The 138617-nt window shown below is 53.8% G+C and overlaps 5 protein-coding genes across 20 annotated transcripts; 4 read left to right on the top strand and 1 right to left on the bottom strand.

Moving 5' to 3' along the window:
* DNPEP (aspartyl aminopeptidase) lies at positions 9049–18769 on the bottom strand. 4 transcript variants are annotated; one of them, XM_018058979.1, is made up of 15 exons: positions 18683–18769; positions 17997–18090; positions 17822–17910; positions 17613–17726; positions 17311–17436; positions 16960–17090; positions 16578–16653; positions 16360–16467; positions 15351–15428; positions 14327–14410; positions 13477–13637; positions 13029–13068; positions 12806–12907; positions 9550–9717; positions 9049–9186 (listed from the first exon to the last, which is right to left on the bottom strand). In XM_018058979.1, the coding sequence occupies exons 1-15, from the start codon at positions 18686–18688 to the stop codon at positions 9136–9138; spliced, it is 1428 nt and encodes a 475-aa protein (XP_017914468.1). In that variant the 5' UTR covers positions 18689–18769; the 3' UTR covers positions 9049–9135. The 4 variants fall into 4 exon arrangements, with proteins under 4 accessions (XP_017914468.1, XP_017914470.1, XP_017914473.1 ...); XM_018058981.1 differs by lacking the exon at positions 18683–18769 and adding an exon at positions 18373–18452; XM_018058984.1 differs by lacking the exon at positions 18683–18769 and adding an exon at positions 18260–18278.
* Positions 49085–56287, top strand: DES (desmin). Its single transcript, XM_013972881.2, has 9 exons — positions 49085–49859; positions 50835–50895; positions 51017–51112; positions 51230–51391; positions 51562–51687; positions 52099–52319; positions 53609–53652; positions 55182–55264; positions 55478–56287. Exons 1-9 carry the CDS (start codon positions 49282–49284, stop codon positions 55517–55519), a joined length of 1413 nt encoding a protein of 470 aa, XP_013828335.1. The 5' UTR covers positions 49085–49281; the 3' UTR covers positions 55520–56287.
* SPEG (SPEG complex locus) lies at positions 62933–121392 on the top strand. Of its 11 annotated transcripts, none has more exons than XM_018058967.1 (43): positions 70064–70138; positions 71151–71193; positions 72125–72154; positions 72717–72806; positions 72889–73225; positions 76037–77337; positions 79388–79531; positions 79907–80089; positions 90078–90253; positions 90483–90571; positions 91571–91746; positions 94223–94483; positions 95595–95753; positions 95855–96044; positions 96159–96382; positions 99071–99190; positions 99438–99542; positions 100129–100335; positions 100733–100856; positions 100968–101143; positions 103674–103786; positions 104075–104243; positions 104455–104551; positions 104653–104853; positions 106198–106255; positions 106806–106883; positions 106992–107170; positions 107699–107725; positions 108351–108503; positions 108677–108719; positions 109979–110047; positions 110291–112277; positions 112787–112918; positions 115948–116064; positions 116215–116382; positions 116481–116603; positions 116756–116923; positions 117051–117666; positions 118130–118369; positions 118450–118673; positions 119501–119576; positions 119800–119949; positions 120309–120501. In XM_018058967.1, the coding sequence occupies exons 1-43, from the start codon at positions 70106–70108 to the stop codon at positions 120499–120501; spliced, it is 9549 nt and encodes a 3182-aa protein (XP_017914456.1). In that variant the 5' UTR covers positions 70064–70105. The 11 variants fall into 11 exon arrangements, with proteins under 11 accessions (XP_017914455.1, XP_017914454.1, XP_017914462.1 ...); XM_018058970.1 differs by having other exon boundaries at positions 72120–72154; positions 72889–73048; XM_018058966.1 differs by lacking the exons at positions 70064–70138; positions 71151–71193; positions 72125–72154 and adding an exon at positions 62933–63458 and having other exon boundaries at positions 72889–73048.
* On the top strand, positions 123702–125993 carry LOC106503182 (CAVP-target protein). Its single transcript, XM_018066475.1, is given in 6 exon segments — positions 123702–123923; positions 124547–124755; positions 124758–124856; positions 125453–125575; positions 125578–125590; positions 125780–125993. Coding segments are annotated over 6 exon segments (801 nt in total). The 5' UTR covers positions 123702–123780.
* GMPPA (GDP-mannose pyrophosphorylase A) lies at positions 126578–133892 on the top strand. 3 transcript variants are annotated; one of them, XM_013972901.2, is made up of 14 exons: positions 126578–126648; positions 127548–127608; positions 127714–127811; positions 129010–129113; positions 129369–129555; positions 129918–129977; positions 131034–131164; positions 131822–131836; positions 132192–132326; positions 132433–132530; positions 132697–132743; positions 132955–133047; positions 133157–133325; positions 133607–133892. In XM_013972901.2, the coding sequence occupies exons 2-14, from the start codon at positions 127569–127571 to the stop codon at positions 133705–133707; spliced, it is 1278 nt and encodes a 425-aa protein (XP_013828355.1). In that variant the 5' UTR covers positions 126578–126648; positions 127548–127568; the 3' UTR covers positions 133708–133892. The 3 variants fall into 3 exon arrangements, with proteins under 3 accessions (XP_013828355.1, XP_013828353.1, XP_005676650.1); XM_013972899.2 differs by having other exon boundaries at positions 126591–126883; XM_005676593.3 differs by lacking the exon at positions 131822–131836 and having other exon boundaries at positions 126592–127608.

The raw sequence follows: 138617 nt of genomic DNA, 5'->3' as shown, positions 1-138617 counted from the left end.
TACTGTTTATGGGCCCTTGGGTTATTCCCAGTTTGGGACTCCGTGAACAGTGCTGCTATGAACGTTCTTGCACACGTCTCCTGGTGCCCATGCAAATACATTTACTGAGGGTGTACACCTAGAGTAGAAGAGCTGGGTCAGAGAGGACAATGCTGGTGCCCTAAGCTGGTGGCCAGATACACTCCCACTAACCTTGGATGAGAGTTCCTCTTGCTCCACAGCCTCACCAACACTTGGAATTGTCAGATTTAAAAATTTCAGTGTATTATAAGGAGTGTAGTGGTGTCTAACCTTGGTTTCAGTTTGTGTTAGGTTAGACCAAATGACATTGCCATTTTGTAGGTCAAAGCGGTCAAGCACAGTTCATTTCACATTATTTAATCTAACGTTTCTCTGATGACTTATGAAGTAGAGCATATTTTCATATATTTAATGCCTATTTAATGGATTTACTCTTCTTTTATGAAATGCCTGTTCAAGTAGTTTGCTCATTTTCCTTTTGGATGTCTGATGTTTCCTACCTACTTGTAGGTCTTTATATACTCTAAATATGAGCTCTATGTCGATTATATGTGTTTCAAATGTCTGTCTCACTTCACAATTTTTTTTGGGCCACCGGCGCTTGCTTGAATATCTAAGGGTGCCTCACCTTAGGCTCCCTTTCGTGCGGGTCTTAACAGCCAGGGCAAGTAAGTAGACCTGGCGAGCCTCCGCGCCCCAGGTGGAGATTCAGCCTGAAACTAAAGTAAAGAGCAGAGGGAGGGAAAGGGAGAGAAGAAGAGAGAGAAAGACACGGGGGGGAGCCAGATTCCCAAGAAACCAGGCCGAGAGACGAGTTCGAGAAACTGGTCCGAGAAGCTGGTCCCATCCTTTATTGTTCAGAAGGCCTTTTATACTTTTGATAAAACATGGAGATCAATGGGTAACACAAAATTATGTAGCGTTCGCAACCCAGACTCTTTCCGTATATCATTTTGTATACAAAAGGTCTCAGGTGATTTACATTATCTTCTGGCCAAGAGGCTTGTTAACACTTTTTGGCTCTCTTCCTTAATGAATGTTGATTTTGTTTCCCCTGAAGTGTTTTTCTTTGATCTACATCTCCTTAAAGCGCTAAAGTTACATCTCTATAGAACAAAGGCGAAGTGGGTTATAACAAAGAAGGTACTTAACTCAAAGATCTAATGTTGCTAATACCAGGTCTACTACTTGTTTTTCTATATACCAACTATATCTAAAAACAAAGGATATGAAAATTTAGCCGCAAGCATTGACTCAACAAATGAAACTTTTAATCAGTCCTATTCTAAAGATTTTGACTCCTCGGAAGCTCCTACATTCCTAGGATGTTTTAAGCTTCCTGTGCCTCCTGCGGTCAGGAGGCCTCAAACAATCACATGCGCAGCTGTACGAGCCCTGCAGGCAGGCTAGAAAGCCATCAGAGGGGTTTTTGGATTGAAACACTCTTTCAAATGCAGAAGACTAAAGCCCTGAATTGACTTTTTCCAGAAAATGTCAGAAGAGTGGAAAAGCAGAGCACAAAAACCGGCAGATTTTTGTTAGGGTACATGCTTAGGAATTTCCAGAGGGGCCCCTGAAGTCTGAGCACGCCTTGCGTATGTCAGCTTCCTTCCTCATGACCTTGTCACGGGCGGGATTCCTCACACTGGCTCCCGGCAAGAGACTGTTTTCTTGGGCTCCAAAATCACTGCAGATGGTGACTGCAGCCACGAAATTAAAAGACACTTGCTCCTTGGAAGAAAAACTATGACCAACCTAGACAGCATATTAAAAAGCAGAGACATTACTTTGCCAACAAAGGTCCATCTAGTCAAGGCTGTGGTTTTTCCAGTGGTCATGTATGGATGTGAAAGTTGGACTATGAAGAAACCTGAGCACCAAAGAATTGATGCTTTTGAACTGTGGTGTTGGAGAAGACTCTTGAGAGTCCCTTGGACTACAAGGAGATCCAACCAGTCCATCCTAAAGGAAATCAGTCTTGAATATTTGTTGGAAGGACTGATGTTGAGACTGAAACTCCAATACTTTGGCCACCTGTTGCGAAGAGCTGACTCATTTGAAAAGACCCTGATGCTGGGAAAGATTGAAGGTGGGAGGAGAAGGGGATGACAGAGGATGAGATGGTTGGATGGCATCACCGACTTGATGGCCATGAGTTTGAGCAAGCTCCGGGGGTTGGTGATGGACTGGGAAGCCTGGCGTGCTGCAGTCCATGTGGTCACAAAGAGTCAGACACGACTGAGTGACTGAACTAAACTGAACTGAATGTTTTCTAAAAGTTCTATTATCTTGCCATCTATATTTAGGTGTAATGCCTACTTGCAATTGATTTGTGTATTGTGGGAGATAGAGTTCCAATTTAATTTTTCCACATGGACATCCAATTTTCACAGCACAATTTATTGAAAAGACCCGTCTGAATTGTCATTTTTATCACAAATCAAATATCAGATATTCAATTGTCTCTCTTAGTTTTATTGGCAGTCTATCGTTGAACCAACAACACACTGTCTTAATTACTACAGCTTTGCAACAAGCTTCAATAACTGGTAAGACAGCCACCTTCTTCAAAGATGTCTTAGCTGTTTCCCATATTGTGCTTAGTTGCTCAGTTGTGTCCAGCTCTTTGTGTCTCTTTGGACTGTAGCCCCCCAGGCTCCTCTGTCCATGGGATTTTTCAGGCAAGAATATTGGATTGGGTTGCCATTTCCTTCTCCAGGGGATCTTCCCGACCCAAGCATTGAACCTTCATCTCCTGCATTGCAGGCAGATTCTTTACCCGCTGAGCTGTTGGGAAAGCCCTAGCTGTTTCCATATAGTATATTATATATATTATAGAATCTGCTTGTCAACTCATACAAAAGAACAAGAAAAGCAAGGAGGAGGAGGAGAACCCATGACAATTTTATTAAGGTTGCCTTGAATCTGTATATCAATTTGGAGGATAACTGATATTTTTACAATATTGAGTTCCACATCCACAAATAACATGTATCTTCCACCTACTTTCATTTAATTTTCTCCCATATTTTTATGGTTATTCATAGGTTCCTGATTTGCATGCTTTGTAGAAGTAATCCTTTGAAAATTTCATTTTCTAACCATTCATGACTGGTATATAGAAATAGAATTGATTTTGTATATTGATGTTCAGCCAGCTATCTTGATAAGCTCTTACTAATTCAAATAATAGATCTTCTGGATTTTTCTATATAACAAATCATATCGAAAGGAAGTTTACTCCTCCCTTTCCAGCCCTTCTGTCTTTTATTACTTTCCTCACATTATTACCTCACTAGGGACCTACAGTACAGTGTGGAATAGAAATAGAATAGTAGGTTGCTGCTGATAAGTCACCTCAATTGTGTCTGACTCTTTGTGACCCTACGAATCATAGCCCACCAGGCTTCTCTGTCCATGGGATTCTCCAGGCAAGAATACCAGAGTGGGTTGCCATTTCCTCCTCCAGGGGACCTTCCAGACCCAGGGATCTAATCTACATCTCTTATGTCTCTTGCACTGGCAGCCAGAGTCTTTACCACTAGTGCCACCTGGGAAGCCCAGAATAGGAGACTGCCTTATTCTCAGTCTCAAAGGAATTCTAATTTAGTTTGGATTTCCCCAGAAGCAGACCCTAGACAAGAATCTGAGGGCAAGAAGTATACTCGGGAGATGAAGGAGAACACTGGGAAGGGTGGGAGACAAGGAAGGGAGGCTGGCTGATGAAAGGGTTTGTTATCAGGCTTCATTCTGGAGTTTAATTTCACTGGGGAGACTGTTCAGTTCAGTTCAGTTGCTCAGTTGTGTCTGACTCTTTGCGACCCCATGGACTGCTGCACACCAGGCTTTCCTGTCCATCACCAACTCCTGGAGTCTATCCAAACTCATTTCCATTGAGTCGGTGATGCCATCCAACTGTCTCATCCTCTGTTGTCTCCTTCTCCTGCTGCCTTCAATCTTTCCCAGCATCAGGGTCTTTTCAAATGAGTCAGCTCTTCGTATCAGGTGGCCAAAGTATTGGAGTTTCAACTTCATCGTCAGTCCTTCCAATGAACATTCAGGACTGATCTCCTTTAGGATGGACTTTTTGGAGCTCCTTGCAGTCCAAGGGACTCTCAAGAGTCTTCTCCAACAACATAGTTCAAAAGCATCAATTCTTTGGTGCTCAGTTTTCTTTATAGTCCAACTCTCACATCCATACCTGACTACTGGAAAACCCACAGCCTTGACTAGATGGACCTTTGTTGGAAAAGTAATGTCTCTACTTTTGAATATGCTGTCTAGTTTGGTCATAACTTTCCTTCCAAGGAGTAAGCATCTTTTAACTTCCTGGCGGCAGTCACCATCTGCAGTGATTTTGGAGCCCTCCAAAATAAAGTCTGTCACTGTTTCCCATATATTTGCCATGAAGTGATGGGACCAGATGCCATGATCTTCGTTTTCTGAATGTTGAGCTTTAAGCCAACTTTTTCACTCTCCTCTTTCACTTTCATCAAGAGGCTCTTTAGTTCTTCTTCACTTTCTGCCATAAGGGTGGTATCATCTGCATATCTTAGGTTATTGATATTTCTCCTGGCAATCTTGATTCCAGCTTGTGCTTCATCCAGCCCAGTGTTTCTCATGATGTACAGAGACTGTGGGAGCCAGTATAAACCACACACATCAGAGTTACTTCACCCAAGACATGTGGAGCTGTGTATCCACACACAAAATCTCACCAATCACTGGTTAAACTGCTCTGGGGTAGACAGTATTAATTCCCTGGCATTTCCAACTGCCATGTGAGTGGAAAACTAGTTAAGCACCAAAGGAAAGTCTGCAGGTAAAGAAGTACAGATATTGGTGGCTGGAAGTGGGCCCAAGTGCACTGAAGTGGGGAAATTGAGACCCACAGGTGGGTTACCCACAGTGTCTTCTACAAACACCTTCAATTTTTTATTATTTCATTATCTTTTAAAATGATGTAGGCTTCCAAATGTCCTCTATTTAATTCAACATTTTATTATCACAAGTAACAGTTGCAATCCCCATAGGATATCAGCAGCTGCCTAAGTCCAAATGTCTCTGTGCCTCCCTCAAAAATCATGCAGTTAAAGAGAAAGAAGGAAATAAAAATACTCATTACTGGGGAATTCCCTGGTGGCCCAGTGGTTAAGGATCCACCTTCCAACGCAGAGGTGGGGTGGGGGGTGGGGGGAGCCAGGGAAACAGTCATTACTCTGGCTTATAGCCTAATTAGGAGACAGAAAATACTACAAACTTGAGTGGAAAGGGCTGCCACCTGGTCTCTGCTGTTCTGAAATCCCGTTATCACACCAACGGGATGAGAGAGTGATCCTTCTCATCAACACTGCCTGCAGAGGACAGCCCACCACTGCCTGCCTCAGCCAGGGAGAGGCTTGGTAATTGTGATACAACAGCAGGCGGGGCTTATCTACACTTGGCACTAACAAACATAAACAACTGCTGGTACTTAGAAAAAAACCCACTCTATTGGGAAACTACTGGCTAACTTAAGAGGAAAAAACGGAGAAAAAACACAAGAAAGGGAGAAAAAAAGGAGAGGGGGAGAGAGAAGAGAGAAATTAAGGGGGAAATGATTAACCAGAAGGTGGGGGGAAATAGTGATGAGACTGCTTTAAATTGGGCAAATAAATGCGAACATGTAGATAACATGACTAAGTTTAAAAACATAAAATTTACAAAAATTAGTGCATAAATAAATAAGACTGGGAAAACATAAAAAAAATTTTTATGAAGCAAGAGTAACATCAACAGCTAAACCTAACACACCAACAAACCCTGTAAATCAATTTTATTTACGAATATACATGCTGAAATCCCAAATAAAGTGAAATAAAGTGTTGTCAAATACAATTAATGATCCTTTAAAAAAACATGACATGACCAAGTGGCACTTGTCCTGGGAATATAAGTATGGCTTGATATTAGGGAAATCTATCAGCATAATTCCCTACATTACTTGTTCTAAGGAGAAACTATCAGATGATTATGCACCAGACATAAAAAGCATGTACTGCCTGATTCCTTTTACGAAAAATTCCAGGAAGTGCAAACCAACCTATAGTGACAGAAGGCAGATCACTGGTCCCTTGGGGCCCAGCGATGGAGAGTAAATGATTGCACAATGGGTTGAAGGAAAAACTTTTTGAGGGAGTGATGGAAATGTTCTGTATCTTGACTGTGGAGATGTTCTCCTAGGTGTATATATCTGTGAAAATTCATCGAATTGTATACTTTTCAAAAAAATTGTATACTTTAAATGGGTACAGTTTCTTGTGTGTAAATTATACCACAATAATGTTGAAAAATATTTTAAAAATCAATAGCTTCTACTAGCTACACACTGGGTGACAATATCTTTGATGCACAAACCCAACAAAGGTCTTGGATTCTATATAGGAACATACAAACATTCAGAATTTAAGTTCTGAGTGTACATCTATATATTCAATATATGCATCAATAAGAATAGGACAAACAAGTCAATGGAAATGGCCAAAATATTTGAACAGCAACTTCACATGAGGTTATCCGAACAGCCAGTGAACACATGCTCAATATTACTTACCAGAAAAATGCAAACTAAAATCCAACCAGTTACCACTGCACACTTAACAGAATGGCTAAAATTAAAGAGACTGACAATCTCAAGAGCAACTGGAACTTTCCTGGTGGGTGTGTAAAATGCCACAGCCACTTTGTAAAATAGTTTAGAAGTTTCTCATAGAACAAGCATACACCTATCCTATAACCTGTAATTCTATTCCTCGGTATATATCCAAGAGTAATGAGTATTTGTCCACAAATATACTTGCATAAGAATTTTCACAAGAGCTTTCTTCATCACAGCCAAACACTGGAAGCAATTCAAATACCATCAATAGGAAAATGAAGAAAGAAACCATGGTATATGGTATATTTTGCTGAATATGGTATATTATTTTATTATTCAGCAATATATGGTATATGTAAAATATTCAGCAAAAAAAGGACTACTTTCACATGCAACCACATAGATAAATCTCAAAAATACTATGCTAATCAAAATCTTGTTAATCAAAAGCCGAAATTGTTAATCAAATGCCAGACAAGTTAAAAAAGAAACCTGAGAATTTGGACAAACAGAGCATGGTTTCATATATGAAATTTGTGGAATTCAAAAACCAACAAATCCATAGGGTTTTGTCAACCTTCTGTACCCTTTTGTTTTAGCTGTCTCTTGTGAACGGCTATAATTTTTTGAGTCTGACTATCTTTGTATATTGACTAAAATAGTCTACTTGTCTTTTTAAATAATAACTTTGAGATATGATACAATTAGTCAAATTTATTAATGTTTTAAGTAGAGATACTGGGTTTCAGTCAACTATCTTAAATCCTTTCTACTGCTTCTTTTTCATTTCTCCTTTTGAATTTTTAAAAAATTTCCCCATACTTTTAGTATAAAAATGTTCAAACATACAAAATTTGAAAAAAAAAAAAAAATAGTACAGTGAACACCCCCAGTCTCTCCACTTAAGAGTCAAAGCTTTTTAACTTAGAGCCAACCTATTTTACTATCTGATAGCACACACACACATACATAATATGGTTTTGCTGAACCATTTGAAGCGAAGTTGCAGAATAGACCGATTATTTTTTATTATCCCATTTTCCTCACTCAATTAGTTTGAAGTCGCATTTGTTTCCTCAGGCTGCTGTAACAAAGTACCATGAACTGGTTGGCTTAACACAATGGAAATTTGTTCCCTTACAGTCTGGAGGCTTGGGAGTCTGAAGCCCAGGTGCTGGCAGGGCCATGCTCCCTCTGAAAGCTGTAGGGGAATGCTTCCTTGCCTCTTCCTAGTTTCCTGTGGTTTGCTGGTCATCTCTGACCTGCCTTAGCTTATACTGGCAACACTCTGATGCTCCATTTTCACATGGCACTCTTGCGGTCTCATCTCTTTCACTCTATGCATCGCTGTGTGTCTAAATTTCCCTTTTATAAGGACACAGTCCTGTCCTTATAATGACCTCGTTTTAACTTGATCATCAGCAGGACCCTTTTCCCAAATAACATTGCATCGATAGATCCTGGGGGCTTAGGATTTCAGCATCTTTCAGGGGACAATCCAACCCCTAATAGAAGCTACAGACTCAAACTCTTTTAGTGTCTTTCCTAAAAACTACAATATAAATCCTTGACTTCAAAGGACAGTATTGAACTGATTCCTTCACTCTCCTCCTGAACATAGCAAGACACTTAAGTTTAAACACACTTAAGCACACTTTGAGATGTTTCTCCTGAGTTTTATGCTATTGTGGTTATACAGTTTAATCATATGTATTTTAAATCCTACAGGCATCATTACTGTTTAATGCATCTTACTGTTTTTTAAAACCTAAATGGTCATATTTATATAAAAATTAATTTTTGCATTGGTAACCAAAAAGTTGGAAAGTCACCAGTTAGCACAATTATTTTGATAGAAGAGTTTACAAGCAGACTTGTGGACTTTTCCTATTTTGATTTTTTTCAGTGATAATCGTTTCTTGGTCATATGTTAACAATCAAGTAACAGCAGTGGCTGCTAAGTGAAGTGGATGATGAAGGGCAAAGCTGAAGCCCAGACTCTGCCCCTTGTCTGGCAGTGCCTGAGAGGGGTGGGAAAGGGATGGATGCAAAGGGGAACAGCCTGAGCCGTCCAGGGAGGCTCTGGGGGCATCTAATGCTGAGCACTCAGACCTGAGGGCCAGGCCGGGTTCCCAAACTATTCTGGGAATGGAAGGACTGGGGATGGGAGAAGACGTGACCTTCCCACTGTGAACTCACCCACCTCTCCCCTTAGGCATGAGCTTAAGAAAAAAGAGAAACAGACTTGAAATCCAGTCTCCATGAGCTCTCCCAGGATCTGTGGCCTCCTCTACCTGTACCCTAACTTCCCCGCCTGCTGCTTTCAGAGGTTTAAGCCAGGCCTGAACCCCCCACCCCTCCAACCTCCAAATAAGTAAAACGGAATGAGCTTGAGTGAAAAATCCACTTTAATAATCCAGCTTCAGCTCAGCTGAGAACGTCCCCTCTCACGTGTGAGAGAAGTCTCTGCAGAGGCCTCAGTCGACCAGGAGGCTACGGCTCAGAGAAGGGAACAGCTCAAAGAAGCCCTAAAAGAGAAGGCAACATGGGATTTGCGCTTAGTGGAGACCAGCCTAGGGGTGCCCCGCTGCTCACTGTCCACCAACACAGCCCAGCAAGAGAGAAAGGCGTAGTTGCTTCACCCACAGTTGATTGCTGTCAAAGTCTTCGCATCCCCAATCTCCTCTCCAACCTTTAATTATCCTCTAGGGGCTGATGAGGGCCCCTGAGCCTTGAGAAAAAGGGGGACCCTTCTTTTCCTACATGGTAGCACTAAGACAACCAGCCCCATGCACGGGCCGGTCAGTTGGTGATAGTGCCCAGGACTGATCTGGGTACCAGATGCGGAGGGAGCCTGGCTCCCAGTGATGGGGGAGGGGGTTCAGGGTCACCTTAAAGAGAGTGAGGGTCTGGAGTACTCCTGTGGTGCAGGCTGTCTCCCGGATGGAATGCATGGCCAGCTGGGGGCTGCCTAAATCCAGCACCCGCAGACCAAGCCGAGAAGCCAAGATAGGTCCAATGGTGGTGCCGCAGGGCGAGTCATTCCGGACCATGAGATCCTAAGGAGAGGAAGAGCCGTTCCTGAGCAACATGTATCACCTGCTTCTTAAGACCCAGGAGCAAGTCACCTTAGAACTGAGGGGCTGAAAGCAGTCTGGTACATCAGCCACTCCGACCTCCCCAAAGAGTGGATGCGACTGGTGTAAAATCACAAGGCTGACACTAAGGCAGGCCCAAAGGACAGGATATTCTGAACTGGTCCCATTCTCTCCATCTGCACTACCACCACCTCAGTTCCAGCTACCTCATACAGCCTTTCACACAATCCATTCCCCACAGAGCAGGCAGGGGGACTGGAAATATATATGTACCCTTTATGTCACCTTGCTTCATAAGATGCACCCTCCACCCCACCCACACACAAAGAAAAGTCACTCAATAATCTTAGTGGTTTTAAAAATATAGCTATGGCAAGTTTTTAACTACTTGATTTGTATTCTGGTAAACAAAAGTAAATATATGATGGTAAATATACCATCATAATAACAATGGTAGACATGAAGGTTTTCCAAATAAAAGAAAACGACAAAACCAAAGTAAGTAGTAACTGCTTTTTTTTAAAAAAATGAGAATTGCAGTATTAACTCACGATTTTTAAAATATGTACATTTTTCCTAGCTATGTCCTTAGAAATGACCCCAAAGCATTCCTCCCCCCGCCCCCACAATAACAATAAACACTCATGATGCTAGACTAGCCTCTAACATCAATATCCATCAAAAGCCACCAAGTCTGGGGAGAGAAATGAACAAGATGAGCCTGAAATTTCCTCTTGGGCCAAAAAGCAAGACAACTACCCAGAGTCATGACAAAGAACACAGGAGTTATGTGGAAAGGACTCCCGCTGGTCAAAGTCATGACAATTTGAACGTGAAATGACACAACTATGTGGACCAGATCCGCCTGAACCAATGAAAATCCATGATTAATGACCATCAAAAAGAGAACCTCTTATTTGTTAGCATTTGAGGCAGCCATTAAAACACTTCACCTTGAAAACTGGTTATTAAAGGGAACAATAAGTATTTGTCCTGACTTTCCAGGAGCAACCATACTTCACAATAATCAAATGGCCCTACTAGATGGGAGAGTTCTACTTCACACAAGAATGATAGCTAATAAATGTAAAAGGAATAAAAAAAAATGGAGGGGGGCATTTTTTCAGTTAATACTAGTGAAATTATGGATTTAGGCAAGGATTATCAATTGGTGTTAAAACTTAGCACTTGTCTGATCGATGGGAAGCTCATCACTTGTACAGGTTACTGTCCGGTCAAAGGAGGAATACCTCCCTGCAGTGGAGGGACTGAGGGCAGCCCTCCCAGTCTGGTGATCAATCTTTCTATCACTAAGGGTGAATCACCCAGATCGTATGTGGACGATGCAACGTGAAGGACACACCTGTCACGATGTCTTCTGGTCAAAAAGGTTTAACCTGAATCCATCAAGCCTTTACATATGAATTCTAGATTACAGGAAATACACGGGCCAGAGGCTTAAACTCAACACCACCATGAGAAAGCAACGAGGAAAATCCAAAAAGGAAGAAGACATCACATGGGATGATGAGCCTGGTTTCTTCAATAAGTCAATGTTATTTAAAGAAGAACAGCAAAAATAGGTGGGGTAGCTGTGCTAGATAAACCACCAGATATAACACATGGTCCTGCACTGGAAACCAAAGTGGGACAAACTGTAAAGAATGTTTTGGGGATAACTGAAAATGACCTGTGTATGAAATGAGACATAAATTTACAAAAACTAAAATTTTCTGAAATAGAAAGATGAAGAATACTGAGTGAAAGAGGAAACAAAAGATATATCCAAGATGATTTCATTTTTTTTAACAAAACGTGTGTTAAGTATATACATAGAAAAAAATCTGGAAGAGTACGTACAAATCTCTCGGGATTAACGTTTTATTTTCTCATTTCCATTTATATTTTCTAAAGCACACATGCCCTGCTTCTGCTGTAAGATGTTAAAGAGAAACCCCCCCCAATGTCCTCCTACTGCCTTAGCAAAAGATCCGAACACCCTTCCTGCCTAGGAGGCCCAGCCAGACTGGCTCCTCCCCGTCACGCTCTCAGCCTGGCTCTACCACTGCGGCTCTGGCTGCTCCTAATGGACCAAGATCACTCCTGCCCACTGGGGGGCTTTTGCCTTGCGGCTTCCCTGGTGGCTCAGACAGTAAAGAATTTGCCTGCAATGCAGGAGACTCGGGTTCAATCCCTGGGTCAGAAAGATCCCCTGGAGAAGGAAATGGCAAGCCACTCCAGTATTCTTGCCTGGAGAATTCCATGGACAGCGGAGCCTGGTGGGCTGTAGTCCATGGGGTCACAAAGACTCAGACATGACTGAGTGACTAATTCTCACCCTTGGGCAGGGATGCTATTTGCTCATAGCAGCCTCATTCTCAATGCTTAGGTCTCAGCTCAAATGTCACCTCCTCAGAGAGGCCTTACTGAAAATAGAACAACTCAGTTCTACAATGTGAGGTGGGGGAAGCTACAGTGGCAGAGAGAGCCCTAGGCTGCAGTTCAGGATGCCTAGTCCTGACTTATCAGGACCTCCCTGCTATGTCTATCATTAGACTACCTGGGCTCCAGCCCTTGAAACATATATTATCCTAACATGGATCTTAATCATTGCATATTTTTCCCTCCCTCCCTCTCTAACTAGATGGGCTGTTGCCAAGGCAAGAATGACAATGAGTTCAGGTTTCCTGGCCCTGAACTTCTCTTATGGAAGCCCCCAGGGCATGTAAGAGAGACACAGGGGGAGCTGGAGGTGCTGAGTGGGAAATGGTAGGACTAACTCTCTATGTGCCACGAGGACACTGCACCTTTAACCCCATTTTCCAGGAGTGGAAACAAAATCAAGGGAAATTAGGAGATGAGTCCAGGGTCACAGGACTAGCATTCCGTCAGAACCAGAACTATTCCCGGCTCTGCCTATATCCAACCCCACTGCTCCTCACTCAACTAGAGCCCTCCTCCACTAAAGACAGTCTACGAGGCCCCCCGTACCGGGGGACCAACTGCCTGTGCCCCCCACCCCACCTTCCCAGGCAGGGTCCACCCTTACCTGCAGGGGCACCCCGACATTGCTGGCCACCTCTCGGATCAGGGCCTCTGAAACTGCATTCGAGGCGTAGCGTTGCTTACTGTTCACCTTGATCACAGGGCCCTGGGGAGAGGGAAACCAGGAGTTGAGAGGGAGGCAGAGATGCCTGACAGGTCCAGAGGGAACAGGACGGGGCCTGGAACCAGCCAGGCCTCCAGACACCAGAGAAGCAGGAGTGCCTCACCTTGTGGAATAAGGGCCTATGGTTCTCCTCGTGCTTGTCCCTGTAAGAGACCGAGAAGGGCCAGGGATGGCCAACAGCAGCTGTCAACACCCACCACTCGCTCACAGCAGACATCGCTAATACAGCATTCTTTCCCACCCAGCCTGCAGGACCTCAGAGTCAAGCTAAACACAGGGCTCCAGGCAGCCTCTTGCAACAGGGGGGCGGTGGAGGGGGCGGGCGGAAGTAAGTCTGCAGACAGAGCCTATTTGGATGGGTTAGGCATGACGTGACTTTGACCAAGTCAGGCTAAAGAGCAGTCAAAAGGAAATCCCCACAGAACCTCCTGGCAGAATGAGGAGGAAGGGGAAGGGGAGAGGCGGAGCCCCACGCCCAGGGCTGAGCCTGAAGGCAGGTCACGCTCGTTTCCAGCTGTGTGAGGCCTGTGTGCCGGGTGCAGGAGACTCACAGGTAGTTGGGGTGCACGGCATGGGCCATGTCTGCGCTGATCATGTAGGACTTGGGGATGGCTTCCTCAAAGGCCGTCAGGTGCTGGGGCGAAGCCGAGATCCGCCGCAGCACCAGCTCCGTCAGCAGTGACTGTGCGCCCTGCGCGCTCTCCGACCCCACCTGGTGACACAGAGGCCCAGCTCTGGGGGTCTGGTGTGGGGGGCTGGAGCTGGAGGCCAGGAAGAGGGGCCCACTGCCCAGAATGGCTCAGAATCTCCACTGAACCAGTGGGTGGGAATGTGGACTGTTATCAGCCACTTCCCCAACCCTATACCACTGAAAAGCTGATGGTGAGCTGGGGCCACCGTCTTTAATTCTTGGCCATCTCCAGGGCAGAAAGAGAACTGTCCAATCCACTTCCACTTCTAGCTGCCTTCCTTCTCCTCTGCCATTTGGGGTTCAGCCCAGGTGCCCCATCTCCCTGGTCAATCTTTCGTGCATGTGACAGGAGCTGCTAACCCTGACATGTGCGGTTACAGGAAGCTGTGCAGGCGTCTCAGCCGGCACCCTAACCCAAGCACGCAGGGTGAAGACCCAGCCTGCGCCGGGCCCTGGGGCTGCTAGGGTAAAAGGGCAGAGTCCTTGTCCTCCAGGAGCTCACCACGTGGCACCCAGAGACATGGGAGGTGTCATCACACTAGGAGCAGGTACAGGCTGAGCCAGAGGGGACAGCGAGAGCTGAGCAAGCACCGGCAGTGTCTGGCTCATCCCTGGCACCTCCAGAAGAGCCCTGGCCCGTGGCAGCTGCTGGACACCACTGGCTGCACAAGACTCCCAGGAGGAGACCCTCCCCAGAGCTCCCCACGCACCTCTTCATTGTCGTAGAGGGCGATCATGCGCACGTGGGGATCCGCGGCCAGGGAGGCAGGGGCTGAGCAGGAATCGATCAAGGCCTGTTGGGGGAGGGGGCAAAAGCATCATCCTCCCCACTCCTCCTTCAATAACTCAGCCCACCAACACCTGGGAGGCTCACTTGCCCACCTCCTGCCATCAAGGCTGGAGTGAAGCGGGCTCCAGCGGTCACCGGTCTGCATCTCTCAGGGTGCTGCCAGGTGGAAGGACATGTGGGGGGCCTTTTCGACGAGATGGGGGAAAAGCTCTCTCTCTCCTCCCTCACATGTCTTCCCACACAAAAGGCAGGAGGGTGTGTAAGACGGAGGGGAAGGGCTGAGAATTCCAGCAAGTCAAAAGGACCACACAGGTCACATAAACTAGTTGGTCTTGGCAACAACACTGAGGTCCAAAGAGGTGACTGTGACTCCATTGAGGTGACGTGACTGGCTGGCTGGCTGGTGGCTCAAGTGGCTATGAGTCCCAGGTCTGGCTCTGGTCTCAGTTACAGCCCAAAGCCTGTCTCTGAGAACAGGATGGGGTGCAAAGGGGAGTACGGAAAGGACAGAGGAAAGAGCAGGGGTGAGAGGTGAGGAGGAGGGGAAGTGACCAGGGTAGAAAAAAGGGGGGGAATATCAATGCAACCTCCCAATGAGATGCCAAGGCTCAAAGGCAGCTAGGTGGGCTTAAGCCAGGGCTTGGGGGGGAAGGCTAAAGGGAGGGGATGATACTGCTATACAGGATGCTAGGGTCTTTCCTTTAAAGCAGACCTTATCTTAAAGGAGAAGCAGGACAAATCTCTGTGAGGCTCTGAACAACCCTTCTGTCGACCTCATCCCTCCAGCCCAGCCAGTGCAAAGATGGGGCCCAGAGGAGTGACGCTGAGGCTGCAGCATTTAGGCCTCTCCCCATGGTCCACCCGCATCAGGGGTCTTCTCATGACCCATAGGACTCGAGGTGGTCCTCCCGCCCAGTGCTCCTGGGAGTGCCCCAGCTCCTCACCTGCAGGGCACAGAAGCAGCTGTGCAGGTTGTCCAGCCGAGGGGCAAAGATGAACTCCTCGTAGGCACCACCCAGGACCTAGAAAGACACGACGGTCATCCTGATCTTCATCCCCTCCCCAGGACTCAGCCTCTTCTCTCTGCTCCCTAGGAGCTGCATTTGAACGTATCTCCTTGATTCCTTGCCCAACCTCTCCCAGCCTCTGGCCCAGAGCACTCAGCCCTCTGTGCTGAGCTGAGCAGAGGACAAAGAAGGGCCAGGCTGGAGCTGCAGGAAGGAGGGTGCAGGCCTGTGGTTCCTGACCAGTTCCTGTGGGACAGGATAAGGGAGAGACCAAACAAGAAAAGGAGAATGCCAAGGGACTAAACAGAGGAGACTAGGCAAGAAATAGAAACTTAGCACATGTCAAACATGGGCGAGCATCCAAAGACACGGCCATCTCCTACGGTCAGCAACTGGGAGAGATACAAGGACAGGCTCCAGGAAGGGGGGGCGGTGTCCGTCCAGGCCTCCCGTCCTCAGCGGTTTGGAGCCAGCACAGGTCAAAGTGGACAGGGACCCCAGTAGCGGAAACTCCTTGGGAAGTTGTGGAAAGCTTACACCCCCACCCGAGACAGCCTGAGCAGACAGACCTGGCGTGGGAAACCTGCTGTTTTTGAGAACCACTGCCCTGGAAGCAGAGCGGAGTGGCCTCTACTGGGAAAACAGTGAAGTGAAAGTGAAAGCCGCTCAGTCCTGTCCGACTCTTTGCAACCCCATGGACTATAGTCCATGCAATTCTCCAGGCCAGAATACTGGAGTGGGTAGCCATTCCCTTCTCCTGGGGATCTTCCCAACCCAGGGATCGAACCCATGTCTCCTGCATTGCAGGCAGATTCTTTACCAACTGAGCTATGAGGGAAAACAGGGATGAGCATAATTGGAGGACTGGCAGAGGTGATAAGCGCTTCAGGGGGAGACATGCTGGCGCCAGCTGGGATCCCAGGGTCCCCACCCACAAGTTCCTCACCGCAGGCTGAGTGTCAGCGAGACACAGCTCCATCTCCAAGATGTCCTCAGGGCTCAGCCCCAGATGGGCGCAGAGAAGGGACGTGAGGACCGAGTGGTGCCGCTCATCCTGCAGGGCAGGGGGTGCTGAGGGGAGGGCTCACTCCCCACTCTCTCCCCTTCTCCGGAACCAATCTCTTCCCCCCTGTGCAACCCTCCCCACAAGCAGGTGGCTCTTACTGTAGCATTGAGGGGGCCTGGCTCAGGAGTCCCCTTCTCCAGCTCCTCCTGGATGGATGTGGCAAGAATGGGGACCCTGCGGGGAGACACGTGAGAGGGACGTGGGGGGAGGGCTGGAGGGCACAGCCAGGTGGGACACCCTGCATCAGGACCCAGCGCTCAGGCATCCCCTGATGGGGAACTGCCCTGGTCCCTCAATTCCCAGCTCCCTCTTAGCAAAGCAGAGCTTTCAGGGCCCCTAAACATCGCTGGGTCCGTGGGGTAGAACCTGATCGTGGCCACCGTTAGGGAGTGGTCTCCCAGATCCCAGCAGGACCCCCCACCATCACCCATGCTGCACCCTCCCCAGCTCCAGGCCACCATCGCCTTCACCCCGTCTCACAAGTGCATCTCCATGTTGGGCCCAAAGTTCTCATTGACGTTTCTCTGCAGATGGATGGCCAGGTGCGGGATGCGAAGAATGGGCCTGTCCACATGCACCAGCCGCTGCTCCAGCCGGCCTGAGGTAGGGCACTGGGGCCAAACAGGCAGGGTCAGCCCAGGTGGGGGGCCCCTGCATCCGCAGCTGGTTAAATCCCCTACCTCGCCCAGACTAACCAAGGTGGTCCTCTGACCCGGGCTGCCCCTTCCCACTTTCCCTGGGGGGCTCTCTGCAGGTTCCCTGAAGGGAGGTGACAGTCAGCCTTCAGGCAGCTGAAGCTCAGGGCCTCCCAGATCCAACCCCAGGCCCCACCTTGACAATGACACGTCCAGCCAAGGTTAGGTCACGGTCAAACCAGGTGCTCCAGATCCCACCACCGTAGGTCTCCACGCCAACCTGCTGGAAGCCCACCTGGCTGCGGCGAGAGCGCCGTTTCACCTGAGTGGGACAGTGGGGAACAAGAATTCAGAAAAGGCCAGGCGGCATGGTTTGGCGCTGAGAGGATGGGTAGTGTGACACAGAAGGGCCCCAAGTGTGGAGGAAGGAGCTGACAAGTTTTCTTCTCTGCACACCCCCTGATGCCTCCCCTCTCCCAGGCAGCCCCACTTCCTTACCCGGAGGCAGGGGCTGTCTGTGTGGGCCCCAATGAGGCTGAAACCATTGCCGGGAACGTACTGGCCCCCCACAGCAAATGCGATGATGGTGGAGGAGTTCCTGGTCAGGAAGTACTGGGGTGGGGGTGTATAGCTGGATTAGCCAGAGCACAGGACTTCGAGCCCCAGCCCAGGTTCCTACCTCTCCGCCCCCACCCCACCCCCAGTACCTTGCTCTCCGGCTTGATATCCCAGCTCTCGGTCTCCTTGAGTTCATGGAAGCCGGCCTGGAGGAGGCGGCTGCGGCACTCGGCCACCGCTATAGGGAAGGAACCCTCTCACGGTTGATAGAAGCCGGGAGGAGGCACACCGGCTCCCCACCCGCCCCCTGCCCTGGTCACTCACCGTGGAAAGGAGAGGGGCTCCTGTTGACGAACTTGAGCAGTTCCCGGGCCGCGGCCTGCACCGCCTCTTTGCGGGCCCTGCCGCTCATGGCCACCTAGAGGACGGGGGTCGCTCATAAGCCTACGAGGTCTAGGACCCCTGACCCATCTTGGCTTCGGGAACCTCCCCAGCCAATCCCGCCGAGTGAGGGCTCGCAGGCTCAGACCTCGGCTTCCGCCCCTTTCCCCACACCAAGAGACGCCTAAAGCCGGGCTCCAACCCACCGGGAACTACTGCAACCCTCCCGCTGGACTCCCCGCCCAGCTGGTCCCAGACGGCCCGCCCCCTAGTCCGAGTTTCCGTCCGGCCCCACCAAGTCCATCCCCATGTGACCGACCAGCTGGAAATCCCGGTCAGTTCCCAAACTCTGAGCTCGCAATCAGAGGACCCTAACTCTGAGCCGGCCCTTACACCACGTGCGTGACCCCACCCCGGAACCAATGCCCTGTCCCCTAGGGAACACCCGACCTGGGTCTCACCCCTGAACAACCCGGGAAGGTAAAGTCACTTGGGATCAGACTTTCGGTTTCGTTTAGGGTCGGGGGGAGCCCCCCACGTCAGCAAGCGCGCTGCTGAGCTTGGACCCGAGCGCGCACCTGGCCGGGTCTAGGATCGAAGTTCGTCCGGGACGAACAGAGGCCACCTACCTGCATGGCCTTACGTGTGGGCCTGCGTCCCGGTGCCCGGCCCCTGCGCACAGCCCGCCCCGACTCCCGCCGCTATAGCCCCGCCCCGGCCCTGAGGCTCGCCCCGCCCCGCCCTCCGCCCCTTCTTACGGGGGTGGCGGACGCCCTCTGCCGTCCCGGAGGTGCTAGGACAGCCTGGAACCGCCTGCCCAATTCTTTCACCCCCAACCCCCAAGTTAGGGAGCCCGGGAGAAAACGCCTCCACCAGCTCACCTGGTCACCTGGGTGTTGTACAAAGTGCTCTCTCTCTCCACAGGCACTCTGGTGATAATCAAAGCAACATGGTTAATGTTCATGGAGCGTTGACGATAAGTTTTAGTTTTATAATAAAGGTTAATGCGCTAGGTAGTTTAATCTTCATTGCCCTTTCAACTTTATATCTTTACTGTCCCTGGTCAGGGAACTAGATCTCAAAAGCAGCTGTGAAGGGAAAAAAAAAGGACAGAAAACGACAAACTCCATATATTCTTGTAGGCAGTTCCAATATTCCTATGTCAAGAGTGGCAAGTAGCAATTTTTAAAACCCAGGAACACATTTGGTCATAATGACCATCATTTAAAAATCTACAATCAATGCTGCAGAGGGTGTGGAGAAAAGGGAATCCCCTTACACTGTTGGTGGGAATGTAAATTGGTCTATCCACTAGGGAGAACAGTATGGAGTTTCCTTAGAAAACTAAAAGTAGAGCTAACATATGGTATATGCCCAGCAATCCCACTCCTGGGCATATATCTGGAGAAAATCATATTTCAAAAGATACATGGGACTTCCCTGGTGCTTCAGTGGTTAATCAGACTCCGCCTTCCAATGCAGTGGATGTGGTTTTGATCCCTGGTCAGGAACTAAAATCCTACATGTTGCAGACAACTAAGCCTGTGCCACTACTCAGCAACAAAAAGATTCCACATGCCGTAACTAAGACCCGGCACAGCCAAATCAGTATTTGAAAAAAAAGAGAGAGAGAGAGAAAGAGAAAAGATACATGCATCCCAGTGTTCACTGCAGCCCTACTTCCAATAGCTGGGACATGGGTGCTACCTAAATGTCCATCGATGGATAAACAAAACGGATAAAGAAGATGTGGTACATATATACAATGGAATATTACCCAGTCATAAAAAACCAATAATATAATGCCATTTGCAATGAGAAGGATGGACCCAGAGATTGTCATACTTAGTAAGACAGAGGAAGACAAATATATGATATCACTTATATGCGGAATCTAAAAAAATGCTACAAACCAACTTATTTACAAAACAGAACTAGAGTCACAAATGTAGAAAACCAACTTATGGTTCCCAAGGAGGAAGGAGGGGAGGGTAAGCTCAAAGATTGGGACTGACATATAAACACTACTGTATATAAAATAGATAATAAGCACCTACTGTATAGCACAGGGAACTCTACTCAGTACTCTGTAATGATCAATATGGGAAAAGAATCTTAAAAAGGAGCATATGTATGTATATGTGTAACTGATTGACTTTGCTGTACAGCAGGAAGTAACACAACATTGTAAACTATACTTCAATTTTTACTGGCGTATAGTTAACATTAAAAAAAAGGAAAAAACCCAGGTCCTTGCCTAGCCATTGATTCTGATCAGGACTCTTGGTGGTCTCTAGCTTCAACACAGGGGCCAATTACCAGGGGTGTTATAAACACTCCAGGGATTACAGGTGGATGGAGCAAGCTGCTGTTTATGTACTGGAGTAGGAATGTCAAGGGAGTGAGGAGTAGTTGGAAAGATCCTTCGGCCCTCAATTCAAAGGAATAGATATTGCAATGTCGTATTCAGGAATATGGGCTTCCCTGGTAGCTCAGCTGGTAAAGAATCCACCTCCAATGCAGGAGACTGTGGTTCAATTCCTGGGTTGGGAAGATCCCTTGCAGAAGGGATCGGCTACTCACTCCAGTATTCTTGGGCTTCCCAGGTAGCTCAGCTGGTAAAGAATCCACCTGCAATGCAGGAGACCGTGGTTCAATTCCTGGGTTGAGAAGATTCCCCTGGAGCAGGGCATGGCAACCCACTTCAGGATTCTTGCCTGGATAAGCCCCACTGGCAGAGAAGCCTGGCGGGCTACAGTCCATGGGGTTGCAAAGAGTCAGATCCAACAGAGCGACTGAGCACATTCAGGAATATACACGCTAGGTGACGGGTTAAATTCATGGCGTTCCCTCATCATTGCCTGTAATGCCATGATGTATAAAAATTCACTGCTGAGTGGGACATGAAGAGAATATTCTTGCTCTCTGAGGAGCCAGGCTGGCTACTGGTGAAGGAACACATTCAAGGACAGTGACAAGAGCAAAAACAGGGATGGATGCAAACAGGGTAAGGGAGGGAGACTTAGCTCAGAACTCGTTAATGTTCTGATCTCAAAGAAGAGCACTTGTTCACAACAATTGCAAATCAACTATACTTGAATAAAAAATAAATAAATGAAACAATTCAAATGAAAAGTAAAATGTATCATGTTTTTTAAAAAAGTACACGTTAATGTGAGCAATTCAAATATCAATAAAAGGCAAAACTTAGAAAGTGAGAGAAAATGTTTGAAAAATTGAACATCCAGTCTTAATAAAAACAAAATCAGGGAATTCCCTAGTGGTCCAATGGTTAGGACTCCACACTTTCACTGCCAAGAGTGCAGGTTCAAGCACAGCCAAAAAAAAGGACCACCAAAAAACCAAACAAACAAAAAAACAAACAAAATCCTGTTAAGAAACGAGAAGAGAAAGGATAAAGACTGTTTTCCAGAAATCTATAGCAGACATTAGTGGGGAAATACAGAAGTATCCCTGTTCAAATCAGAAGCTGATGAGCTGTTATCACTGGTAATCAATGTGGATCCGAAGGAGAGTGGCCATCTCTGGATAAGGAAATGGCATTGGGTGTGAAGTGAAGAGTCAAGAAGGGACCTCATCTATCCAAAAAATGTCTCTGAGAATCAGTCTTGCCTTCAGCCTCCTCAAGAAAATCTTCCCCACTAGCCCTTATCTGGTGTTTGCAATGCTACCATTTCTTATTTTTATTTTCGGTTGAACAACTATTAAAGTGCAAATGCCTGTGTGTTAACACAGCAATCTGTTACACATTTCAGTGTGACTTAATTTGATATGTGTGTCCTTTCTGATCAGTTTATGAGAGATGGCTTCTAAGTAGTAATTTGTCACATAATACATTTGGGATAGAGAAGACCAAAGCAATGCTGTAGGGAGAAGGCATTTAGAGTGAGTGTGTGTGTGTGTGTGTCCTGCCCTGTCTGCTAAAATGGATGCAGTGAGAAGCTAAATCAGAAGATCTTGATTTCCTGATGCTAAGACCGCCCTGGGTACCTCATAGCTGGTAGATATCTCGGTTGTTTAACTAAGCAAATAATTCACTTCTGGGTCTTGCATAACCCGGTGCAGTTTGCTCTCTTCTGTTGCTCTTGGGTGGGCACTTCAGTTTCCAATACGTGTTTTCTGCTCAAGTCCTGTTTTCCGAGCAAGACTCAGCTGTGTAAGAACTACAAATTCCAGAGTGCCTGGAGGAGAGTTGCTCAGGCAAGATTATAATTTTCAACCAAGGTTGCAGGAGGGAGATTTGAAAAAGCATTTTATTTAGTTAAAAAGAATGAAGTGCCTGTACAGGTACAATTTCCAAAATATATTATTAAGTGAAAAAACAAGTAGTGCAGAATAGCAGTTATGGTATGCTGTCATTCATGTGTATAAATATATGACTACATATTCTTATATGTTTGAGACATGTCAGGAAACACAAAAAAAGGGTAACTGACTCTGGGAAGGAGAAAAGTGATAGCTGAGAGTTGAGGGTAGAGGGAAACTTCCTTAATCCTATGAAAAAGATTCCTATAAATCCTTGGGCAGTTTTCAAATTTTTTTCTATGTGTGTACATAGTAAAGCTTTTAAAAAGTAAATAAGAAAAAGTTTTTTTAAAAAGACTAAAACTGAAACTAAAAAGCAACAGGTGGCAAAATAATCTTTGAGTACTTTCTGTGACTAAATTTTTGTTGTCTTCTGCACCGTGATTGAGTTGGTAAGCATTTGTTGGTTAGGGTTTAACCCTACAGCTTTCAGTTTAAAAAAGCCCCACTTGAGGCTTCCCTGGTGATCCAGTGGCCAAGACTCTGCACTCTCAATGCAGAGGGCCTAGATTCGACCCTTGATCAAGGAACTAGATCTCACATGTCACAATTAAGAATTCCCAGGTCCCAGCTACAGATCCTGCAAGTCGCAACAAAGACTGACGATTCCACACAGTGCAACTAAGACCTGGCACAGTGCAATAAATCAGTAAATACTTTTAAATATAAAAAATGCCCCCCTTGAAGCTGTATTACCCTCTGATATGGAAATTGTTGTCTTTTGTTACTGATATTTTAAACAAAAAATAAATTGGGAATAAGACAGGAAAACCTTCAAAAAATGTACTCAATTCTGTTAATTCCTCACCCGCACAGGAGCTAAAAACTATTGGTCCTACCTCTTCCCTGTTCCTCACTCCCCTTCTCTTCACTCCCCTCCAACTCTGTACAACTCATCTGCTCCATCAGTGTAATCTCTCCCTTGCATACGCCTCCAGTCCTTGGCTCACTCTGTTTGCCTAGTTGCCTGGTGAAAACCCTGACTGACTCAGCCAGCTCCCCATGCCTCATGTCTGTACCTGGCACATAGTAGATTAATAATGAATATTTATTAGGTGAATTAATTTTCTTTTTTTTTCTCTGTACTATGTGGCTTGTGGGATCTTAGTTCCCTGATCAAGGATTGAACCCGGGTGCCAGGAGTGAAAGCGTGGAGTCTTAACCACTGGATATTGATAATTGTGTGCGTGCTCAGTCGTGTCTGACTCTCTTCAACCCCAGGGGCTGTAGCCTGCCAGGCTCCTCTGTCCATGGAATTCTCCAGGCAAGAATACTGGTGTGGGTTGCCATGCCCTTCTCCAGGGGATCATCCTGACCCGGGGATCTAACCCAGACCTCCTGCATTTTGGGCAGATTCTTTACTGTCTAAGCCATCAGGGTCTCTATCCTGTGATACAGCAACTCAATTCTTAACATTTATCTTCAGGATTGAAATGGAGGTACACAAATTCAGATGAAAACTGCTTTTTCAGTGTAATGTCATTTAGAATAGTGAACAACTGAAACAACTTAAGTGTCCAACTACAAATGACTGGCAAAATTATTATATAGCCATGTGAGAAAATATTCCAGTCTTCTAATTACTGTTGTTATTTAGTCGCTCAGTTGTGTTCAACACTTTTTTGACCACATGAACTATAGCCCGCCAGGCTCCTCTGTCCATGGGATTTCCCAGGCAAAGATACTGGAGTGGGTAGCCATTCCCTTCTCTAGGGAATCTTCCTGACCCAGGGATGAAACCCTCGTCTTTTGCGTCTCCTGCAATGGCTGGTGGATTCTTTACTAACTGCACCACCTGGAAAGCCCCTTAACCACTGGACTGTTGGGGAATAAAATTTTTATTATCTGTGAGCAGTGCCTCTCATCCCACCACAAGGAGAAGTCCTTGGGCCACAACTAGAGTAAGCCTGTGCACCCCACAGCCGGCAGCTAAGACCCAGCGCAGCCAAGAAGTAATAACAAGAAATGGTCCTCATAGAATAATCCCCAGCAATAAAAAGAAACAAACTACTGCTAACCACAGCAACTTGGATGGATCTCACAGGCATTACGCTAAGCAAAGAAAATGGCAAAATTATAGACTTGGAGAACAGAGGAGTGGTTGCCAAGGGCCAGGGAAGGCGGGGAAAGGGATGGGTGTGACTCTCAAAGCGCCCCACAGGGAACAACTTGATGGGAGTGGAATGGTTCCACACTTTGATGATGATAGTGGTTCTATGATTACACATGTGATAAAGTTAGAGAGATACCTGTTGAAATACAGGACACCCAGTGGAGTTTGAATTCCAGATAAACAAAGGATAACTTCTTAATCTAAGTGAAGTGAAGTGAAGTGAAACGAAGTTGCTCAGTGTTGTCTGACTCTTTGCGACCCCATGGACTGTAGCCTACCAAGCTCCTCTGTCCATGGGATTTTCCAGGCAATAGTACTAGAATGGATTGCCATTTCCATTCTCCATCTTAATCTAAGTGTGTCCCAAATAGTGCATGGGATTCCCTGGTGGCTCAGACGGTAAAGAATCTGCCTGCAATTCAGGAGAGCTGGGTTCATCCCTGGGTTAGGAAGATCCCCTGGAGGAGGGCATGGCAACCCACTCCAGTGTACTTGCCCGGAAAATTCCATGGACAGAGGAGCCTGGTGGGCCACAGTCCACAGGGTCACAAAGAGTTGGACACAATCGAGCAACTAACACTTGCACTTTCATGTTTACATCAAAAACAGATTTTGAACTGAGTGTCCTGTATTTGTATTTGGTATATCTGGTAATCTTGGATGACATGACAGAGAACTATACACACACACTTCACCAACATCACCGGCCTGATTGTGGTATTGTATTGTAGTCGTGTAACATGGAACTACTGGGGGATATCTGGTGAAGGGTACATCAGTTCAGTTCAGTCGCTCAGTCGTGTCCGACTCTTTGCAACCCCATGATTTGCAGCACGCCAGGCCTCCCTGTCCATCACCATCTCCCAGAGTTCACTCAGACTCATGTCCATCGAGTCTGTGATGCCATCCAGCCATCTCAGACTCGGTCGTCCCCTTCTCCTCCTGACCCCAATCCCTCCCAGCATCAGAGTCTTCTCCATTGAGTCAACTCTTCGCATGAGGTGGCCAAAGTACTGGAGCTTCAGCTTTAGCATCATTCCTTCCAAAGAAATCCCAGGGCTGATCTCCTTCAGGATGGACTGGTTGGATCTCCTTGCAGTCCAAGGGACTCTCAAGAGCCTTCTCCAACACCACAGCTCAAAAGCATCAATTCTTCGGCGCTCAGCCTTCTTCACAGTCCAACTCTCACATCCATACATGACCGCAGGAAAAACCATAGCCTTGACTAGATGGACCTTAGTCAGCAAAGCAATGTCTCTGCTTTTGAATATATTATCGAGGTTGCTCATAACTTTTCTTCCAAGGAGTAAGCGCCTTTTAATTTCATGGTTGCAGTCACCATCTGCAGTTCACTTTCTGTCATAAAGGTGGTGTCATCTGCATATCTGAGGTGATTGATATTTCTCCCGGCAATCTTGATTCCAGCGTCTGTTTCTTCCAGTCCAGCGTTTCTCATGATGTGCTCTTCATGTAAGTTAAATAAGCAGGGTGACAATATATAGCCTTGACATACTCCTTTTCCTATTTGGAATCAGTCTGTTGTTCCATGTCCAGTTCTAACTGTTGCTTCCTGACCTGCATACAGATTTCTCAAGAGGCAGGTTAGGTGCTCTGGTATTCCCGTTTCTCTCAGAGTTTTCCACAGTTTATCGTGGTCCACACAGTCAAAGGCTTTAGCATAGTCAATAAAGCAGAAGTAGATGTTTTTCTGGAACTCTCTTGCTTTTTCCATGATCCGGCAGATGTTGGCAATTTGATCTCTGGTTCCTCTGCCTTTTCTAAAACCAACTTGAACATCAGGAAGTTCATGGTTCACGTATTGCTGAAGCCTGGCTTGGAGAATTTTGAGCATTACTTTACTAGCGTGTGAGATGAGTGTAATTGTACGGTTGTTTGAGTATTCTTTGGCATTGCCTTTCTTTGGGATTGGAATGAAAATTGACCTTTTCCAGTCCTGTGGCCACTGCTGAGTTTTCCAAACTTGCTGGCATATTGAGTGCAGCACTTTCACAGCATCATCTTTCAGGATTTGAAATAGCTCAGCTGGAATTCCATCACCTCCACTAGCTTTGTTCGTAGTGATGCTTTCTAAGGCCCACTTGACTTCACATTCCAGGATGTCTGGCTCTAGGTGAGTGATCACACCATCGTGATTATCTGGGTTGTGAAGATCTTTTTTGTACAGCTCTTTTGTGTATTCTTGCCACCTCTTCTTAATATCTTCTGCTTCTGTTAGGTCCAGACCATTTCTGTCCTTTATCGAGCCCATCTTTGCATGAAATGTTCCCTTGGTATCTCCAATTTTCTTGAAGAGATCTCTAGTCTTTCCCATTCTGTTCTTTTCCTCTATTTCTTTGCATTGACTGCTGAAGAAGGCTTTCTTATCTCTTCTTGCTATTCTTTGGAACTCTGCATTCAGATGCTTATATCTTTCCTTTTCTCCTTTGCTTTTCGCTTCTCTTTTTTTCACAGCTATTTGTAAGGCCTCCCCAGACAGCCATTTTGCTTTTTTGCATTTCTTTTCCATGGGGACGGTCTTGATCCCTGTCTTCTGTACAATGTCACAAACCTCATTCCATAGTTCATCAGGCACTCTATCTATCAGATCTAGGCCCTTAAATCTATTTCTCACTTCCACTGTATAATCATAGGGGATTTGATTTAGGTCATACCTGAATGGTCTAGCGGTTTTCCCTACTTTCTTCAATTTAAGTCTGAATTTGGTAATAACGAGTTCATGATCTGAGCCACAGTCAGCTCCTGGTCTTGTTTTTGTTGACTGTATAGAGCTTGTCCATCTTTGGCTGCAAAGAATATAATCAATCTGATTTCGGTGTTGACCATCTGGTGATGTCCATGTGTAGAGTCTTCTCTTGTGTTATTATTATTTCCTCAGTCTTATCTCTCATACTAAACTGTGAGCAACTTGAGAGCAGGTTTATGCCTTACTCACCTTGATATGTTTAGTGACTGGCACAGGGCCTGAAACACAGTAATTGCTAAACAAATATCTGGGAAATTAACAAATAAACCACAAATAGTAGTGACTTGAGGTGCTATACCTCCAGAAAATGTACATTTTACCAGAGGCCTTTAATCTTGGAGGTTTCAGGCCCTGTGGCAGGCTGCCAGGGAGTTCTGGGAAGCACTCACACCCCCAAGACTACCGTCTGCCCTTGGAGACCTGACGCTGACCTCCTAATGTCCCTCCCTGCCCCCCACTGCCCCACCTGATGCCCCCAGGTGGAGGGGACAGGCCCTTAGCTCCCCTTCTTCTAAGAGCCAAGATGGAGTGAGCGTTGCTGGCTCTGAGCCTCTCTGGCTGGAGGTCATTTAATCCTTGCAGGATTTGTCCTGTTTATTTTAGTGAACAGGGCTGTTTACTTTCAGTTCGTATTTCTAGGGGTGCTGCTCATTTTGCTTCCCTATTATTTACTCTTGCAAGCACTTGGGTTTGAGTAAATATGTCTATAAAGTCCCAGAGACTGGCTTATTCTGTGTCTGGTATTTTAATGGCCTTTAAACAGTGTCTGCTCAGGTAAGCATTTTATAGATGAGTCGAAAAGATAGAGAATTCTGTTCTCAGTGGCCGCTGATTCCTTCCAAGTGACGGCTGGCCTCCAGTAGCCTCTAAATCATGGCTTTTCATCAGTAATACAATATCAAAAGCCGACACCAATCTCTGGACAGAGAAACTAGCCAACCCTGGTCAGTCAGATATGGGACTCGGGAACTCTGGTAGGCATTTCCACCCTAGGACAGTGCTTAAGGTAAGAATTACTGAGAGTGTTTTTTAAAATATAGATTCATGAGCCCTACCCTTGAAAATTCTGCTTTGGAAGATTTACACGAAGGCCCAGTGATGTGCATTTTTAACCATGCTGCAAATAATTCTGTCTTTTCTCCAAACCAAGAGTGTCAAGGGCAGCCCTTGAGCACAGTGCAATGCTCAGGGATGACACGGGAGAAGCCAGGGAACCAGATCGGGCTGTATGGAGTTATTTCCATTTTGTTTGGCCATGCTATGAGGCTTTTGGGACCTTAGTTTCCCAACCAGGGATTGAACCCACACCCTCAGCAGTGAAAGCGCCGAGTCCTAACCACTGGACTGGAGTTATTTTCATCACCACTTAGCTCACTGCTGTGCCCAAGTTAGCCAAGAGGACAGTGATTATGTTCTGGCAAGTCACTTGCTCAAGACTAGTGTGTCAGCAACTTGAGGGTCCCTGCCCAAAGTCCTGGTCATCTTTTCATCCCCTGGGGCAGTGCATGGCTCACAGCTTGGCGCTCTGCACTGGCTAGGGTGCTCCCACCAAGACAGCCTTAGCACACAGGCCTGGTTACCTCAGGGTAGCCTGGGAGCCAGTTGTTGGGAATGGACGTGGCAGAGAGGCTGAGTGCCATGGTCACCTGCTGCCTCCTCCGGAGCTGAAGCTAGGTCTATCGGAGGTTGAATGGACACCACCAGCTCCTTCTCCTGCCTTGGCTCCTCTGCTCCAACCTGCAGGGTCCTCAGTCCATCCCACAGGGCCTATTATGACATCATCAATGCAATCTGAAATAGTAAGGGCCTCACAGCACCCGGGCTTCAGGGGGGTAGCCTACTGTGGCCCAGGGTCTCAAGGATAACCCTTGACCTGGGGGAGGCTGTCCTATATTCCAGGGGGCTCCATAGGTCCATATCCAACCCCCCTATCTGCAGAATGTGAGCTCCAAGAGGGCACAACCCACATCCACTTTGTTCAGGCTGAGTCCTTAGTATCTACTGACACATAGTAAGCACTCAAAGATTTTTCTGGGTACAAGAGTATGTGAATGAGAGGTTTGGCTGGCTCCAGCCATCCATTCATTTATTCACTCGGCTAGCATGTTCTGTGGCATCTGTTGCAGGTCAGGCTCTTGTCCATCTGAATAAAACTCGTTTCCTGCCCAGAGGAGCTCCCAGCCCACTGGGAGGATGCTGGAGACACATCCTTTGTGTAATGTTCCCTGACAAGGGCTCTGACATCTAAGGGAGATGGGGTTGTAGGGAGGAGCACACACGGTGGCAACGACAAGCCCTGAAGACAGAAAAATGGTATGTGGTCTGGCAGGATTTCCCCTGCCTGAGTCGGCGAGCCCCATCTGCCCCAGGCCCCCGTCTGTGCTGACAACCAGGCTGCTTGTTTCTGCTAATATTGCAGCAGGGTGCATCTATAGAGGCAATCTATAATATACCATTTACAGCCATAACAAAACCACAAAAATCAATTCCCAGCGCTCACTCCCATCAACAAACATGCTTGCAGGGCCTCTCGAGTGTGGCACACAGCTTTAAGGAGCCACGGGAGATACAGGGGTGAAAAAGTGAGGATTCTGACCCAGAGCAGAGGCTTCGAATCTCGCTGGGGAGACGCGACACATGGAAATGAGATGATAAGCCACAGCGAGTGAAAGAGTGTATGCCAAGAAGTGGATGAAGGCTCTAGAGCTGCAACACGCTAGCCACCACCCACTTGAGCATTTTGAAATCTGGCCAGTCCGAATGGAGAGGTGCTATAATGGCAACCCACTCCAGTACCCTTGCCTAGAAAATTCCATGGATGGAGGAGCCTGGTGGGCTACAGTTCCTGGGGTTGCAAAGAGTCAGACACGACTGAGCGACTTCACTTTCACTTTTCACTTTCATACATGTAAAATAATATATACATTGGATTATGACAAAATATATATCAATTTTTGACCACTGCTTACATGCTTGAAATAATGTTTTGGGTGTATGTGCATGCTTAGTTGCGTCTGACTCTTTGTGACCCCATGGACTGTAGCCTGCCAGACTCCTCTGTTTATGGAATTTTCCAGGCAAGAATATTGGGATGGATTGCCATTTCCTCCTCCAGGGGATCTTCCTGACCCAGGGATCCAACCCGCACCTCCTGTACTGGCAGGTAGATTCTTTACTGCTACACCATCTGGGAAGCCCAAAGTTTTGGATACGTTTGGTCAAATATATGATCAAAATTAACCTCACTGGTTTCTTTTACTATTTTAAGGTGTGGATACTAGAACATTTGAAATGACGCGTGAGGCTCCTGTTACATTTCTGTGGACAGCACTGGTCTAGGAGTTGAGGGGACCCAGTGAGGGACCAGTGCCCTGTGCTACTAGATTTGAGAAGAATTCTGAGGAAATGCAACAATAAGGAGCAAGCAACAGGACACTGAGGACGGGTGTGGGAAGACATTTGAGTGGTTTGATCATGAAGGAGGGAGGAGGGCAGCTCAAGGAGGCAACAGAGGCCCATGAACAACGCACTCATCACTGAGCCCTCCCTTCCTTCCGTTCCTGACATCTTCCAAAAACATCGTCGTACCTCCAGCCACCCTCCAACCCAGTGACTCCAGAAGGCTCCTTCCTCTCCATCCTGGACAATGGGGAGCTGGCCTGTGAGCTGCGCTTAGATGCTAAGTATTGGCTGACTCCTAGCCCTGGGGAAAAGGGCAGTGGTGGGGGAAGGTAAGGGAGCTCGGGTATCCCCATGCTGGTGGAGCTGGGAGTGTGGTCAGCGTTTGCTATGGGAAGAAGTGTGGCCTGGGAGAAGGAAGTCAGCCCTCAAATCTGGCCAGACAAAGCTTCCCCTGTGGACACATTTCATTAGAGGAAATCAGGCAGCCTGGATCTGATGTTCCTGTGTCTTCCCTCCCACTCAGCCACACGGAGAAGCCATAAACACTCAAATGCAAGGATTAACTCTGCGCGTGGTGTCTGGGACACTGTGCACAACTCTTGGTGGCTGTGTCTGTGTCTCTGTTAAGATTGTGGGGCTTGCTACACAGCCAGTGTTCAATAAATATCGATGGATGGAGGAAGGAAGGAAGAACAGAAGGTGGGGAGTGGGGAGAGGGGGAGGGAGGAAGGAAAGATAAAACAAAACACTCATCTGTCACAGCACAGAAGTAGATAGCTGGAAGAGGTACACTGTTCTCCGTTAGAGTCTGGGATGTGGGCAGCATGAGGGGTCTCAGGCCAGATCCCACATGTCCAGGTCAGAGAAGAATGGATGCTCTCCATCACCCTATCTCCCTGTCACAGGGCCTTGGGCCCCCATGCTTGGAGACAGTGTCTGGAGACAGTGTCTGTCCAGGCTGTAACCTTCCTGGGATAAAGCTCTGCTCCTAGTCTCTTAAGGCCTCTGTAAAAGGAAAGATAACGTGAAGAAGTCGGGGAGGGCTGAATAAGCCTGATCTGGAGGTAGGGCTGGCTTGAGTTAGTTCCTGGACCAGCAAAGGAAGGACCCCCGAAGCACACCGGAAGCCTGCAGTTTTTCCACACGGCCACTGGAGGGCACTTCAACCTTGAAATAGCAGTTGTCCGCCTCAAGTCTTTAGAGAGCCCAAATTCAACAAACGTTTTAAAATTATCACAATAATGATAGCTCTCCTGGTTGAATATCCAATGAGGGCCTCAACGCCTTAAACATATAGCATCTCGTTTAATATTCACTACGATTATGGCTAATTAGCTATTTAGGAAAAATTGAGGCTTAAAGGAGCCAAAAAATTTACCTAAACTCCCCTGCTGCTGCTGCTGCTGCTAAGTCGCTTCAGTCGTGTCCGACTCTGTGCGACCCCAGAGACGGCAGCCCACCAGGCTCCCCTGTCCCTGGGATTCTCCAGGCAAGAACACTGGAGTGGGTTGCCATTTCCTTCTCTAATGCATGAGAGTGAAAAGTAAAAGTGAAGTCACTCAGCCGTGTCCGACTCTTAGTGACACCAGGGACTGCAGCCTACCAGGGTCCTCCGCCCATGGGATTTGCCAGGCAAGAGTACTGGAGTGGGGTGCCATTGCCTTCTCCAAACTCCCGTAGCTAAATGCAATTTGGGAATAAGAACTTGAACCCAAGCCCTTGGATACCCATCATAAACAATGAATATACGTGAAGCTGAAAAGGAGACTGGACAGAAGCAGAGTCTGCTACACAAATACTGTCACTGAACAATTTACACATACATGAAGTTGGAAGATGGCTTACAGATACTTTGTACATTTTACATGGTATTGTTCCTTTTTTCCCCGCTGGAAATGATGTTATTGAATAAATGAAGTGTTTAACAATTTATATGATGTCTTAACTTGGAGGAAATGAAATCATTGTAATACAAGGCAGTTAAAGATAGTTTCATCAAACACTTAAACAGCACTTAGCATTCACTGGGAACTGTTCTAACTACCTTGTGTCAGGTAACTCAGAGCCACTCTGTGAGGAATGCACTATTATGATCCCCATTTACAGATGACGAAATGGAGACTTGGAGAGGGAAGCAACCTGCCCATGGCCTCATGGCTGGTTTCAGCCAGACCTGGGATCAGCGGCCCAGGCAGTCTCCGGAATGAATTTGGGAAACCAGGCTGGAGCTGGCCCTTGAGAGAGGAGAGGGTAAGAGTTTCCCAGGAAGTGCGCTGTGGAGGGGAGGGTGTTTCAGGCGGAGGGAATTAGCACCAAGCGACAGCTCCGACTAGCTAGGGAAATAGGCGGTCAGCAGTCGGGATCTTCTCAGGCCTGGGCTACGGAGGCCAGATGGCGAGGCTTGCACAGCCAGAGCTCCCTGGGGCCTCCTAAGGCTGGGGAAAAGAAGAGGGGTACAGCAGGAGTGCCTGGGATGGGGCCGAGCCGCCCTGCCCCCACCCCACCCCTCTCCAGGGACTAACAGTTTGGGAAGTGCGGCGTGTGCTCAGGAAACGGTCGGATTGGATTACAGCGAAGATTAAAGCAGCTAAATTGGGCTTGGGGCTGGGGGAGGTGTCAGAGAAGGGAGCTGCAAAGGGCCTGCGGGGGGACGACCAGGAGAGCCTGCCGGGAGATCGGGGTGGGGGCAGGGATCCCACATCGGGCCGGAAGCCCTCTTGACCCCAGTAAGGCTGGAATGTGGGATCACCAAGCCAGGGCCTTCTCACTTTGATGGAGCTGGGGGAGGGGAGGGGCAGAGACCCGGAGAACCCGAGAGGGAGTTGGCGGGCTGAGCCCCTGGGAGATGTGGACACAGACCTAGAGGTCGAGGAGGCGGGGAGAGAAAGAGGAGTGACCTGGAGGGGAGAGGAGGCGAGCTGAGACCAGAGATGGGGCCAGAGATCGGGGTGGGGGGGCGGGGGAGGATCAGGGGGCGGGGGGGGGGTGGGCAGAGGGGGAGCGGGAGGTGGGGCGGGGGGACGGGAGTGGGGGGGCGGGCAGGGGCGGAGACCGCCTGAGCTGAGAGGGCTTCTAGCGAGTCCAGCTTGTCCGGCGGGCAAGTAGGGGGCACAGGTTGCCTGTCCAGAGTTGGTGGGGAACCCGTTGCACTCCACAGAGAAGCAGCTGGAACTGGGGCCCCCGGAGCGCCCTCCTGCCGTCCTCGCCCCCACCTTTTCCATTCCCTACCCCAGCCTGAGTGGCAGCACCGGCTGTGGCCCCTCCTAGCCCCCAGGGCAGGTGGTCAGTGGTCTATTCTGGTACCCAGGGTGGCTGGGGAGCCAGAAGAAAGGAGGAGGGGGTGGGGGTGGGGGAGGGTGTGCTGGCTCTTCTTTTCGAGGCTAGATGGACAGGGGTCAATGGGGAGGGCTCTTTGGGACAGTAGGGGAGGTAGATTTCTGACCACTGCCGGCTGGGGAGAAAAAAAATTTGCTGTTTTCAACAAATTGTATCTCTCAGGACCTTTAAAATTGGGAAGCAGAATGTATGCCTGGCCTGAGAGCCAGGGCAATGGGATCCCCAGCAGCTGACAGTGGACCCCAGAGTTTCTTTACAACTTTGAGGACACTGGACGAAGCCCAGCCCCCAGTCCCAGTCTTCCAGGCAGCCTCTCGGAGAGAATTGTGGGTGCTGTTGTCCCAAACCTCCTCCCAGGCCAGCGGGGGGCAGTCTGGGGCCAGGGTGCACTCAGGGGAGCTTCTCCAGCCTATGGGAGAGCCCCAGCGCCTGATCGGCCTCAGGGGGGGCACAGGGCAGAAGGGCCCCTGTATTTCCCAGATAGGAAATTAGTGCTCCACCCCAGCTCCTGTGAGATGAAGGCCAGAGTCTGCTGCTCTTTCCAAGCCCAGCCCCCTATCTGAGGGGTGTGGGGTTGGGGAGAGAAGCAGGGCCGAATGTCGAGAGGGACTTGTCTACTGGGCACGGGACTTTTCAGTGGAGATCCCCAGCTAGGGCCAAGTTAAAAGGGGAAGGACCCAGAGCTGAGCCTGCCAACTCGGTTTATGGCAAGGCCTTAGTGACCACACAGAGAAATGAACTGGGTTTCTAGGAACCATGGGCTAAGATTTGAACCTTAGTTCAAATCCAGACTTTGTTTTTACTTCCTGTGTAACCTTAGGGAACTAACCCAGCCTCTCTGAGCATAATGTCTATAACTGAAAAATGAGGTTAATAGTTACTTCCCAGTGTTGAAGATTAGAGAGAGTGATTTTACATAGCAGGTATCCAGAATACCATGCCAAATATACAGTTCAGTTCAGTTCAGTCGCTCAGTCGTGTCCAACTTTTTGTGACCCCATGGACTGCAACATGCCAGGCTTCCCTGTCCATCACTAACTCCCGGAGCTTACTCAAATTTATGTCCGTTGAGTCGGTGATGCCATTTAACCATCTCATCTTCTGTCATCCCTTTCTCCCCCAACTTCAATGTTTCCCAGAATCAGGGTCTTTTCCAGTGAGTCAGGTCTTCGCCTCAGGTGGCCAAAGTATAGGAGTTTCAGCTTCAGCATCAGTCCTTCCAGTGAATATTCAGGACTGATTTCCTTTAGGATTGACTGATTGGCTCTCCTTGCAGTCCAAGGGACTCTCAAGAGTCTTTTTCAATACCGCAGTACAAAAGCATCAATTCTTCCACACTCAGCTTTCTTTATAATCCAACTCTCATATCCATACATGACTACTGGAAAAACCATACCTTTGACTGGACAGACTTTGGTTGGTAAACTAATGTCTCTGCTTTTTAATATGCTGTCTAGGTTGGTCATAGCTTTTCTTCCGAGGAGCAAGTGTCTTTTAATTTCATGGCTGCAGTCACCATCTATAGTGATTTTGGAGCGCCCCAAAATAGTCTCTCACTGTTTCCATTATTTCCCCATTGATTTGCCATGAAGTGATTATACCGGATGCCACGATCTTGGTTTTCTGAATGTTGAGTTTTTAGCCAACTTTTTCACTCTCCTCTTTCACTTTCATCAAGAGGCTCTTTAGTTCTTCTTCACTTTCTGCCATAAGGGTGGTGTCATCTGCATATCTGAGGTTATTGATATTTCTCCCGGCAATCTTGATTTCAGCTTGTGCTTCATTCAGCCTGGAATTTCGCATGATGTACTCTGCATATAAGTTAAATAAGCAGGGTGACAATATACAGCCTTGTCGTACTCCTTTCCCGATTGGAACCAGTCTGTTATTCCGTGTCCAGTTCTAACTGTTGCTTCTTGACCTGCATACAGATGTCTCAAGAGGCAGGTCAGGTGGTCTGATATTCCCATCTCTTTAAGAAAGTTCTATAGTTTGTTATGATCCACACAGTCAAAGACTTTTGCATAGTCAATAAAGCAGAAGTAGATGTTTTTCTGGAACTCTCATGCTTTTTCAATGATCCAATGGATGTCGGCAATTTGATCTCTGGTTCCTCTGCCTTTTCTAAATTCAGCTTGAACATCTGGAAGTTCACGGTTCACACACTCTTGAAGCCTGGCTTGGAGAATTTTGAGCATTACTTGGCTAGTGTGTGAGATGAGTGCAATTGTGTGGTAGTTTGAGCAATCTTTGGCATTGCCTTTCTTTGTGATTGGGATGAAAACTGACATTTTCCAGTCCTGTGGCCACTGCTGAGTTTTCCAAATTTGCTGGAATATTGAATACAGCATTTTCACAGCATCATCTTTCAGGATTTGAAATAGCGCCACTGGAATTCCATCATTTCCAGTAGCTTTGTTCACAATGATGCCTCCTAAGGCCCACTGGACCTCGCATTCCAGGATGTCTGGCTCTAGGTGAGTGATCACACCATCGTCGTTATCTGGGTCATGACAGTCTTTTTTGTATAGTTCTTCTGTGTATTCTTGCCACCTCTTCCTAATATCTTCTGCTTCTGTTAGGTCCATACCATTTCTGTCCTTTATTGTGCCCATCTTTGCATGAAAAGTTCCCTTGGTATCTCTAATATTCTTGAAGAGATTTCTAGTCTTTCCCATTCTATTGTTTTCCTCTATTTCTTTGCACTGATCACTGAGAAAGGCTTTCTTATCTCTCCATGCTATTCTTTGGAACTCTGGATTCAAATGGATGTATCTTTCCTTTTCTCCTTTGCCTTTAGCTTCTCTTCTTTTCACTTCTATTTGTAAGGTCTCCTCAGACAACCATTTTGCCTTTTTGCATTTCTTTTTCTTGGAAATGGTCTTGATCACTGCCTCCTGTACAGTGTCACGAACCTCCATCCATAGTTCTTCAGGCACTCTGTCTATCAGATCTAGTCCCTTAAATCTATTTCTCACTTCCACTGTATAATCATAAGGGACTTGATTTAGGTCATACCTGAATGGTCTAGTGGTTTTCCCTACTTTCTTCAATTTAAGTCTGCATTTGGCAATAAGAAGTTCATGATCTGAGCCACAGTCACCTCCTGGTCTTGTTTTTGCTGACTGTATAGATAGAGCTTCTCCATCTTTGGCTGCAAAGAATGTAGTCAATCTAATTTCGGTATTAACCATCTGGTGATGTCCATGTGTAGGGTCTTCTCTTGTGTTGTTAGAAGAGGGTGTTTGCTATGATCAGTGTGTTCTCTTGGCAAAACTCTGTTAGCCTTTGACCTGCTTTGTTTTGTACTCCAAGGCCAAATTTGCCTGTTACTCCAGATATCTCTTGACTTCCTGCTTTTGTGTTCCAATCCCCTATGATAAAAAGATATCTTTTTTGGGTGTTAGTTCTAGAAGATTTTGTAGGTCTTCATAAAACAGTTCAATTTCAGCTTCTTCAGCATTACAGGTCAGGGCATAGACTTGGATTATTGTGATATTGAATAGTTTGCCTTGGAAACAAACAGAGATCATTCTGTCGTTTTTGACATTACATCCAAGTTCTGAATTTCAGACTCTTGTTGACTATGATGGCTACTCCATTTCTTCTAAGAGATTCTTGCCCATAGTAGTAGATATAATGGTCATCTGAGTTAAATTCACACATTCCATTCCATTTTAGTTCACTGATTTCTAAAATGTCGATGTTCACTCTTGCCATCTCCTGTTTGACCACTTCCAATTTACCTTGATTCATGGACCTAACATTCCAGGTTCTTGTGCAATATTGTTCTTTACAGCATCAATTTTACTTCCATCACCAGTCACATCCACAACTGGGTGTTGTTTTTGCTTTGGTTCTGTCTCTTCATTCTTTCTGGAGTTAGTTCACTGATCTCCAGTAGCATATTAGGCACCTACTGACCTGGGGACTTCATCTTTCAGTGTCCTATCTTTTTGCCTTTTCATACTGTTCATGGGGTTCTCAAGCAAGAATACTGAAGTGGTTTGCCATTCCCTCCTCCAGTGGACCACATTTTGTCAGAACTCTCCACCTGACCCATCCGTCTTGGGTGGGCCTATATGGCATGGCTCATAGTTTCATTGAGTTAGACAAGGCTGTGGTCCATGTGATCAGTTTGATTAGTTTTCTGTGATTGTGGTTTTCATTCTGTTGGCCCTCTGATGGGTAAGGATAAGAAGCTTATGGAAACTTCCTGATGGGAGAGACTGACTGAGGGGGAAACTGGGCCTTGTTATGATGAGTGGGGCAATGCTCAGTTCAGTTCAGTCAGTCAGTCGTGTCTCTTTGTGACCCCATGGACTGCAGCATGCCAGGCTTCCCTGTCTATCACCAGCTCCTGGAGCTTACTCAAACTCATGTCCATCGAGTCGGTGATGCCATTCAGCCATCTCATCCTCTGTCTTCCCCTTCTCCTCCTGCCTTCAATCTTTCCCAGCATCAAGGTCTTTTCCAATGAGTCAGTTCTTCGCACCAAATGGCCAATATATTGGAACTTCAGCTTCAGCATCAGGCCTTCCAATGAATAGTCAGGACTGATTTCCTTTAGGATTGATTGGTTGGATCTCTTTGCAGTCTAAGGGACTCTCAAGAGTCTTCTCCAAGACCACAGTTCAGTAAATCTTTAATCCAGTTTTCTGTTGATGGGCGGGGCTGTGTTTTCTCCCTGTTTTTTGACCTGAGGCCAAACTATGGTGGAGGTAATGAAGATAATGGCAAGCTCCTTCAAAAGGTCCCACACATGTGCTGCTACACTGAGTGCCCCCAACCCTGCATCAGGCCACTGCCCACCCACGCCTCTGCCAGAGACTCCTGGGCACTCACAGGCAAGTCTGGATTAGTCTTTTTGGGGTCACTGCTCCTTTCTCCTGGGTCCTGGTGCACACAAGGTTTTGTTTGTGCCCTCAGAGAGTCTGTTTCCCCAGTCCTGTGTAAGTTCTGGTGACTCTATGGTGGAGTTAATGGCGACCTCTTCCAAGAGAGCTTATGCTATACCCAGGTCTGTTACACCCAGAGCCCCTCTCCCTGTGGCAGTCCACTGCTGACCCGAATCTCTGCAGGAGACACTCAAACACAGTTCTGGCTCAGTCTCTTTGGGGTCTCTGGGTTCTGGTATGCACAAGGTTTGTTTGAGCCCTCCAAGGGCGGGTATGGGTTTTGATTCTCAAAGCAATTTCGCCCCTCCTACCATCTTCGAACTGTGGTGTCGGAGAAGCCTCTTGAGAGTCCCTTGGACTGCAAGGAGATCCAACCAGTCCATTCTGAAGGAGATCAGCCCTGGGATTTCTTTGGAAGGAATGATGGTAAAGCTGAAACTCTAGTACTTTGGCCACCTCATGCGAAGAGTTGACTCATTGGAAAAGACTCGGATGCTGGGAGGGATTGGGGGCAGGAGGAGAAGGGGAGGACCGAGGACGAGATGGCTGGATGGCATCACTGACTTGATGGACGCGAATCTGAGTGAACTCCGGGAGTTGGTGATGGACAGGGAGGCCTGGCGTGCTGCGATTCATGGGGTCACAAAGAGTCAGACACGACTGAGCAACTGAACTGAACTGAACCATCTTCCTGGGGCTTCTCCTTTACCCTTGGACGTGGGGTATCTTTGTTTGGTGGGATCCAACATTCTCCTGTCAACAGCTGTGCAGCAGCGAGTTGTAATTTTGGAGTTCTCACAGGAGAAGATGAGCGCATATCCTTCTATTCCATCACATTCCTCTGAAGTATACAGTAGGTGCTCAATAAGTGGTGTGTGCTCACTTGCTCAGTCCTGTTTGACTCTTTGGAACGCTATGGACTATAGCCCACCAGGCTCCTCTGTCCATGGAGTTTTCCAGGGAAGAATATTGGAGCAGGTTGACCTTTTCTACTCTAGGAAATCTTCCTGACCCAGGGATTGAACCCGAGTCTTCTGCATTGACAGGTGGATTCTTTACCACTGAACCACATGGGAAGCCCTCCGTAAGTGGTAGCTATGCTATTATCAGAGGCAGCATAGCCTGTGATAGAGAGCTTTGGAGTGAGGCAGTCTTGGCTATGAATCTTGGCCTCTACCTGCTGTCCTAAAGCAAGAACTCAAGCCAGACCTGGACCTCCAGGAATCAATTTCCTGTCGGTCCAAATGGGATAAAATATTAGTAATGGCTGACACTTACTGAACACTCACTGTGTGCTAGGCTAAGTGCTAAGTGCTTTACAGTCCATTTCTCATTCAGTCTTCCCCAAACCCTATGCTATTATAATCATTTTACAGATGAGGAAACTGAGGCTCAGAGGGGTGAAGCAACTCACCCAAGAGTGGTAGATCCAACTTGAACCCAGGCAGTGACCCAGGAGCTGCTCCCCAAATTTCTCCCTTTGTCCCATACCCCTGCAAAGTTGAATGAACTTAGGCCATTGGCTAGCTGTCTGGACAGGTGTGAGAAGATTTCTATCTGTGGCTATAAAAACACTGAAGGTTCAAGAATGGGTATCTTCTGGGACTTTTCTGGTGGTCCAGTGATTAAGGCTCTGCATTTCCACTCAAGGGGCTCAGGTTTGATGCCTGGGCAGGGAACTAATCCTGCATGCCGCGTGCAGTGCACCCCTCCCCCAATTAATTAGTTAATTTTTTTTAATGGCCATTTTCTGGAACCCAAGACTCACTTTCATTGTGTATTTGGAAAATTTGGAGAATAAGCATGTGACCCAGCAGTGAAAACAGCTCAGGGTGCTATAATGGGCTGTGGTCTGGAGTGGCAGAGAAGACCCTGAGGTCTGAGTAGACCCCAAGCTGACTGTGACTCAGCTGGCTGGAGGAAGAGGAGGATGATCCTATAAGGCTATAGATAGCAACTGTGCATAGTGGCCCCGTGAGGTCATTGCCAGCCTGCTCAGGCTCTGTTTAAAGCACTCCACAGCCTCAGAGGGATGTAGGAAAACTGGAAAGCGCCCAGGACGACAGGGATATGACCAAACTGGAGGGGTTGAAACCAAAAACAGCCTATGAAGAAAGATAAAAGGAATGGGGATAAATCAGGCAGAAGAGAGGGCTGAGTGATGGCACTAAGAATGGCAGAGAATCCCAGAGAAGAAGGGAAGCTCTATTTCTCTACTGGGTTAAGGTCTAAGAAAGAAGGAACTTACATTTCAGCAGGCAGGTTAGAGTTAGGCCTGAGTGACTCTAGAGTGTGAGTCCATAGGTAGGCAGAGAAACCCATGAAATCTCCCTTCACAGAGGTTGGAGCAGGGCTGGGTGCCACCCTACACCAGCTCAGCTGCTCCCAACTCACCCTGACACCTTCCCACCCCAGTTCTCACACCCCTGCCCCTCCTCCACCCTGATAAATCCTAGTCTGATCAAGGACAGTTTTCTCTTATTCTCCTTGGGTTTCAGCTGAGGGGACGGTGCATATCTGTGTTGGAAAGAGAGGGCTCCTCTGCCTCTTCAGGAAATGGTTCAGGACTGAGGGGCCTTGGAGAATTCAGGGGTATCCCCCCAGACGGCTGGGAACTGTGGGGAGGTGGCTGGACGTGGTGGGGCAGCAATGTACCGGGACAGCTGAGACATCAGGAACCCATGAGGAGATGGGGGCTGTGCCTGTTCTGTGGGGCAGGACCAGGTGCTCACACAGTGAGGACGGAGCCAACAGAGATAGGGGAGGCAGGAGGAACCTGCGGGGAGGGAGAATGTGTGTCTACAGAGGAGGTGGATTCCATTTCTGCTGGCAGGTGTAGCCACCGCTCATCAACACATGGTGGGGTTGGGTCTGTTTTAGGCATGCGCCAATGTTTGGATTTGGCTTGATAGGAGTCTGTCTGAGCAAAAAGGCTTCAGACGAGGCAGCCCAGGGAGGCACCTTTTCATAAGAAAGGGCCTCTCTCCCTCCTCTTCTTGGGGTCAAGAATAGGGAGGGACGTCCAGGATATTTCATTTTAAGCAAGGAGAAACTGCAACCCAGAGAGGAGATGCAACCAGTCCAAGGTCACACAGCTTATCCGGGGCTGGCCAGGACTCTGGCCTCCTAAACTCCCAGCCATATGCTGCTCCCAGGGCACCAGGATGCTCTCCTGGGGACCTTCCCTTCATGCTAGCAAAGCTCCCTCCTCTTCCTTCAAACTGACTTCCGTCTCCATCCTCCTCGCCTCAAACCTCTTACTGATTGAAATAACACCTGAAATCTACCAGATGCTCAGAGTCCACAAAGCACTTTCACCTCAGTCTACTAGCTCCTCCCCTTGAGGCTCAGCCTCCCTGTCCCCACCGCCTCCTCCCCAGCCTGCAAGGCAGCCTATTTGGTGGAAGTCGAGAGCCGAGAGAGCCAGGAGGAGGTGAGATCAGCTTCAGACTTCTCCTACTTTGGCAGAGAACCCGCAGAGCTCCATGTCTGTAAAAGGAGCGTGGGGCAGGAGGGGGTTGGAGCCAGCCTGTGGGGCCTCCCCAGAGAAGGAGCTAGGTCAGGGGTGTGGGGTTGACGAGGAGGAAATGTGGGAGGAATTTATAAGAGCAGGGCTGGGGGTGCCATGAAGGAGGGGTCCCAAGAGAGGGCCTAGGGTCAGAAGGTGGAGAGAGGTAGGAGAGGGAGGCCCGGAGGTCTTAAACCAGTGAGATGCGGAGGGGGGCAGATGAGAGGGGTGATTGCTGGCTGAGCCTGGGCCAGGGGGGCCAGTGCAGGGGGGAGGCCGGGGTGGCGGGGGATGAGTCTCAGGGATAATCCTGACGCCACCGTTCCAGCTGGGCCCCCCAACTCAACCTCCCCCGCGGTGATATCAGGAAGAAACAATTGCCTCTGGACATTCCTTCCCTTTTACAGTCACTCTGGCTCCTCAGCCGCCTGTGGAGGTTAAGCAGCCCTACAGCTGAGAGGAAGACGAGGTGGGGGGGTGGCGGCGCGCAGCATGGAAGGGACTGTTGAGGGCTGGGGCTCTGGGAGCACTGAGGCGGGGATGGCTTTGCCAGGGACCACTCAATGTCCCACCCCCTGGGCCCAGAGACTCAGGATGTCAGAAGCTGAGGGGGCTCTGGAGATGACCCGTCCCAATCCCCTTTCACACCTGGACATGTGGGGCCAGGCAGGAAACGGGACTTGCCCAGGGGGTACAGATGGTTAGTTGGTGAACGTCCATGATAAGCATCCATATCTTAGCCTCTGGCTGACTGCCCCACCTCCAGACCTCCTTGCTTGGGTCTCCCACCTCCCCACCAAGTGCTGAAGCTCAGACAAGAGCCAGGGTCCCAGAATCCACACCTGCCACACTGTCCCCAAGCTCTGACATGGTGGCTGTCTCCTGGCCCAACCCAGCTTAGAATGGAAGCACAAAGATGCTGGGAAATAGAAAGAGGAGGATGGGCCCTGAACAAAGGGACACAGGCAGCCCTGGAAGTGGGGGTCAGCTGGTGGAGAGGGGGTGCACAGTGGGGAGGCACCAGCACTGTCTTGCGTCTGGGATCCTGGAGTAGACCAGGGCTGGGGGATGCTCCAAGACAGGGCAAGGTGGAAAAGTCACTTCTGGTTGTCTCCTTTTTGGCTTCTTTCATTTTTCTCCTCAATTCAGATGCTCAAGGTGCCCAAGTCGGTGTCCCCATCCTGGTGATTCATCATACATACCAGCTACCTGCCCCCTATCCATGCCATCCATGGGGACTGGGAGGTCCTATGGTACCAGGGCCCTCGTCTTCTAGGGCGCCCTCCATGAAGTTCAGAGGTCTACTCAGGCATCCACAAGCCCTCCAGTCACTGAGCTTAGAGGAAGGCAGGGAAAAGCTTGGCAGTGTCACGCAACAAAAAAGAGGCTGTGTGAGGTGAGCCCAAAGGAGAGGTGAGTGAGCTGAGGTTAGCAAGATGGGCAGGCCAGTTCGGTGGGGCTTTGGAGGCTATGATGAATTGGGGTTTTGCTGGTCCATTAGTTTAGGGAAGGGAGAGAAATTGGGAATGGTGAAATAGGCAAAGTCTCCAAAAGATGTGAGCACTACCCCCAGATATTTCAAGTTGGATCTCTGAAAGGAATTTCTTTTTGCTCTGTTTGGCTCCCAGGGCGGAATAATAGGTATAGCAGAGACATCTCCTAGGTTCAAATATAAGGAAATGTTTTCGAACAGCAGGGCTGTCTGTGTCCCATGACCAAGGCATGTTAGTTACCCAGGACTCGTTGTGGAGTGGAGTGGGCACCCTGGAGACACTGTGTCCCCAGGCAGTAGAGGGATTCAAAGTGGAGCAGTGCTTGCTGGGGTCACAGTAGAAACAATTTATGCCTTAACTGAGAAGTAGGGGTGTGGGACTGGTTGACCTCATGACCTATGAAGTTACCTCCAACCTTAAGTTTCCAAGACTCTCCAAGGTTGGAGTAATGTGGGAAGATTTCCAGAAAACATCAGGACTGACTTCTTTCTTTAACTGATTCAACAAAATATATTGGTAATGTGCATTGTATTAAATACAAGGGACTGTACCATGAACACACATTTATAAATTGTCCCCCTTTTCTGGCAAATGATGAATGAAAAGGTCTGTCTTGGTGGACCTTCCCATTTCCAATATCACTTAGCTCAGGTGAGAGATGTGATCATAAAGTAATGTGATACCTTACCAAAAGAATAAAATGCCTTACCAAACTTTATATATTCAGAAGTTTGTCCTGGGACTTCCCTGGTGGTCCAGCAGTTTAAGAATCCACCTTGTAATACAGGGGACATGGGTTTGACTCCTGGTCAGGGAACTAAGATCCCACATGCCAAGGAGCAACTAAGCCTGTGTGCCAGGACTGAGGAGCCCATGCACCACAGCTAGAGAAAGATCTCTCATGATGTAGCAAATATCTGACGTGCTGCAACTAAGACCTGGCACAGCCAAATAAGTAAATATTTTTTAAAAGTTTTGTTCCAAGGATGTTCATAGCAGTCTTGTTTATAATAGCAAAAGATAAAAAATGCTTATCAATAAAAAAATTGGCCAAATATGGTAAATACATACAGTGAAATACAAATGAGGATATTAAGAAGAACGATTAAAAAGAATGACTCAAAATCTCCCAATAAAGAAAAGAGTAAGACAAGATGGCTTGTTGAATTCTACCAAACATTTCAGAATTAACACCAGCCCTTCTCAAAATCTTCTAAAAATTTGAAAAGGAAGTATTTCTTAACACATCCTATCAGGCCAGCATTAGTCTGATACCAAAGCTAAACAAAGACATACAAGAAAATAAAGCTACAGATCTATATTCCTTATAAATATTAATGTTAAACTTCTCAACAAAATGCTAGCAAACCAAAATTCAACAGCATATTAAAAGGATTATACACAGGATGACATGGGACCTTTTTCTGGAATGCAGGGATGGTTTAATATATGAAAACCAATCAATATAATATATCACATTAACAGAATAAAGGGAAAAGCCCTCATTATCAACGTCATCTACAATAGCATCAAAAAGAATAAAATACTTAGAAATAAACATAACTAAGGAAGAGTAAGTCTTGTACATTGAAAGCTACAAAACATTTCTGAAATAAAGAAGACACAAAAATTGAAAGACATCCAGTATTCATTGATTGGAAGACTTAATATTGTTAAGCTTTCAATACTACCCAAAGTGATCTGCAGATTCAATGCAACCCCTATAAAAATCCCACCAAAAATTTTTTTAAGAAATAGAAAAATTCATTCCATTTAAAATTCAAAATGGAATCTCAATGGACCCCGCAGAGCCAAAACATCTTGAAAAAACAACAAAGTTGGAGGAGTCACACTTCCTGATTTCAAAACTTATTACAAAGCTATAGTAATCAAGGCAGTATGGTACTGGTGTGAGGACAGATACCTAGGTCAATGGACCATAACAGAGAGCCTAGAAAAAAAAAAAAAAACTTCAAATATATGGCTAAATTGTTTTCAATAAGGGGAAAAGGACAGTTTTGTCAACAAATGGTGCTGGGGAAATTATCTATCATATAATATTCATATAATGTGTTAATAAGAAAAAGAATGAAGTTGGACCCTGATACCGTGTATGAAAATTATTTCATAATGGACCAAAGACATAAAACTGTAAAGCTCTCAGAAGAAAACACAGGGGATAATGTTCTTCATATTGGATTTGGCAATGATTTCTAGGATATGACACCCAAAGCATAGGAAATAAAAGGATACATAGATAAACTGGACTTCATCAAAATTAAAAACTTTTGTGCATCAAAGGATACTATCAAGAGAGTGAAAAGGCAACCCACAGAATGATACCTTTTGCATTTTATGCTAAAGGTATGCATTACCCATCCAGATAAATTATCATTATTTTTAGCATGCCTAGTTCTAAGAAGTCCCAAGGGGAGTCTAAACTCTTACTTCGGTGGTGCTGCCTGGTTCAGAACACGCTCTGGAATGCTTCTCTTTCACCTGCCTTCCAAGCCTCCGAGTGTTGTTTTGCTGCCCTCCATGGCAGCAAATCCTTAGGGGTGGAACCAAATTTTGGAAACAGCTCCAAGTGGTTCAGAGCCAAGTCTGGTAGATGTTGATTTTGACTAGAGAATAGATGGTATAATTTATTTATTTGCTTTCTGTCTCATTTCACTAAGGAACTGAGGCCTCAGGCTGGTCCAAAGGGCAATTTCCTTATGTGGTCTGGAGACTGTTCACAGAGAGGAGTCCCAAAAGTGTTCTGGCCTCTATAGTGCTGTGGAAATGGGCGCACAGTCTCCTTACAGCATATTAGCCAAGGTTGTTTTGATTACAAATGGCAATAGCCAATACCAAGTCTCTTCAGTTAAAAATAAAAGGAAGAAAAGAAAAGTTTATTGGCCCCAAACCCAGGAAGGATACTGGGAGAGCTCACAAAATGGAGAACTTAAGAAGCAGGATCCCAGGAGATGGAATTTAGGACTTCCAGCCTCACATTCTCCTTCTCTCTGGGTGTCTCTGCTTCTCCCAGCATGCTGACCTTTTCTTTCCTATGCCAGAAAGACCTCCCCAGTGGGCAGGAAACATGGTTGCCAGAAGCTCCAGTTTAGTAATCCCAGTTCCATGTATAAATTCCAAGGTGGGTCTCTGATTGGCCCTGGTCAGGTCCAGGCCTGCCCCTTGAGCCAACCGCTGCAGTCAGAGGGATGCAGTTATAAGAGTGGCTGGGAGCTGAATCACCTGTCCACTCATGGACAGGTGTGTCTCATGGACATGTGTGTTTGTGTGCACGCAGTGTATGTTAACAAAAGAAGGGGATGGGAAAGAAATCTTTCAGGCTACTTTGAACAAGGACAGTGCTGCCTGTCCAAAGGGACATGCAAAGGAGTCACATGGTCTCCCAAAAATTCTCCAGGAGCCTACAATCTAGTTTGGGAGACGAGACACAAAAATAACCAGAACACAACAGCTTGCACTGACTCGAAGGCTGGATAAGAATATCTGGAACTCCCCACCCACCTCATAAGCTTGTCTCTTGGATAAAAATTAGAAACTGAATGTGAAAGGGCTTTGCAAAGACAGCAGCAACAAAGCTCTTTGCAGTTAACCTGGCACATTCACACATACCCTGGGAACAAAGCATGGGCTCTGAAGTCAGACTGCCTCAGCTTCCTGAGCTGCAACATGGGAAGGGTACTAGCTCTTACTTCACAGGGGTGTCAAGAGAATTGGGGATCATGGGTGGGGAGTGCTTAGCAGAGTGACACACGGTGGGTGCTCAGAATATACAAGGTAGTAGTATTTGCATATTGTTACTTGAGCCTCTTCAAACCCATAGTCGGTTGACACTGCCAGGGTGACCATTCCTACTTTATAGTGAGGACACAGAGAAGGGAAGGACTAGCCTGCTTGTAATTACATCTTCAGGTGATGGCAGAGCTAGGCTAAGACCAGACCTCTATTTCCAAACTTTGCATTCCTAAAGGGTCAGGCCTAAGAGAGACCTGAATAGTGCCAGGTGGAGGTATGGAGAGACAGCCAATATTCATGGAGAAGTGGAAATGTCCTTAGGGGTCAGCCAGTGCCTTGTACTAAGAAGGAGACCTGTGAAGGGATGGGCAAGCCCTATTCGGGGCTTCTCTGCTGGGGGCTTGGAGTATGAAGCGGGTAGGAAGTGATTGGGGCTCATCGCCTCAAGCCTTCCTCCACCATCTGACACCCACGTCTCCTCAGGTACCCGACCCCCACCCCCCCTAGAGCTCCTCTCCTGTGCGCTTATTTCCCGGACTGATGCATTCTCCTCTATAAATACCAGCTCTGGTATTTGGGGTTGGCAGCTGTTGCTGCCAGGGAGATGGCTGGGTTGACATGAGGCTCCTGACAAAACACAAACCCCTGGGGGTGGGGGTGGTGTGAGGAAGGGGGATGAATCAGAGAGGGGGTGGGGGTGGGCTCACGGGGACAGAAGCCCAGAGAAGTTGGCTGTGTGGGGGTGAGAGTATACAGTTATAATTGTTATAATTGGAAACTGAGAGCCTACCAGGCCCTTTCTGGAAATCACCCTGTCGTTTGTAAACTTGAGGCTACACCCTCACTGGTAGGGGTGGGGTGGAAAAGGGCCTTCATGAATCCAGAGGGAAACTGAGGCTGGGAGCTGGAACTCAGATGCTAGTGGACATTCCTGAGGAGGTGGGCTCTGGTGGGGATGGCTGCCTGCCCCAGGGAGGCCTTCCCATCCTCCCTGTCTGTCAGAGACCCTCCTCCACTAGGCCTGGCTGGGGCATTCCTGGTCTTTGCCTGAGCCCTCGGAAATGTTTGCCACTTTCGGAGAATCTTTAGGGAAAAAAAAAAAAAAAGGTGATTTGCAGACTGTCTTGGAAATAGGCCTTGTCTCTTCAGGAAATGACCCGAAGTATCTCCTTGGAGCCAAAAGAAGCCCCTCAAACTAAATGGAAGCCTTTCCCTAGTTCTCTCCCCTGATCACCCCAGGATCAGGCAGGCACCCAAGGACTGAAAGGGGGCCTGGCCGGGGGCTCCAGACATGCTTGCGCCCCGGTGAAGCAGCTGGCAGGCCTGCCCATCTTCTGCCCTCCTAGGTCCGCCAGCCTCTCCCACACCCCGCAGGGGCCCCCAACCACCCGCCCGCTGAGGGGCTCAGGCCTCTTGCGGGGGAGCTGGCCTCCCCGCCCCCACGCCAGGGGCCGCCCTTTCCTGGCAGGACAGCGGGATCCTGCAGCTGTCAGGGGAGGGGCGGCGGGGGCTGATGTCAGGAGGGATACAAATAGTGCGGACGGCCGGGGGCCCTGTCTCCCCTCGCCACATCCACTCTCCGGCCGGCCGCCCGCCGCCTCCTTCTCCGCGCCGCCCAGCCTCGCCCGCGCCGCCACCATGAGCCAGGCCTACTCGTCCAGCCAGCGGGTGTCATCCTACCGCCGCACTTTCGGCGGGGCCCCCAGCTTCCCGCTCGGCTCCCCGCTGAGCTCGCCCGTGTTCCCGCGCGCGGGCTTCGGCACCAAGGGCTCCTCGAGCTCCGTGACGTCCCGCGTGTACCAGGTGTCGCGCACGTCGGGCGGGGCCGGGGGCCTGGGGGCGCTGCGGGCCAGCCGGCTGGGCTCGACCCGCGTGCCCTCCTCCTACGGCGCGGGCGAGCTGCTGGACTTCTCGCTGGCCGATGCTGTGAACCAGGAGTTCCTGACCACGCGCACCAACGAGAAGGTGGAGCTGCAGGAGCTCAATGATCGCTTCGCCAACTACATCGAGAAGGTGCGCTTCCTGGAGCAGCAGAACGCGGCTCTTGCTGCGGAGGTGAACCGGCTCAAGGGCCGCGAGCCGACGCGCGTGGCCGAGATCTACGAGGAGGAGCTGCGAGAGCTGCGGCGCCAGGTGGAGGTGCTCACCAACCAGCGCGCCCGCGTCGACGTCGAGCGGGACAACCTGCTGGACGACCTGCAGCGGCTCAAGGCCAAGTGAGCACCCGCGAGCGCCCCCAGAACCCCCTCCCTCTCCAGGGGCCGGGCACGGGAGGCTAGGCCTGGGGCTGGGTCCAGTGGTCAGTACCCCATCGTACCCAGGGTGAGGGTGGGCTAGCTGTGTCTCCGGGGAAGGGGAAGAGACGCCATGCCTTTCCCTGCGCTCTCAGGCTGCAGACGAGGCCACGGTCCCAATTTTCTTGGGGACATCATGGAGTGGAAATGGGCGACCTTGGGAGACCAGGTGCTTCTTACAAAGCATCTTAAGATGCTGGGGTGATGTTTCTAGGTTCAGGTGGGCACATGGAAGGAGAAAGGAGGCCCATAGGCAGTGGGAGGAAGAGGACAGGTTGGTAGGAGACAAGGAAATCTGGAGCCAGCAGTAGCTCTCAGTTCATCTGTGATGAAGCCCTGTGGTTGGGGGTAGAGAGGGGATCTTGACCCCTGGGCCTGACTTAAGCTTTACAGGGAGGATGGATAAACTGGAGGAAAGGAGAGAGTGAGTCGGGGAGGAGGGGGGATGTGCAGCCCTCAGACAGATTGGAACACGGATTGTGGCTCCACCAGGCTCCCTGTGCTTCAGGCAGCAAGAATAGAGCAAATACTGGTGGGTCCTGCTTTTCTGCCCAAGTGATCACTGTCCTACCACCCAGGTCACAAACGTTAAATGAGCACCTACATGGGCCAGGCTGGGGCCGGGGCCTGGGAACCCGGAGGTGGATAAAATAAGAACCTGAAGGTGGACAAAATAAGACGCAGTTCTTAATCCCAGGGAGGTCACAAACTAGTGAGGACATGGACTTCCAGGGTGTGGCTCCAGGGCAGAGATTGGGCCACTTCCTGTCCCCTCCCTGTGTGGGCGGGCCTTGCTCACTCTATTCTGAGCCCACTCCCTGGGCAGCCCCCAGTCAGTCTTCTCCCCAGCCTGTTTCATCCTCACCATCTGTCTGTCCTTCTGCCTGTGTCTGCCAGGCTGCAAGAGGAAATTCAGCTGAAAGAAGAAGCGGAGAACAATTTGGCTGCCTTCCGAGCCGTGAGTCCTCTTGGGTCTCCCAGCTGCCTTACCCCTTCTGTCCCCTCTGTGTCACGCCTGGTCTCCCTCTGCCCTGCCCGGGTGATCAGTGTCCCTCTCCCTCTCACTTGACCTTTCCCAGGACGTGGATGCAGCTACTCTAGCTCGAATTGACCTGGAGCGCAGGATCGAATCTCTCAACGAGGAAATCGCGTTCCTTAAGAAAGTGCACGAAGAGGTACTACGCCCTGGTGAAAGCGGCTGGAGGGGTGGCAGTGGTGCTGGACTCTGGGAGTGAGGGTGGGAGGGTACGTGTCGGGGTGGTTGGGGACTGAAGCCTAGCCATACCCTGCAGGAGATCCGCGAGCTACAGGCCCAGCTTCAGGAACAGCAGGTCCAGGTGGAGATGGACATGTCGAAACCAGACCTCACAGCTGCCCTCAGGGACATCCGTGCTCAGTATGAGACCATCGCAGCCAAGAATATCTCGGAAGCTGAAGAATGGTACAAGTCAAAGGTGAGGCTCTGGTGGCCCCTCTGCCCCTTCAATCCCAGTCTGGAGGTATTTCCTATGGCTCCATCTCTGGGGAGGAGGGTGAGCCCGGGGTCTCCATGCTTCTTTGCCCACCCCTTCCTGCATCCTGCATCCTCCTGTCATCTCAGGGACCCCCCTCTCTCTGCCCATAGGTGTCCGACCTGACCCAGGCAGCCAACAAGAACAATGACGCTCTGCGCCAGGCCAAGCAGGAGATGATGGAGTACCGCCACCAGATCCAGTCCTACACCTGCGAGATCGACGCCCTCAAGGGCACCGTGAGTCCCTGCCCACCTTGCCTGGCTCAGCCCTTCCCATCTGCAGCTCACGCTCTGTGACCTCGGGCGCATCACACACCCTCTCTGGGCCTCTGTCTCCTCATATCTACCACAGGAGTAGAAACAGACAGGTGGACTCCCAGGGGGGCTCTCAGGAATCGTGGGACTCCTGCGTAGAGGCAGGAAGGGTGGACAGCCACGTTCCCCTGTTTCAGCTGTATTCTCTGATATTCCACATAAGGCTTCATTTGAGTTCTGAGTTCCCTGGCTCAGAGGACTTTGACAAGTCCTAGGCTTGGCCATCTGGGGTACCTCCCGGCCCAGAGACTGTGACTCTCTGCATCCTGGGCCCTGCGTGTCCCCCTGACCACCAGCACAGCCCATCCTTGACCTGGGCACCCCCTCCTGCAGAACGACTCACTGATGAGGCAGATGAGGGAGCTGGAGGACCGCTTTGCTAGTGAGGCCAGTGGCTACCAGGACAACATTGCCCGCCTGGAGGAGGAGATACGACACCTCAAGGATGAGATGGCCCGCCACCTGCGCGAGTACCAGGACCTGCTCAATGTCAAGATGGCCTTGGACGTGGAGATTGCCACCTACCGGAAGCTGCTGGAGGGCGAGGAGAGCCGGTGAGGGGCGAGGCAGAGGCTGGCCATGGGCTCCTGGAGGGGGTTGCGCTGAGGGCCCCCTCCTGCCCTGAAGTGGGGCTCAGGATCACCATCACAAGATCTAGAAACAATATTATACAAGAGGCCACCACTCTGCTGATTACAGAGAATTAACCAAAGCCACCTGGGTAAAAAGTGATTTAATTAATAGCTTTTATAAAAAGAGAAATATAAGTATTCCCACATCTACCTTCAGAATTAAGAACCAGCAGCATAAAACCATATTCAGCAACTAGTAATAAAACATTACTGCCAGTCAAGGGAGAGATGGAAGCAGAGCCGGGAGTGATGAGGAAGGAAAGGGAGGGGGCAGATAGAGATGAATAGAGACAGATGGAGCTGGGACATGATAGGCTAAGAGAGAAGGTGCAGAGATTTATGCTCAGAGGGTGCACACACATGTGTGTACACACACACATGTGCTCACGGGAAAAGATGCAATGACACGCTCAGAACAAATCACCTTTAGACACAAAAACACCATGCAACAAGAAAGGGACACAAGGGAACCTTCCTCATTGATGGAAATGTTCTATATCTTGATTTGGACTGGTGGTTACATGGATGTAGACACTGATCAAAACTCACTGGATTGCGCTCTAAAGATCTGTGCATTTCACTATGTAAACTTAACATCAATTCAAAACAGGTCATTTACTCAACAAAATGATGCCCACTGATGCTCACAAAAATGATAAAATCTGAAGTTTAAAAAAATCAGCTGACATATTTAGATACAGATTTATACAGAGGAAGATTTCAGATACTGTAGAATAATATCCTCATATAATGACCCCTTAAGGTAGCTAAGGTCACACTGCATTTTCCCAGCTCTAGGCATAAAGGGGTGGGGGGTGGCAGTTCCTGGAACTTGCCTTCCTGTGAGTGGGCCAGAGATTCCCAGACTGACTGGAGGGTGGGCACATGCAGTGGATGTCATCCACAGCTCCTGTTGATACACCCTGCAATGCGAAGGGCAAGAAAGAAATCTGGGTACAGTGGAGGGTGCACTGGGGGTCCTGGTGTCACACCAGCAGGTCAGAGATGGACTGGGGTGATCCTTCCAGAAGGGACAGTTCCTGGGACAGCTCGAGTTGGCCTTTGGCCCCATGCCCCAATCAGTGTTGAAGTCAGTGGGACTGGGACAGCTGAGGATGGTGTTTACAGAGGATCAGGGCAAGATTTGAGGGGTGGTGACGAGAGAGATGGAGGGTCCTAACCCTTTGGGGGCCTGGTCTCTCTCCTTTTAGGATCAACCTCCCTATCCAGACCTTCTCTGCCCTCAACTTCCGAGGTGAGTGCGTGTTGGCAAGTAGAGGCTGGAGTGGCAGAGGGTAGGAGGCCAGCGGGCACTGCCCGAGGCCAGCCAGGAGGGGAGGATACACCATAGGGACTGGGTTGGGGTCTGGGGAACAGAAAGGGGGTTGCTGCGGGAGAATGGGGACGTTTAGGTAGAGACATCTTCTGACAAAGGGAGCTTTTTATTATTATTTTTTAAATTTCATGGTGTTGTATGATATGACCATGTCCCCTGCATCTTCTGGGAATATTAAGTGGCCAACAGTTTCTTTTTTCTAATATACCCAAACTCTGAGGAAGTACCAGGGTATCCTTGGGGACCTGGTAGCAGAAGCATCTAGAACCCTATACCTGAGCTACAAGGCACCCACCACTTATTTTCTGTTTGACAAGTTGCCAAGCACCCTCCACTGGCCTCCAGCTGCTTGCTGAACATTTCTAGCTTTCTGGAGCAAGATGTTGGGTGCTTGCTTTAAAAAATGAAGCCAAACCTTAGCAAAGCCAAACAATTAAAAGAACGAACTCCTAGGGCATTCTGCCATTCTGACATTAGTAATATGCAGATCGAGTGGCTTTCCAACCCCGGAGAGCAGAAAAACACGCTCTAATGATACATTAGGAAAGCAAGTTGGAGTCCTTGGCAGCTTCGCCTTTCCTAGATCAAATTTTTTATATATTCGATGTTCATTTCCATCAGAAAAAAATACATGCTGTGCTCCACCAAGTTGCAATGTTCATCACAGGCTGGCTGACTGCTAAGGAGATTTATGAACACCAAACTCATAACACCAAGGACCTAAATTTGACCCTTCCAATAAAACTCAGAATGGCTCTCTTCGGTTAGCAGTTTATGCAGATACCAAGTGTGAGCCTTGCATTTAAAATCGCTTAATGGTTTTTCAAGTCAGTAGTTCTGGGCCATGACAGGGCAAGTACTGCTGTTACTGTTCATTTCACAGTGGGGAAACTGAGGCATGGAGGGACAAGTGACTGGCCATCTGCACAATAAATCAGTGACTTATTCCTATCCATCTCTCTTTCATTAAGACATCAAGTTGTTCATCCGGAGTCAAAGGGGGCTGGGTACCATGAGATCCTTCAAAAGAGTGCCTTGGTTCTGGGCTCTAGGGTCCTCACTGTCAGGGTTCAAATTCCTGCAGGGATCTCCTGGGGACCAGGGGTGGAGGGGAAGTGAGGAGGGGTGTCGGTGGGGGGGCGGGAATGCTGGGTGGCCTGGGGCCTAGGTGATCCCTCACCCTCTTGAACCTGCCAACACCTGGAGCACACCTGTTGGCTCCTTGTCTTAGCTCAGCCCTGGGCAGCCCCTTGGGTCTGCAAAGCCACCTACTGGGTGCTGGGCACAAGGACAGGTGAAGATGTTTTGCTGAAAAAGTAACAGGCCCATATTGAGGGATTGGGCGTCTTCCGGGCTTTGCCCAGTGAGACCAGGGAAGGACTCCCAGCCACAGGAACAGCCAGGCCTGGCCTTGGTCAAGGCTGAGCGTGTGGATGAATCTGTTACAGAAACAAGCCCTGAGCAGAGGGGTTCTGAGGTCCATACCAAGAAGACGGTGATGATCAAGACCATCGAGACTCGGGACGGGGAGGTGAGTGGTCTGCCTGGAACCCTTACCCCTGAGGTGAGGGGGGCCTGTGGGGTGTGTCTGGGCGGGGGGGCTGTCAGCCAGATGTCTTCTACCAGCCGTGCTGGTTCTGCCTGGGGGCAGAAGGGTCTGCCATGCTGGGGAGGAGGTGTCCCGGGGTCATGACTCCATTCTCCGGTCAGCCCTGGGTTAGACTGGGTTTCTCTTCCTCTCCAGGTCGTCAGTGAGGCCACACAGCAGCAGCATGAGGTGCTCTAAAGCCAGAGACCTCTCTGCCGCCAGAGACCGTGCTCACCTCTGTCCTCACTGCCTCCTAAAGCCAGCCTCCCTCCATCCCAGGGCACCACCCCCAGCCACAGTGCTCCGCTCACAGCCTCTGACCCCTGCTCACCGCGACCACCCGTCCTGGTCCCCACAGGGGACCTGGCCCAACCCTCCCGGGCACAGGGAGCCCCTGCCGTGTGAGGTCTGGATGTTGAACTGAGGGGGCCTGGCCCTGGGCCGCCCTTGGAGTGTGCTGGGCAGGGCCAGGCTGGAGCCAAGACATGGCAGTGACCTTACCCTTCCCACCTCCGTGACTTCAGGCTCTAGCATATGGCTTTGGAGGGGACTCCAGAGCAGGACGTAGGAACCCCTCAGGGTCAGGTCAAGCCCTGTGGACCTCCCCATTACCCCCTCCCCGGCCTGAGTCAGAAAGGCAGCATCCTCGGCAAGCCATGCAGGTAACTGGGGACATAGCCCCCACCCCCGTGGAGACTGGGGGCCTCGAGACTGACCCCATGGTCCCTTACTTTCCCGAGGTGGGCTTACAAGGCAGGGGCTGCAAGAGAGAACCCCCGAAGGTGCCAGATGTGGGAGCAGGAGATGCAGAAAGAGAGAGGGTGGGCGAGATGCTGGAGAGAAGAGGAGAGAGGAGAGAGCGGTCTCAGGCAGGTGGCAGGGGGGCCCACCTCCCCGTGCCTGCCCCTTCCCCGCTGCAGGGGCTCTGAACAGAAAGAAACAATAAAAAAGATAAGCACAAGCCTAGCACGGCCCCTGCTGTTTTGACTGCCAGGTCTTCTCTGAGAGAGCCCTGTCACACTACCTCTTTTTTTTTCTCTTTTTTTTAATATTTTTGGGCCACATAACACAACATGCGAGATCTTAGTTACCTGACCAGGGATTGAACCTGTGCCCTTGCAAGGGAAGCATGGAGTCCTAACCACTAGACCACCAGGAAATTCCTTGTATCGCTTCTTGAGGCGAACTGTGTGCTGCCTTCCTACCCAGCCAGACTGTCCCCCAGGGCCTGCCACCCCTTCTGTTCCCAGAGCCTCGCAGCCTGGCTGTATGTGTGTAGCATATGGGGGAGGGGGCTTTTGCTGGGGACTCACACATACCTCTTGTTATGCCCCATTACCAGGACTGCCCCCACGCACTGCTCTGAAGTAGGGCTCCTGTGGTCCTTGCCTAAGGTAGCTTACACCCTCAAAACCTGGATCTTCGAAGCTCCAAGGCCAATTCAGGAAAAATGACCTTGTTAAGAAAAACAGAAAGCTCTATCTCATCCTTGGAAAAGAAGACTCACTGCTCTAAAAAAGTTGTCAAGTCATCCTATGTTAGCTTATAATTTCAGTGTAATACAATCTTAATTAAAATACCAAAGGGAAATTTCGGGAGAATTTGGGAAGATAGGGAATGTAGGACATATGGGAAAAAAAATCATAAAACACTAACACAGATATCTTAAAGGTTTCTGTGGGGAAACCTTAATTATTCAGTTCTGGGCATGGTAGACATGGACAGGGGCAGCAGTGAAATCTGTCTTTTCACTCCTTCCAAAAAATAAATTCCAGGTGGATTAGAGATTTAGGAAGCTTGATGGATCCATGTAGGTCTCTGTCTTCCAACCACTCCTCAGATTTAAGAGGTTACCCTTTAGAAGTGGGAAGAGGGTAGAGATCACAGACATGATAAATTTGGACAGTTTGTAAGGGAAATAAATCCAATAGAGCTTTAGTCCTAGAGTCCTTAATATGTTGTTCCTAACTGGCTTTTTCCAGAAGCTTCCAAAAACCTTTCTGGTGTCTCTTTCTCCCCCTTCTTGGATGCAGCCCTGGCTCATGACTTGCCAGGCCCTCCCCCCCAACCCGTAACTTGTGTGGTCCCTCCCTCCAGGGCTCCAGGAAGGACCCCCTTCTTCAAGGTATGCTATCCTTCATCTTGCCCTGGGAGCATCTGGGGCTAAAACCCCATATCTCCCCCCTCCCTTCCTTTCCCCACAATCCTCCAACAGAATGAACCCTGCAGGCCCCAGAACACCCCCCCAATCAACCCGTGGTGGACCCCCAACAGAAATGAGCAGGGGCATTTCCTGTGCACACTGCGATAGAGGCGGGCAGCGCCTTCTTATCCTGGGCCAATGAGGGGCTCTGGAATCTGAGCTCCTCTATGTGAGAGAGACTCCTGGGTGAGGTGGGCCCATGTGGGCGTGGTGGTGTTTGTGTATCTGTGAGTAACCTCCGGAGTCTCTCAGCTTGCTCTTCCCTCTGAATGAGTTCCAAGCATTCATCTACCGCACAAAGGATAAAGGGACATGAGGTCAGAGAAAGGCTTAGGGGCTTCCCTACCTTCCCAAAAAAGGTTTAGGTGTAGACTGGTCACTAGAAGGAGGAAGTGGAGGACTCTTTAAGACTGGCAGACCTGGATCTCAAAGGCCCCCAGGCCATGACTTGACCCCCAGGAAGTCCCACATCTTGACTAGCTGTCCTAAGGCTGCGCTTGAATGTCTCTTGGGTCTAAGAACACACTGCCTCTTCGGGGGCCACTTCTTGCTGGGACAGCTCTGAAGGTCAGAAAGCCCTTCCTTCTCACACACATTTGTCTCTGTGATGGCTACCCACCTGTCTTCAGAGAAGGGAGGAGGCCCAGGGGAAAGCATGGTCTGAGTCAAGCCTTCCTGGACTGGAGCTTCTGGTTCTAAGCCCTCTGGTTTGTCTGTCTCCCTGGGGGTTGGACTGTGACCTAGGAATCTGGGGCAGAGGAGATGCATGTGGCCTGATCCCAGAGAATGGACAAAAATAAACTGAAAAAGATCTGGGTCTCTGGTGGTCATACCCATACACCCAGATCTTCAGTGTGCACCCACGCACATGTACACCCCGTCCCCTCCATGGCTAAACCTCTCCTACTCCTTGGGAACTGGCATCTGAACACTGAGAAATAAGAAGGTTCAGAGGGCTGACCAGCTTCCCACCATGGGAGCAGTTCCAGACCAACTCAGACCCCACCTGAGCAGGTGGAGTGGGAAGGATTGTGGAAGCAAATATGTCCATAAGCCAAGAACTGACGTCTCAGCAGGCCCTTTCCTATCCTGTCTGTCTCTGGCTATCCCGCCACCCCTGCGCCTGGAGACAAAGCATTCCACTCACTTACCACTTCTCGAACTCCTCCTCTGACCACCAGCCTGCCCAGGACTCATATGCAAATCACTGGCCTCTGCTTCAACACCTAAAATGTCAGCTAACCAAGGGCAAGGTTTTCATTCACTTTATTCACTACTCTTGGTGCCTGGAAGAGGGCTTTGTCCATAGAAGGTGCCCATCAAATATTTAAATACTTGTTGAATGAATACCCACTGGGCACTTTCATTTACTTTTCTCTAAATTAAATATTTACCAGAAAGGTTGACGGTCCCCACTTCATTCACTGATTCATCAAACAGTGAGCTTTTGCCATGTGCCAGGCGCATGGTGCCTCATTATGACTTGGAGGAATCTCCCGCGGCCCAGAAAGACAGGTGAACTGCCAAGGTCACACAGCGTATCATTGGCAGAGGAGGACAGGGGCCCCTGCTCCTTGGCCTCCAGAGAGCAGATTTCTTTCCATGACACCACAGGCTTGTGATTGCAAAGCAGGGCAGACTGGCAGCACACATCAGCTGGGCGCCAGGCCGCGGGGCACTGTGGGGCTGTTCTGAGGGACAGATGAGCGCCTTGCAGCCAGCTGCTTTAGGTGAGGGCCCTGGTGAGGGCTGGAGGGCTTCCGGCGTCACAGCCAGTGCGGGCTCCGCCAGGAGAGGGCGCCCGCGACTTGCCAGGGCCTGTGCCCTCCCAACCCAGGCCCGCACACTCCTCCCCACACCTCAGCAAAAGCCCCCATTATGGTCATTCAACCAGGAGAGAACAAGCCACGTTCCAGGCTCTGTGCCAGGCCCTTTTAAATAGTTAATATTTGTTTTAATATTTAATATAATAATTTAAAGCCATCACAACAACCTAAGTCAGATCATGTAATTCCTCGGCTCAGAATCCTCTGAGATGGCTTCTCATTTCACTAGGAATAAAAGGGTCATGGCCTACAAGATGCTAGGCCATCTGGCCCCCGCTGCCTGTCTGACCTCATGTCCCTCTAGCTCCCCCACACTCTCCCAGCCCTGCTCTTCTGGAGCCTACAGGGCATATGCTTCCTGGAGCAGTCCTGCCCAGACTTCTGCTCCGTTTGCCTCCTCACCCCTTTGGCTCAACAATTCCTGGTGAGGCCAATTCCTACCACTCTGTTCCAAAGTGCAAGCCCCCATCACACTCCCATCTCCCGTGTGTGTGTGAAGTCACTTCAGTTGTGTCCAACTCTTTGTGATGCTGTGGACTGTAGCCCACCAGGTTCCTCTGTCCATAGGATTCTCCAGGCAACAATACTGGAATAGGTTGCCATTTCCTCCTCCAGGGGATCTTTCTGACCCAGGGATCGAACCCAAGTTTCCTGAGCCTCCTGCATTGGCAGGTGGATCCTTTACCAATAGTGCCACCTGGGAAGTACTCCCTCCCATCTCCCTTACCCTGCTTCATTGCCCCAGAATACTTATCTTCTACTGATCTTTATAATTTGTTTCTCTATAGTTGTCTCCTTCCTTGAGTATAAGCAACACGGGGGTAGGAACCCTCTGTTTCTTTTTTAAAATTTGTTTATTTATTTTTGGCTGCACTGGGTCTTTGTTGCTGTGTGCAGGCAGTCTTTCTCTGATTGAGGCCAGTTGGGGCTACTCTCTTGTTGTGGTGCCTGGGCTTTTCCTTGTGGCGGCTTCCCTTGTTGAGGAACTCAGGCTCGAGAGCACAGGCTCTGGAAGTTGTGGCATGGGATTCGCTGCCCTTCGGCAAATGGAAATCTTCCTGGACTAGGGATCAAACCCATGTCCCCTGCATTGGCAGGCGGATTCCCAATGACTGGATCACCAGGGAGGTCTCCTTTGTCTGTTTTGTTCGCTGCTATTTCTCTAGAGGCCAGCACAGTGCTGGGCACACAGGAGGAACTAAAAAAATGTTTGTTGAATGAATGAATAAACCCTGAGTTGGGCTACTCCAATTTATAGTTGAGGAAACTGAGGCTGAGAGATGTTAAATAACTTGATCAAGATCACAGAGTTAATTTATTCAACCAACCAGCCGACGTTTATTTGCAGACCACCTACTACATTCCATGCAAATTGTTGAGGCATAGTGCTAGAAAGTTTTGGGTTATTGGTTTTTAAAAAATAGTCTCAAATCTTTCTTTTAGTCTTGGTGTTCCATGTGCTTACAATGTCTTCCCCACCTCCCCATTTTTACTTTATAGAATTCAATTTACGTTTGAGAATTCAACATCTGTGGGTGCCTGAGTTGGTGGAGGGGGCATGGTTGACTATGAAGGAGACGCTCAGGCCCATCTTTAGGGTGATGAGACTGTTCTGTACGGTCCTGGGGAACCAGGTGCACAGTCGTCCGCATTTGTCAAAACCAGCAGAACTGTACATCACGAAAAGTAAGCGTTAATGTACGTAAACTAAAGCCAGAGATTTAATTCCTCAAGGCTCTCATCCCTGTAGACATAATCCAGTGTTTACATGGTTTCTTCTCTGCCCTCTCCGTGTACACATAGACACAAGCACACTTTCTTGAGCCTCCCAGAATGACAGTGGGGGTGGGGAGGGTTGGCAGGGAGGGAAAAGGGTAACTTTCTCCATCTAATGACTCCCAGCTCCTCCCTGCTTTTCCCAGGCTTCATCCCTCAGGGCTCAAGGTCAGATCTGGTTCTCTCACCTAAACTTTTTTAAAGCTTTTTATTTTGAGATCATTGTAGATTCACATGCAGTTATAAGAAACAGTACAGAGAGACCCTGTGTATCATTTACCTGGTTTCCTAGAATGGTAACATCTTAGATAACTCTAGTACAGTATCACAGCCAGGAAACTGCCATTGATGCAGTCCACCATCTTCTTCAGATTTTGTCAGTTTATGCACTCATGTGTGTGTGTGTGTGCGCGCGCGCGTGCAGGTATTTGGTTTTATGAAATTTTATTACATGTGTAGACTCACATGACTACCACCAGAGTTAAGACACAGATCGTCTCATTATATAAGTCTCACTTAGACTTTTAAAAGCAATAATGTCTTCGCTTGATGTTTCTCAAAGTACAGCTCTCAGGTGCATCAGAGTCACTGGGCCAATTCCTGCCCCCTCCCAGGAATGGAGCTCTCTGGGAGTGGAGCTCGGAAAGCTGTGCTTTTAACAGAGGCCCATGGACGGCAGGCCATGGGGTCGCAAAGAGTCAGACACGATGGAAGCGACCCAGCACAGTACACAATACTTTAAGAACCACAGGTTCTAACGGGCTCCCAAGTCTTCCATCTCAAATCCACCCTCCCCACTGTGGCTGCCAGAGGGATCCTTCTAAAAAACAATTCTGACCATATTATCCTACTGCTTAATGCCCTGCAGTGCCCTACTCACGTCCCCCCACCCCCCACCCCAGGGCCATCAGGATAGAGACCTTAGGGAGCAAAGGTCCTCCTGTTAGGACTCACCCACTGCGGTTCAATCCTTGCAGACTCCTCTGATTCTCCTTTTGGCTTCGCTGGGTGGCCTATGAGATCTTCCTTCCCCTACCATAGCTCAAACCCTGTGCACTTGGCAATCAAAGTGCGAGTTCTAACCACTGGACCGCCAAAGAATTCCCCAGACTCCTCTCATTCTTAGCACACATCATCTACTTTCATCATGCTCTGATTTGGGTCATGCTGTTCCCTCTGCCTGGAACGACCTTCCCACTCCTCTCTGCCTGTTGCAACTCTGTACAACGACTCAGTTCTTACAAATGAAGATGTGGAGGTTGAGAGGGGTTTGATGTCACCCAGCAAGTAAGGGCAGGGACTAGCTGGGGGCTGGTCCACCTGACTCCCTGCTCCAGGTCTTACTGTTCACCACGGCTGTCAAGGAGGCTGGGGGAAGCCACTGGTCCCTCTTGCCCAGCCTCTGCTCACCTCCACTTGGGCCTGCTTGCCCATCTGCCTCTCAGAGGTCTCACCCAGGACCTTCTCTCTCTCTCTCTCCCCCAGCCGCGTGGGGCTGGGAATCAGAGACCCAGGAGGAGGGAGGAAGGGAAATGGGATTTAGCCCAAGGGTAACCCGACTCCATGAGTGGGTGGCTAGGGGGCGGGGCACACCACAGGGTAGGGGGCTTGGAAAAGGCCTCAGGGACCCGTATAAGCCAAGGGGGTGGGGGCGACGGGGACTCCTAAAGGAGGGAGAAGAAGCAGAGCAGAGTCCAAGTCCCCTCCTCTGCTGCCCCCTCCCTCCACTGCTCCCTCGCAACCCGAGCCGGGGGGCCTAAAAATAGCCCCCGAGGCGCAACCGCGGCCGCCCCGGTGACCTTCTGGGTAGCACAGGCCGAAGGCGGGCGGGCGGCAGGAAGGCAGGGCGCCGGCCCCCCAGGACTCATCTCCCAGGGCAACATCCCCCGGGTGCCCCCGTGGCCGTCCAGTTCCGGCGTCTCCCCAGCTCAACTCGCAGAGGCCATGCAGAAAGCCCGGGGCACGCGAGGCGAGGACGCGGGCACGAGGGCACCCCCCAGCCCCAGGGTGCCCCCGAAGAGGGCCAAAGTGGGGGCCGGCGGAGGGGCGGCGGCCGCGGTGGCCGGGGCGCCGGTCTTCCTGCGGCCCCTGAAGGACGCGGCGGTGTCTGCGGGCAGCGACGTGCGGCTGCGGGTGGTAGTGAGCGGGACGCCCCAGCCCAGCCTCAGCTGGTTCCGGGATGGGCAGCGCTTGCCCCCGCCGGCCCCCGAGCCCAGCTGCCTGTGGCTGCGGAGCTGCGGGCCGCGGGATGCCGGCGTGTACAGCTGCAGGGCCCAGAACCAGCGGGGCCAGGCCTCCTGCGAGGCGGTTCTCACCGTGCTGGAGGTCGGAGGTAATGCGGAGGTGGGGGCCAAGCCGGGGGGAGGGGGTGCTCATAGGTAGAGAAGGTTACCCTGGCCGCCGCTCGGTGGAGGCATCTGCTCATCCAGCCTTTTCCTGGGTGCTCTGGCTTCTCAGATGTGCTGACCCAGGAGTGCCCGTCAAGAGGAAAGTGCAGGGAAAGTGGGTGTCAAGGTAGAGAGGCTCCCCACAGGAAGGTCAGAGGTTAAGGGTCAGCGTTTGGTAAGCCAAGCCTGAGCTCCATTCAGGCCTCTCTGAGCACTGCATAGTGGGAACCCTCCTAATTTCCCTGTAGAGAGGGGCCTCCTGGGGAAACTGTTCTCACCAGCTCTGATAATTTAGACTCGGAATCTGCCTCTTCAGACATGCCTGCATGTCTGAAGGAGGAGGTGGGCTCCCCTGGTCTGGCTGTGGTGTTGAGGGGATGGGTCAGAACTCCTCATAGTCCATTGCCAGGGCAGGTTGGTGTGGTCAGCACTAGGCTGGAAGGGGCCAGTGGGTGGACATGTACGGATAGGGTGCAGAGCAGCAGGATAGAGTGCAGAGCAGCAGGAGGTAGAGCCTGGATTGGGGGTTCCCAGCACATATGGAGGGGAGTGCCTGAGAATCCACACGCAAGCCTGCCGTGTGCATGTGCACGGGCGGGCAGTGCAGGGGTCTGGTGGTGCCAGCAGATGAGGGGCTTGTGGAATTGGTATGGGAAGTGCATGGGCCATGTCTCCCCCAGGTTCAGAGGGCATGGAAGGGGGCATGGCCCTGCCTGTATCTGTGAAGGAGTTGGTGATGGTCCTAGGTGGAAGGGAAGGGGCATAAGACTGGGCCCTGTGCTCAGGGTCCTGCTGGGGCTGGTGTGGGTGCAGGCCAGGGCCAAATCTCCTTGGGTCAGTGTTTTAGGCTTCCTTTTTGACTTCCTCAGCCCCTAAACCAGTTCTTCTCTAGGCTGAAGACAGAATCTCAGCAGACTGAGTCTTACGAAATAGAATTCTGAGGAAGAAAGCTGCAACTGGGGGAGATGGCAAAGAGCTTGGAGATCATGAGTTTGTCCTGGAGTGAGAGGGAATTCTCACTCTGGCTGGGTAGTGTCATGTAGGGGGACTGCTGAGGGGCTGAGGAGGAGGCATACCATGCTCCCCGGGTATAGCAAGCTGCACAGCTCCAGCATCCTGAAGGAACTCAGCAGCTGGAGGGTAAAGAAGGCTGCAGGGTGCAGCTGCGGGAGCTGGAGAGGAGGCTCAGCCTCCCTCTGCCAGCATCTCCACTCTCTCCCTAGCTCTGCCCTGCCCACCTTCCTCTTCAATGATCGAGAGGGCCGAGGCTGGCTTGTCTTGGTTGGCTTCACACCTGGCCAGGTACAGGCTTTCCTCGCACTCACTCTGGGGTTGGGGCTGGGGCTCGTCCTGGCAGAACTCTGAGCTGGGGGAAGATGGGACTCCTTGAGGGCCTTTGTTCAGGGGCAAAGGGGGCTGAAAACAGAACATAAATAAAGGCACAATCGATAAGTTGATGTGAACACAACTTGGAGGAGAGAGATACGGGACAGAGAGAAGTGCTGAGAAGGATCCTAGTATCATTATGTTTGTTTAGAGTCAGAAAGTACCACAGAGAACTGCAGGTCCACAGGCTGCAGCTTTAAGGGTGAGGATGCTGTGGTCCAGAACAGAGTGGGAGGTCACGACTAGCTGTCTGCTTAAAGACAAACAGCTAGTTATGCCCATCCCAGATCTCAGAACCCAGTCCTCTGAGTTTGGGCTCTGGGGGCTTTTTTTACCTCTTAAGTTCTGGAGGGAGGAGAAAGAAAAGGGAGAAGGAGCTGTCTGTCGTATGGAGAGCCTTTCTGAAGATGAGAACCTCCTTGCCTGCCTTGGTCCCCCAGAGTGGGAAGAGTGACAGGATGCTAGAGCCCCCCCCAGCCCCTCTGGAATCCAGGTGGCAGGGTCAGCAGATCTGAGCCCTGGCTGGACATACCTAGCCAGAGGCCAGGAGGCCGGTCTGCAGGCTGCTCTAATGGAACAGCATGTTTGAAAGGCTGGGGTAAGGAAAGGATCCTAGGTGCTGGGGGACTGGATTGGAGACCTTTTGTCACTCATGTCAAAACAGGAAGAGGGTTGGGCTTGCAGCAAGTCACATCTGAGAACTTTTCATACTGGTAGGAGCTTTGCCCCAATACCAGCTTTGCAATTATGATTCATTGGTAATAATTCTTAGTAGCAATTTTTAATAGTATGAATAGCCACTATGCTGCTGTGTGGCAGGCAATATGCTATCGTACCCTTTGATATATCATTTAAGTCCCACAGCAACCCTAGGGAACCTGAGGCCCAGAGGGATTAAATGAAGCATCTTGGTTGTACTGATAGGAGATGGCAAGGCAAGGATGGAAGCCTGGGTCTGTCCCACTGCCAAGAACCCCATGCTTGACTACTATGCCCCTCCCACCTGATTGGCGAGGGAGGGGCTTTGCTTTGGTGATGTTGGCTGAGTCTGGCTTCCTTCTCTTCCTACTGCCCACCCTCCGCCAGTCCCTGCCCAGCGAGAGGTCTCTGTCAAGATCAGTTGGGCAAGCAGCTCAGCATCGCTCAGACTTCTTCATGGAAAACTTTCTTGGTTGGGATCAATGCAGGAGGACTTCACGGTTCTCGAGGAAGTCCAGCCAGGACCTGGCTGCAGAGGGAAGCAGGCAGTTTCCTGGCTGGGATTGCCTTCTGGCTCGGCAAGACGGGGTGATGCTAAGGTTCCTGGCACTTCTGAAGCCTAAGATGTTAGCTCAGGGATAGAGAGATATTCGCATGGTTGGGGAAGCTGGGGCCTTGAGAAGACGAGAGGGCTGCAGGCTGGAGAATTTGGAGGATGCAAAATAGGAGGGTAGGATTTGGGGGTATAGAAATGAGGAAAGACTAGGAATAGTGAAGATGGCAGAGATGCAGGATACTTGTAGAGTAACATGTGTAAAGCACCCTTTCTCATTTCAGTATTTAGTTTTCTAAGTTCCAGGTTACTGTTATGACCATTATACATAAAAGAAAACTGGTGTTCAAAGAAGGAATTTACCCAACGTCACCTGGCGAGTGAGGTGGCAGACCCAGATCTGAGTCTAGGTCCACAGTGCCTGTCCTCAGAAAGAGAAGAGTGGGAAGACTGAGGCCAGGATCTAGCATCGTAACTATCCCTCTGTCGGTATCCCCAAGTATCCCCCTGCCAGCATCTCCACTCTCTCCCTAGCCTCTGCTGTCTCCAAAATAGGCAGGCATTCTTCTCTGTCAAAACATCAGGCTCCCATTTGGATGGGCTGAGAAGCTATGTGCCAGTCAAGTAATCAGGGCAAGCACCACCCTCAAAGCTCGGGGCATGTGTGACTGGAGAGGGAGGCCTATACTGAAGGGTGGGGGTTAAGGAGGAGAGAGCACAGCCAAGGGAAGGCGCAAGCTGACAATGCTCACCGTGTTTGGCAGTCAGAAGTCTCATAGCCAGGGCCTGGGGGACCCTGGTGCGAATCAGAACGGCCAGAGGTCAACAGATGGTAGTAAAACATGCAGGAGACTTGCAGGCATGGAGAGGAGAGATTAGAGAGAAGTAAGGAAGGCCAATTTAGCAAGAGAAAGGTTGGGGACTCCAGCAGGAGCTGCCTGGAGCTAGATGGTGCAGTACCATCTTTTACACCTAGAATGTGGACAGTGTGGAAGAAAAGCCAGGAGGAAACCAGCATGGAGTTGGGAATGGGTATGGAGAGTGGCCCCCTCCATTCATGCCAAGTCCTAATTAGGGAGAGGAGGGGGGGCCAGATCAGGAGCAGTGAGGAGCCATGAAAGGGAAGAAAGAGACTAGAGAGGCTGTTAAGTCAGCCAAAGCCCACACAAGACAACTTTCCTAAAGCGAGGGTAGCCCTCCCAGGAAGATCCTGGGTGGAAACAAGATGGTCACGTCTCCAGTTTCTAGAAAAGAGTCTGGGTCAGAACAGAGATGGGAGGAAGGCTAGAGAATGACCTGCTCCAGCAAGATTCTTAGTCCCCATCCCCCCACCCCCATCCTCACTACCAACAGCTCTGTGCCCCCTCCCCTGTGCCACATGTATGGAGTGCCCACCGAGTGCCCATCACTATGTTAGGTGCTTGAGATTTATAAGTCAGGGGAGGGGGGGAAGACCAAAATCCCTGTCCTCTTAGAGATGACATTCCAGGGAGGGAACACATTATGCATGCAATAATCATAACTATATGAAAATTATATAGTATGTCAGAAAATCAGAGCAGGGTGAACAGGAGGAAGGAAGGGAGAAGATGAGAACAAGGCAGCAAAGAGTGGGGTGTGGGTGTCTGGCTCAATGGAGGCTCTTTGTGAGATGAGGCATGGCTTTTCTCTGGTTAAGGGGACACGCTTGCAGGGCAGAAGTTGGAAGTCTGGTTTGGAGAAATGGCAGGGCGGTCCAGCTGCCCAACCTTGGAAGAAAATGGGTGTTCAGGGGCCAGCTTGGGGAGGCCCACCCTGAGAGTATGCTCCAGGCTGGCCTGTGTGGGTGAGCAGCGTGAGCCCAGAGCAGGAACCGAGTCTCATGGGCCCCTCTTCGGCCCAGCTGTCCCGTCACTCACGCCTGCTGCCCATTGGTTATTTTTGCTACGGAATGTGCCAGCCCCTCGGATTCTCCTGGGGAACAGGGGCTCAAGTTACCCCCTCTCCTCACTCAGCTCCCCCATCTGTGAGTGGGTGTGTTTGGGGGTGGGCAGGGAAATCGCCTATGTGTGTCCAGAATCCTCCGACTGGAATTGATAAAGACATACACGTGTCCCCTTCTCATTGCATGTCCTGTGTGTGTGTCTGTAGGTGCAACAGACAGGGGGTCTGGGTAACAGGACCACCTGCAGGCACTCAGAACGTACAAGACATGACCTATAACTTTAAAGAGCCACAAAACTCAAACAACTTCAGGAGCCAAGTAGAAACTGAAAAGGAGAGAGGTGGTCTTGTCAGCAGTTGAATTTGAGCAGGCTTGCCCAACTTAAAATATTGTACAGGCTGAACAAAACTCATCAGTTGGCTCAGTATTTATTTTGAACCCATGCTTTAAGGAAAAAAAGTTAGGAGTCCTCCTAACCAATCAGTATATGAGGTTTAATGGCATGGTGGTCAGTAACTCAGTCATGGTGCCTGGGTGAGAATCCCTGGCTGCCAACTACAGGCTCTGTGGCCTTGGGCAAGTAACCTCTCTGTGCCTGTGTACATATTGAGTTTATTCATGTAACGTGCCTAGGCCATTGCTCGGTACATACTAAGCATGCTGTCAGTGTTAATGATAATGACTTTGTAGTCACATGTCAGCAACCAGGATTGGCACTACTTGTGTGTATTGGGGTGGGAATTCGGATCTGGGCAATCGTGGAGGCACAGAACCTGTGTGGCTTTGGCTAAATGATAGGACTTGTCTGAGCCTTAGTCACTTGTTGATTAAATGGAGTCAGTTACATGTTCTTCAGAGTTTAAACTCACAGAGTTGTTGTCAGTGAGGTAACCTTTATAAAGTGCCTGAAGTTGCTCAGTCTGTGTGACTCTTTGCAACCCCATGGACTGTAGCCCTCCAGTCTCCTCTGTCCACCGGGTTTCCCAGGCAAGAATACTGAAGTGGGTTGCTATTCCCTTCTCCAGGGGATCTTCTGACCCAGGGATGGAACTCAGTTCTCCTGCATTGCAGGCAGATTCTTTACCATCTGAGCAACCAGGGAAGCCCTGATAAAGTGCCTGACACTTAAATGTTTAGGAAACTTAGTTATAATGATTGTGTGTCCGGGGGGAGGGGTAGTGTTTTGTGCAAGCAAAATATGCATGGTGCCAAATGCCAGGAGGAAAAAGAAAATTTGATGTATGCTCACCCATGAATGAGAGTTGGGTTATATTTGTGAATAACAGGAAATTTTCTGGGCACCTTAGCTCGTGTGTGTGTGTGTGTGTGTGTGTGTGTGTGTGTGTATGCCAGGGTGCAGGGACAGAGGACCTACAATCAGGGAACTTGAGGGCCTTCTTTGACCTTCCTGAGCAGCCTGAGGGGGTTCGCGTTCTGGGTCCAGGTCTCTAGGAGGACCCGTGCCCTGTGTATGATCCGGGCGCCCCCGCCCGGCGCCGCGGCCCTGCGATGTGTCGGGTACTGCCTGGCAAGGCGGACGCGCGCGCATGTTTGTGGAGTGAGCCAGTGGAGATGCCGCTGACCTTCTGGAGCGGCCCAGCGGGAGGCGGGTGAAGGTGGTGTGGACGCCGCGCTGGGCAGCCAATGAGCGAGTGGCCCGAACTCTCCTAGGGGCCAGTGCACCCTTTTCTGTGCCTCAGTTTCCCCATGTGCCCAGGACCCAGGAGGCCGATGCGGGGTGGGGGAGCCGCAAGGCAGGTGATCGCCGCCCCCGGGGACGCAGGGCAGCCGGCGAGGGAAGGGGCTCCTGGGGGGTTGCGGGCTGGCGGGGGAAGAGCGGGCTCCGGCCGCGGCCGCAGCCGCCGCCGCCGCCTTCCCCCCGCCCGGGCTCCGGCGGCCCCGAGGCTCCTTCCGCCACCGGCGCCGTCCCCCGCCCGCTCCCCGCCTCGCCCCCGGCCCCGCCTCCGACTCCGCCCCGCCCCCGCCCGTCCCCTCCTCGCCCGGCCGCCGGCCCGGCCCCCTCCCCCGCCATGAAGAAGCTGTGGGTGAAGAAGCGTTTCCAGGTGAGGGCTCCGGGGGCGGGCGGCGCCGGGAGGGGGCAGGAAGGGCTGGGCGCCCCGGAGGGAGGGCGGGTCGCCGCGGCGGGGCCCGGGGGAGGGGGCGCCGGAGCCGAGCCTGCCCCACCCCGGCGGACAAGGCGGCGAGCAGGGCGCGCTCCAGGGGGCTCCCCGGCCTACAGGCCCCTCCCCGCGCCCAAGGGCAGAGCCCCCGCCCCCCCAACCTCCAGCACCCGCGATCGCCGCGACCCCCGGGGAGGCCCCCGCAGCCGCCCTGGCGTGGAGCGCCCACGGGCTTCTGTACCACCTCTCGCCTCTGTCCAACCCCTCCGTGCCCCTGGCTGGCTCTCCCCAGCCCCCCACTCGGGAGCCTTCCATCTTCCGGGGCTCCTGGAAGCCACGGCGCAGGGATCCGCGCTGAGCTCAGTGCATTCCACTAGCCTTGCCCTGTCCTCCGTGGACCCGGGCCTCCTTCTTGCTTTCCTGAGGCTCCCGTCCTTTGGGGGACCTTGCCTCTGCCCCCGCAACACCCTCCTGCCCTCTTGACACCTATCTGAGGCGTCTGTTTCCCCCCCCCACCCCCCACCCCCCACCCCCACCCCCCCCCCTCGCCCCCAGCAGGAATCTGTGTCCTTGTCCTTCCATCTCCCAGTCATCCAAGCATGCCCCACCAAATTTCTTCCTTCACATCAGTCAGCCTCTCTATCTCTGGGAGTGTCGCTCAGGTCCCCAGTCCTCTGACCAGCGTTTGACCCTTAGTCCACCCTTCTTCCTCCCCAGCTCCTCCCCAGAGCCTCGCGGGAGCTCCAGGGGGAGGGCTGACAAGCAAGGAAAACTGGAGATATTTATTCCCTTTAGAAGAAGCTAGCTGCCGGGGTCTCTTCCACTTCCCCTGCCCCCAGTGGCCCCTCGGCCAAGTTTCTGATTGATACAGAGGTTTGGACGAGAGGTATAGGGAGGTCGGAGCATCAGGAGCGAGCCTTCCCCTCAACTCCTCATTCTGGCTTTTCTCTTTCAGAAAACCGGCCACTCCCGCCGGGCCTTTGGCCGACTCACCCATGGTGCGTGGACCGTGAGCTGCCTGCTCTAGCCCGTGCACGCTCCTCCTCTTGGTCCATGTCCCTTCATGAGGCACCCAGGCCTGAAGACGGCCCATGAGATACAGGACCCCCACATTCCCCCACCCACCTACATACCCACCCACCCACCCACCCAGAAGGCCCCTTACAGCTGAGAAAGGACCTAGCAATAGGGGTGGGGGTTAGCTGGCACACCCCTCATGGGTCCCAGACTTATTATTCTTCATCTGTGGGCCAGGTAGGGATGAGTTGAGTGCCATGCTTCTACAACCAGCACGTGGCTCCTGCTTGTCATGGCACTCAGGGAGAAACTGAGGCACAGAACCTGATAGAATCTGGGAAAGTTAAAAGAAACATGCCCAAGAAACTTTGGTCCTAGCCTGACCACATTTTTGAGGACCATTCAGCAGTGGCAGAGAGGGTTTGGGAAGAAGGTGCAGGTCACGTCATGATGCCAAACAGATGGAGAGGTTCTTTTGAGAGGTCAAAGCACAATGCAGATACTGTACCAGAAGATGGGCCTGACCCCTAATGGGGGGCCTGGGTCTGTGGCTGGGCTGAGTACAAGTGGGTGTGGGTGTGTGTGTGTACGTGTGTGTGTGTGTGTGTGGCCAGTGGGAGCACCAGTGAAAATGCGAAGAGTGCAGAATCACTGGAGTCATTGGAAGAATCCCCCAAAGCACACTGGCTCCCCAGTACTGGGCCCACTGGGGCCGGCAGGCAGTTAGCGAATGAGAGAGGCTTTGCTCATGCTAGGTGTCTCCCTCCCCCGACTCCCATCCCTATAGGGCATCTTTGGGCACCGGGTACCCTGATGGCCCCTCTGTCCTGCCTGCCCACCATGCCCTACCCCACAAACGCTCTGATAACAGTCTGTCCATGTCTCTCTCCTGCTGCTCCTATGGAAGCGAAGTTTTCCGCTCCTGCAGAAAGCAAAGTTACGGTAGGAAACTGGCTCCTGCCCTTGCCCTCCACTCCCCTGCTTCCCTGCCCAAACCCGGCCTCTCCTCACCCTGCCTCAGCTGCACCCTGATGTGTTCCGGCTGGTTTGGGGTGGAGGACAGGCTGGCCCTGCGGTTGGTCGAGTGCCCTGACAGTACGACTCTGAGGTGACTCCCCTTTGTTCCTGGGTACCAGAACCCAGACTTTAGAACCTTGAAACCTAGGATCTTGTTATTTGGGGGGCTGTGCGGGAACTTATCACTGACAGAGAGGAGGGGGAGGGGCTACAGCCCTGCAGTCCATCAAGTGGCCGGGTGGGGGGACTGCAGGTAGCTTTGAGGGCACTACCACGGAGGCAGGGGTGAGGAGCCAGAGGACCGGCATGAGAGGGGTGACCCCGAGGCTCCCAGGATGGGCAGCGGGATGTGGGGAGCTAAAAGGGAGAAAAGATAGATGATGGAAGTCCTTCTGATGGCGAGGTGGAGCCTGCTGTGCGGGAGGCAGGCGGGAAGAGTCGGAGTCGGGGTGGAAAGCCCTGCCCACACAGACCCCTTCTCCTCCAGACTCGGAGACGGGCGAGGATGACATCAGCGACGGGCAGGGGACCCAGCGCCTGGAGCTTCGGGATGATGGGGCCTTCAGCACCCCCACGGGTGAGCTCTCTGGGGTGCACACAGAGCCAGTAGGTGGCCTTCCCTCCAAAGATGCCTGGCTTCACTGTGTTCCTCTCTCTAGGGGGCTCTGATACCCTGGTGGGCACCTCCCTGGACACACCCCCGACCTCCGTGACAGGCACCTCAGAGGAGCAAGTGAGCTGGTGGGGCAGCGGGCAGACGGTCCTGGAGCAGGAAGCGGGCAGCAGGGCTGGCACCCGCCGCCTCCCGGGCAGCCCAAGGCAAGCACAGGCAACCGGGGCCGGGCCACGGCACCTGGGGGTGGAGCCGCTGGTACGGGCGTCTCGAGCTAATCTGGTGGGCGCAAGCTGGGGGTCAGAGGATAGCCTTTCGGTGGCCAGTGACCTGTACGGCAGCGCATTCAGCCTGTACAGAGGACGGGCGCTCTCGATCCACGTGTAAGTAACGGCCTTACCTGGGCCCTTCACTGTCCCACCTCACCATGCCGTCCTGCACTGCCCCTCACCGTCCATTAGCCTCCACACCCCACGTCCTCTGCACCATCCATCCCTCTGTGCACTTCTCCAACCCCCCATTGCTTCCTCTCCCGGCCCCAGCTGCCCACTGTCTTCCCACACGGCTCCGTCCTCCTCCTATTCCATCACCACCCACATGCTCCTGCTCCCACCTGCCCTGGCGCACTGTGCCATCTCCATGGTCTCGTGGACCCCTCTCTCCCTTCCTTGTCTCCTGCAAGATCTCCACTCTCCCGGGGGCCCTCTCCCGCCTCACCCATTCAGGCTCCAGTTGTCCCCAGGATCCCCACTCCCCGCCCCCCCAGGGGCCCCCTCCGTGCCTGCTGTCTCAGCAGCTGCTGCCTTTCATCTCTGCACATTCCTGTTCCCATGTGGGCCTTTTTCTGGGAGGAACGGAACCTTTCTGCACGGCAGCTCCCGGGAGAGCAGGAGGGAGCGAGCGAGAGCACAGCCAGGAGACAGAAGAGAGCGAGGTGGTCAGGGGGTTGTTGGGGCCAGGGGCCTGGGAGAGCAGGGGGCTGTGAAGTGTGTGGGCGGCAGGGGGCTGGGGCAGGGTGGGATGGAGATTGGGGGTTGAGGGGGCTAGGCTGGAGGCAGAGGGCTCGGAGTGATGGAGGTGGGGGCATGTGAGGACCCCACGTGGGAGACACCTCAGGGTGGGGTTGAAGGTGGTCCTGGGAGGCTATGGTGAGGAGCGGAGGTGTTGGAGTGAGGCGTTGGAGCTGGTTTTGGGTTTTGGAGATGTGGGACTGGCAGATGCAGAAGGGAGTGCTATGGTAGAAGAGGGGAGTGGCTGATGAGAGAGGTTATCAGGGGGCATTTGGGGAGCTGAGGGGGGCCTGATTTGTGATGGGTATGGTGTGTGTCAGGGAGGTACCACCCTGGAAGAGAAAGAAAGGGCCTGATGGGGGGAGGCTTTTTTGCAGGTGGCTGAGGTGGCTGGTGGTACACAGGGAAGAGGTCTGGGGGCAAGAGCAGAGGAGGTGCCCTTGCTTTATCTGACTGGCATTAACCAGGCGCTCCCATGCCCTGGACTTGCCTTTTCCTTCCCTGCCTTTCTTTGCCAGGCCCCAGCCGGAGCCTGGAGTTGCTATGGCAACTTCCGAGGAACCCATTTCCTTAGTGATGTCTGTGGTACACAAGCTGGCCTGGAGCTTGAAACTGCCAGCAAGAGATCTCCTCTGCTGTCCCCAATTTCTCTCTCTGCCTCACCCAGTTCCCACAGGCCATTCCTGAGGGACTCTGCTGTCCCTCCCCCAGAGTAGACTCTGCCTCCCTGCAGGTGGCTGGTTGAGGTTTTTCTCCCTAGGGCACTCTAGATTGCATGCCCCCCACCCCCACCCCACACCCTGTTGGAGGTGAGGTTTGCTGTGTAGGCGGCTGACCCAGGTAGCCTGACACTCAGGCACTGGAGAATTTATGCTCATGGCCAATACCATACAATTTCTCCCCTCTCTGTGCCCCCAGAATCCCAGACATTTTGGAGGGAACAAGGCCTTTTAAGCCAGACTACTGGGGTTTCAATCTAGCACCAGCTATTTCCTAGCTGTGTTACCTTGGTAAGGCACCTCACCTCTCTAAACCTCAGTTTCTTCATCTGTAAACGGAGATAATAACAGTCCTTGTCGAAAAGGATTGTTGTGAGGATTAAATGACTCAATGCATTTTAAGCATTCAGTACATGCCTGATACACAATAAGTACTCAATGAGCCATTTCATAAGTTTTTATTAAGCTCTCTCTAATGTGTTAGGTAGGATGTTAATATCTCCGATTCCTTTTCTTGCTAATCTCTTATGTTTGGTGTGCCCCCAAGAGTCCAGATGGGGGAAACTGAGGCCCAGCTCTTGGGCATCAAAGCTCTGGAGGTGAGAGGGGCAGTCTGGGGCTGCCCAGCTCCTTCCTTCCTCCTCTTCTCCCACACCCACTGTTCAGGCCCACGCAGTAGTTATTTTGGAGCTGAGTTATTCCTGAGCATACCCCTTTGGGGAGCTTCTGTGTTTCTCAGGGGGTGGTTTCCAAGGACTCAAGGTAACTTTCCCAGGGGCAGGACAAAGTCAAAGGCCTTGTACCGGGGGCAGATTAATCAAAGGCACGGGAACCTGGGTACCCTTGTCTCCTGCTCCAGGGACCTCAGCTGTCACCTGCTGTCAGCACTGGTGGGGGCTCAGGTCTGAGGAGGTGCTAGGCAATCCCGGGGATGCTGGCATTGCTCCTGGAAGGCGTGTGCCTGTTCTTCCCGGGGCACAGTGAAGGGGTATGCCCTGCTGAGGAAGGGCAGGGCTGTGGGGGCCAGCTGGGGGCAGGAATGAGTGGGAGGCTGAATTCCTGAGAGGGCCCCGCCCCATCCCGCCCTCCCGCCTTCCCTGCCCACTTCATCTTTTGGGTCTTCAGCCTCATCCTTTTTTTTTCCCCCCACCACTTAGTTTCTGTTTCTGCTGTTTCCCAGCTTCTGGGGCTGGGGAGAGGGGGCTGGCCAGAGCCCCTGGGACTGAGTCTGTTCCTGGACCCAGCCACCAGCCCAATCTTCCGGGGCCAGAGCCGCCAGCCTCTCCCCAGCACCTGCTCTGGCTGTGCGTTCCTCTTGGGGGGTGGGGGGGCGGAGGAGGGGCTGGCCGATGTCACCCCCAAGCCTTCCCAGCATGCCCACCGCCCGATTCCTGCCTGTCACGACCCGAAGGCCTGGAAGGGAGGCCCCCTGAATCTCCTGCCCCTCTTCGTCTTGGTCCCGCAGCAGTGTCCCTCAGAGCGGACTGCACAAGGAGGAGCCTGACCTTCAGCCTCAGCCCGCCAGCGAAGCCCCTCGTCGCCCAGCCCTGCCGCCCCCCTCCAAATCCGCGCTGCTGCCCCCACCGTCCCCTCGGGTGGGTAAGCGGCCCCCCCCGGGAACCGGTGGCCAGCCCCTGGCCACCCCTACGCCGCCCCACCGGCGCTCTCGGGAGCCCGTGCTGCCCGAGGACGCCACCGCCGAAGAGAAGCGAGGGAAAAAGCCCAAGTCGTCCGGGCCCTCGCTAGCGGGCACGGCGGAGTCCCGGCCTCAGACGCCCCTGAGCGAGGCCTCGGGCCGCCAGTCGGCGCTGGGCCGCTCCCCGAGGCTGGTGCGCGCTGGCTCCCGCATCCTGGACAAGCTGCAGTTCTTCGAGGAGCGCCGGCGCAGCCTGGAGCGCAGCGACTCGCCGCCGGCGCCCCTGCGGCCCTGGGTTCCCCTGCGCAAGGCCCGTTCGCTGGAGCAGCCCAAGTCCGAGGGCGGCGGGCCGTGGGGCACGCCCAGGGCCTCGCAGGAGGAGCTGCGGGCGCCGGCGGGCAGCGTGGCCGAGCGGCGCCGCCTATTCCAGCAGAAGGCGGCCTCGCTGGACGAGCGCACGCGTCAGCGCAGCCCGGCGTCCGACCTCGAGCTGCGCTTCGCCCAGGAGCTGGGCCGCATCCGCCGCTCCACGTCGCGGGAGGAGCTGGTGCGCTCTCACGAGTCCCTGCGCGCCACGCTGCAGCGCGCCCCGTCCCCCCGAGAGCCCGGCGAGCCGCCCCTCTTCTCCCAGCCCTCCACCCCCAAGACCCCGCGGGCCTTGAGCCCCGCCGCCGCCCAGCCGCCCCCTGCGAGCGTCGCGGAAAAGCCCGGGGATGAGCCAGGGAGGCCCCGGGGCCGTGGGCCAGCGGGCAGGACGGAGCCGGGGGAAGGCCCGCAGCAGGAGGTTAGGCGCCGGGACCAGTTCCCGCTGACCCGGAGCAGAGCCATCCAGGAGTGCCGGAGCCCAGTGCCGCCCCCCACCTCCGAGCCCCCCGAGACCAGGACGAAAGCTCCCCCGGGTCGGAAGCGGGAGCCCCCGCCGCAGGCTGTGCGCTTCCTGCCCTGGGCCACGCCGGGCCAGGAGGGCGCTGCTGTGTCCCAGACCTTGGAGAAGAACAGGGCGGGGCCCGAGGCCGAGAAGAGGCTGCGCAGAGGGCCGGAGGAGGACGGTCCTTGGGGGGCCTGGGACCGCCGAGGGGCCCGCAGCCAGGGCAGAGGTCGCCGGGCGCGGCCCACCTCGCCTGAGCTCGGTAAGAACTCGGGGAGGGTAGACGGTGCTGAGTGAGACCTGGGTGGGAGCATGTCCGGAAAGAGCGAGACTGCTAGGCAGTTGCGAGGGTGCAGTTTCAGAGGAAATGCATGGTCCCAGGTTCCAGTTTGAGTGAAGGATTGTTGAAAGCCCCTTGTATATGACCTGTCCGATGGTGAGAGTGTGAGAATGTTTTGATGGAGGCTGGGCGGAGCGGAGCTGGGAGCAGAGATCCCATGCCCAATGCCTTCTATAACGTCCCTTGGATTTAGTGGCCTGCTGGGCTGTTGGGTCAAGGATTTAATGGTGGGGGGAAACCCTCCACACCCCCACTGGTCTGTGGGGGAAGAGACCAAATTCCATCTCAATAAATAATTGGTCATGTCCCTCTTACTGTTGAGCTTATGGCCAGCCAGTTCTCAGCATTGATCTTATCCCCATACATCACCTGACCAATCACGGCTACTAAGATCTCACCCAGACTCCCTTCTAGCCTCATCTCTCCTATCTTTTGAGTCTCTGCGTGGCTGAGCTGACTGTGATCACATGCCAACCAGTGTGTTGTCTCACACTCCTGTGGATGGTGGCCAGTACCCCAAATGCCTCTACCCCTAACTCTGCTCAACTGGACATCAACTTGGGGCCACTTCTGGTGCGAGCCTGAGGAAGCCATCCTCAACTCTCTCCTGCCTCTGCTGTTTTTCCAGGCCAGATATGTCAACCCCCTGCTCTTAGGACACATTGTTGGTGTCTCTTGCAGTGCACATACCATTCCTCCCCCTTTTTTGCATCACATTATTCTTCATTTTAGTATTATTGTCTCAAGATCTTTAGAGATGATTAGGCACCTGTTCATCGTCCTACTAGCCACATTATCGAGCATCCACAGCCATGTCCAGGCGTTGTGTTAACTGGGTGTATTACTGTATTTTAATCTATATACCAGTTCTATAGGATGTTGGGTGCTATTTATCAGCTCCATTTAACAGATAAAGCTGAGGCACAGAGATTTTCTAATTTGTCCAAGGTTTTGTAGCTAGAAAACAGCATAACTGAGATCTCCATGGCTCTTTTGGCTACAGACACTGTGCGTTATCTGGCTCATGTGCTGTGTTCAGTCACTTCGGTCGTGTCCAACTCTTTGCGATCCCATGGATTGTAGCCTGCCCAGGCTTCTCTGTCCATGGAATTTTACAGGCAAGAATACTGGAGTGGGTTGCCGTGTTTTTCTCCAGGAAATCTTCCCAACCCAGGGACTGAGCTGACATCTTTTAGTTCTCCTGCCAGTGTGGGTTCTTTACCACCATCGCCACCTGGGAAGCCCGTTATCTAGCTTATAGAATGTCAGAATTAGAAAACACCCAGAGAGAGTCACGACCGTGGGGTTTTATGGTCTCTTCATGTGTACGAGCTCTCTTCCTGTGTGTGTATGGTGTCTTCCTGTAAGCAGGGACTGCCTCTTGTTTCCTGTTGTGTCGCTGGTACCCATACAGAGTAACTAAGTACAGTGCTACTGTTTGGTGAATGGACACAATCAAAGCTGATCTTCATGAGGTCTCTCATGGGTACAGAAGCCCCTGCTGCTCCCTTTTTTTAATCCAGTGGCATCACTAGTTTGGCAGTTTACCACATATTGCCCTGTCACACTAGCATTGCTTAGGTCTTGGGTTGCTATTGGCTTATTCTCTGTTTGGAAGCTTCTGAAGTCGTGTCCTCCTCAGAGCGCCTTGCACAGGGCCTGATCTATGTTCGCTGAGGACTGATTTGTGTAAAGACACACACAGCACAGGCCCTGTCTTCCTCCAGAAGCCAGCCTCCTAACTGTGGCTAAAATTAAGCAGCCAAACCACCATAGAGTCCCGCCACCCTGTTCTGTTTGAGAACTCCCTTCTGTTTTCCTTTCTTCCCTGTCTCAGGAGGTTCAGGACAGAGACCCTTTGCTCTCCAACCCTTGCCTTCCAGAAGGCCCGCTCCCTGGGTTTGCCCCCTCTCCCCGCGAGTCATTCCCACAGGGACATGTCCCCTTGCCCTCTCGCCCATGTGTCCTGCAGAGTCTTCGGATGACTCCTACGTGTCTGCTGGAGAAGAGCCCCTGGAGGCCCCTGTGTTTGAGATCCCCCTGCAAAATGCAGTGGTGGCCCCAGGGGTGGACGTGCTGCTCAAGTGTATTGTCACCGCCAACCCCCCACCCCAAGGTGAGCTCTAGGCCTGGGGTCAGGCTAAGATTGAGAGAAGGAGGGGAGATTCTCCCTTCCCTGCCTCCCACCCCAGTCCTTGGGGGGAAGGGGAGGGAGGGGGTACGGGGAGCGGGCGGGGAGACCATCCATTCCCTGGGGCTGGCCGGACTGCTGTGTCGTGTATGTGTGTGTCTGTGTGTGCTAGGGAGGCACAGTCCCTTGAGAGAGGGGAAGGTGGGCCTGGACTTTTGTGACCGAGAGGCCAGTCCTCAGGATTCCCTGGGGTGGGGAGAGGAGTGCTGTGGGCCCTGTATGGGGTGGGGTGGGGGCAGATTGGCCCCAGTGGGTCCCTGTGGGCAAGGACAACCTGGTCACCCCGCTGCTTCCCCACAGTGTCCTGGCAGAAGGATGGGTCCCCGCTGCGCAGTGATGGCCGCCTTCTCATCCGGGCAGAAGGCGAGCGGCATACCCTGCTGCTCCGGGAGGCCCGGGCTGCCGATGCCGGGAGCTATGCAGCCACTGCCACCAACGAGCTGGGCCAGGCCCGCTGTGCTGCCACACTGGCCGTGAGACCTGGTAGGGAGCCCGCGGGCCCCGGGGCTGGGCGGGGTGAGCAGTGACCCTTCCCACTCCTAGCCTGGTGCTTGGGCTCTCAAGCAGTGTGCATTCTAGTCCATTCTCCTGTGTTGGCTGCTCTAGTGCAAGCATTTTAAATGGCTCTGGCCCCAAGGCAGTGGCCAAATTCCCAAGGCACATGCCAGAGAGGCCAATTCATGAAGTCACTGAAGTGTGTCTTTCGACATCCTCTAAATGCCCTCCTCCCATGGCATTTCCCTGAACCAGGTTCTGTGGGGAAAGCAAATTATCCCTGAGTCTCAGAGATAAAGAATCTCCCACCTTAAAGGGTTTAAAAGCCATCAGGAGTCTTCTGAGGTCATTTCCTCTCTAGAATGGTCACCCCTATTCCCACCTCCTATAAAAACAGATGCTTTTAAGTGCCACAACCTTCCCCTGCTCCCTTGCTCCTTCAGTTGAACCCAGAGCCTGAAAGAAGATGCATCTGAGAGTACCTCCTGGGACGTAGCTGAGGCTGCCTCGTTTTCTATTTTTATGAAAGTCCTTTCTTGGTGTCAGACTACTTCCTTTGGATTTGAGCCCGGTTTCTTTCAGGTTGAGGACTGGTGTTGGTGTGCATGGCCGGTTCAAGTCATTCAGGTTGCTGGGCTGACAAAGTGCTGGCCCTGGGCAGTGGTGGGGTGGGGAGGTGAGAGAGGGTAGGGGGTGTTTCAAAAGGAAAAGTCGCACGTGGGCTGTAGCCTACCAGGCTCCTCCGTCCATGGGATTTTCCAGGCAAGGATACTGGAGTGGGTTGCCATTTCCTTCTCCAGGAGATCTTCCTGACCCAGGGATCGAACCTGGGTCTCCTGCATTGTAGGCAGACACTTTACCATCTGAGCCACCAGGGAAGTTCATTAAGGAAATTACCACTGGGTAATCAACCTAGGTCAGCAGACCTGGGATAGAGGACAATGCAGGGTAGATGAACCTGGTCCCTAGACTGGCCAAGCGGACTGTGGTGTTGTGAGATCCTGGACTGAGAGACATCAGAGCCCTGAAGGAGCCTGGGAATTAGGTGGGCAGGGGGAGGGGCTAGGCGTGCCTGGACAGGGAATAGTACGCCTTGTTCTGTCCTTTCCTTTCACTCAGTGCTGCCGGAGACACGATTACAGAGCCCACTGTGCTGTGGTCCTGGGTCCTCAGCACCTTCACGATCAAAGAGATTAGGGAGTTCTTGGCAGTGTCTGACCTGAGTCCCAGTCCTGCATTAGGTCCTTTGGTCCTTTGCACCTGTCTGGCTTTGCAGGCCTGCAGGTCTGCCTGTTCCTTAGCCTACATCCCCCTCCCAGGAGCCCACGTGTTAGGTATTCTTCTGCTTGCCCCTCCCACCGCGCTGAATCATACCCATCCCTCCACTGCATGCTTCCGTCCTTCCATCACCTCCGGGATCTGGCTTCTGACTCAGCTCCCCGCTCCTCTTCGGGGGCCCAGGCCTGGCTCCAGGATTCCGGTCAATACCTGGCTTGGGCTGAGATTTGGCCGAGGGTTGTATGTGTGTGGTGGTGGTTGGCGGGGGGGGGGCGCAGGTTTACCCCAGTACTGGCTCAGGGCCATTTGAAAGCCTTTTAAGGTTGGGAAGGAGGCTTGGGGCAAGGCAACTGTCAGCACTTGACTGGGAGTTCTATGTTCGCCACACGGAACCTCCCTGCACTTTAGTTTCCTCATTTGTAAGCCAGAGATAATTATACCATCCTCACGAATGAAAGCAAATGTGTGAACAAGCTTTATGAACTGTAAAGCTGTAGACAAATGTTAGTTGTTAGCATTATTAAGGGGTGATGTTGAGCACAGGAGCATGGGTTGCCAGGAGGCTCCCAGAAAACGGCCTCTTCCTTTTCTGCCCTTCCTTCAGCCTGTCTGGGCCTTGGGGACTCCTTCCCTGCCCTCCCCAGGCCTGCGACCCACAGCCCCTCTGTATTCCCCAGTCCCTGGGTCTTCAGCCCGTCACAGCGTCTCTGTGCCTCTTCCAGCCTGGGGAGCCAGAAAGCTTCATCACATTAGTCAGCCGCACCAGGCACTGTGGCCACAGAGCAGTTCCCATAAGCCAGGCTGGCTGGAGGGCCCCAGGGCTTGAGGGACAAGCACGTGAGTCTAGACGCGGCTGTCGTGGAGAAAGCAGATTTTCTTACCCTACAAGGCGCTGTTTGGTCCAGAGCAGCTGGACGGGGGCCAGTGGACCTAGAGAGCAGCAGGAATGGGTGGAACCTGTGGGTGGCACAGACATTTGGCAAGGGAGGGGGTCCCAGGCCTGGAGTCTGTGGGGATTGAGGGGGTGGGGCAAGGGAAGGGTGTCAGGCAGTGTGGCTGTGGGTGGGGTGGGAGTGGGTTGAGGGAGGGAGGGTATGGTGTCTTATAGGAAGAGGCCTCTTGGAACCATCTTCCTTTCTTGCTCCTTCTGGCCCCCCTTGGTAACCAGGGGTGGCTGCCCAGTGCCCTCTTGGGGTTCCTCCCCCCAACAGGACAAACTTTTGAGATCCAACAGATGTCAGTTCCTGGCTGGGAACTTCGGGAACAGGGGTAACTGAAGAATAGAGTTCCATGGGTGCTGGATTTGTAGGGCTGCCTTTGCAACCCCACCCCAACCCTGGTTCCCTCCCCACCCGCCCCACCCTGCTGGATAACTGTAGAGACCCAGTCATGCTCCCAAGGGGTGTGTGTGTGTGTTGGGGTGAGCAGTGGGCGTGTGTGGGAGGTGTGCCTAACCAAAGCTAAGCATTCTCAGTGCTGCCCGCATCCATCACACACACATTTACTGAGCACCAACTGGGTGCCAGGTGCTTCATATCTCTGAGCAGCTTCTTGTGTTTGGAGAGTGTCAGATACTTTTTTCCAAACCCTTTCACATTTCTCCCTTCACTTGAGCTGCATCCCACCACATGCACCCCTTGGAGAGGAACATTTCAGGGAGTAACATTGCCGCTTTAGACTGGATGATGAAAGGGTAAAGTGACAGAGTTAGCACAAGGGCAGCAGCCTTTATTGAGCATCTGTAATCTGCTTCAGAATGCTAGAAGCAACAGGTGATTTAAAGCGATGGAAATACTCACCCATGAAAGAAAAAAACTTAGCATGGATGGCAGAATACAACATGTTATTGTTGTTCAGTCAGTGAGCTGTAGCCGACTGTTTGCAACCCCATAGACTGCAGCATGCCAGGCTTCCCTGTCCTTCACTGTCTCCCGGAGTTTGCTCAAACTCATGTCCATTGAGTTGGTGATGCCATGCAACCATCTCATTCTCTGTCACCCTCTTCTCCTCCTGCCCTCAATCTTTCCCAGCATCAGAGTCTGTTTCCAGTGAGTTGGCTCTTTGAATCAGGTGGCCAAAGGATTGGAGCTTCAGCTTCAGTCCTTCCAATGAATATTCAGGGTTGATTTCCTTTAGGATTGACTGGTTGAATCTCCTTGCTGTGCAAGGGACTCTTCAGGAGTCTTTTCCAGCACCACAGTTTGAAAGCATCAATTCTTCGGTGCTCAGCCTTGTTTATGGCTGAGCTCTCACATCCACACATGACTACTGGAAAAACCATAGCTTTGACTATACAGACCTTTGTCGGCAAAGTGATGTCTCTGCTTTTTATGTGATCAGGTCTTGTGTTGATTGGGTTCTCTTATGAAATCCCACCCTGGGAGGTAGGCTTTATTATTATGCTCCTGCTGTTGTTGTTGTTCAGTCGCCCAGTCATGTCCCACTCTTTGCAGCCCCATGGACTGCAGCACGCCAAGCCTCTCTGTCTTTCACCATCTCCCAAAGTTTGCCCAAGTTCATGTCCATTGCATCAGTGATACCTTCCAGCCATCTCATCCTCTGACGCCCTCTTCTCCTTCTGCGTGCAATCTTTCCCAGCATCAGGGACTTTTCCAGTGAGTCAGCTGTTCACATTAAATGACCAAAATACTGGAGTTTCAACTTCAGCATCAATCCTTTCAATGATTACCCTTAAGATTGACTGGTTAGATCTCCTTGCTGTCCAGGGGACTCTCAGGAGTCTTCTCCAGGACCATAGTTTGAAGGTATCTGGTCTTCAGCTCTCTGCCTTCTCTACAGTCCAACTCTTAATGTGAGTTGGGAAGACCATAGTCTTGACTATATATGGACCTTTGTCAGCAGAGTAATGTCTCTGCTTTTCAGCACACTGTCTAAGTTTGTCATGACCATGTTACAGATAAGGAAGTAGAGACTTGGGAAGCTTTAGCAAATTGCTCCAGAGCATCACTGATCATAGAACTTCCTGTGATGATAGAAACGTTCTTACTTGCCCTAATAGGGTAGCCACTAACTATAGGTGGCTGCTGAGGACATGAAAGGTGGCCAGTGTGACCGAAGAGCTGACTCTTTTGTTGTATTTCATTTTAGTTAAAGTGCACTGAAATTGTCTCAAGCAGCTGGTGGCTGCCCTGTTGGGTGCTCAGCTCTAGGAGCAGAGGCCGCTGGAGGCCAGATCATGGTTTGAAGCCCTGTTCCTGGGTCTCCCAAGCTTGTCCTCCTAATCGCTGCGCTGTACCATCCCCCCCTCTTCCGCTACCCGAAAGGGGTCAGGGTTCAAGGCACAAGGGTAAAGTTGTGCCCCGGAGCTCCTAGGGCGGGGGCAGAGACCGTCCCTGCCCGCTGTGGGCTGGTCAGCCTGGGGGCACGTTTCTGTGCTTCCTCTCTGGCCCCCACCTTCCCCGTGGCTGTAATGCTGCTTTCCGTGCCTGGTGGCTGCGGTCAGCTCACCCTCGCTGCAGGCTCTGGTCAGGAGGAGGGCAGACGTGGGGGACTCACGCACCCAGGCCTCCATCCAGCTGCCTTCAGCCCTCCCCTCACACACAGGTCTTCTGTATTTGAGTCTACGGTTCTAGCATTTTCTAGCTGAGACCTTGGCCCCAGCTGGTGGCATGTTCTCGTCTACAAAGCAAGGGTCACTTTGTAACTCCTGGGCTACTTTCCTTGGTAAGATTTGTGAGGCTCTGTGGGGCTAATGATTAGGCTAAGGACATTTGGGCCAGAAGATAAGGCTTAACAAAGCTCATTCTGGTCCCACCAATAGGACCAACACTATCATAATAGGGAAGAAGTGGTTTATTGGAGGTTATCAGTATAAAAAGAGAGGAAGAAGAAATCATGATGCCAACATCCACCCCCCCAACCCCCTGCTTCTTCTGGCCCCTGGTCTTGGCCTGTGGCTGCAGAATCACAGGTTTTTCCTTGGGAAGGCAGCAGCTGCCCATGGAGGGGACCTTGAAATGCCACATGGCCCTTTTGTCCATCTTTGCTAGCAGTTTGGACAGCATCTAAGAAAGCAATGTGGTCCCTTGACCTGACTCAGCTCACCCCCACCCTGCTCTCTACTGGAAGCAAGTTGGCCTACAAAAGCTGCTATCCCAGAGTCGGAGTCATCACGCACAGCTGGCAGAAGAATGAGGGGGTGTCCAGTGGTTAGGACTTCGTGCTTTCACCACTGAAGGCTCTGGGTTCAATCCCTGGTCGGAGGACTAAGATCCCACAAGCCATGTGGTATGGCCAAAAAAGAAAAAAAAAAAAAAAAAAAAAGAATGGGGACTTCATCCACCATTAGTGGCAATTTATCTAAATGTGTGGCAGCCCCAAGTAGGGAATTAACCGCTTCCATGGCTAGGTCAGGCCCACCACGTGAAATTCTCTCCACTTCCAGGTCCATTTTAAGCCAAAACAGAAACACTCTCAGCACAGCCCTTCTCCTTCTCCAAGTGGGGACACTTCCTGGCAGCGCCTGTGGATGCTCCCAGCTGCAGGCCAGCCTGTGCCCTCCCTTCCCTCACTTCCCCGGCGGGGTTACCCAGCAGACATTTAGAGGAATTGCCTCTAGAGGACCTCCCGAGACTGCGTGTGAAGAGCGGGCTGTGAACAACCCAACCACATATGTCAGTGCTGTGAGCCTCCAGCACGTTACCCCTTCCTCAGGTACCTCCCAGAGCTCCCCTTTGCCCTCAGAGTGAAGGCTGCACCCCTGAAGCAGACCTTGACTGCCTGGGCCTGCGCATGACCCCGCAATGGCCAGAGACACTGACGCTCACGTCCCACTTCTTTCTTCTTTACCTAGTTTTGAGACAGAAGGATGAGCTACAGTTCACTGCACACGCTTTCTGCCTTTGAGCATTTGCTCAGCTGGTTTCCTCTGCCAGGAATGCTTTTTCCTACTTAAACCAAACTCTGAATTCTAATACCACCCTTCCATCAGTTCTCCCTTCTTCCCTTGAGCCGAAAGTAACATCCTGTTCTCTGTATTCATCTGGCCCTTATCAGTAAGCCCCAGTCTTGCCACCTTATTCATGCTGGATATTATAGTCGTGTGAGTATCTGGTTTGTCATCTCAACCAGCTGGAAGTTTCCTGAGGACACTGCTCTTCTCTTCACCCCTGCCAGCTCTCCCAGTCATACCTGGAGGCCCTCCTGGACAGCCAGGGCTGGAGTGGACCACAGAAATGGCAGTGAGGGTGGAAGCTTTCACAAACCTCTGGGAAAGCCTAGGTCACATGCAGAGGCTGAGCGGGATGCGAATCTGCCAAGGGAGGTGAGGATCTGCCTGAGAGTGGAGGTTGGGATGGCAGCAGAGACCACAGAGTAGAGGTCCCCCAGGTGTGGACCCCAGACCAGGAGCATCAGCATCGCCTTGGGGACGTGTTAGAGATGGAGGGTAAGAGCCCCAGCCAGACATACAGCATTAGAAACTCTGGGGCTGGGGCCCAGTGAGCTTGGATTTAAGAAGCTCTCCACATGATTCTGGTGCTAGGTGAACTCTGAGAAGCACCACCGTGAGTCAGGGGCCTTGTGCCAGGTGAGAGGCCAGTGAAGCCAGTCCTCCAAGGTTTGGAGCTTGGCCTTGAAGTTTGTTGGCCGGCTGAGGTGGGACTTAGTGATACCACTCCTTTGGGTTGTCCTCATCCACTGAGGGTCCTGGGGTCCCTAAATGTTTCTGTGCATGAGAATCTCCCTGGGGACATGCCATTAAAAAAATTCTTTTGTTTCAGGAAATATAATTCTTCAGGTCAGAAATCTATAGTTTAATAGGCTGCCAGGTGGTCCTGATACGGGTGGTTCAGGACCACTTTGAGAAGCCCTGATGTAGAGGCTTTTCATGTAGGTGGCTGTGACTGTATCTATACCAGCGACACCTCTGGGATGTTGAGATGCACTGGTCTTAAGAGGGAGGGCTTCCCAACTTGTGGGCTTCCTAATTCCCAACCCAGGAATCGAACTGGGGTCTCCCGAATTGCTGGCAAATTCTTTACTAGCTAAGCTACCCAGGAAGCCACTAAGGGACTTGAAAGTGAAAGTGAAAGTTGCTCAGTCATGTCCTACTCTTTGCGACCCCTTGGACTATAGAGTTCATGGAATTCTCCAGGCCAGAATACTAGAGTGGGTAGCCTTTCCCTTCTCCAGGGGATCTTCCCAACCCAGGGATCGAACCCAGGTCTCCTGCATTGCAGGCAGATTCTTTACCAGCTGAGCCACAAGGGAAGCCCAAGAATAATGGAGTGGGTAGCCTACCCCTTCTCCAGCGGATCTTCCCGACCTAGGAATCGAACCGGGGTCTCCTGCTTTGCAGGTGGATTCCTGAATCACTTGATCACCCCATGCCCCAGGTGCTATTCCCCCAGCCACCACCAGGGGTCTCAGGCTCCCTGCAAACCCTGCCAGTCAAGCTCTAATCTCTGCAGTCTCTCTTTGGGCACTTGAGCTGCCTCAGTGCTGTTCAACCTGCAGGTGACCCCAGGGGTCACTAGACTCCACAGAGAGGAGGGGGATGCCTGCCTCCAGGGGCTATGCCTGTGATCTTGGCATCAACTAGTGCTCAAACCCTGAGCAGATGCTCATCAATTGCCATCCTGACTTCCCTCTCCATCTCCATGTCAGGACAGCCAACCTGAATGGTGGGCCCTCCCCCCTTCTTCACTGGCAGTGCTGGGAAACACAGGTCATAGCTTGGGAATGTGGCCGCGGGGCGGGGGTGATTGCAGGCGGGAGAAGGCCATGTGACCTCTCCTCAACAGCCTCCCTGCTCTGCTGCTCTGTCTCCGAGCCCCAAGCCCATCCAAGTGCAGATGGGTGCTAGAGGTGAGGGGCCACCGTGGGCAGCGGCCTCTGTCCTCCTGACCTGTCGGCTCTGGTGGGCAGAGAGGGTGAGGGATGTCACCAGCTGGTCCCCCCGGTAGAGGAGGCGGCTGGGTGCAAGGCTCAGGAACCCACGGTCACTGCGGGGCCACACCTGCCGTGGCAGGACTGGGGAGGCAGAGGGGGGACTCCAGGCCCCTCGAGTAGAAGTCAAAGGTTTTGAGAGCTCTCTGATCCTCAGCACCAGGGAAGACTGGGTATGGCCCAGCTCTAGCAGTTGAGGTTTGGTGGTGTGGATTCCAGCATCAGGGAGCTTGGCCATTTGGTCAGGGAAAAGGGCATCATAGGGGCCATTTGCCATCAGTACCTCCTGTGGTGGACACTGCAAGACAAATGGGTCAGTGCGGGCATCTTGACTGCTGCAGCCAAGTGTCACTCTCGTCTTCCCCTGGGATTGAGCGCCCTACCCCCACTTTGAGCCAAGGCACCATTAAGGGGGTTTCTCATTTGTCAGGGTCCAGAAGCCGTAAGGAGAGAAAAGGCAGATCCCGCTGCTTGGGAATGAGCAGGGTGGCTAAATAGGGAGGCCTCTCTGTCCCTCCCCTCTCCTCCCCCTCTGCTCCAGGGCCCAGGCACCACCTCCCCCGGCCAGCTGCCTGCCTGCCACCCAGCCTGTCCCGGCCAGGCTAGCCCCTACTCCTCCTTCCCCCTCCCCAAGCTCTTTCCCCTCCCCCCAGACCTCGTGCAGAGCCTCAGCAGAGTGAGTGGGGCTGGGCAGGCTGGGCTCCGGCTCCCTGGGGAGCCGGAGGGGTGGGCAGTGGGCAGGCCACAGGAGGCCTGGTGCCAGGACAGAGCCTTCAGGACAAGCGCCGGCTGGGGTCTGTGTGCAGAGTCTCTTGGGGTAAGTTGGGGTGCAAGCCCTGCCCCTGGGCGAAGCCAAAGGGGCTTGGGGTGGGGGACCAGGAGGAGGGGCCAGGGGGCTGTGGCAGATTCATGTCTGTATTTGGCAGTCGGATTGGAGCCAGCTCAGTGAGGCTGGGCCCTTGGCCAGTTGCAGGGGAGGGCGTCAGGGCCCTGGGGACACCCCTCTCCCAAAGCAGTGTTGGTGCCCCCTCCTTTTCCCCTGAGCCGCCCTTCTCTGTGGATGACTCAAAACTCTGCCTTCCTGGCCTCTGAGAGTTTGGGGGTTTGTGCTCAAGGGCTGGGGCCAACAGGTGCCCCTGGGGTATCTGGGGCAGGAAGCTGAGAAGGGAGTGGGGGAAGGGCTGGCTGGACAGTGCCGCCTCATGGGCCCTGGCACTGAGGTCAGGATGGGGCTTGTCCGAGGCGTGTGTTCCTCTGCACCAGGCCCAGCTCACCAGAGAAACGGGTGTACTGGTTGTGCCACTCTGGGGCCCAGAGCCATGACCCACCTGCACTGGGGGCCTGCAGTTCAATGCTGGGAATGTGGGTTCCCGGCTCCGGTGGAATCCCAAATCTCCCACAAGGTCCAGGAACGGCCCCTTTGGGGCCTGAATTCTTTGCCCCAGGCCATTTTCTATGGTTGCCCCACTCAAGAGGATCAGCAGGGTCAGGATTGGGAACGTCTGGCAGATCATGAGTCCAGGGCTCTGGGACAGGAAACACCTGGGCAAGGTCACACAGCGAGTGAGTAGGAGCCCCAGGATGTGAAGTCAGGGCACAGCTGGCCTATGGAGCTTCCTTGGCTCCTGGGCCTTTACGGAGCTACATCAACTCCTGGGCTCTGCAACTTTGCAGGCCTTATCAGGTCCTTGACCCCAGACTATTCCACCAGCTGTCTCAGTCTCCCTGCCCACCCCCTCTTTCTTCCAGACATCTCTGTGTCACTGTTTCTCCTCTGTCTCTCCTCCAGGTGGGTCAACATCTCCTTTCAGCAGTCCTATCACCTCTGACGAGGAGTATCTGAGCCCCCCAGAGGAGTTCCCGGAACCCGGGGAGACCTGGCCCCGAGCCCCCACCATGAAGCTCAGTCCTGGCCAGAATCGCCATTCCTCGGACACTGGCTCCAAGGCGCCCCCTACTTTCAAGGTCAGACCCCCTAAGGCCAGCCCCCAGCTTCCTATTCCTTTGCGTGGCCCTTTGTTCTTGGGACCGCACCAGGCTCCAGCAAGGCCTGGGGCTTTGTCCCATCAACCCTTCTTACCCCGAGTCGGCCTGCGTCAGACTGGTGTGGAAGAGACCTCTGACCCAGGGTCCCCCTGACCCTAAGAGTCAAAGCTGGGCCCTGTCTCACCTGTCACCTCGGGGTCCCCTGCAGGTCTCACTTATGGACCAGTCAGTAAGGGAAGGCCAAGATGTCACCATGAGCATCCGTGTGCAGGGCGAGCCCAAGCCGGTGGTCTCCTGGTGAGTAGCAGCCCCTGACTACCATCCTCCAGCTTTGCCGGTTCCAGGCTGGGCCCTGTGAAGCCTGGCTTTGGGTGGGGTGTCAGTGGACACTTTGTGGACTTCAGTCTGTCCGAAGGGGCATCATCCCAGGCACAGTGGGATCCCAGGCTACCTGCACTGTGGCCCCACCCCTGCCCTGGTGTTCACACTCATTCTGGGCTTCCCCTCTGCGAGGGGTTTGGGTAACAGATGGTCTCCTGTCTCTCCGCTTGGTGTGAATGACCAGGTGTCCTCTCACTCCTGAAGAAGCCTCCCAACCCCCATCCCAACCTCAGCCCTGTCGTTTGACAATAGGGTAATTTTTTGAGGCCTGTGCTGTGCCCAGCCCTGCACTGGGCCCACACTTAATAATTTGTTACTGAGTTGCCAGTGTCCAGAGTTAAACTTGGGCCTTAGCTTCCGGGCTTCATCTCAGGTACCATTTGATGACTCATTTGGCTTAGCTTTCTATTGGTTTGGGTTCTCTTTTTCACTTTTAAATGATTATCTAGTCCCCAGTATAGTTTTTTTAACACTAAGTTATTTCCTATTTCTTTTGGGAAGTGAGAAAGCTATCTGTCCATTAACATAAGTAAAAACAAGACAAAAATCTAAGAATTATCAAGAGCTGAATAGCTTGGTGTTACTCTTAACTGCAATTACCAGGAGCCTGGCGGGCTACAGTCCATAAGGCCACAAAGAGTTGGATGCCACTAAGCGCACGCACACACAAGTGCAGTTAGGTTCCAAGAAGGGAGTGACCCAGGTGGGCAGAGGGTGTCTGGAAGTTCCTGGGGGGCGGGGAGCAGTGGTGGGATTACGAGTCAGGGTGAAAAGCAAGCCTTGTAACCCAGGGGTGCCCATGCCCAGTGAGACATATCTGGGGAGCGGACAAACGATGTTGGGGTGGGAGGCCTGCTTGGCTTTGCAGCCCTGTGCTCGCAGGGCCTGGGGACTGAGTTCTCACCCTTCCCACAGGCTGAGAAACCGTCAGCCTGTGCGCCCAGACCAGCGGCGCTTTGCCGAGGAGGCAGAGGATGGGCTATGCCGGCTTCGGATCCTGGCTGCTGAGCGGGGCGACGCTGGCTTCTACACCTGCAAGGCGGTTAACGAGTATGGCGCTCGACAGTGCGAGGCGCGCCTGGAGGTCAGAGGTGAGTACCTCAAGCTCTCTATGAACCCCTCACCCTGGCCCCGGCCTCATCCCTGCCCGGTTGCCAATTTTCACACAAGCTTAGTTAATGGCGTGCCACAACTGAAAGGGCCTTTGAGGTCCCTAGGTTCAGCTGCTTATGCTGTAGTGAGTAAAATGAGACCCAGAGAGGGGAGGCGATTTGCCCTAGGTCACACAGCAAATTGTTGAGCGCTCAGCTTACTACACAGTACTGCCTTCCCTACCCTCCATCACGCCTGCTCCAGTGCCAGCTCGAGAGACCCTGCTTCCTGTCGCCGGCGGTCCTCATCTCACACTCTTCTAAGCCTTGGTCACCTCGCCAGGCCCCTTCCTCACACCCACTCCCCGCCCCTCTCTTGCCTCTTCCACCCATCCCATCGCTGTGTGGACGATACCGTGGTTGGGCGTGGCAGTGGGGAGTGTTTGATAGTTGGACCCGTCCGGAGGGGCCCTTGGAGTGATTTGGGCATGGAGCTTTGCAGGGACCCCAGGGTTGCCAGGGTGAGCAGAGCTGGGAAGAGATGGAGAGGACTGGGCCCCCAGAGTCGGGGCGTAAGGGCAGGTGGCCTCTAGGCCTCAGGGACAGCAGGCAGTTCCTTGGGGCTGGTGCTTGTCCTCCCCAGGGCAGGCTGTCTGCCTCACCTTCTACTCCCCCTCTTCCCTGTGGGCAGTTCAGGGTCAGGAACCCCCTCCTCAGCTCCACACTCAGCCACCTCCCCCTCTTCCTGGCAGAGGCCAGCTCTGAGGAGCCCCCCAGCCCCCTACTGGAGCCTGGACCCAGAGAGTCATGGTCCCCGCCCCCCGCCCCGCCCCCAGTCCCCATGCGCTTAGTGACCACGCCCGTGCCTCCAGAGCCTGGGGCTGCCACCTCTTCCGTCTCTGAATTCTTCAGCTCTCCTCTTGCCCACCCCCCAGCCCAGCCCCCTTCCTTGTCCTGCTCCTTCCCCCACTGCCCCCCTGCACCCCCACATCAGGGCCTGGCTCTGCCTTGCTTCTCTGTGTTAACCCACGTCTTGGTGCTCCTCTCTTTGGGATTCCCCCCAGTGTCCCCCAGGCGGTGGGGGTGCTCCTGATTCCTAGGAATGCCTTTTTCTTGATTGCCCAGGGCCTCTGCCTGCCCAGGAACCCTGGAGACCTGGCCTCTGGCTGACTGCTGCCCCCTCCCCCCAGGGCCGACCTGGGGGGGTAGCTGAAAGTAGCAGTGCCGCCCTGGAAGTCTTAAGAGGGGCCCTAGCCAGGTCTGCGTGTGTGTGCGTGCCTGTGCGTGCGTGTGCGTGTGCTGCACTAACCTGCCGCTTGCTGACTGAGGTTTTTGTCTGTACACAGGCGAGTGAGCTCAGGGGGCCGCCTGCGCTCCCCCCCGCTACCCTCCGAGCCGCGCCCCTGTCTCAGGCACCTCTCGGACCTCGCTGTGTTTCACTGCCTCCTGCCCACAGACCCTGCCGGCCCGGACCCTGTCCCAGCCTCCCCTCCCCTCCCCACCCACGCAGCGTCCTGGGACAGCCCATGAGCCCTTATGGACCCCCCTCCCCAAGCGGACACATGGTCGGGCAGGCTGGGAGCTCCCCCACGGACTGGGTGCCAGGAGGGGAGGGCGGCTGTGAGGAGTATCAAGACCACCCCCCAGTCTCTCCCTGAAGGGGAGCACCCAGCGAGTGCATGTGCTGCCTCTGCTATAGGCCCTGTCTGTCTTTCTGTTTGTCTGTCTGTGTGTCTGTGACAGTCAGGGAAGGATGCCCTCCAGCTGGCATGGGGTCAGGCAAAGGGGGAGAGGACATGGCCTGGCATCCGTAGGATAGAGGGAACCAGGGGGCAGGGGGCTGTGGGCAAGGGGCTCAGGGGGCACTGACCATTCCAGAAATGGGTTTCAAATGGCACAATCCTTTCTATTTCACAAGAGACCAAAAGCCAGAGGCCCTTGGGCCCTGTGCTGATGAGGAGGCCTGGCTGAGGCCCGGCCCTGGGCGGCAGGCGTAGGGCCCTTAGGGGCTCCCTTGCTCACCATCAGGGCCAGGGATGCTGTATCAGAGAATGAGAGTTAGCCAGGCTTGGCGCAGTAGTAGGGGCCTGCTGTAGTTGGTGTGGGCGTATTCAGAAATACCTGTTTCTTAGTTCAAATAAAGTCCAGTTTGTACCCAGCTGGTGTGCTGTGTCTTCTTTTTCCGCCGCCGTCTCTGTCCCCATGTGGCCCTCTCGGTTTTCATGCCCTTGATCCCCTCCCGCTTCCCCCGAGTTACCCCTCTCTGGCCCAGGTGGGATGGCCATGCGGAAGCCAGGCCTGGGAGCTCCTTGCTGTCTTGGCCTGCTGGGCGGGCGGGCTTTCCCTGTCTCCAAAGGAACAAAATGCATCTCTCTCTCTGTGTCTGTCTGTCTCTCTGTGTGTGTGCGTGTGTGTCTCCCTCTCCCCATGTTTCTCTGCTCCGTGTGTGCCCCCTGTGGCTGCTTCCCCCACCCAGCACACCCTGAAAGCCGGTCCCTGGCCGTGCTGGCCCCTCTGCAGGACGTGGACGTGGGGGCCGGGGAGATGGCGCTGTTTGAGTGCCTGGTGGCGGGTCCCACCGACGTGGAGGTAGACTGGCTGTGCCGAGGCCGCCTGCTGCAGCCCGCACTACTCAAATGCAAGATGCATTTCGATGGCCGCAAATGCAAGCTGCTGCTCACCTCTGTGCATGAGGACGACAGTGGCGTCTACACCTGCAAGCTCAGCACGGCCAAAGGTAACTGCCCACTTGGGCCCAAGGGCTGCTGCCGGCTCCCCAGAGCTGGAGGGAGGGGAGTGGACGTGTGGGAGCCCCGATGGAGCTGGTGTGGAATAAGACGGCCAGAAAACGGGCCTCCATCTCTGGGGAGAAGAGCAGTGGGCTGAGAGAGTGCGGTGCACCCGCCTCCATCAAGTCGGCACCGGCAGTCACAGCTGGCACAAAGCAGGTGTTTGACACGGGGTCCCTGTTCACTGTTGTTCCTGTTGGGGAGTCCAGTGCCGACCGTAGCAACCACACCTGGACTGGGCTTCCAGTTCTTGCTCTGCCATACAGCAGCCACGTAACTGGACAAGTCATTTCATTTCTTGGAGCTTTAGGCTGTTCGCCTATAAACAGGGATCGTAGCGGGAGTGATAGGGCTAATGAGATAATGTATGGATGGACAAAGCTAAGCACCTGGCGAAGGATGGCGCCTAATGAATGTCTGCTGTTATTAATGACACCTCTGGCCTGGTCCCCGTCCTCGTTTGAGGGGCTGAGATAATGCCTCATCTGGTTGTGGTGACGTGCACCTAAAGGGGACCCTGAGGCCTTTGTAAGCAGGAAGGGATCAGGTCAGCATCAGGGGCTGCTGTTTCCCCAGAAGATTCTGCGTGCAGTGGTAGTGTGGGGCACAGGGGCATGTGCTCTGGGTCTGGGATAGGGGCGAGGGAGTGTGGGCACGACCTGGCCATAGAGGAGAGTTCCAAGGGTAGGGGGAAGGGGTGTGGAGGACAGAGTGGGCTTGGCTTTAGCCCCTTCTCTTAGAGCTGTGCTGAGGTTCACCCTGGGTGGGCAGGACAGGTGAGGAGGGGAGAGCCAGGCCATGCCCTGGTCTCCCACATATACCCACTGCCCCAGCAGCCTGCTGCCTGCTCTCGCTGCCCACCAGCCTCTGGAGATGGTCCGGCCTCTCGATCTTGCCCGTGGCCTCAGTCTGGTGCCCCGGGACCTAGCTGGGCTCTTCGCAGGCTCCAGTTTTTGCCTGAGCTCCTTTTACCTGCCCAGCACGAGGGCGGGACTGGTGGGTTGGGGTGCCCAGGGTTCCATAGCCTTCCCTGCCCCAATGCTGACCCCTCCCTGCCAGATGAACTGACCTGCAGCGCCCGACTGACCGTGCGTCCCTCGCTGGCGCCCCTGTTCACGCGGCTGCTGGAGGATGTGGAAGTGCTGGAGGGCCGCGCTGCCCGCTTCGACTGCAAGATCAGTGGGAGCCCGCCCCCCTCCGTTACCTGGACTCACTTTGGTATGGCCCTCCACCCTGCAGATGTTGGGAGGGGGACCCCCCCAGGGGTCAGAGGGCAGGGCCCCTGTCTGAGGCTGCCGCCTGACCCCCGTCCCTCACAGGCCACCCCGTGGAGGAGAGCGAGAACGTGCGGCTGCGGCAGGACGGGGGCCTGCACTCGCTGCACATCGTGCACGTGGGCAGTGAGGATGAGGGGCTCTACGCGGTCAGTGCCGCCAACACCCACGGCCAGGCCCACTGCTCAGCCCAGCTCTACGTGGAGGAGCCTCGGACGGCTGCCACCGGCCCTAGGTACCGCCCTGAGCCCCCCACCACTCCCGCGCAGCCAGGGCTGCCTCCGGGGGCCCCAGCCCTGTGGTAGGAGGTGTGACTCTGAGCCGCTGGGCCGCTGTGTGGTTCTTACAGCTCCAAGCTGGAGAAGATGCCCTCCATCCCCGAGGAGCCCGAGCAGGGTGAGCTGGAGCGGCTGTCCATGCCCGACTTCCTGCGGCCGCTGCAGGATCTGGACGTGGGACTGGCCAAGGAGGCCATGCTGGAGTGCCAGGTGACTGGCCTGCCCTACCCCACCATCAGCTGGTTCCACAACGGCCACCGCATCCAGAGCAGTGATGACCGGCGCATGACACAGTGTACGTGTCCGGGAAGGGGCTCTGGGGCTGTCCCCTCCAGCACCCTCTTTGCTTGCAAGAGCCCATCCCCTCTCCCCACCCTTGGGCCTTCCTTCTCTGACCTGGTCAGGGATGAGGTGCCTGGGAGCCCAGAGAGGCTATGGGGTCGCAGCCTCCTGCCTTGAGCCCACCTGGCCCCCATCAGCTGGGTCACCACTCTTGGCCTCAGAGGCCCTTTAGCACTTACTGGCCCAGCAGTCCAGCCTGCTACTGACTGTGGGCAAGTTACAGAACTCTCCAAGCCTCAATTTCCTCATCTGTGGTAGGCTTGTTGTGGGAATTGAATCAGTTAATACACAGAGAGCATATAGGGCAAATAGCAAGGGGCCAGTGAGTGTTAAATGTCACTGTTACGGCTGCTGTTGTTACCATTACCATCATCCTAGTTGATAAAGTGATGCTTCTCACACCCTCCTGGAGAAATTCCAGTGAAAATCCCGACATGGGTAGCGTCTGCATCAAAAGGATGCTTGGTTCAGGGTTGTTCAATAACAAATAAAGAAGAAAGAGCAGCAGGAAAATTACAGAGGAACGTATTTGGGATGGTGTCCTCTTCCTCCTCCTCCTACTAAGTCACTTCAGTTGTGTCTGATTCTGTGCAACCGCACAGATAGCAGCCCACCAGGCTCCCCCGTCCCTGGGGTTCTCCAGGCAAGAACACTGGAGTGGGTTGCCATTTCCTTCTCCAATGCATGAAAGTGAAAAGTGAAAGTGAAGTCGCTCAGTCGTGTCTGACTCCTAGTGACCCCGTGGACTGCACCCGACCAGGCTCCTCCGTCCATGGATTTCCGGGCGAGGATACTGGAGCAGGGTGCCATTGGCTTCTCTGGGTGTCCTCCTAGCCTTGGGTGTTTTCTCAAGGGGTATCTCAGTTCCGTCCTTGAAGGAATCTGAGCCTCGTGTGAGAAGGTCTAGCTACGCCCTCTCAGATAGTACCACATGCAACCCGTGATGGGTTCCTCTAACTGCTGCTGCAGTGTGACAAAACTCGCCTTTGGTAAGCACTTCTTGAGTGGCAGGCCCTGATGCTAAAGGCCTGACATGAGAATCCCACCTTCCTCACCACAGGACTGTAAGGCAAGTATTATGGTCCCTGTTCAGATGGGAAAACTGAGGCTTGCAGAGGGACAGAGATTTACCTAAAGGCAGACAAATACCATCCGACTGCCTAACCAGGACATCTCCTGTCACCCGTGCTCCACGCACCCCTCCCATCCCCAGTGTCACCGCCTTGGCTCTGACTCTCCCCTCGATCCCCATCCACCACTGTCTTTGCTCAGCCCACAGGCTTCCCATCTCCCAATCTGCTCTCAGGCCCAGGCTGAGCGTCTGTCTCAGAATCTGAGCCGGCGCCTCTGTTTCTGTCTGTATCTGGGGTCAGCAGTGGCCCTGGGCTTCTCTTCCTTTATAAATAGTGTCAGCAGAGATAAATGAATGGGTGGCTGTTCCGGGCAGAGATAACCTCTAAGAGCGGGGAGGGGTGTTTGGGGACGGCCCTGACGTCGAGGAGGAAGGACAGTGCACATCTCTTCCCCTTCATGTCCCTCCGGGGAATGGCCCCCTCACCGTCATTCAGGAAGCACGGTGTAGGGAGAGAGCTTGGGAATCAAAGGTAACCAAGTTCGAGCCATGGCTTCATTGTCTATTAGTGGTGTGACCTTGGGACAAGTCTGTTAATGTCTCTGACCTCATTGGTAACATGAGGACACTCTTGCAGGGTTGTTGAAAGGATATGGAGAAAGAAATGCACGTCAGATATCTGGCATGCACGTCAGAAATGCACAGTGCAAACAAATTTTAGTATAATTTATAATCTAATGTATTTGGCACTTACTGCATGCAAGGCATCCAGTTCTGAGCCTGGTAGGGCAAATCAGCTCTGTCTTCAAGGAGCTTACGGGAGGCAGGACGCATGCAAGAAAAGAGGAAGGACCACCTGAAGCAATGTGGGCCGGGTGCTGGGCATCCTGGGGAGGGAGTCAGAGGTGGAGGGGCAGAGGGGACCAGGGGCATTGAGAGGAGTGCCCTGGGCTGGCACTCACTAAACTGTATCTCGAAGGAGAAGGAGGCCTCAGGTAAGAGAACAGTCCAGAAGAGAGGAATTTTGTGAGCAGAGACCTGGACATGGGACTCATGTGGCTTGTTCAGGGACCTGATGGTGGGTCAGGGTCAGGACATGGAAGAATAGCAGGAGACGGAGTGGATGAGAGTTTGGACTGAGGGCTTTGGAGGCCACCTGTTTGGCAGTAGGTGCCGTGAAGGTCCTCAGATGGAGCGATCGCATGTGATGAGGCTGGTGGGTGTGGACCACACCAGTGGAGGCTTTCATGGGCTCTGAGCTGGAGATGGGTTGGGCAGTGGCTCTGAGGATGGAAAAGAGGGAACTGTCCGGGGTAGGAACCTGCAGAGGGTGAAGTGCCGTGGAGGACGATGAGAAGGTGTGGGCCTGGGGCCGCAGGTGTGGATGGGCAGCCTGGACCTAGAGTGTAGCTCCCTTCTTGTGTCTGCCCTGCCCTTCCCTCCCGCCTACAGCGGATAGTCGGGGGGGGGGGTGGTGGGGGGTGAAGGGCCAGGCCTGGATGGTGTGGGCCCATCCTCCGGAGTATCCTCCCAGCTCAGGCCCAGTGTCATGTGCCTCCCCACCCCCAGACAGGGATGTCCATCGATTGGTGTTCCCCGCCGTGGGACCTCAGCATGCTGGCGTCTACAAGAGCGTCATTGCTAACAAGCTGGGCAAAGCCGCCTGCTATGCTCATCTCTACGTCACAGGTGAGGCAGGTACCCTCCAGGCAGGTACCCCTCCAGGGTACATAGCCTAGCCTCTGGCCCACCTGGGGACCTGGGTGAGGGCAGGGCCTCTGCACCGGCTCTCTTTCCCCTCCGTTCTCTGGGGAGCCACCTGGCCTTGCCTGTGCCCCTGGGCCTTTACCTCCAGCCCATGCCTCAAGGCTTGGTGATCCCGTGGGGTGGTTGGGCCCTAAAGGACCCCCATGGACGGTGGACCTGTGGCTTTCAGATGTGGTTCCAGGCCCCCCAGATGGTGCCCCTCAGGTAGTGGCTGTGACCGGGAGGATGATCACACTTGCATGGAACCCCCCCAGGAGTCTGGACATGGCTATCGGTGGGTTCGGCCACATGGGGCCATGGGTGGGGGGCGGGGCATGGACAAGACAGGCTCAGGCAGGGTACCGGGGGGGCCAGGAGAGGAAGGCAAGGCCCAGGGGGACATAGAGGTCAGAGTTGGAGTGGATGGAGCATTGAAAATAGGACAGAAGTGGCTTTACGGGCCCCCTCCCCATGGTCGACAGAGCCCTGGCTCTGGGTCGGGGAGGTGGCAAAGCAGGGGCTGCCATGTTGCCTTCTCTTCTCAGAGGGACTGGGTGCCTGGGTGGTGGGTCTTCCCCGTGCACAGCATCCTCCTGCTCTGTGCCTCAGTCTGTCTACCTCGGGTGGCAGCGAGGAATTAGAACTAAGTTAAGCTCCCTGCCCGCCTGTAACTGGACCGCATGCCTGACACTTCGTGGGCTCTGAGCTTTCCCCCGCCTGTGGCTGGGCAGGAGCAGGTTGGGGAAAGGGCAGAAGTGACAGGAGAAACTGAGGCAGGTCCTCAGACCAGACTGATGATGAGTCCCTGGGTCCCGAGCCAGCAGAATGGGGGCAGGGGGCACCCCAACCAGGCCCGCCTCTAGCAGCTGCCTCCCCACCAGACCCAGACGCCCTGACCTACACTGTGCAGCACCAGGTGCTGGGCTCAGACCAGTGGACGGCGCTGGTCACGGGCCTGCGGCAGCCCGGGTGGGCAGCCACTGGATTGCGAAAGGGGGTCCAGCACGTCTTCCGGGTTCTCAGCACCACCATCAAGAGCAGCAGCAAGCCCTCGCCCCCGTCCGAGCCCGCGCAGCTGCTGGAGCGTGGTGAGTCTGGTGTTCCTGGAGGGGGGTGGGCGAGAGCCATCGGGCCAGGGGACTGGGTGTCCGTGGAGGAGGCTCCAGGGCTGGTGTGGACACAATAACTGGCAGGATTGGCATGGCTGCGCACAACTCCTACCTGTCAAGAGTGCTTCCTTCTCACTCCTGAAAGCTGCATGCACCAAAGTTGAGACTGAGGCGCTGGGTCAGAGGAGCTGGGGGTCCAATCCCAGATCTGCTGCTCCTGGCTGAGTTTCCTAGACGAGTTGCTAAACCTCTCTAAGCCTCGGCTTCCTCGTCTATAAAAAAATGGAGCTCACGGGGTGATGGGAGGGTTCCGAGAGCAGTGGGTGCTAAGGGTCTGATGTCAGGCCCAGCACTGAGCCAGCCCTCCTGTCTACAGGCCCGCCCCTGGAGGAGGCGCCCGCCGTGCTGGACAAGCCAGACGTCGTGTATGTAGTGGAGGGCCAGCCCGCCAGTGTCACCGTCACCTTCAACCATGTGGAGGCCCAGGTCGTCTGGAGGAGGTGAGCCCGCCTTGCCTGCCCTGCTGCTCACATGAGGTGCCCGCTCCAGCTGGCCAAGCTGACCTCCCTGGGGCTGGATCCTGGGTGACCGCCCCGTCCTGTGTCCCTCAGCTGCCGAGGAGCCCTCCTAGAGGCCCGGCCGGGTGTGTACGAGCTGAGCCAGCCGGATGACGACCAGTACTCTCTCCGGATCTGCCGGGTGAGCCGCCGGGACCTGGGAGCCCTCACTTGCGCTGCCCGCAACCGCCACGGCACACAGGCCTGCTCAGTCACCCTGGAGCTGGCAGGTGGGTGACCGCGGCCTCTTTAGCTCTCCCTGCTCTGAGGCCCACAGCCCTCTCCTCACCCCCCAGGTGTACACACCCACCTGACAATCCTAAGTGCCTCTGCTCAGGCTTGTCCATCTAATGGCTATAATAACTGCAGCAGTAGTAACAATAACGATACTAGTACTAATAAGATATTTATTGAGAACCTGTATGTGCTGGGCTCGGTGCTGAGTACCTTACATTTATTACTTGTTTAATATTTAGATCAACCCTGTGAGATGGAATCAGCTATTATCTGCATGTTACAGATGGGGAAACTGAGGCCCAGAGAATGTGCTAAGTAACAGGCCCGGAGTCACACAATGTAATAAGTCAGGAGCTGAGATTCAAGCCTGGATGCGCTACTCCAAAGCCAGACAGTGTTCCTAGCTCCTGTGTTAAACATAGCAGGAAATAGTACTTCCAGAATAACAAACTGGGGTGGGGCTGGGGGCAGGGGTGGAGCAGTGCAGGGGGATGAAGGTGGAGAAAAAGGCCCAAGCGAGAGCATCTTATCACCAGGCTCCCAGCTCTGGGATCCTGGCTGCTGCTTTTTTGCACAAGCCTGTGTGACAGAGCCTCCCAACCTCTGCAGTGAGGTTTCTCCTTTCAAGATGTAGTCTCTCAGACCGTAGCCTGCATTAAGTAGTAATTGTCTTGTTTTCTGGTTTGTTAATTAACTCTAGACACATGTAACTGCCACTCAGAACTTCGGATCTACGTGAGCTAAACAGTTACCTGCTGAGTAGATAAGATTCCAAGCAAATGCAAAGAAAGTGACATTTTAGTTAGCACAGGCCATCTTATCACGGGGTAAATGTACATCTTCTGGTGCTTTAAAAAAATTGTTGAAGTCCACTTGAAACTTTCTGATTCTTTTGACCTTCGTAGACTGACCCCTGCCACCACCTCCACCCCATACCCAGCAGACTAGGGACCAGATTCTTAGAGGGCAGGACGGGCAGCTTTAAAGTGGGAGAGAGGTGGCCGTAGGTTGTGTGAGGAGGAGATATGGGGGCCCTGCTGGCCCTGCTGGCCCTGCTGGGGATAATGGATGGGGTGGAGCCACTGATGGTCTGGGTCTCTGGTTTCCCTTTTCTGTGTCTTCCCCTCTGCCTCGCATCCTCCCACATACCCAACCCCTGCACTTCCCACTCAGCCACCCCTTTGCTTCTTGGTTGTGATTTTTTCGTTTTTTTTTTTTCTTTTTTGTCATACGACATGGCTTGTGGGATCTCAGTTCCCCAACGAGGGATCAAACCTGGGCCCCTGGCAGTGGAAGCAGAGTCCTAACCCCTAGACCACCAGGGAAGTCCCAACCACTGGCTCCTTATTAGTAGCATCTGTAGGATTCATCTTTCTTCCCAGGTGTAGGAAGAGCCCTGGGGTTTGGGGAGGCCCTGGATACTGAGAGAGCAGCAGCCAGCCTGGACAAGACAGTGACTGAGGGAGACTGAGTCCCATCTGGCCAGAGCTAGAGCAGGCCTGGGCTTGCCTCCACACCCCTTCCTGTTGTGCCCACCCCCATCCCCCCGGCAGGTGGAATGGTCCCTTCCCTCCATACCGGGGCCATGGATGCATTTTCCCCAGGACGCCGTCCCTTTTGTTCTGTGCAGAAGTCGAGCTATGTGCCTGAGGCTGGGTGGTGCCCTGCCCAGTACTCCTGCTTTCCCCCCTGCTCCCCTTAAAGCCCGGGTCCTCAAACACTCAGAAAGGAGGGGGAGGGCACCAGAAGTTTCTCCAAAAAACACAAGCACATTGGAATATGTATTAAATTCCATCATGAGAATTAGGAGCTGCTTTACCAGGAAATAACATGATATGTGTGGAGAATAAAATCAGTCACATGGGGGAGAACTAAACTGAGAATTGTTGACTATTCATCTTGCCATCTTCCAGATAGTAAAAGGCCCCTTAAATATTTAAATAAGATTCAGAGAGAAAACCTCAAGATGGAGGCAGTGCCATCCGTGAACTCCACGCGGGGTCACAAACTGAGCCGCCCACTGGGCCCTGGGGTACAGTCAGAGAAGCCCGCAGTAGGACTGTGCTGAGGGCCACCACCCACAGGGGGCAGTGTCGGGCCACTCCGGGACAGCCCATTAATGCAGTGAGGGAAGCAGCTCAGGACAGCCAGTCCTGTTTTTCCAATAGAGGCAGGAAATCCAGATTTCTTTTGTGTGTGAAAATCTCCTAATTTCAAAGCTGGCCAATGAATCCTGAGAGCTCAACAAAGCAAGCCTGCACCCCCTGGCTGAGGTTTTCCGAGATTGCAGAACATCACGTTTAGATTTACAGGGAGAGTGCTTGGTTCAGGCCAGGAATTCATGTTCTTCGGCCAAGTTTGAGAGCCCCAGGGTGGGGTGTTGGGACTCTGAGGGGTGCGGGAGGGGGGCGGGGTCTGATGTTCTGCCTGAGCTGGTTGCTGAGGGAGGGCTCAGAGAGGGGCTGAGGAGGGAGGCCCTTGTGACCCCAACGTTCTGTTTCCCCACCACCACCCGTGTTTCAGAGGCCCCTCGGTTTGAGTCCATCATGGAGGATGTGGAGGTGGGGGCTGGAGAGACCGCTCGCTTTGCCGTGGTGGTGGACGGGAAGCCCCTGCCGGATATCATGTGGTACAAGGTCAGAGGCTGGCTGCAGCCTCCTTCTGAGCATGGGTGGAGGGGGTCGAATGGAGGGGTGACTTCCTGGGGGCTTGGAAGGGGTCAGGGAAGCCTGGACAGAGAGGAGGAGGAAGTGGGACCCAGAGGTGTTGGTGACACTGGGAAACAAGGGTGGCCCCAGGCCCCTAGGGGAGCTAGCGCTAGACCCTGAGGGCAGGGTGAGACTGGGTCTCTGGTGTGGAGGTAGAACTGGGTCCCAGGCAGACAGGAAGCTGGGCCCAGGCTGGGGTGACGGCCATCTCTGCAGGATGAGGCGCTGCTGACCGAGAGCAACCATGTGAGCTTCGTGTATGAAGAGAACGAGTGCTCCCTGGTGGTGCTCAGCGCCGGGGCCCAGGATGGAGGGGTCTACACCTGCACGGCCCGCAACCTGGCTGGCGAAGTCTCCTGCAAAGCAGAGCTGGCTGTGCACTCAGGTGGGTTGGAACTCAAGGGGAGCAAGGCAGAGTGCTCACCCAAGGATCCAATGATGTGGGCCCAGCCCTTCACTGCAGACCATGCCCCCCTCCAGCCCCAGCTCCAACATTCATGCTTCTCTTCTGTGTCTTCTGGCTGCCCGCCTGGCTGAGTCTCTGCCCCATCCCTCGTCTTGTCCTCCCCACCTAACACCAGGCATCTCTTCCTCAGCTCAGACAGCTATGGAGGTGGAAGGGATCGGGGAAGACGAGGAGCAGCGAGGAAGGAGGCTCAGCGACTTCTATGACATCCACCAGGAGATTGGCAGGTGTGGGGCTCAGAGTGGGTGCGGTGTCTGGGGGCCGATAGAGGCTGGGCCTGAGGCTCAGCAACAGCTGAGCCCTGTCCTCTCCTCGCATCCTCACGCAGGGGTGCCTTCTCCTACCTGCGCCGTGTAGTGGAGCGAAGCTCCGGACTGGAGTTTGCAGCCAAGTTCATCCCCAGCCAGGCCAAGCCAAAGGCATCGGCGTGGCGGGAGGCACGGCTGCTGGCCCGGCTCCAGCATGACTGCATCCTCTACTTCCACGAGGCCTTCGAGAGGCGCCGGGGACTGGTCATCGTCACTGAGCTGTATCCTGGGACAGGCTGGGCGGGTGGGGGATACGTGGCCTGAACGACTGGTCCTTGGAACAGCCAATTAGCAACATGTTTTACATTTTACGAAGTGGTCCCGTTGACAACTGGGATTTCTCGAGGCATCTTTGTTTTTTTTTAAATTTTTATTTATTTTTGGCTGCACTGGGTTATTTTGTTGCTGTGTGCAGGCTTTCTCTAGTTGCAGCGAGCAGGGGCTACTCTTCCGTACAGCACACAGCCTTCTCATTGCAGTGGCTTCTCCGGTTGCGGAGCACAGGCTCTAAAGAGCATGGGCTCCAGGAGCTGTGGCACACAGACTTAGTTGCTCTGAGGCATGTGAGATCTTCTTGGACTAGGGATCAAACCCGTGTCCCCTGCACTGGCAGGTGGATTCTTTACCACTGGACCACCAGGGAAGTCCAAGACATCTTATAAACACTTACAGAATGGAGTCTGGAGACGTGTGTGAAGACCAGCATTTTTAGCTTAAATTTACAAAGTACTTGATGTGTGCCTGGCAGTGTTCTAGGAGCTTTACCAATATCTATTTCATTATCATGTATACTTAGCTCTTGGAATTTTATTATCCCCATTTTATAGATGATTCAACTAAGGTGTAATGAGATAAAGTAACTCACCCAAGATCACACAGTTGGCAAGAGGCACATGATTTTTATCATGGAATGCAGTACAGTATATCCAAACATTTGCAGCGACCCGCATTTCAGATGCACGTTAATACTTGGCTTTATTTGAGAGGCTCTTCTCATACAGAACGGATTTTATTCTTTCATAAGAGCTGTAGTTAAACAAAGTCACACTGAGGTAAGGATGCTGGGCAGCTGGCTTGCCACTGCCACTAACAGAGTGACCGTGTCTTACACGCTAGCCTCCCAGTCTGCACTGTTAGAACCCTGACCTCAGCAAAATGACAAATTATTATGTGTCATGGGCCTTCTGGGTCATTCTCAAATAGAGTCAAGAGGTTCCATCCACAGTCAACAAAACGCTGCTCTAACTTGAGCCTTACAGACACTTCACAGGGTAGGTGAGAAGAACATTATCCCTATTTGACACCGGCAGGAACCTAGGCTCAGAGAGGTTAGGTGACTTGCCTGAGATCCCACAGCGAGAGTTCAAGCAGGGTTGTCCCATCTACGCACCCAGATGACAGGGGAAGGGGAAGATGCAGTTGATAACTGGTAGCAGGTGTGCTTTTTGGAGAAAGAGAACCCTGTGCTGAGCTAGGGCCCAACCAGAGCTCTGGGAGTGGAGGGCACCGCCTAAGGTGGGCCCAGCTGTTGGCACTGGTCACTGTTTCCTTGATCCAGGACATAGCTGCACAGAGGAGCTTCTGGAGCGAATGGCCAGGAAACCCACCGTGTGTGAGTCTGAGGTGAGGGCAGTGGGTGGGAGGGGCCAGGCTGGGCACCAGCGTTCACCAACCTGAGCTCTGAGACCTGAGGGGTACATCCCGGGCATGCCATCTGTGCCCACAAACAGGCCAAGGTGGTGTGGATGGCACTGTCAGGCAGGCAGCAGACCCCCACACTGGGACGTGCACTGTCTTTTATAAATCTCAGCGCCCACCCTGGCCCCCAGCTCTGCTCTTTCTCAGTCTTCCTCCCATAAAGATCACTCAGACGTTACCCCAGAAGGAGCCCCATCCAGACTCTGTTCAGCCTCAGTGCTATCCTGCCGTGTAGGGCTGTACAAATTGTGCACTGCACAATTCTACTTATTATCATGTAAATGGTGTCCTCCTCTAATTGTGCTGTGCTCAGCCTGTGCAGCTGCACATGGAAACCGTGAACCTCAGTAACCCCAAACCTACGTTTTGGCCCCCTCCTGAAGGCCACTTCCCAGGCATAGCCTGGCTTCTTGCCACAACCCTGGTGGTGATCAAACATAATACTCCCCGGACTCTGGGCCTCCTGTCTCCACAGATCCGGGCCTACATGCGGCAGGTGCTAGAAGGAATATGCTACTTGCACGAGAACCACGTGCTGCACCTGGATGTCAAGGTGCGATGCAGGTGGGGGGGATGGGAGCAGGCAGCACCTGTGGGAGCCAGGCCCTGGGGTGTCCTCCCCTTGGCCCTCAGCTCTCACGTCTCGCCTTGTGTCCCACAGCCTGAGAACCTGCTGGTGTGGGATGGTGTTGAGGGCGAGGAGCAGGTGAGGATCTGTGACTTTGGGAACGCTCAGGAGCTGACACCAGGAGAGCCCCAGTATTGCCAGTACGGCACACCGGAGTTTGTGGCACCCGAGATTGTCAACCAGACCCCTGTGTCTGGAGTCACTGACATCTGGTAATGTTGGCATGCTGAGCTGCTGGGGTGGGCCGGGGCAGCTTCCCTCCATGCCATGCTGAGGACTCACTCAGGGGCAGAGAGGAGCTTTACTAAGCCCGAATGCCTGCTTTCTCTGACAGTCAGCTGCTGACCTTGCTCACAGGGGTCTCCTGCCCTGTTACTACCTCCCTCTCCTCCCTCAGGGCCAACCCAGCCACTCAAGGCCTCAGCCCTAGTCCTGGGTGCCACACCTCCCCACCTACAGCCACCTTGCCTCCCCCCGCCAAGTGAGGCAGGCACAGTCTCTTGGTCCCCAGATTCCTCCAGACTTCCTAGGCCAGCCTTGCCATGATCCTTGAGTCCTCCAGGCACATCATGACCTCTGGATTCAGGGTCTTCCCCAAAGGAGGCGCCCCTGTGCCCGTTTGTCCATGGCAGTGTTCATAGGGAGGACCCTGCCTCAGTAGATCAGCAGTAGCGAGAGGACTGCTCACTTCTGGTGGAGCAGGGCTGCCCTCTTACCTGCTCACTCTCCTTTCCCCACAGGCCTGTGGGTGTCGTCGCCTTCCTCTGGTAAGAACCCCTTTGCTCTCAGGAACCCCGTCTCCTAACAGTTTCTCATAGCAGGCCCAACCGTTGGCAGAGCCTGGGGCAACAGAACATTTGAGGGCTGCAGCCTGCCCCTTCTCTACCATGCCCTGGCTGCTTCCTACACTGGAAGGGGCCTCACGAGCATAAACGTAGACACCCTGCCTGCGTGTCCAAGCTTTGTCTACTGACATGTGCCTCCACAATGGTCGGACACACTGGTAGTATGCTTGGGAAGGCCAGTGCTGACTCAGTGCCATTTAGACAGGGGACTAGTCCAGAAGATAGGCTAGAAAGGGAAGGGCCAGACTCCGGGGACATATCCCATGGGCACAGACTCCTCACTGCAGGGACGGGCTGCAGCTGGGGGAGGGCTGGCACAGGTCTGCAAGAGCACAGGCCGAGGGCAGGGGTCTGGCTGCCCAGGGCTCAAGGCAGTGCTGCCGTCAGGGGCCCGAGTAGGGGCAGGACAGGCAAGAATCTGCAAGGTTCTGCCCAGATTCACCCAGCGCCCATTCACGTCCCCAGCCCTGTGCTCTTGCTGGCTTCCTACTCTCTCCTCTCAGCCCCTGGTGCCCCACCCTCACTGCAGCCCTCTCCACCCATGCAGCCTGACCGGAATCTCCCCGTTCGTTGGGGAAAACGATCGGACGACATTGATGAACATCCGAAACTACAACGTGGCCTTTGAGGAGACCACGTTCCTGAGCCTGAGCAGGGAGGCCCGGGGCTTCCTCATCAAAGTGCTGGTGCGGGACAGGCTGTGAGTACGAGGCCCAAGGTGCCTCCCCGCTGCAGAGTTCCCCCACGCCACCCCTATTCCAGCCCAAGCCTTTGCCTGCAGTCAGTCAGTCCCCCAACTCCTTAGTGGCCCCATTTTCCCAAACATTTAATGAATGAATGCTAAATACCTTTTTAATACTCCTTCCTTTACAGGAGGCCTACTGCAGAGGAGACCCTCGAACATCCTTGGTTTAAAGTGAGTCTTGTCTTCCAAAACGGTGGTTGAAGAGGTTGAAGGAGAGAGAACGTTATTAGCAGCTCCATTTAGAGCCCCTCCTGTGTGCAGTAACCATGATGTGCATTTTATTTACGTATAATCTGTTAGCCTCACAATAGCTCTACAAAGGAAGGTATTATCACTCCCCTTTGGCTGATAAGGAAACAGGCTCAAATTGGAGTATCACAGACTGCAAGGCACAGGTCTGACCTGCCCCCTCCCCTGACATCCTAGGGATACTCATGAGAGTTCTCCTTGGCTCTTGAGATCAGCCCTGGGCCTCCTCACTCCTGGGGCTCACCTCTCTCCTGCCCTAGTCCTGCATACTGTGGTTGGTGGGTGGCCTGGCTGGTTTGTCCTCTTGGTTTTGAGCTCCCTGTGGACAGAGTTCTCACTCATCTTCAAACCCCAGCACCGCAGGGCATAGCACCAGGCAGAGGGAGGGCTTCAGCAAATGACCCAGTACAAGCAAACTGTTCATGGAGAACTGTGCTGGGTCCACAGAAGGCTGAGGTCATTCTGGTGTCTGTGCTTGGAATACAAGCCTGGTCTCTCAGATTAGAAACGAGCTCTCAAAAGGACAGCCTGGGTGGGTGGCTGAGCAGGGCATCTGAGGTCTGGCCCACCAAGGCTGCAGATGTCTGGGGCTCTGGCTCTTTAGGAAGGCAGTTGGTAAACTGGGGAGCAGGTTTCAAGTGAGAGGCCTGAGCACAGGCCTCCCAGGGCAGCCAGTGTGCCATGGTAGGGCCTCGAGCCCTGGTGTAAGGTCTGGAGTCTGGGAGCCACCGATGTCCTCTCTCTGTACTTTAGGACGTGTGCTCAGTCGCTTCAGTCGTGCCCGCCTCTCTGCAGTGCTATGGCCTGTAGCCCACCAGGCTCCTCTGTCCATGGGGTTCTCCAAACAAGAATACTGGAGTGGGTTGCTGTGTCTTCCTCCAGGGGATCTTCCTGAGCCAGGGATCGAACCCAATCTCTAATGTCTTCTGCGTTGGCAGGCGTGTTCTTTACCACTAGCACCATGTGGGAAACCTCTCCATTTAGCTTCAGGGAATTTGTCCACACGTGGGCACCTTGACGGTGGGAGTTGTGACAGACCCCCCTGGGAAGGGAGCCTGAGGAGCCCAGACTCGATGCTGCTGTATCTGCTGTCCCCTCTGGACATTATCTCTGCACTGCTGAAGCTGGAGCGTTAAGGTTGACGGAGGACTTTGCCTCAGGCCCTCTTTCTTGGTTTACAGGCACAGGCAAAGGGTGCAGAGGTGAGCACGGATCACCTAAAGCTATTCCTCTCCCGGAGGAGGTGGCAGGTAAACTTGTCTGGGCCCCACCTCTCTGCCTTCATCTTCAACATTCTACAGCTTGCTCTCTCTAATGCTGCCTTTTCTGTCAGATGCTCTCAGTTCTGCACATCTATCTTCATACACTTTTTAATTCTCTCGGCTGCCACGTCTGCCTGCGTTAGGCCTTCTCCCCTGAGGATAAGGTGGGCCTGAGTGGGTCAGTTTGGCCCCGAAGGGCCCTCAGGTCTGACTCTGGTACCCTGTCTCCAGCGCTCCCAGATCAGCTACAAGTGCCACCTGGTGCTGCGCCCTATCCCGGAGCTGCTGCGGGCACCCCCGGAGCGGGTGTGGGTGGCTGTGCCCCGAAGACCACCCCCCAGTGGAGGGCTGTCGTCATCATCCGACTCTGAAGAGGAAGAGCTGGAGGAGCTGCCTTCTGTGCCCCGACCTCTGCAGCCTGAGTTTTCGGGCTCCCGGGTGTCCCTCACCGACATTCCCACCGAGGATGAGGCCCTCGGGGCCCCGGAGGCTGGGGCGCCCACCCCCATGGACTGGCAGGAACAAGGAAAGGCCCCCTCTCAGGACCAGGAGGCCCCCAGCCCTCAGGAACTCCCCTCCCCAGGCCAGGAGTCCCCGTCCGGGCCCAGCCCCCGGCGGGGAGAGCTCCGCAGGGGCAGCTCGGCTGAGAGCGCCCTGCCCCGGGCCGGGCCGAGGGAACCGGGCCGGGGCCTGCACAAGGCAGCGTCCGTCGAGCTGCCGCAGCGCCGAAGCCCCAGCCCGGGGGCCACCCGCCTGACCCGAGGAGGCCTGGGTGAGGGCGAGTATGCCCAGAGGCTGCAGGCCCTGCGCCAGCGGCTGCTGAGGGGTGGCCCCGATGATGGCAAGGTCAGTGGCCTCAGGGGCCCCCTGCTGGAGAGCCTGGGGGGCCGGGCTCGGGACCCCCGGCTGGCGCGGGCGGCCTCCAGCGAGGCAGCACCCCACTACCAGCACCCACCTGAGGCTCGGGGCCTGCAGAAGAGCAGCAGCTTCTCACAGGGTGAGGCAGAGCCCCGTGGCCGGCACCGCCGAGCTGGGGCACCCCTCGAGATCCCTGTGGCCCGCCTGGGGGCCCGCAAGCTGCAGGAGTCTCCCTCCTTGTCCGCCCTCAGCGAGGCCCAACCACCTAGCCCCGTGCAGCCCAGTGCAGCCAAGCCCAGCACCCCTAAGGCTTCAGAACCTCCTGTGGGCGCCCCCAGTGAGGCTGCACAGCCTCCAGCACCGCAGCCTGCCCGAGAGAAGGCCCCAGAATCCACGCCAGAACCAGCCCGGGCCCCTAAGCCCACACAGCCCCCGACAGCTCTGCAAACCCTAGCGGCTCCGCTCACTCCGTACGCGCAGATCATGCAGTCGCTCCAGCTGCCAGGCCAGGCGCAAGGCCCCCCGCAGGGCGCAGTCGTATCTCCTGCATCTCGGTCGGAGCCCAAGGCCCACCCGGCTGTGTTCTCCAGGGTGGCCTCCCCACCTCCGGGAGCCTCCGAGAAGCGCCTGCTCCCGGGAGCTGGAGCAACCCCAGGGCCAGCCGAAAAAGCCCGGGTCCCCGCGGTGCCCCGCAGGCCAGGGAGCAGTCTCAGCAGCAGCATCGAGAACCTGGAGTCGGAGGCCGTGTTCGAGGCCAAGTTCAAGCGCAGCCGGGAGTCGCCCCTGTCTCGGGGGCTGCGGCTGCTGAGCCGCTCGCGGTCGGAGGAGCGCGGCCCCTTCCGCGGGGCTGAGGAGGAGGACGGCATCTACAGGCCCAGCCCGGCGGGCACGCCGCTGGAGCTGGTGCGACGGCCCGAGCGCTCGCGCTCCGTGCAGGACCTCAGGGCGGTCGGGGAGCCGGGCCTCGTGCGCCGCCTCTCGCTGTCGCTGTCCCAGCGTCTGCGGCGGACCCCGCCCGCGCAGCGCCACCCGGCCTGGGAGCCCCGCGGCGGGGACGGCGAGAGCTCGGAGGGCGGCAGCTCGGCGCGGGGCTCCCCGGTGCTGACGGTGCGCCGGAGGCTCAGCTCCACGCTGGAGCGGCTGTCGAGCCGGTTGCAGCGCAGCGGCAGCAGCGAGGACTCGGGGGGCGCGTCGGGCCGCAGCACGCCGCTGTTCGGCCGGCTGCGCAGGGCCACATCCGAGGGAGAGAGTCTGCGGCGCCTGGGTCTCGCGCAAAACCAGCTGGCGGCCCAAGCCGGCGCCGCCACGCCTTCCGCAGAGTCCCTGGGCTCCGAGGCCAGCGCTACGTCGGGCTCCTCGGGTGAGAAGGGGCCCCAGGGGGCGAGTGGAGGGTGAAAGTGTAAGCAGGTGTGGTGGGATCTGGCGGGGGCGGGGCTGATATGTCAGGTGCGGGGAGAATGAGAGGGTCATGGACTCCCAGCGCAAAGAAGCGGAGACATTTCTGGAGGCCCCCAGGACAGAACTGGCAGGACTAGGGCGGTGGAAGGCTGAAGGATAGAGACTGTTGCAGGAGCCGGCCAGTGTCAAGGCTGTGTGTTAGTCGCTTCGAGTCTTTGTGACTCTTTGCGGCCCTATGGACTGTGGCCTACCAGGCTCATTTGTTCATGGAATTCTCCAAGCAAGAATACTGGAGTGGGTTGCCATGACCTTCTCCAGAGGCTCTTTCCAACACCCAGGGATTGAACCCTGGGTTTCCTGCATTTCAGGCAGATTTTTTACCGACTGAACCACCAGTGAAGGGTCGGGGCTAGAAGTTCTCTATTCCCTGGTAGTGGGCAGGCAAGTGCTCACAGGCTTGATTCTTCACAGCTCCTGCAGAAAGTCGAAGCCGCCTGCGCTGGGGCCTCTCTCGGCTGCGGAAGGACAAGGGGTTGTCACAGCCAAACCTCTCTGGTAGTGTCCAGGAGGATTTGGGTCACCAGTATGTGCGCAGTGAGTCAGGTAATCCAGGCCTGCTGAGTGAGTAGCCCGCTGCGAGCCCCAGGGAAGTTATAGCTGGGTACAACTTGGCTACAAGTTGTAGCGTGGAGCAGCCCTGGCAGTGGTGAGGGGGCCTGGAGTCAGGAAAGAACAACAATCATCATAATTGCTTCAGCTGCCATTAATTAGCAACACCAAGTGTGCTTTAGCACTTGGCAAGCATTGGATCACTCACCCCTCACACATTGCTTAGGAGCTAGTCTTGTCATCTGCGCATTTTACAGGTGAGAGAACAGAGGCTTAGCCATGCTAATAGCTTGTCCAAGTCACAGAGCTGTAGTGAGTTGGACTGTATGACCCTCTGCACCCAGAGCCCCCCTCTCTCCGCCCCCCAGAAGGTCTCTGTCCCTGGGTGTGGTTCTGATGGAGCTCAGGATCAGACTCCCTGCCCTTCAACACCCCCTGGTGCTGTGTGTATACAGGATTGTTGTGTGAGTTCTCATTCGCATGCGACTCTGCAACACCATGGTTATAGCCCGCCAGGTTCCTCTGTCCACGGAATTTTCCAGGCATGAATACTGGGGTGGGTTGCCATTTCTCACTCCAGGGGATCTTCCTGACCCAGGGATCAAACCCTCCTCTCTTGAGTCTCCTGCATTAGCAGGCAGATTCTTTACCCCATGAGCCATCTGGGAAGCCTGTGAACGTGCTCCCAAAGACTCTCTTTCTCTCCCAGCCTAGAGGCCCACAGTCTGGATTGTGCCTTCAACCTTCCATTTCTCTATAGCCCCAAACACCCAATCGCTCCTCCCTATCCACTCTGCCCCCACCAAAAGCTTTGCACACAGACAAGCCACCTCCGAGGCTCTTTGCTGGGAGGAGCAACACCTGGGATATGCCCTGGTCTATCTCTCTGACCACGTGTCCTGGGGCTACAGCGGGGGAGGTATTTCCCCCCTGGGTCACCTCAGTCCTCCCCTTGAAAGTGGGGAGCATTACCCATGGATGGCATAAGTTCAGGAGGCCAGGGTTTCCAGACCAACCTGCAGAGAGGAGCAGGCCCACCACACCAGGCTACATGCAGGGCCTTTATCAGTCACAGATCTCTTCTTCTCCAGTTTCCGATGAAACTCCTCAGAACTGTTCCAGATGCATCTCAGCAGGGCTCGTGACTGAACATGTGACCTCGTCTGTCCTTGGCTGGGGCGGGGAGGGGGGGTCTGGGCATCTTACCCTAGGCAGTGGGTGGAGGGGGCTGTAGTGAGGGAAGAGGGAGGGAGGGAGGCCAGCCAGTGGGGGCAGGGGCAGTGAAGGAGGGGTAGGGGGTTACGTAGAGAGAGAAGCCAGCCTGAGGCCTGGGGACAGTTGATCCCTTCCCACCTGGGCTCCCTCTCCCGATTCCATGTTGCTTGTGCAGCTGGTTTCTTGCCGAGGCCATGTCTCCTTACTTCATCCTCTGCCCCCTCCCCTTGGGAAGAAGGCTGCCCCACACCCACCTTCCCAAGTCGGGCTGGCCCCTGGGAGGATCGGGAGTGGGACTGGCAGAGCTGGACCAGGGTCACCTTTCATCTCTCCTTCTCCTTGGCTCCCTCTCTCCCTGCTACCCAGTATCCTCCCCTGATCTGAAGGTGGTCATTGACAAAACCATATTCCCTTCATGTTGATGGCACCTGGGTGTGGGGGCCCTCCTAGGGGAATGCTGGGGTACAGTGGGAAAAGGGGCAGGCTGACGTCCTGTCAGCCTCTTCTGCAGATCCTCTTCTCCCGGCTCATCCACACCCCGCCCCCTGCTGGTTCTGCAGACAGACAGGAGCCAGGGCTCCCAGGTGTATCTCCCTCTCAGTCCACATGAAAGAAATCCACCCCCGCCACCACACACACCACTACCATCACCAGACCAGGATGGGATTTTTCTAAAAAGACATTCCCAGGGAGCAGAAGTGCAAATCCTCAGGGAACTAATGAGCCACAGGCTAGCAAAGACCTGGAGCAAAGACAGTGGCCATCTGCAGCTCTGCCGTGGGCCCATTCACCAGCCTGCTGTGAAGCCAGCTTTGCTGAAACAGCCTCTTTGGGGGTCTGTGCCTGGCTTCTCCACTGGGCATGTTAACGAGATAATAATCACAACAATAGAAGCTAGCATCTATGAGCGTTTATTATATGTTAGACATCTGCTAAGCGCTTTACTTGCCTCTTTGAATGCTCATGGCAACTCTGAGCTTGGTGTTATTATTTTCCTCAATTTACAGATATGGTCCAAGGTCATGCAGATATTGTCTTTCCATTTCAAAAGCTCTCACTTAGCTAATATGCGCGAGGGTGTAGAAGGTCTGGGACAGGTGCCCCAGACCCTAGGGGGGACAAGGGATGGGGGAGACTGACACACTTGCAGGGTCTGCCCCAGGTTTGCCTTGACTTTCAGTCTTTTGAAATTGCACATTGTGACTGAACACATGTTCGGTCTTGGGACTCTCAGGCCAGGTCACCAGCTCCTGTCGCTTGCCCTGTGGTACCCCAGAATGAATGGGTATTGCAGGAGCTTAACCATTGTAGCTTTTCAATATTTGTTTTCATCTTACTTAGCAAGTGCTTATAGGGATTTCTCTGGTGTTCCAGTGGTTAAGATTCTGTGCTACCACTGCAAGGGGGTGCGAGTTCAATCCCTGGTCAGGGAACTAAGATCTTGCATGCTGTGCAGCATAGCCAAATAAACAAAAATAGAACAAAACCAAGTGTTTGTAGAGCACTTATTTAGTGCCAGGCTGTGCTCAAAGTGACTTACAAACATACGAGGTAGCAACTACAACATGTCTTCAATAATCAGTGAAAGGAAAAATAGTTCTACACACAGCAAGTGCCTGGGAAAGTGATGCTCACCCCAAAGGAAATTCTTAAAGGCAAGACCTTCTTCCCCCATCTGCCTGGGAAGAGATGCCCTTTCACTCTGCCCTCTGCAGGCAGTGCTAGCTCTCACATGCCTCCTCCCCTCCATCAGCGGTGAGGGAGCCGGGGTCCCTGCAGACCCATGACCATCTTTGCTCTCGCTTCAGACTTTCCCCCAGTCTTCCACATCAAACTCAAGGACCAGGTGCTGCTGGAGGGAGAGGCAGCCACCCTGCTCTGCCTACCGGCAGCCTGCCCTGCACCCCACATCTCCTGGATGAAAGGTGAGGCGATCATATCTCCCCCAGAGAGAGAGGGGTAGGCAAGTGGCCCCACGGCCAGGGGATGTTCAGCGGGAAGTGGCAGCTGAGGGGCCCAGAGGACATGTGTGCTGCTTCACCCTGCAGCCCCTCCTTCTCCTCTTTTGCCCGCAGACAAGCAGTCCCTGCGGTCAGAGCCCTCGGTGATCATCGTGTCCTGCAAAGATGGTCGTCAGCTACTGAGCATCCCCCGGGTGGGCAAGCGGCATGCGGGGCTGTACGAGTGCTCTGCCACCAACGTCCTGGGCAGCATCACCAGCTCCTGTACCGTGGCTGTGGCTCGTGAGTCCAGGGCAGGGACCCAGGAGGTAGTGATGTGGGTGGTGGGACAGGGCTCGATGGGGTGCAGGGGCTCACTGGGGCTCCACTTCTCTTCCCAGGTACCCCAGGAAAGCTAGCTCCTCCCGAGGTGCCCCAGACCTACCAGGACACAGCACTGGTGCTCTGGAAGCCGGGAGACAGCAAGGCACCTTGCACATACACGCTGGAGCGGCGGGTGGATGGTGAGGGACTGGCAGGCTGGTCAGGGGTGGGGGGCAGGTGGAGGATGGAGAAGCTGGGGAGACAAGTACCTTCCCTGAGCTCCTCACAGATGGCACTGGGAGCTTGGGCCACCTTTTTTGTGGCCTCAGCCCCTGCCCCATGCTGCCTGTAGGGGAGTCTTCCTGGCACCTCGTGAGCTCGGGCATCCCCGACTGCTACTACAACGTGACCCACCTACCAGTCGGCATGACTGTGAGGTTCCGTGTGGCCTGTGCCAACCGTGCTGGGCAAGGGCCTTTCAGCAACCCTTCTGAGAAAGTCCTCGTCAGGGGCGTACAAGGTCAGTGGGACAGGGCGGGGGTGGCCAGGGAGGGCAGGGTCACTGAGCCCTGGGTCCAGCCCCTCCTTGGAGCACCTGGTTTTGCCCCCGAGGCACCATGGTGATGGTTTTCTCTGTCTCTACTTAGATTCCTCAGCTCTGCCATCTGCTGCTCACAGAGATGCCCCTGTTACCTCAGGGCCAGCCAGGGCCCCGCCTCCTGACGCTCCTACCTCACTGGCCCCTCCACTGAGCCCCTCCCCAGCTCCTGCTCCCCCAGGCTCCCAGGCAGCCCCTCTTGGCCCCTCATCTTCCCAAGCACCCCCGAGCCAGGCCTTGTCCTCCCTCAAGGCTGTGGGTCCACCACCCCAAACCCCCCCACGAAAGCACCGGGGCCTGCAGGCTGTCCAGCAAGTAGAACCTACCCCACCCAGTGCCCAGGACTCCCCAAGTGAGCCCACATCTTCCGTCCCTGACACTGGGACCCCCACCCCAGCCTCTGCCCCTCAAGCAGTAAAAACAGCCTCTTCCTCAATGCCCCTGTATATGGTGACCTCCTTTGTGTCTGCACCACCAGCCCCTGAGCCCCCAGCCCCCGAGCCCCCTCCTGAGCCCACCAAAGTGACTGTGCGGAGCCTCAGCCCAGCCAAGGAGGTGGTAGGCTCCCCTGGGGGTGGTCCCCCCAGGGCTCCTGGGCCAGAGGGCACCACTCTTCGAAAGGGCCCCCCTCAGAAACCCTATACCTTCCTGGAGGAGAAGGCCAGGCAAGTGGGACCAGGGCTGGGGGAGGGAAGGAAGACAGAGGTGGGAGTGCATGGAGCTTCGGCAACAATGGGGATTCAGAGAAGACCAGCCTGCCTGGGGAGTTGGGGGTGCCTGGGAAGATGAGATCTGGGTCCTTAGCATGAGTCAGTTCAGATTTTCTCTGTGCCAGGCGTCATGCCCAGCACTTTGGCCTCGTGATCTTAATTTTCACAGCTGAGAGGGACACTGCATTATTCCATTCCATGAATGGGTTGGGGAGGTTACAGGATATGCCTGAAGTGCCAAGTCAGTGAAGAGCAGAGCTGGGACTCAAACCCAGGATCTCAGGAGTGAACTCCAGGGCCCACCCTGGGAACCACAGCATCCTTGCTCCCAGGGGTCCCTGCTTACCCTCCGCTTAGCCGGCACAGTACAAGTGCCCCTTCGCTCCTTTGAGCCTATGATATGCCCCCCAATGCATAGGGGTCGCTTTGGTGTGGTGCGTGCCTGCCGGGAGAATGCCACCGGGCGAACATTCGTGGCCAAGATTGTGCCATACGCGGCCGAGGGCAAGCGGCAGGTCCTGCAGGAGTACGAGGTGCTGAGGACTCTGCACCACGAGCGGCTCATGGCCCTGCACGAGGCCTACATCACCCCGCGTTACCTCGTGCTCATCGCCGAGAGCTGCGGCAACCGGGAACTCCTCTGTGGGCTCAGCGACCGGTAGCTGGGCATCTGGGGGGCAAGGAGCTGGGGTGGGGGGAGCTGGGCTCGGCTATCCTCTGACACCCCCATCCCTCCAGATTCCGGTATTCAGAGGACGACGTGGCCACCTATGTGGTGCAGCTGCTGCAAGGCCTGGACTACCTCCATGGCCGCCATGTGCTGCACCTGGACATCAAGCCAGACAACCTGCTGCTGACCCCTGACAATGCCCTCAAGATCGTGGACTTTGGCAGTGCCCAGCCCTACAACCCCCAGGCTCTGCGGCCCCTGGGTCACCGCACAGGCACACTGGAGTTCATGGGTAAGGGCACCATGCCATCCAAGGGGGAATGGGGTACTGGCAAAGGGGCGGCAGCCAGGGCTCACCCCACTTCACCCACATACGTGGCATATATTGAGTACTTACTATATGTGAGCCGCGAATTAAGTCCGTTCCATGGATTTTTTTCAATTTTTCTTTACAGTAGCCCTGGAGATTGGCATAGTATTACCCCTATTTTACAGAAGAAACAGAGGTGTAGGGAGGTGTTTGTTCAGTATCAGTGTACATGGTAGACCCAGGATGTGATAAAGACAGGAGAATTGATTATTAATTTATATAAATAAGGGAAACTAGTTACCATTTAGCTACCTGCTAAATGCTCTGTTCATCATCTCCATTCCCTAGAATAACTGTGCAAGCCACGCTTTACAGAGGAGATGGAAAGCCAGATGGGTTTAGTACATTGCTCAGGGTCCTGTCACTAGAAGGGGCAGGCTGGGATTAGAGCCAGCCTGGCTGACTTCAGAAGCTCTTAATCTTAGTGTTGGCCACACTCTTTGTGAATGGGCGCCCACCTTTGGAGCTGATCTGAGAGAGCTTGTGATCATCTGCTTCTTAGCTCCTCTGTAGTTCTGGGGACCCCCCCCCACACACATTCAGTGCCTGGGATGATTCCTCAGGTGCCCCAAGTCTCCCCCATGGGCCACGCAGCCCACCAGTATCCCGGGCCTGCTGCTCTGCCTGTACCCGTGGTCTGGTGACCTGGGCACCGTCTTGCTTCCCAAGCCCCCAGTGGCACACGCTGCCTCTCTCTGCTCCCTTGCCACCCGGAAACTGGCTCACCAAGGCCTCTTGTCTCCTGTCAGCTCCTGAGATGGTGAAGGGAGACCCCATCGGCTCTGCCACGGACATCTGGGGAGCGGGTGTGCTCACTTACATCATGTGAGTGCCCCGGGCCCCGCCCTCTGCCTGCACCCCCACCTCCCCAGCCACACATGCATGTGCACGAGTCGTGCACACATACACACATGCATGTACACACACAAGTACCCAGGTATCCTTGTCCCCGAGTGCTGTGCCCCTAGAAACCCCCACACTGCTGTCCCCCTGGACCTGTGAGTTGACGCTCAGTCTGCATCTGTTAACTGAACTGTCCCCTCTGCAGGCTCAGTGGACGCTCCCCATTCTATGAGCCAGACCCCCAGGAAACAGAAGCTCGCATTGTAGGGGGCCGCTTTGATGCCTTCCAGCTGTACCCCAACACATCCCAGAGTGCCACCCTCTTCTTGCGAAAGGTCCTCTCAGTACATCCCTGGTGAGTGGGTCTCACACCTGCCAGCCTCCCAGCATGACCTTCTCCCTGGCCCAGCCCACACCTAAGCCCCCCAACTCCTACCCCACACCAATAATACGCTGCTGCTGCTATTATTACAGTTACTACTCCTACTTTTCCTAAGTGGCTGTTCTGCCACTTTTTAAAGCCCATAACAGCCCTATGACACAGGCAGAATCATTGTCCCCATTTCAGGGACTGGGAAACTGAGTCCCAGAGTTGTCCAAGCTCACTCCCTAGGGATGAATCCAGGATTGGGAGTCCTGTCTCTGGGAGGGTGGAGTCTGTCCTGCTCTGGGAGCCATGCCTCCAGCCTCACTGTCCCTGGCTTGGCCTGGCAGGAGCCGGCCCTCCGTGCAGGACTGCCTGGCCCACCCGTGGCTGCAGGATGCCTACCTGATGAAACTGCGCCGCCAGACGCTCACCTTCACCACCAACCGGCTCAAAGAGTTCCTGGGTGAGCAGCGGCGCCGCAGGGCCGAGGCCGCCACCCGCCACAAGGTGCTGCTCCGCTCTTACCCAGGCAGCCCCTAGCGCCTCGGACCACAGCCCGGCCTCGGGCTTCGACTCGGGGTTCCCGCTGACGCCCCAGGACATTCCAGGGCCCCCGCGGAGCCGGGTGGGCGGGGGGGGCGGGGGGGGCTTCGGACACCACCAGCAGCAACATCCGGCCGGGCTATTACCTCATGGACCTGTGGGGACAGAGACCCTGGGCTTCGGCCAATGCCACCCAGCTGGAGCCAAAGCGGGAGACCCATGGGCCAGGCTGGGTGGGGTCAGGATCAGGTCAAGAGGGACAAGGAGGGAATGGGCAAGTGAGGAAAAGAAGCCGAGGCATAGGGAGGGGGAGACTCTACGGAGGTTCCGGGGGAGGGAGACAGAGCATCTGGGGGAGAGCCAACCCAGGAGGGTGTGAATGAATGGAGAGGAGGAAAGTGGGGGGGAGCCCAGGGTGTCTACAGGCCAGGGGCTGGGAGTGTCACTGAAGCAGGAACAGGACGTGGAGACAGTGTATGGGAGCCAGAGGCAGTAGGTGAGAGAGGGCAGCGACGGGGGAGAGGGAGAGGAGAGAGGACTCAGGTTGGGGCATGTGGCCAGCAGCCAGCCTCCCCAGAAGGAGAAGCGCAGAGGGCTGAAGGCTGGAGGCGGGGTCTCAAGCCAGCAGCGCTTTCCTCCTATCCCGGTGAACGCAGCGCTGGGCCCTCTGCGCTGGCCCAAGGATGTCCCCACCGCCTCTCTGTGGCCTTCACCCTCCTTCTCATTCATATTTATTTATTTATTGACTTTTATGAAGTCTCCCTGCCATCCAATCCCTCTTGCCTATGTTGTCCTGACCATCCCCACCCCACCCTTCCAGCCATCCAGCTGTCTGTGCAGCTGTCTGTCTGTCTGTCACAAGGAAAATAAAAACAACAAGCAGCAGGACCTATGTGTGTGGTCTATGGGGAGGGATGGCCGGGGGGTACAGCGCATACATGATGCTAGGGTACTGGGACGGGGCATTCCAGCCTTTTCTGGGCCAGTGAGAACCAAGGTATACCACCTAGCACCTTAGGACCTTCCTCCCCTGCACCTGACCCTCCTGGCCCCTCACCTGTCCCTTATTCCTTGAGAGAGGAAAGATGTGGGTGTGTTTCTCCCTCTAAAGTTTCTGAAATCCTGGCAGGACCACTGAATCCCCACCCCCAGCCTCTAACCATATGGGTGGCCCCCACCTCTTCTCACATGTTCCACCATCACAATGGGAGCACTTCCTGGGCTCTGGAAGGGACCAGCCCACACCCCCATCCTGGCTCAGCCTTCTTCATTCTGTTCAGGGGACAGGGCAGCTTTGTCCTGACCCCTGGAGCAGAGGGGGTTTCATTATGATGATTGGTGAGAGGAGATGGTGAAAAGAGCTGTAGAGGAAGCAGGACAGGCTCATGCGCCCTCGCTCTGTGTCAGAGCACCAATCAGCACACACGGGGCAGCTGTGAGTGCTGTCAGTACGCCTGCTGCGATGGGGCCATAGATGAGGATTTCCCTGGGGTCCAGGGACACTCAGTCTGGCCCTTATTCCCACGGCAAGCCAGGGATCCACTGGGTGCTAAGGTGCCTTGACTCTAGCTGCCCTCCTGAAGTGCCACAGAAGGGTCACTGGGTCCTGTAACTGGGCTGCCCTGCCCTGAGGTGGATGGAGGGGGAGCCAGTTCCTGTGTCCAGAGGGACTGTGCACCCCTGTCCCTCCCCAGACTGAAAACTCTGTTCTTGGCCATGTAAAATGAATAAAGCCTTTCACCATGAGCACATTGAGCTGGTGCTGGTGTGTTGCTGATCAAGTTTGAGGCTCCCGTGGCTATAGTCCAAACCACCTTTTGACCAGCCCAGCCTCTCTGACTTCTCAGGACACAAGGGAAGAGCCAAACCCCATCATCATAAAATAACATGATATTAGGGCCAGCTGGAAGGGGCCAGAGAGCCACCTTTCCCACCTGCCATTTTAGCGATGAAGATATACAGTTTGCCTGTGAGAGTCTCTAATCCCCTACACACTGCAAGTGTTTTCATATAAAAATGAGGTGCCTGAACTCATATCTTGATAAATGGTAAAATTCTTCTCCCGTCCCCCCTCTGATCTTGAGCTTCCCTCTCATCTCCATTGGAAATGGCATGTGAACTGCTTGTTCCAAACCCGGAGGAGCAAAGGTAATTTATGTCAGCAGAGCCTTGTCAAAACTGCTCTGATCAAAAGCTGACAGCGCTCCACACCTGGGCAGGCAGTTACAGTGAAGGGAAGCAAGGTTTATCTAGTGCCCTGGCCTGTGTGGACTGGACTCCAGGCAAATCTCAGAGGAGTTAGCCCCCTCATCCCTGGTGGTCTGATGCCCCTATACACCAGTTTATGCCCAGGGAGGGAGCTTGGGCAGACCTAGAGTGTCAGAGTCAGTGCCAATCTCCAGGGACAGTGTAGCCCAGCCAGACCCTACGATGTCACATGGAGGGGAGTGTGGGAATGGGGCGGCAGGAGGGGCTGCTGTTCTCAAAAATCCTTAAGGTCCCTTCTAGGTTTATCTGTTTACCACCAGGAGGCACAGCGTAGAAATGACAACCCTAGACGCCTGGGGTTGGGGGGAGTATGGTGTTTCCAGATTGGTCCTGACTGCCACGTGGGCCTCTCATAATTGGCTAGCTGGACAGTGAAGCCCATCACCACCCTGGCTTTATTCAAGGGCACCTCCACAAACACTCACACCCCTTAACTGACTGTGTCCAGGAAGATGTGTTGTCTCTCTCTCCAGGGACTGACCTGAGTGTAAACTGCCCCAGCAGGGAGCTGAGTCTCCTGTCGACCTGAAGCGTGCCTAGTTCTCCTGGGAGTGAGATTGATAGCGCCTGCTCTGGGAAGGGGATGGGGCCATGCCCAGCTGCCCAGCTCTCCAGGTGCTGACGTGTGGTGCATCCCAGAGCTGCTCAGGTTTCCCCTGGGGGCTGCCCCAGTGGCTGAGCTAGCATCCCAGACATCCTCAGGCTAAATAAGGAGACTGTGTGGGTCAGGGAATAGGGGCTGGGGTCCCCGGGGGCTTGGGTCAACCACGCCAAAGAAGGCAAGGAGGGGAGCCATGTATAAAACCTGGGCCTGGGGCTGAACACCTACCTGCACCCTGGCCCTGCCGTTTGGAAGGGCATGCCGCCTGCCACCCAGCAGGGTGAAGTTGAGCCCTCACAGCGAGTCTAGATCTTCAGGTCAGCCTAGACACTCTCACACAGGGAAAAGTCTGAAGTTCAGAATATCTGTGTCAGCCTAGACCTCTTTGTTTGTTTCCTGCTCCCCAGATGTCCAAAGCGGCTCCTGCCAGAAAACCAGCGGCTGTGTTCTGCTCCGCTGCAGCCCCTCCCCATGGACGTTCGCTGGATATCAACGACCCCCAGGTTCAGAAAGCAGCCATTCGCATCCAGGCCTCTTACCAGGCCCACAGGTAAGGGGGAGCTCTGGAGAACCACTGGAGGAAGGGAGCTGGAGCTGCAGAACACTCACAACTGCATTTGGGGGATGGCATAGACTGAATACTGTATTTGGGGGGTGAGGGGAGACTGATGCTGAAGCTGAAACTCCAATACTTTGGCCACCTGATGCGAAGACCTGATTCATTGGAAAAGACCCTGATGCTGGGAAAGATTGAAGGTGGGAGGAGAATGGAAGGGTGGTTGGATGGTATCACCAACTAGATGGACACGAGTTTGAGTAAGCTCCAGGAGTTGGTGATGGACAGGGAAGTCTGGCGCTGCTGCAGTCCATGGGGCCGCAAAGAGTCGGACATGTCTGAGCCACTGAGCTGATACTGAGAACACTGTCATGTACCTGTATGGTCACTGGACTTAGAGTAGAGCGGTTTCTGAGGGGTGGAGGGGTCGCTGCCAGAGTAGACAATTTTACTAACAATTTAGGAGCAGCTGCCTTCCCTACCCACCCCCACGTTTAAGGGTCTAGTGGGCTGGGTGGTGGTGGGGAGAAAGGGATGCTGTACGGATGGACAGGGCTGCAGGTGGGTCCGGGCCGTGTCATGAGAGCTTGGGGCCCTGACCTGGACCGTGCGGGTAGGTCCCAGAAGGAGCTGGGCGAGAAGGGGCCACCGAGAGTGTTGGAGCCGCTGAAGGACCTGGTGCTGCTGATGGAGGGCAGCGCGGCGAAGCTGATTTGCTGCGTTTCGGCTTTCTCGGACCTATTCACCCACTGGGGCAAGGACCGCAAGGAGCTGCGTGACGGGCCCAAGTGTCGTTATGTCTTCAAGGACCCTGACATAGTGGCACTGGTGTGCACGATGGCGAGCTGGCAGATCTGAACCAGTACAGCATCAACGTAACCAACCCCTTAGGCCAGTGCTCCGGCTCGGCGCGCATCCTTGTGGAAGGTACTACGCGCCCTTGGGGGCAGTGTCACCGCGCGGAGTACCAGCTGGCGGGCGCCCACAGCCTGGTCTTGCTGCGCTTATCGCTGGGCCTCCCCGAGTCCGCCTGGGGATGTGGCCCAGCCCCCGCACAGCCTGAGCCGCAGACCAGGGCGCAGCGCCGGCCGTGCGCGTACTCCTTTCCTACCCTCAGAATTCCATCCCATCCGGCCTAAGAAGTCCGCTAAGGGCTTCAGTCACGCTAGTCCAGGGCCCCAAGGTCACTGAGAGCCAGAAGCAGAGGCAGGGTTAGAGCCCTAGTCTTCTGGCTCTCAGCCCAAGGCAATTTCTGAGGCACCGCTAGACGTGCGAACATTTCCAGATTTTCAGCCCTAGAATCTTTATTGATCCTTCTTCATTAACCTCTGCGAAGGGCGGGATTAGTCCCGCTTGACAGTTGAGGAGATGATGCCCCAGCGAGGTTAAAGACCTGACCAACATCACACAGCGAGCTTAAAACCATCTAGTATTTAGAGACGGGTATTAGCTGGGGAGGTGATGACCTGCCTGCCACATCTCTAGGTCCTTTACTGAGTGGCAGTCCCTCTCCTTTCCTCTAGTTCCAGCGAAGATTCAGAAGGGACCGGATAACACTAAGGCGTGCAAAGGCGCCAAGGTAACGCTGATTGCCGAGATCCTGGGTGAGCCTGCGCCCAACGTGGGCTGGGCCAAGAACGGGGAAGACAAGAAGACGACAGGTGAGGGCGGGGACGTGCACAAGGACAGCACTTGGGGCGGGAGCTTGGGCGGGGCGGGGGGGGGGGTCCAGAAACTGGCGGGAGTGGGAAGGGGGCGGGGACCTGGGCGGCGAAGAACGGAGTTCTGTACCCCGGGGGGAACCCGCGTAAACTGACCCCAGGCCCTGCCCTCCCCTTCTTCCCACCTAGAGTGTTCTTTGAGATCGGCAGTACCACCACGACGCTGACTATCCGCCAGGCCACGCCAGAGTACAGCGGCAAGTACGAGGTGTAAGTGGAGAACAGCCTGGGCACGGACCATCCGTCGCTCGCGTGGATGCGACCTGAAAGGAATCCTCAGACCCGTCGCCCTGGCCGGAGCCCCGGGTGGGTGGGTCAGACAACCCTCCTTCATCTTGCTTAATAAAGCTGCTCTCTGACCCGCGGCGTCTATTCTGTTCTTTTGAGACGCCATTTCCCCTGCACTTGCACCCACACTTATTCCAGATCAACACACCAAGGTCACAGAAAGTTGGGATCAGAATGTTTGGAGGGTGCCTAGTCCAGTGGTTCATTTTGCAGACAGTGACTCTGAGATATGACTTCTTCTCACTGTCAAAAAGTTCCTGCACTACGAAGTCTATCACTCGTCTTGTGTTCTTTTGCATAGCTCAAGCCCCACCTTCTCCTGGGGGATTTGCACTCTGGCCCGGTCCATCTCAAGGCTGGCCACACTCCCTCAGGTCTCTAGCCTCGCTCTTCCCTGGGACCTGGCTCTCTGCTTTGGCTGATACCCCTGGGCCTTTTCCCAGACAGCTCAGGTCCTAATCTTAAATTTCAATCTCAGTTTCTCAGGCTCCATTCTTCTAATTTGGATCCGGCCCACTCGATTCCTTGGCCCCGCCCCCGTGCTCTCCCATAAATCTCACCTCCTCACTCTTGGTTAGAAAGCAAGAGGCTAGTTGAGAACTACAATTCCCGGCAGACTCTGCGAAGGAGTTCTCGCGAGTTGCGAGAAGACACGTGCGCGGAAGGAGCAAGCAGTAGCGGGCGACAGATCTGGCGAAAGGGGATTAGTGGTAAAGGGAGCTGATGGAGGGGTGCCGAAAGGGTTAGAGGGCAGAGGACAGTAGACCGAGAGCGGCTCGGAGCTCTTGACTGGCTCTCCGCTCTAACGCTCTTGTGTTGGTCCCAAAATCTCTGGCTGCGTGAGGCTAGGATTTATTAGTCAGGTGTGGGGTTCAGAGGGTCAACAGTCAGTTCTGCGAATCCAGAGATTCAGTACTTGTCTTCGGTATCCGTGCTCAGGGCTTGGTAGGTTCGGTGTTTGGGACGTAAGGGAATCTGTCTTTTGATTCAGGGTTCATCACCTAGAGGTTAGTTTTAGGATTCAGTTTCAGCCTGTATATCAGTTCAGTTCAGTCGCTCAGGTTTATTTTAAATTGAATTTGGGATGCATTATATACGCATCAGTGTTAGTTCAGTACTTGGGAGCCATTCTTAGGATTGTAGTTAGATATTTGGGACTCAGGGTCTGAGGTTCAATATTCAGGGTTCACTGTTGGGGTACAGGACTTAAGATCTAGAGTCAGGATGCAACAATTGGGAATTGATAGGTTTGGAGTTTAGGTTTCTTGAGGTTTGAGATCTGAGAAGGGTGTCTCTTGCTGAGTTTCTGAGTTTGCTGAATCTGTGGCCAGAGGGAAGACTGTTAGGGGTCAAATTGTGGGGTGTGAATTCCAGAATTTGGGTGGATTCATTGTGGGGTTTGAAGGCCAGCTGGAGTCTGGGCTGGGATTTGAGTTGTGTGAAATATATGAGGTGTTGTGTCCTGGGCAGATGCATATTGAACTTTGGATTTACATCCTTAGAGAGGGCTAAGTGTTACTATTTGGGGTTTGGGGCCTAATTAGGGTATGAATCAGGTTCCTGGGTTGAGTTGTGAGATCTGAGCCTGACTTCTCTGTTGGGATTTGAGGTTTAGGTAGCAATCGCCATCATGCTCAAAGCTGTGATCCTGATTGGAGGCCCTCAAAAGGGTGAGGAGCCAGGGGAATGAGGGGAGGAGGTTGGGCTGAAGTGGTTGACTGGGTGGGTGCAGAGGAAAGCAGGAAGCTGAAATGTGCTTCTTTCTCTTCTCCCAGGGACTCGCTTCAGGCCTTTGTCATTTGAGGTGCCCAAACCCCTGTTTCCTGTGGCGGGGGTGCCTATGATCCAGCACCATATTGAGGCTTGTGCCCAGGTAACCCCATAGGCTCCCCTCTCCCACTTCACTTCCTGCTCATCTCCTTCATGCCATATTTCCCCCTTTTCCAACCATGACTTTCCCACAAGGCATAACTTCAGGGACCACCATTTACAAATGAAAACGTGGATGTTGCTCCCTGGAGTTGTTCTGTACAGCTGCCCTCCTGCCCTAACCTAGTCTCTCATCTGCCCTCGTGCTCAGATTCCACTCCTATTTTTAAAGCATGGAATGTGAGATCAGGCAAAAATCTTAGAGACAATTTAACGCTGTAGCTGGGGGAACCTTAATGATAGCAAAGCACAGAACTCATACCTTTGCTCACTGAGGAGCTAATTTCTTTATTGCTTTTGGTATTGAAGCAGGCAGGGTTTTATTTGAATCTAGTTTCTACCTGCTATAAGGACATGAGCAAATTTCCCAGTCTTTCTGAGCCTTAGTTTCCTTATTTGTAAAAACAGAGATGATTAAACCTGCATTGTGAGGTGGCGAAGCTTGCAATTGTGTTTGTAAAGTGCCTAGTATGCTGCTGCTGCTGCTGCTAAGTTGCTTCAGTTGCGTCCGATTCCGACTCTATGTGACCCCATAGACTGCAGCCCACCAGGCTTCGCCATCCCTGGGATTCTCCAGGCTAGAACACTGGAGTGGGTTGCCATTTCCTTCTCCAACGCATGAAAGTGAAAAGTGAAAATGAAGTTGCTTAGTTGTGTCAACTCCTAGCGACCCCATAGACTGCAGCCTACCAGGCTCCTCTGTCCATGGGATTTGCCAGGCAAGAGTACTGGAGTGGGGTGCCATCGCCTTCTCTGCTAGTATAGTATAGGCGCTTGATAAATTATATCCTCATCTCAAGCTCAGATTGACAGATGATAAATATTGGGGTGGGGGAATGAATGGGTTATTTAATACAGCTTGGTAGGCAAAATCTTCCCTAGGGTGAGCCCCAATTCAGATGTGAGAGGGCAGGGGATAATAGAATAATAAAAGATTAAAACATCAGGGACTGAGACTTTCTCCAAACTTCATCGTCCAGAGGAGGAAACAGGCCACAGTGGTAAAGTGAGTGCCCAGGGGCCTCACAGCTGAGAAGGAAACTGTGGTCTCCAGACTTCGTGGCCAGCACCAGGGATTACTCCCCGTTTTCATTCCTTCCTATCAGATATTTTTTTCTTCCAACCTCTTCCTTTGTGCCCAGGTCCCTGGGATGCAGGAGATTCTGCTCATTGGCTTCTACCAGCCTGATGAGCCCCTTACCCGGTTCCTGGAAGCTGCCCAGCAGGAGTTTAACCTTCCCATCAGGTGTTTGTGCCCATGGGTGATGTGGGGGTTGGGGGGCAGTGCCCTAAACTTCTGGTTCTTGGGAGTGGGGTCCATCCACTGGACTTCACCCTCGCACACTAGGAGGATTCTTACTGGGGCATCTGTGAATCCCTGAGTTTATTTTCTCTGTGAACCGCGGGCAGGTGTACCTCAGAGCAGGAGGAGTCAGGTACCCAGGCTCCTCCTATCTGTCTTCTGAGCTCACTGAGCTGGCCCTGGGGTCCTTGGGGACAGGTACCTGCAGGAATTTGCCCCCCTGGGTACAGGGGGTGGTCTCTACCATTTCCGGGACCAGATCCTGGCTGGAGGCCCTGAAGCCTTCTTCGTGCTCAACGCTGACGTCTGCTCTGACTTCCCCTTGAGCGCTATGTTGGATGTCCACAGACACCAGCCACACCCTTTCTTGCTCCTTGGCACCACGGTGAGGGGACCCTGGGGGGTGCTGGAAGGTGCCAAGGGGGTGTGATCCAGAAATGTTTCTGGAATGCAGGGTGTCGGGGAGGCAGCCCAGGGGCTTGGACTGGGAACGGGCATCAGGAGGGAGTTGTGCCAGAAACCCCAGGAGCAGTGGAGGTGGCGGTGGAGATCCCAAGCCCTTTGGCTGCTCAGCCGCAGGGAGCGGGTGAGGGGGTGGCGGCAGCTGTCAGTTCTCACCCTTGCTGAAGCCCTGTCTGCCATGGAGGTGCGTGCCAGGTGCTATAGGAGAGGGAAAGAAAGACAGAGGAAAGAGACCCTGCTGCTCTGGAGCTAGCAGGTCACTGTCTCTGTGTGTCTGTCTTTCAGGCTAACAGGACACAGTCCCTCAACTATGGCTGCATTGTGGAGAATCCACAGACGCATGAGGTGAGAGCAGAGAGGGGGCTGGCTGGTGCTTGCTCTGGGAATGAGAACATGGTGATGCGTGAATGAGGCATGAGATAGGAGATGGGCGTGGGAGGAGGGAGTGAAGGGCCTGTGTGTGTCATCATTCTCCAACCACGCCACCTCGAAATGCTGCACCACTTTGGGGTGGCCCCACTCTTGTCAAACAAGTAGGGCATGTCCTCGGTCGTTCGTCTTGTACCCCTTCTAGAGGGATTGCGAGAGTGAAGGCGTCACAGTAGATAAATGATTGGGGTGCTGTGAGAGCACAAAAAGAGGCCCAACCCAGCCTTGCCTGGCTGGGAGAGGGGAGGGCTACCTGGAGAAGATCTGTTTAGATGAAGGAGATGGGAAGGCATCGCATATGGAGGGACCGGCATGTGCAAAGGCCCGGAGGCAGGAAGCCACATAGCGTCTCCAGAATTACGGAAGTCAGAGCACAATCAGCAAGGCAGAGAGTCTCTGACCTTGTTTGTGAAGCTCCCTGAGCCTTTCACATACCCCTTTTATTTGTTCCAGCTTTAGTATTAAAAATACATGTACACACACACGTGCATGCATAAATTTTATTTTGAAGTTTTGAGCTAGGCACCAGCTAGGTGTAAGAGAAGTAGAGCTGAAGGACAGTTCCTGTTTCTAAGGATCTCAGACTAGTGGGAAATCCAGCCATCACAAATGATACAAATGCTATGTGAGGTGTGGCCAGAGGTCAGGGGTGCCCGGATCTGAGAAGCCAGCTCTGGGGCAGAGTGGGCTCACACTGGGTTTTGAAAGCCTAGTTTTTCAGATAAAGAGATGGGAAGGGGGATTCCCGGAGGAGGTATGCGATAGCATGGAGTTGTATTCCGGAAACACTGGGAAGTGGAGAGGAGAAAGTCATGTAGTTCAGACTTACCTTGAAGGTGAAGGCCAGCAGCCAGGGGCAGTCTGCATTGCAGGAAGACCACTCTGGCAGCAGGGAGGACCTGGAGCTAAGGGGGTCTTAGAGGTGGTGGCAGTGGCCTCTCCTCCCCTAACCCCAGCCTACTCTGTCCTCAGGTCCTGCACTATGTGGAGAAGCCCAGCACATTCGTCAGTGACATCATCAACTGCGGCATCTACCTCTTTTCCCCGGAAGCCCTGAAACCCCTCCGGGATGTCTTCCAGCGAAATCAGCAGGATGGGCAACTGTGAGGCAGGCCCCGTGACCCTGTGACCCCAAGTGCCCCTGGTCACTGACCCCCTGCACCACCTCCCCCCCAGTCTCTGTAGGCTCCACATCCACCTGCTCACCTTCCTTGTCCTTCTTGTCTCCACTTGTCATCTCCAGCCGAACCTCCCCATCCCTCCCTTCCTAACCTCATTCTGTCCCTCTTCCTTATCCATCTCAGTTCCTCTTCTGTCACTGCCTGCCCACTCCCCTTCTGGTCCATTTCTCTCAAGCCCTGAGTGTCCCAGAGATGCCTTTCTGAACAGACGGCAACACACACACACGGGTGAACACAGGCTTGTGTGTGTGCGCGCACATGTGCACGTGTGTACACCCATACTCTCAGGCCCAGGCTCCCCCTGGAGCACAGTGCCCCAGAGCCCTGCTCACCATCAACCACAGCCTAGGGTTGTCATCCTAGGCTGGGACCTGCTCCTTCTGTGGATCCCTGTCTTCACTCCCTCCTCCCCTGCCCATCTCCCATCTCATGCCTCATTCACGCATCACCATCTTCTCACTCCCACCCATCTCTCTGCTTTTCTTTCCATCTTTCCTGGCCTCTCTGTTTCTGCTGAGCTGGCATCTCCATCATCTCTCTCTCTCCCTCTCTTTCTGTGACTGTCTCTGCCCTCACCAGCTGCCTTCCTCTGGGGTGAGTCTGTCTGTGTTTCATTCCATCCAGTTGAGAGGGAGGGCGGATGGCGGGGAGAATGGGAAAAGGGGGGAGAACCTAGGTCTGGTCGAACTCCCTCTGGATGTAGGGCAGGATGGGCAGCAGGTCTGTGCCTGGGGACGCAGCAACTCGGGGGGTGGCAGTGGGGAGAGGCCAGTGATGTGTGCAAGGGTGATGGAGAGCTTCCTGAGATGTGAGCATCCCTCTGGAGCAGATCTGACCAGACCTGGAGAGGTGGTGGGATTCACTCTGATTCCTGTCCCCAGGAGATTGTGTTGGCCCCCAGTCGGGCTCAGCTGGGGAACAGATGTCAGCATCTCTCCCTCTGTGCCAGGGAGGACTCTTCAGGCCTATGGCCCGGGGCAGGTACCATCCGCCTGGAGCAGGACGTGTTCTCTGCCCTGGCCGGGCAGGGCCAGATCTACGTGCACCTCACTGATGGGATCTGGAGCCAGATCAAGTCTGCAGGGTATGGGAGCAGCCTCTGATGGAGTGGTTGGGTCATCTGAGACTTTGGAGCAATGGGCGCAGGCCCTGCTGGCCCCTGAGCCCCTGTTCCACTTTCTGGCCCCCAGTTCAGCCCTCTATGCCTCCCGCCTCTATCTGAGCCAGTACCAGCTCACTCACCCAGAACGCCTGGCCAAGCACATGCCAGGGGGTCCACGGATTCGAGGTACCCATCCTGCCCCAATCCCTAACCTTTGCCCCTCAGCCAAGCCCCCCTCCCCTCTGAGCTGTGACTCCTGGTCACAGATCCAGAGGCGAAGTCTTAGCCCCACACTCCCTGAACCAGGTGTGGTTTAGGGGCATGTGCCCCCAGTCCTTTCTTCTGCTTCTAGGAAATGTTTACATCCACCCAACGGCTAAGGTGGCCCCATCGGCGGTGGTAAGCAGTAGCCCAACCCAGAGGAAGGGAGGGAGGGAGGTGGCCATCAGGATGGGTGGGGCGGTACAGATTCTCCCGAGCTCAGGGTGGGGTGTCTCCTTTGTGCACGGCTTGTAGGGTGGCCTCAAGCAGGTCCCTTCCCCTTTATCTGTTCTGTGAGGGGACTGGATTTGGGGCCCTCCAAGGCCTATGGTTGTGCTATTCTCCACAGCTGGGCCCCAACGTCTCCATTGGGGAGGGTGTGACCATAGGCGAGGGCGTGCGGCTCCGAGAGAGCATCGTCCTCCACGGAGCCACACTGCAGGTAGGCACCCAGGCCCATGCCACCCACGTGGCGCCCCCAGAGGCCAAGCGGAGGGTGCTCCCCATGGGCTCTGCATCTGGCCCCTCACTCCCTGCTTGCTGTTTGTCAGGAGCACACGTGTGTTCTGCACAGCATCGTGGGCTGGGGGAGCACCGTGGGGCGCTGGGCCCGCGTGGAGGGTACCCCCAATGACCCCAATCCCAACGATCCCCGAGCCCACATGGACAGTGAGAGCCTGTTCAAGGACGGGAAGCTGCTGCCTGCCATCACTATCCTAGGTATGCTTTCCGGGGTGCTTGGCTTCGAGAAACTTCTGTAGGTGATGGCCATGCCCTGTGGGAGCATTTGTGTGCCTGTGTGTATGTGTGTCTGTGTGTGTGTATTCCTTGAGCAAACATTTACCCAGTGTCTGCTGTGTGTCAGGCCCTGTGTGAGTCACAGGGGGCACAGATGGGCAGGGAGGGGTCCCCCCCACCCCCAGAGGGCGGTGGCCCCCAGCTCATTGCCCCTCACCTCCCCTCCCCACGGCTTGCCCCTGGTGCCCTGGTCCACACTGCAGGCTGCCGCGTCCGGATCCCTGCCGAGGTGCTCATCCTGAACTCGATTGTTCTGCCACACAAGGAGCTGAGCCGCAGCTTCACCAACCAGATCATCCTCTGAGGGGGCCTGCCAGAAGGCCTCCCTGAACTCCCATCTGCTCCCATGAGGCTCCTGCCTGCCTGCATGGCCAGCCTCTGTCCGGGCAGGCTCTCCACAGATGCACTTATGGGGAGCAACGTGGGTGGTCGGAGGACTCCTGGCCTCCCTCTCCACTCCCTAATAAACCCGGGTGAACCCTGGAGCCAGCACTGACTCCGCTTGTGCCTGGGCTGGGGGTGATGGTGGAAGGGGGGCAGCTGAGTCAGGCCCCCCCACATTAGCATTTAAATTGGAGTCGTTGCTGCGGGCTCATGAATAATGAATCTGGAGCCCTGGTAAATTTCCCCCTCCTACAGCCTCAGCCTCTCTGCCGCTCTGGAGGAAGGCCCTCCAGGCTCCTAGCCCACAGGACCTGCTTTCACCCCGATGCTGCCTCCCTGTTCCCCTTCACTGGGCCTGGCTCAGGCTCTGGAGTGTAAGGGTTCCAGGGGAAAGGGGGAGGGATTTCGGTTGGCCAGTAGGGTGCAGGCGGCAGGCATGGGAATTGGGCCTGGGAACCCAGTGCCCAAGGTTGGATCACCTGGTGTCCGGTCTCTTTGGTTCCTGCCCAGTCCCGGCCCGCTTTCCACTTTGCCAGCTCCATCTGCTCCCAGCTTGGCTTTTGGCGGGATGGGGGGATTCTCCCCCGCCCGAGGTCGGATCTCTTGTCTTCTAGTCCCTGGCAGGCAGGATGGGCCTGAGCTGCTGCCTTTCTCTCCAGAAGCACAGTGGGAGCTACTCCATTCTGGGAGGGGAGGAGCCCTGGCCACCTCCCACACCCTGGCTCTGCCCTCTTCGGGCCGGTGGGTGGGTAGGTGGAGGGTCCTCAGTCTTCCTTCCACATTCCTGAAGCCCCAGAGAAACCCAGCTCTCTCTGGTGTTCACCCGTGACCCCCGTGTGCCCCTCCTGGTGCCCCCCCTTCCCCAGCTGTGGGTGCAGAGCTTAGTTGCCAGATGAGCTGGTAATGATCGTAATCTGCTAATTGAGAGGAATCTAATTACCCGAAGAGACTTGGGTGGGGGGCAGGGCGTGGGTGGGAGGGAGGAGGGGGTCCTGGCAGCCGGCAGGGGTGGCAGACAGCAGGGTGCCAGGGCCTTTATCAAAGCCCAGGGTTTCAGAGCTTTGGAGCTGGGCACTTAGAAAGATGTGCTTCCTCAGGGGCTGGGCTGAGGCTGACCTGGGGATTGGGCTAGGTTTGACCTCCCAGCCCCTGGAGGCCCCTGCAGGCTGAGTCAGAGCACCTGTGAAACAACCGGGGGGTTTCAGCACTCCTGATCTACAATACAGTCTGCCTTGACTCAGCCTCTTGCCTCGTTCCCACTCCTGGTCCTTCCAGTCCCTTGCCTCCAGCCGGGACCTTCTGTCGCCTCTGCGTGGGGTCCGCAGGGGGCTGCAGATGGCTCCTCTAGGCTGGGGTCAGCCCCTGAGGGAAGGGCTGGGGGCGGGGGGCCATGGGGCCAGGGGCCCGGTCCTTTCCTCTCCTCCCCCCAGTCCTGACCCTTCTGTTCCGAGTGGTTGGCAGAGGCCATGGCAGCTTCATCATAAATATGATAATTTAATTATTTTCTCAGCAAAACACCGTGAAATCCAATAAGTCTGTGTCAGGCCCTGGCCCCCAGGAACCCCCTCCTGGGCCCAGTGAGGGTGGGGGCAGGGGCAGGGTCAGTGTTAAAAGTGGAGGGGGCTAGTGAAGCTGAGGTCTCTGTGGTGTGCCCCCCACCTCAGGCAGAGCAGGTCACTGTTGTCTGTGTGCTTAGGTGGAGAGGGGGCTTCTAAGGAGAGAAGTTCCATTGCTCTTCACTCTCTTCAAGCCTAGTCTGTCTGGCAGGGGCCTAGTCCCCCTCCACCCCAAAAAGAACATCCCATGACCCAGAACGTGGGAGTGTCCGGCCTCCTGAGGGGAGAGCGCTGGGTCCCCCTTCACTACCTCCTGGACCTCATTGGCCCTGTAGGGGTAGGAGGGTGCTGGCCCGTGGGGAGAATGGAGGGAACTGGGGTGGGAAGTATGGGATGGGGGGAGAGGGATGCGGGGGAGGGGTGCGCTCCTGCCATTAGCAGTTTTTTTTTAAAAAAAATTCAGTTTCCATAAAAAGATTATTCTGTAAAATCAGCGAGGGGGAGCTAGCTGGGGGCCGAGGGGGTGGGGGGCGGGGAGGCGGGTCCCTGGCACCAAGCTGGATGGGGTGACAGAGGAGAGCTGGGGACGGGGACTGAGGGGACTGAGCGTGGAGAGAAATTTGGACGGGCTTCAGGAGCCAGCCAGGGGGAAGAGGCCGAGCCAAGAACACAGATTTGGGGGAGGCCGGCCAGGGTGGGGTGCGGCGGGGACCGGGCCTCCTTCCACCCCCGTCTCCATCCCCTCCCCCTGGCACTTAGCAGCCATTATCGGGGGAGCAGATTGCAGCCCCTCCCCCTCTCCGGGAAGCCAGCACAGCTGGGGCCCCGCCACATCTGCCGCTTCAGCACGGAGCACAGCTGGGTGTGCCCAGAGCCGCGCTCCCCAAAGCACGACGTGGGGGCGGGGGGGGGGCAGGGAGAGCCCAGACCCCCTGAGACAGACACACTGACACCTCTGCCAACAGACACAGACTCCTGGAGGCGAAGCTACACCCACCGCCACACAGGCTCCATCGTGCGCGGAGACGGGAGAACTGACAAACACGCAATTACTCTGCCCCGCCCGCCGCCCTCGCCCCTTCCGCCTCCTCCTCCCCTTCCTTCCCTCCAGGCTCCCCTCCGCCGCCCGGGCCACCTCTGAACCGCCCTCGGCCCTCGTCCGTAGGGATCAGGGATTTCTCCCTCTCCAGACACCCTTCAGGAAGGTTTGCAGAACAGGTGGGTGGCGGGTAGTAAGGGGCATCGGGTCTGAGGCTTGAGCTGGGGGAAGCCACTGCCCCTCTCCGTGCCCACGCCCTTACCCACAGAGAAATCCCCCCTCCGAAACACTGGTCCTTGCCACCCTGGACGTAAGTGGGGGTCTCCATCCCCCAGTCGGCCGGCGGGGCACCCTTGATTGTGGTCAAGGTCCCTGTGACACGGTTTCCACTGGCCGCCTCAAGGAGGCGCTGCCTGTCCTGTCCAAGTTCTAATCAGAGCTCGGAGGCTCCCAGGGCGGCCCCTGCCACCCGCCTCCCCAGCAGTCTCCAGTAGCCTCCCACTCCCAAGGAATGCCCCTCTCCGCTCAGCTCTGCTACCCCGAGAGCAGCTTATGGGGGCTCCATCAGTGGCGGAAAAGTCCCCCACTTCAGCACAGATGAGCAGGAAGACTCCGTCCTCTCCCCACTCCTCAACCAGGCGACGACCACGTCTGGTCTCTGGTTAAATCCTGCCCCCTCGCAGCCCTCGTTTCCCACACTCATATTCTGGGCTCCGGGGTCTGGCCCTCAGCCCTCTCCTCCTCGCCTACCCCCACCCGCCCCCGCCCCGGCCCTGGCCCCTCGGAGCTTTAATCCCTCCCGCTGCCGTACCGCCTTATCTGCTCCCAGCAGCTTTCACTGCTGCAAAGCCCTCTCCCCCCTCCTTCCCTGATCTTCTTCCTCCTTTTTCCGCGTCCTCTCTTCTCTCTGACCACCACCACCATCCCCCGCCACCCCCGGCCTGCCTCTGCTTCTCAGGCCCCTACGATGACTCCTGGCTGCCACCAGATAGAACGCCAGTGCCCTTGGCCCTCTCTCCAGCCTCAGCTCCGAGGCTGCCAGCTGCCTACCCGGGCCCACATTGGCCTCTCCCCACCCCAACCCTCCCCTGACAGACTCCACAGACTTGGTCAGCTTCTGACCAGCCGAGATTTTGCATCTTTCTTCCCTCCCTACTCTGTCCCCTTGTTCCTCCAGCCGCCCCCTCGATCTCAGACGTGGTCCCCTTCAACCTCCCGTCACCCACTGCCTCAGCCTGGGCGGGCCCCCAAACCGGATGCGGGGCTGTCGGTGCCAGCCACAGGAGAGGGGTCAAGGCCGGGCTGACCAGGCCCTCGGACAGAGGAGGGGATGCCTAGTGCGGTGGCCAGTGGGGGCAGGGCCCGGTGGCGGGACGCTAACCCTCTTCAGTTGCCTCAGATCACGTCCGGGCCTCCCCACCCCCTTCGCTGGGACTCTCATTAACCGCTTCTCCTGCCTCGTCCGCGGCATAAATAACCCAGATAAATCAGCCGCCGTCCGTCCCCCGCCCCTCGGCCCCCGCACAGCCCGTTTGTCACCGCTGCTCGCTCACCAGCCAGGACTGGCCCAGTCCCGGCCTCCACCCCCTGATCCGTGTCCCTTTCCCACCCACGTCTGTCCCACACTGGCCGGTGCCCTGGGTCCCCAGCAGAGCCAGGCCTGGGACAGGCATCAGCTAGGGTGGCAGGGGGGTGTACTCTGGGAGCTGAGGGTAGCTGGGGCCTTGCTCTAGGTCCATTCTGTGGAGTTTGGGGGTCATGTCACCCAGGCTGGGAGCGTGAGACCCACGAAGAGGCGGGTAAGGAGCAAATGCAGCTTAGCTTGGGGGTCCCAGCTGGGAGAAGAGGCAACCCAAGGCCTGGGGGCAGGGGGCAAGATAGCTAGATCCCCAAGCTGGATCCTGAGAGGCCTCCAGGTCTACCTTCTGGAGCACTTTGCCCAAATAAAACCTCCATGCCCCCTACCAGGGGCTCTGAGTCAGAACCCTCTGGCCCTGCCTCACCTATCAGCCCCCCATTCCCACGCCCTGCCTGGTCATGCCGTACAGATGCCAATCTAATCACTGCCTCAGTCCATCCACTGAGCTCTCTCTGTCGGGAAGCCTGCTTCAGCTGGGTGGGGGTGGGTAGAGAACTGGACTGGGGAACAAATCTGGGCAGTGGGGCCAAGGGGAGGGCGGAGGACAACTGGCTAAGGCTTCACATCCTGACCCTGCCCTCCCCCATCCCCCCCAA

Source organism: Capra hircus, chromosome 2 (assembly GCF_001704415.2).
Source record: "Capra hircus breed San Clemente chromosome 2, ASM170441v1, whole genome shotgun sequence".
NCBI classification, from domain to species: domain Eukaryota; kingdom Metazoa; phylum Chordata; class Mammalia; order Artiodactyla; family Bovidae; genus Capra; species Capra hircus.
The sequence above is the reverse complement of the archived record's forward strand: the minus strand, read 5'-3'. Positions and strand labels throughout refer to the sequence as shown.

Excerpts from the sequence above, each read along its gene's own strand:
- DNPEP (XM_018058979.1), bottom strand. Across the intron at positions 15,429-16,359 it reads TCGCTGACACTCAGCCTGCG|GTCCTGGGTGGTGCCTACGA; the intron begins GTGAGGAACTTG and ends GTGTCTTTCTAG. Across the intron at positions 12,908-13,028 it reads ATAGGCCCTTATTCCACAAG|GGCCCTGTGATCAAGGTGAA; the intron begins GTGAGGCACTCC and ends CCCTCTCCCCAG.
- DES (XM_013972881.2), top strand. The coding sequence starts at position 49,282 with ATGAGCCAGGCCTACTCGTCCAGCCAGCGGGTGTCATCCTACCGCCGC. Across the intron at positions 49,860-50,834 it reads CTGCAGCGGCTCAAGGCCAA|GCTGCAAGAGGAAATTCAGC; the intron begins GTGAGCACCCGC and ends TGTGTCTGCCAG. Across the intron at positions 50,896-51,016 it reads ATTTGGCTGCCTTCCGAGCC|GACGTGGATGCAGCTACTCT; the intron begins GTGAGTCCTCTT and ends GACCTTTCCCAG.
- SPEG (XM_018058962.1), top strand. The coding sequence starts at position 63,071 with ATGCAGAAAGCCCGGGGCACGCGAGGCGAGGACGCGGGCACGAGGGCA. Across the intron at positions 72,807-72,888 it reads GGCCTTCAGCACCCCCACGG|GGGGCTCTGATACCCTGGTG; the intron begins GTGAGCTCTCTG and ends TCCTCTCTCTAG. Across the intron at positions 119,577-119,799 it reads GGTGTGCTCACTTACATCAT|GCTCAGTGGACGCTCCCCAT; the intron begins GTGAGTGCCCCG and ends TCCCCTCTGCAG.
- GMPPA (XM_013972901.2), top strand. The coding sequence starts at position 127,569 with ATGCTCAAAGCTGTGATCCTGATTGGAGGCCCTCAAAAGG. Across the intron at positions 132,744-132,954 it reads AGGTGGCCCCATCGGCGGTG|CTGGGCCCCAACGTCTCCAT; the intron begins GTAAGCAGTAGC and ends TATTCTCCACAG. Across the intron at positions 133,326-133,606 it reads GCCTGCCATCACTATCCTAG|GCTGCCGCGTCCGGATCCCT; the intron begins GTATGCTTTCCG and ends TCCACACTGCAG.